This window comes from Erythrolamprus reginae, chromosome 10 (assembly GCF_031021105.1).
Source record: "Erythrolamprus reginae isolate rEryReg1 chromosome 10, rEryReg1.hap1, whole genome shotgun sequence".
Taxonomy (NCBI): domain Eukaryota; kingdom Metazoa; phylum Chordata; class Lepidosauria; order Squamata; family Dipsadidae; genus Erythrolamprus; species Erythrolamprus reginae.
This window is the reverse complement of record NC_091959.1, coordinates 16479127-16622465: the sequence shown is the minus strand read 5'-3', so window position 1 is coordinate 16622465 and position 143339 is coordinate 16479127. Positions and strand designations below refer to the sequence as shown.

The 143339-nt window shown below is 43.0% G+C and overlaps 5 protein-coding genes and 4 non-coding genes across 12 annotated transcripts in view; 7 read left to right on the top strand and 2 right to left on the bottom strand.

The window, feature by feature from the left end:
* Positions 1-34430: 34430 nt before the first annotated feature.
* ZWILCH (zwilch kinetochore protein) lies at positions 34431-59841 on the bottom strand. 2 transcript variants are annotated; one of them, XM_070763491.1, is made up of 18 exons: positions 59477-59841; positions 55143-55194; positions 54225-54320; positions 54021-54139; positions 53512-53708; positions 52216-52292; positions 51756-51926; positions 49016-49087; positions 48447-48540; positions 47366-47418; positions 46108-46204; positions 45887-45966; positions 42818-42974; positions 42353-42381; positions 41191-41327; positions 39928-40023; positions 37393-37511; positions 34431-36271 (listed from the first exon to the last, which is right to left on the bottom strand). In XM_070763491.1, the coding sequence occupies exons 1-18, from the start codon at positions 59533-59535 to the stop codon at positions 36186-36188; spliced, it is 1791 nt and encodes a 596-aa protein (XP_070619592.1). In that variant the 5' UTR covers positions 59536-59841; the 3' UTR covers positions 34431-36185. The 2 variants fall into 2 exon arrangements, with proteins under 2 accessions (XP_070619592.1, XP_070619593.1); XM_070763492.1 differs by having other exon boundaries at positions 54021-54136; positions 59477-59589.
* Positions 59612-66694, top strand: RPL4 (ribosomal protein L4). The gene is made up of 10 exons (XM_070763493.1): positions 59612-59975; positions 61217-61388; positions 62076-62182; positions 62532-62670; positions 63250-63374; positions 63715-63844; positions 64104-64260; positions 66042-66125; positions 66314-66434; positions 66533-66694. The coding sequence occupies exons 1-10, from the start codon at positions 59973-59975 to the stop codon at positions 66614-66616; spliced, it is 1122 nt and encodes a 373-aa protein (XP_070619594.1). The 5' UTR covers positions 59612-59972; the 3' UTR covers positions 66617-66694.
* On the top strand, positions 61045-61145 carry LOC139173646 (small nucleolar RNA SNORD16). The gene has a single exon (XR_011560078.1). It is a non-coding gene; the product is annotated as a small nucleolar RNA SNORD16 (small nucleolar RNA).
* Positions 62374-62472, top strand: LOC139173645 (small nucleolar RNA SNORD16). Its single transcript, XR_011560077.1, has one exon. It is a non-coding gene; the product is annotated as a small nucleolar RNA SNORD16 (small nucleolar RNA).
* Positions 63901-63972, top strand: LOC139173643 (small nucleolar RNA SNORD18). The gene has a single exon (XR_011560075.1). It is a non-coding gene; the product is annotated as a small nucleolar RNA SNORD18 (small nucleolar RNA).
* A 2021-nt stretch (positions 66695-68715) lies between the features above and the next one.
* SNAPC5 (small nuclear RNA activating complex polypeptide 5) lies at positions 68716-75712 on the top strand. The gene is made up of 3 exons (XM_070762674.1): positions 68716-68864; positions 70633-70722; positions 73923-75712. Exons 1-3 carry the CDS (start codon positions 68775-68777, stop codon positions 74031-74033), a joined length of 291 nt encoding a protein of 96 aa, XP_070618775.1. The 5' UTR covers positions 68716-68774; the 3' UTR covers positions 74034-75712.
* MAP2K1 (mitogen-activated protein kinase kinase 1) lies at positions 75205-126968 on the bottom strand. Its single transcript, XM_070762673.1, has 11 exons — positions 126658-126968; positions 100856-101066; positions 100057-100203; positions 97482-97559; positions 95571-95622; positions 85511-85635; positions 83866-84073; positions 81940-82004; positions 79719-79780; positions 78297-78342; positions 75205-76500 (listed from the first exon to the last, which is right to left on the bottom strand). The coding sequence occupies exons 1-11, from the start codon at positions 126735-126737 to the stop codon at positions 76387-76389; spliced, it is 1188 nt and encodes a 395-aa protein (XP_070618774.1). The 5' UTR covers positions 126738-126968; the 3' UTR covers positions 75205-76386.
* A 6342-nt stretch (positions 126969-133310) lies between these two features.
* Positions 133311-143339, top strand: part of TIPIN (TIMELESS interacting protein) — an 11398-nt gene continuing 1369 nt past the window's right edge. The window contains exons 1-7 of one of the 3 annotated variants that reach the window (XM_070762064.1): positions 133311-133395; positions 133750-133902; positions 135476-135569; positions 137261-137336; positions 139166-139288; positions 139380-139443; positions 143270-143339. The exon at positions 143270-143339 is cut by the window's right edge and continues 134 nt beyond it. In XM_070762064.1, coding sequence (XP_070618165.1) covers positions 133773-133902; positions 135476-135569; positions 137261-137336; positions 139166-139288; positions 139380-139443; positions 143270-143339 — 557 coding nt within the window. In that variant the 5' untranslated portion in view covers positions 133311-133395; positions 133750-133772. Of the gene's footprint in view, positions 133549-133749; positions 133903-135475; positions 135570-137260; positions 137337-139165; positions 139289-139379; positions 139444-143269 lie in introns of all 3 variants that reach the window. The other 2 variants (XM_070762066.1, XM_070762067.1) reach the window with 2 other exon arrangements.
* Positions 140781-140914, top strand: LOC139173648 (small Cajal body-specific RNA 14). The gene has a single exon (XR_011560080.1). It is a non-coding gene; the product is annotated as a small Cajal body-specific RNA 14 (non-coding RNA).

The following is a 143339-nucleotide window of genomic DNA, read 5'->3' as shown; positions in this document are numbered from 1 at the left end:
GCAGTGGGATGGTACATACATCTTTGGTGGGAATGGGAGGAGATTCAAAAGTTCTGGACTTTAATACTGAAAAATATAAATGGAATAGTTAAAAATGAATTGCGGGTAGGACATAATAGACATAATAGAAGGAGGTATTAAAGAATTAGAGACATTTTTTCTTATTTATTTATTTATTTATTTATTTTTCTATGCCGCCCAGTCCCAAGGGGACTGCCGCTCAGACACTATACTTTTCCGCCCACAACGAAAAAAAATTATAGGGAACATTACTGGTGACAAGCAAAATCTAGATTCTGGGCTCAGGCTGTTGCTGCTTAACGCCAGGTCTGCTATAAATAAAGCTCCCCTCATCAAGGATTTACTCCTGGGGGAGGAGGCAGACCTGGTGTGTGTGACTGAGACCTGGCTGTAAGGGTCTGGATGGGTGCTAACAGGCTCAGACTTAACCCCGACAAGATGGAGTGGCTGTGGGTTTTGCCTCTCAAGGACAATCCCATCTGTCCGTCCATTACCCTGGGGGGGGGATTATTGACCCCCTCAGAGAGTGTCTGCAACTTGGGCTTCCTCCTCGACCCACAGCTGATTTAGAACACCATATTTCAGCTGTGCTGCAGAGGGCGTTTGCCCAGGTTCGCCTGATGCACCTGTTGCGGCCCTATCTGGACAGGGAGTCCCTGCACACAGTCACTCATGCCCTTATCACCTTGAGGTTCGACTACTGCAACACTCTCTACATGGGGCTAAAACCCTTATACAACTTTTTTCCTAATTTTCCTAATAGGAAAAAAAAATCCCTTCTTTTTTATTAAAAGAAATTAATAATAAAACAAAACCAAAATCTATTACTATTAAAACTAAAACAACCAGCAAAACCAAAAACACAACTATTAATAAATCCATATTTTAAAATCTTCATTTCTTAAATATTTATCAATTAATATATTTCCATGAATGAAATTATAATTTCATTCAATATTTCCAAGCTCAATTAATTTTCAGGCAGTTAGCATTTACTATTATTAACTTTAGTATATTTTAAATTCATTATGCAAAGTCATAAAACCATACAGTACATATCACAAACCCCTTATTTATTATATGTATCTTCCATTATTATTATTATTATTATTATTATTATTATTACTTAGATTTGTATGCCGCCCCTCTCCGAAGACTCGGGGCGGCTCACAACATGTGGAACAAATCATAAATAATGTGACAAGTTTAAAATATTTAAAGATTTTAAAAAGACCCCATATACTAACAGACATACACACAAACATACCATGTATAAATTAAACATGCCCAGGGGGAGATGTTTCAGTTCCCCCATGCCTGACGGCAAAGATGGGTTTTAAGGAGTTTACGGAAGGCAGGAAGAGTAGGGGCAGTTCTAATCTCCGGGGGGAGTTGGTTCCAGAGGGCCGGTGCCGCCACAGAGAAGGCTCTTCCCCTGGGGCCCGCCAACCGACATTGTTTAGTTGACGGGACCCGGAGAAGGCCCACTCTGTGGGACCTAATCGGTCGCTGGGATTCGTGCGGCAGGAGGCGGTCTCGGAGATATTCTGGTCCAATGCCATGAAGGGCTTTAAAGGTCATAACCAACACTTTGAATTGTGACCGGAAACTGATCGGCAGCCAATGCAGACTGCGGAGTGATGGTGAAACATGGGCATACCTAGGTAAGCCCATGACGGCTCTCGCAGCTGCATTCTGCACGATCTGAAGTTTCCGAACACTTTTCAAAGGTAGCCCCATGTAGAGAGCATTACAGTCGTCGAACCTCGAGGTAAAGAAGCATAAGAAGCAGGCTGGATTTATTAAAATCTAATATTTTGGATTTGATCTGATCCCAAATATAAAACAGCATTCTTCATTGCTTTTTCAGATCATTTATCAATCTGCTTCAGAGGCTCTGAGTGATAAAAGCAAATTCCCCTTTTTCCACCAGATGAAGCCCAAAGAAGGGTTCCAGTACCCAGCCATTGTCCAACTGTTCCTCCATTTCAGATGGACCTTGATTGGCCTCTTTGCTTCAGACACAGAGAAGGGAGAGAATTTCATGAGGACTTTCCCTCCTATGCTTATCAGGAATGGAATTTGTGTGGTTATATCACAACAATTCTCCACAACTGAACATACAGCCTCCCTAAGGGATGCCCTCTCTAAGTGGAGACAAGTCAATGTCTTTGTTCACTTCATGGAACTTGATTCCCTTTTGGGCAGAATTCTTCTTTTCCATTTAACATTCAGGCAATTTCCGAGACTCATTGAAGAGAAAGTCTGGATCCTCACAACTTTTGCAGTGTATATAATAGACAAGCACAATCTTTTCAAATACGTCCACAGCATTTTGATGTTTGCTTATTTGCTCAAAAAAAGGCCAAAAGATGAAGCCTTTGAACCCCTTTTCTTTGTGGAAGAAAAGTTTCAAGATCTTTATTTTCTCTGTTCTCTTTCAAAGAATGTCTTTTCTGTCAAAGGCCGCAGAAGATGCACCCAGAAAGCCCCACTGGAGACCCAGGAGAAATGGAACAGAATAGGGATCGAAAATGAGTATGACTATTACAGCCTCACGAAGACTCTGGCCCATGTCTTGAATGCCGCCTATTCTCCCAGATTGAGGAGGAGAAGGAAGGAGGGAGAAAAGAGTTTGGGGTCTGCAAGGCTACAACCGTGGCAGGTAGGGGGTCTCGATATGGATGCATGAATCTTAGATCCTTTGGAGGAGGAATCCAGAGGAGAAGGAGGGGAATCATCTCAACACATCTGCCCAATTTAATTACTCAGGGAATAATGGTTCCAAAGCCAGGGAGGGGTTCCTAATTTTTTTAATACCACTCGGGGGGTGTGGCTTATTTAGTGGATGTGGCTTGATGATCATGTGACTGGGTGTGAGTGGCTTACCAGGCATATGAGTGGTTGGGGGGTGGCTTGGCAATGGTGACTGGGGGGGAGTGGCTTCATGGTCATGTGATTCAGCAGGTGACGCTTGGTGGTCATGTGATTGGGTGGATGTGGCCAACTCCATGTCACTCACGTCAAGGAGTGCCTCACCTGGCCCCTCTCCTCCCAGCCATTCCTTGTCACACTCAGCCTCAATGAATCTACAGTTCTGCAACAATGTTGTTCACCTTTTCCCCAACTTTATATACTGTAGATGTCCTTTCATGGACCCCCGAAAGGAGGAAATGGCTCCCAAGAGTGTGAGAGGCAACAGGCTTTTAAGGGGCTGCCAGAAAGAGGGGGGGGAAAATGTATTTTCCAAAGCACCAGAAGGCCAAACAAGAAGCAATGGGTGGAAGCCAAAGAAAGAGAAAAACCACTTAAAACTAAAGAAACATTTCCTGACAGTGAGAACCAATAGACGTGCAGAAATATTTCGGTCATAATTTCACAGATAAAATTGCCATTCATGGAATACAACCTGCAAAACAGTCATTAGTGTGATGGCTGATGTGGCTGATTATGGAATGGAATAGCATATTAAGCTGGACTTATGCAACCTGATGTACAGAAAAAACACACCCATATTTATTTTCTGACGATAAACATTGAATGCACGTAAATCTCTGAAAAATATATGGTAGCCCTGGGCAAGAGAAAGGCAGTAAAATCACTCTATGTGTAAAATAATATAAAATATTAACACATGATAAATTAAAAATAATGGCAGTTTTTCTGTTTCTCTCTCTCCTCTTCTTTTCTTTCTTTCTCTTTCTCACCTATTCCTTCCCTCTTTTTCCTCCCTCCCTCCTTCCTTTCTTCCTTTCTCCCTCCTTTCCTTCATCCTACCCACCCATTCACCCAACCTTCCTGCTCCTTCTTTCCTTTGTTCTTTTTTCTTTTTATTTTCTCTCCCCCTTTCCTTCCTTCCTTCCTTCCTTCTTTGTCTCCTTCCCTCCTTCTTACCCAACCTTCCTTTTTTCCTCCCTAAGTTCCTCCCTCCCTCCTTCCTCCTTTCCTTCCTTCCTTCCTTCGTTCTTTTTTCCTTTCTTTTATTTTCTCTCCCCCTCTTTCCTTCCTTCCTTCTTTCCCTCCTTCCCTCCTACCGACCCAACCTTCCTTCTTTCCTTGCTAACTTCCTCCCTTCCTCATTCCTTCCTTCCACTCTCTCCCTCCATCTCTTTCTTTCTTACTTTTTCTTTCTCTCCCCCCCTTTCTTTCTTTTTTCTTTCTTTCCCTCCCTCCCACCCAACCTTCCTTCCTTCTCCTCCCTCCCTCCATCATTTTCTTTCTTTCTTTCTTTCTTTTTCTTTCTTTCTTTCTCCCCATATCTCTTTCTTTCTCTTTTTCTTTCTTTCTGTCTATGTCTTTCATTCTTTCTTTCTTTCCCTCCCTCCCTGCTTCCTTCCTCTCTTTTGTTTATTTTTTCTTTCTTTCTCAGCTCTCTCTTTTTTTCATATCTCACCCACCCAAACTTCCTTCTCCCTCCTTCCTTCCTTCCTTCCTTCCTTCCTTCCTTTCCCTCATTCCCTGCTTTCTTCCTCTCTTTTGTTTCTTTTTCTTTCTTTCTTTCTCCCCACTCTCCCTCCATTTCAAGGCAGTTAATTTATTCATAGCCGACAAACTATATTCTGTATGTATCACATGTTTTTGCTGAATTTTTAAAATTAAGGGAGACAAGGATAGCATTATTTCGGCCTCGTTCTGGCCTCATCAGCTAGCCATACCCTTACTGGGATTTGATCCGACAGAAAAAACATATAACCCCTTCCTCGTACAAAGCTGAAGGGATCATATCCTGTGGCCTAGAGGTTAATTCTCTGCCTTACAAGGCAGAAGGCCCAGGATCAAATCCCGTATTGGGCAAACTAATAGAAGAGTAAATGTACGTGTTGCAGAACATAAGTATGCATTATGAAAAGAAGAAAAAACTTCCTCCCTTTTCCAACACTTCAAAACTACAGGACATGAAATTGATTTTGACAGAACTAAAGTAATTTCCAAAACAGAACACTACAACAAAAGAATAATCATGGAAGCCATTGAGGTAGAAAAACATCCCCACAATATGAACAAGCGTGATGATACCTCCCACCTACCAGACATCTGGAAACCAGCCCTCATTAACAAACGTATCCCAGCCATACAAACTGAAACTAGACTCAGAACAATACAGAGTACTATCACCAATCACCTACACCAGACCCAAACCCACACCCACCCTGCAGACCAAATACAACCACCACCCAGAAGCCAAACTACAGCAGTGCTCCCCAACTGTTGCAGCCCCCTCTGACTTGCACACAAAACAAACTGAAAAGCACCATAAACACATGACCAGACCACAAAATCGCAGCCAAACAAAAATTGTTACACCCCAGACACACATTACAAAACAACTAAGTAGCCTGCAAGCTCCAACTACTCAGGGTATCACAATCCACAAACATCAACTAATCAGCATACATCAATTACATCAATGACCCCAGGTGTTACTCCACTGACTCACCAGGAAATTTCAACACAGCTTCCAGCTGCTGAGCCAACACACCACACCCACCCACCCACCCACCCACCCACCCACCAGTATTTATAGAGGGAAGGCAGCTCAGGTCTTGCTGTGTTCACCCTAGAACAAGGACAGAAGCACCGGCCTGAAGATGACGAGTGGGACCTTGTCGAAACGTCGCCAGAAATATCTGAATCCTACATGGGAAGAAACCTGAATATGCCAACACATTCATATATATGTCTGTGTGTGTGTGTGTGTGTGAGTGAGTGTGAGTGTGTGTGCACCCACCACCAGACAACACTCTGGAATGTTCTTTATAATTGACCAATTGTGTCTATTATATTTTCTGTATATTTTATCAGTATATGATTGACTATTTTTTCTCAAACTTTTTCATTCATTTTTGAAGATTGTGGCAGTATTATTTAACCATATTTGGAGATTAGACAATTGTAGAAGAAAGACAGAATGCGGTATATGAAACAATGTTTTCTGTATTTTAAATTCCTGGATATTCCCATTCTAGTTTCATCCCTTTCTGGAGAAGAATGAATATTGGAATATTTCAGACGTAGAACTGTACTTGGACCCAAATGGAAAGATAAAAGCAGATCTACGCATTAACGGGTTCTTGGTTCTCCACAAAAAGAATGTCAAGGAATAGACTCTGGCGTATTTTGAAAGACAGAGACTTTCTATCATCCAAGATGCTCTTTCAGGGCTAAAGTTGCTTAATAAGGTGAGAGAAATTTTGCTGTCTTTGTTTTCCAAAGCCTGAGGTCCCATTTCAAGTGGGGAAAGCCTAGAGTCTCTAGGGTGGTTGGCCTTCCATGCCAAAAACTGAATGAAATTTTTCTGCTTAGTCCCTGCCTGAGTCCAAATGTGTGGAAAGTTGTCATCCGGGATTTGTCAAGAGGGCTCGAGAAGGAGAGCCAGTTTGCTGCTATGACTGCGTTCCTTGTCCGGAGGGGACCTTCTCCACTCAGGAAGGTGGGTAACACTGAGGAAAATGGGAGGCTTGGTGGAACTGGATGCACCCAGAACATTTAAATGAAAGTACAAATTAAAAGGCAGATTGGAGCAAACCTGAGAAGGTCCATAATGTGGTGTTGTGGATAGTTTTGGGGGGAGCTCCTTACACAAATATTCTGCCAGTCGTATTAATGAATTTATCAATCAAAATAGAGCTGGGAGGGACCTTGGAGGTCTTCTAGTCCAGCCCCCTGCTCAAACAGGAGAACCTATACCAGTGATGAACCTTTTTGGCATCGAGTGCCCAAACCAGAATATGCAGATACACATGCTGGAGCATCAGAAACTCAAAGACCAGCTGGGCAGTGTGCACATGCCTGTTTTGGCCATTTTTCGGGCCATTTTCAGGCTGTTTTTCAGGTCATTTTTGGTCCAAAAATGGCCTGAAAACTGACTTTCTTTTGGCTGTTTCCTGGGCCATTTTTCAGGTTGTTTTCAGGCTTTTCCCCAATGCTTCAGTGTTTTCACTGGAAATCAGAACATCAGCTGGCAATGGCACGTGTGCCCACAGTGAGGGCTCTGCCTGCCACCTCTGGCACCCCTGCCATAGTTTGCCATCACGGACCTATACCATTTCAGACAAGTGATTGCCCAGTCTCTTCTTTAAAACCTCCAATCTTGAAGAACACAAATCCCCTGGAGGCCAGCTGTTCCACTGGTTAATTACTCTCACTGTTAGGAAGTTTCTCCTTAATTCCATATTGCTTCCAGATGTTACAGGATACTGTAGGCATCTTCCAAGTCCCTTTAACTGCCATGGGGCAGGACTCAAGATATTTGCCTAAAAAGATGTTATGATTCATTATTAACCTCTATTAATGTAGGTTCCTATGAAGATTCTACACATTACACAGAAAATAATTAACATCCTATGGCTCCCCTCAACTTTATATACCTAGCTACATTTTTAAAAATATCCTTCTTACCTCTCTTTAATGGAATTGTTTAGATATACGTCATGGAAAATGTTCCTGGAATTAGGTGTTGCCCAAAAATGTTATTTCTTGTAATTTACGAAACCAAAATATTAAATATTACTTTTTATTTTTCAGATACTGAAAAGTGCACCAAGTGTCCAGATGATAAATATCCTAATGAGCACAGAATCCAATGTATCCCCAAAGTTATAACCTTTCTGTCTTATGAAGAAGATCTGGGCATTATCCTGGTCTCTTTTGCCCTACTTTTCTTCCTAAGCACAGGTCTTGTTTTAATCATCTTCATTAAATACCTAGAAACTCCCATTGTCAAAGCCAACAACCGGGACCTCTCCTACATCCTCCTGGTCTCCCTCCTGTTTTGCTTCTTGTCTTCTTCTCTCTTCATTGGTCAACCAAGGAAAGCCACCTGCCTTCTCCGACAGACAGTTTTCAGTATCATCTTCTCAGTTGCCATTTCTTCTCTCTTGGCCAAAACCATCATGGTGGTGCTAGCTTTCCTGGCCACAAAACCAGGAAATCGAGTGAAGAGATTGTTGGGGAAGAGCTTGGCCAACTCCATTATTCTCTCTTCTTCTTGTGTCCAAATTGTCATCTGCTCCATCTGGCTTGGAGTTTCTCCCCCCTTCCCTGACTCTGACCTCCACTCCCAGCATGGAGAGATCATCCTGCAATGCAACGAAGGGGCTGTTGTCATGTTCTATGTCACCCTCAGCTACATGGGCTTCCTGGCTGCCATCTGCTTCACAGTGGCTTTCCTGGCCAGGAATCTGCCTGGGGCCTTCAATGAAGCCAAGCTGATCACCTTCAGCATGCTGGTCTTCTGTAGTGTCTGGGTGACTTTTGTGCCCACCTACTTGAGCACCAAAGGGAAATACATGGTGGCTGTTCAGGTCTTCTCCATCCTGGCCTCCAGTGCTGGTTTGCTGGGCTGCATCTTCATCCCCAAGTGCTACATTATCCTTCTGAGGCCAGATCTGAATACAAAGGAGCATCTCACATCCAGAACAAATGTAAAAACATGATATATAACACCATTGTGATATTGGAAAAATTGCTAATGTGACTTATTTGACTTCCATTTATGCAAGATTCAAGGAAACACATATCTCTATGTTTCAAAATGGGAAATTGTTGAATGATGGGAATTTTTGCAGCTTCATCCCCTTTCAATAAATCTTGCTAAAGATATCTCTGTAAAATTCAGAGGAATTCAGCTGTTCGACAACACTATTGAATGTGAAAGCTTATAGAAGATACTGTGGGCACTCTTTCCTATTGACAGCAGCTAAAACTGTTTGTGAGAGAATGAGTATGAAAAGAGGTCAGGACAAAGCTGTTGAACCATGTACCAGCCTGGTTGCCCGATCTTCTCTGTGAGAATGCCAGAATGATGTGAAATGCCGTGTTTGATTGGTTCTCAGCTTGGAAGGGAAATCTTCATCCCTCTTATATAATTCTTTCTTTTTAAAAAAGTTTTTTTTTAAAAAAAATTTCTTTCTTTATTTTCTGATAAAACCTGCAATAGCAGGGGGCTATTGCAAATCCATCAAACTATAGAAGAAGAAAAGTGAAGTTTGCATGATTATGTGAACCAAAGTACAGAAAAAATTGCTGCAAGCTGTGAAAATAGAGAACATTATAAAAACAACAGAAACTCAGGCAGAATATAAGGAAAAACAGTTGGTTGTCAGATTAAATAAATGGAAAACCAAAGCTTTGCATGGTCAACACTTGAAAAACATTGACAGAAAATGTGACGACAACCTTACTTGGGCATGGCTTAAGATAGGAATCATCAAGTAAGAAACAGAAGGTTTAATATTCGCTGCCCAAGAACAAGTACTACAAACTAGTATTTGAGCTGGGGTGGCGCAGCAGGTAGAGTGCTGTACTGCAGGCCACTGAAGCTGACTAGATCTGAAGGTCAGCGGTTCAAATCTCATCACCGGCTCAAGGTTGACTCAGCCTTCCATCCTTCCAAGGTGGGTAAAATGAGGACCCGGATTGTGGGGGCAATAGCCTAGCTCTGTTAAAAAGTGCTATTGCTAACATGTTGTAAGCCGCCCTGAGTCTAAAGAGAAGGGCGGCATAAAAATCGAATGAATGAATGAATGAATAAACAAACAAACAAACAAACAAACAAACAAACAAACAAACAAACTAATACCATGAAAGGAAAGATACAGAAATCCACTGACAATCCAAGCTGCCAAGTTTGCAATGACAAAGTAGAAACTGTTTCACACTTAATATGTGAGTGCAGCAATATCATGCAAACTGGTTGCAAAGCTAGACATGATCAAATTGCTAAATTAGTCCACTGGTCATTATATAAAAAATACGACATACCTGTATCCGAAAAGTCATGCGAGCACAAAGTGGAAAAAGTTAATGAAAATGAATGGTGAAGATCTTGTGGGACTTTCGGATACAGACATTTTGTCATTTGGAACACAATACGCCAGATATCACGGTTGTCAAGGGCCAAAGAGTGCAGTTTATTGATAACGCTGTAGCAGGAGATGACATAGTCAAAGAAAAAGACCTGGAAAAAATTACAAAATATCACAACCTGGCCATCGAAACGACAGGGCTATGGATGAAACATGTAACTCTGATACTCATTGTCATTGTGGAACTTGGTACCACTTGGAATTTCACAAAACACGTCAAGAAATTGCAGCTTCCTGCAATAACCCCAGCAGAACTGTAAAAAAACTGTGCAACTCGGAACATCATATTTAAAGAATATATCTGGTTGATAGCTAGGAGGCTGGCAGCAACCCAAATCAAGCATGAGCACCAGTCAGTGGTGTTTGGGACACTTTTTAAAATGTTCAGTTCACTGAGTTTCATGTTTAATGAATAAAAGGAATAATAACAGTAATAATAATAATAATAATAATAGTAGTAGTAGTAATAGTAATAGTAGTAATAGTAATAATAATAATAATAATAATAATAACAATAATAACAATAATAATAATAATAATAATATGACTCTTGCATAAGCCCGTGAAAGTGGTCCCAGTAGTACTTGGCAGGTTGGGCGCAGTACCAAAGGATCTCAGCGGACATTTGAAAACCATTGGAATTGACAAAATCTCCATCTGTCAATTACAAAAGGCCGCTTTACTGGGATCGGCAAACATAATTTGCCGCTACGTCACACAGTCCTAGGTGCTTGGGAAGCGCCCAACTGGTGATGAAATACGAAATCCAGCAGTGATCTCATTTGCTGTGTTGTACTGACATAATAATAATAATAATAATAATAATAATAATAATAATAATAATAATAATAATAATAATAGTAGTAGTATTATTACCATATTTCCCCTATAATAAGACAGGTCCTGATAATAAGCCCAGCAGGGCTTTTCAGGACATCTGTTGAAATAAGCCCCGTCCTCAAATAAGCCCCCTTTCTCAACTACCAACACTGCACCCCCTGCCCCATTTGCCACCCTCAAATGATGCTCGAACATCTTACCAGAGTCTGGCAGCTCTCTTCTTCTCTTTCTCGGCCGGTCTTTCCAGTTCCTTGAAATGGAAAGAAAAGAAAATGGAAAGAAAAACTTCCCCCGAGTGAGAGCAATTAACAACTTCTGACACTCACAAGAAGTTTTTCTTCACATTTCAAGGAGTTTCCCTGCAAAGACCTGCTGAGAAAGAGAAGCGGTGAAGCTGTCATACACTGGTAAGATGTTCAGGCACCATTTGGGGGTGACAGGTGAGGCAGGGGATGGGAAGGGGAGGCATGCGAGACGTGTATCTTACCAGCATCTTTCTTCTCTCTGCCACTACTCTCTCTCTCGGATGGTCTTTGCAGGGAAACTCCAATGTCAAGAATAACTTCTGAATGAGCTGCCGCCCCTAGGAAGCTCTCTTAATAATAATAATAATAATAATAATAATAATAATAATAATAATAATAATAGTATTATTACCATATTTCCCCTATAATAAGACAGGTCCTGATAATAAGCCCAGCAGGGCTTTTCAGGACATCTGTTGAAATAAGCCCCGTCCTCAAATAAGCCCCCTTTCTCAACTACCAACACTGCACCCCCTGCCCCATTTGCCACCCTCAAATGATGCCCGAACATCTTACCAGAGTCTGGCAGCTGTCTTCTTCTCTTTCTCGGCCGGTCTTTGCAGTTCCTTGAAATGGAAAGAAAAGAAAATGGAAAGAAAAACTTCCCCCGAGTGAGAGCAATTAACAACTTCTGACACTCACAAGAAGTTTTTCTTCACATTTCAAGGAGTTTCCCTGCAAAGACCTGCTGAGAAAGAGAAGCGGTGAAGCTGTCATACACTGGTAAGATGTTCAGGCACCATTTGGGGGTGACAGGTGAGGCAGGGGATGGGAAGGGGTGGCATGCGAGACGTGTATCTTACCAGCATCTTTCTTCTCTCTGCCAGTACTCTCTCTCTCGGATGGTCTTTGCAGAGAAACTCCAATGTCAAGAATAACTTCTGAATGAGCTGCCGCCCCTAGGAAAAGAATAGGAGTAAGGGGCTCTCTCGCAGTGCCTCTTCTCTCTTCTCCGGAGTGGCAGCCGTGTGTCCAGAGATTGGCAGCCCAGATTCAGTGAGCCAGACGCACTGCTGCCACTCAGAAGAGGAGAGAGGGGAGGGGTTGCGAAAGAGCCCATGTCTCATGTTCTTCTCTTCCTGGGGGGTGGCAGTGCATTCAGCTCGCCGAATCTGTCCTGCTGATCTCAGCCAGAGACAGGTGGGGAGGGGTGGGACCGAGGAGAAAGGAGATGGAAGGAATCTTTCTCTCTTCCAAACTCTGCCCAAAATGTGTCTTCATGAGACTCATGGCACCTGCACAGCCTCTTGGGCTGAAAGGGGGGGAAAGATTTCTTGCATGCAGCCAAAAGTTCCTTGTCCTAGTGCTGTGTCTCACCTGTGCTCTCTCCACCACCACCACCTGAAAGGGTTGTTCCCTAGTTGCTTCTGCTGCCACGCCCGGCTAGAAGTTTGGCTGTCAGCTCAGGTTTGGTCACCAGTTGCTTCTGCTCGGCGGGGATGGCTGAGATGCTGCAGGTGTTGCTGCTGCCTTCGCTGCCCCTGTCTATGGAGGCCCCACCTGGCCCCTTGCAGGGCAAGCTCAGCTGCAGGCAGGGCCGCCATCAGGAATTTTGGGGCCCCATACAGCCTAAGGGTCTGCCCCCCGCCATTTTAAAACTACTGCCCCCCAAATCCCATGCCATGCCACCATGGCCACACACCCTGGGCAAGCCCTCCCCCAGCCCTCTGAGGTCAAACACAGCCCTGATGTGGCCCTCAATGAAATTGAGTTTGACACCTCTGGCCTAGAGGCTAAATCCTATGACCAAGGGCTAAGAGAACGAGTGTGTTTAGCTCAACAAATAGAAAACTGAGGGGGGAATATAATAGTAGTTTCCCAATCCTTAAAGGGCTGCCAGAGAGCAGATGGCATCTATTTATTCTCCATGCCACCTGAAGGTAGTACAAGAAGCAATGGGCGGAACCTCACCAAGAAGAAATGCAATCTGGAAATAAGGAAAAACTTGGGACTTGGCGGCATATGAATCAATCAATCAATCAATCAATCAATCAATCAATCAATCAATCAATCAATCAATCAATCAATCAATCAATCAATCAATCAATGCCTTCTTTTTTATTAAAAGAAATTAATAATTTTAAAAAACCAAAATCCATTACCATTAAAACTATAACAACCAGCAAAACTATTAATAAAAACAGGTGAGGGCTGGGTTTTTTTCTCTGTTATTACTTAAGTGCTTTTACCATATGCTTTAAATCAAGAGTCACTTCTCTCTCTGTTTCTGTCTCTTTCCTGTCATTCTCTGCCTCAATCATTTTCTCATTTCTCTTTTTTCTCCCCTTTTTTCTATGATTTCTCTCTCTTTCTTCCTCTCTCTCACTCTCTTTCTTCCTCTCTCATCTCTCTCTCTCTTTCTTTCTTTCTCTCTCTTGCTTTCTTCCTCTCTCATCTCTTTCTTTCTTTCTCTCTCTTGCTTTCTTCCTATCTCTCACTCTCTTCCTTCCTCTCTCATCTCTTTCTTTCTTTCTCTCTCTCTTTCTCTCTCTTGCTTTCTTCCTCTCTCTCACTATCTTCTTTCCTCTCTCATCTCTTTCTTTCTCTCTCTCTCTTTCTCTATCTTGCTTTCTTCCTCTCTCTCACTCTCTTCCTTTTTCTCTCATCTTTCTTTCTCTCTCTCTTTCTCTATCTTGCTTTCTTCCTCTCTCTCACTCTCTTCCTTCCACTCCCATCTCTCTCTCTCTCTCTCTCTTTCTCTATCTCTCCCCCTCTTGCTCTCTTTCTCTTTTGTTTTCTTTCTCTCTCTTGCTTTCTCTCTCTCACTTTCTTGTTTTTTCTCTCTCATTCTCTCTCTCTTGCTATCTCTCTCTCTCTCTCTCTTTCTCACTTTCTCTCTATCTTGCTCTGTCGCTCTCACTCTCTCTCGTTCTCCGGAGGCTGGTGAAAGTAATTTTCAATGACGGGTGTGCGGGCCGGAGCGCACTCTCCCCATCCCCTTGCAAGCCCGCCCAGAACATTCAAAGTAAGAAAAACCTTCGCTCTTACTTTGAATGTTCTGGGTGGTGGATGGGGAGAGCGCGCACCGGCCTGCATGCCCAACATTGAAAATTGCCTTCGCCGGCCCCCGCTGTGAGAACGCCTGCCTGGCCTCTTTTGCAGTGGAGGAGAAAGAGAGGTGGACCGGGCAGGCGGACAGGGGGCAGTGGCGAGTAGCCAGGGGCGAGAGGGGGCTAGACGCACGGGGTGGGCAGGGGCAGCCGCGACTTTGTGTGCGCCCTTGGAAAAGGGTGCACAGGGTGGGCATTTTTGGGTGCACTGGCGCAGGTGTACGCAGCCTACAGGGAACGGTGCTGGGCACAATGACTGCTGTGGGCACCAGGGGGCCGGCACATGGTGGCAGGCCAAAACCAGGCCCCCCCGATTTTTCAATTTGGCCGGGCCCCTGATGCCAGTACCAGTAGTACCAGCCTATCGGCGGCCCTGCACACACACAAACGCATGCACAGAGAAAGAGAAAGAGAGACGTTGCCCCCCACTGAAATTTGCACACTTCTCTCCGACACCCCCCCCCCGCAAAGGCTCCTTTTTATTATTTTTATTGTCATGGTATAAAATAGAAAATAAAAATAGTAAATAAACGAGAAAGGGGCAAAAAGAGGGGGGAGAAAGAGGGTGGAATAAAGAGGAAAAGAAGGGAAGGGGAAAGGGAAAGGGGAGAAAATAGAGTTAGGACAGAAAGGGAAAGGAAAAGAAAGGGAAAGGAAAGGAAAGGGAAAGGAAAGGAAAAAGAAAGGGAAAGGAAAGGAAAAAGAAAGGGAAAGGAATGGAAGGGGAAGGAAAGGAAAGGAAAAAGAAAGGGAAAGGAAAAGAAGGGAAGGGGAAAGGGAAAGGGAAGAAAATAGAATAAGGACAGAAAGGGAAAGGAAAAGAAAGGGAAAGGAAAGGAAAAAGAAAGGGAAAGGAAGAGAAGGGAAGGGGAAGGAAAGGACAGAAAGGGAAAGAAAAAAAGAAAGGGAATAGGAAGGAAATGAAAGGGAAAGAAAGAGAATGGAAATAATAAGGGAAAGGGAAAGGGAGGGGGAGGGGAGTGGAAGGGAAGGGAAGGGCTGAAAAGCCAAGTCTCACGATGTCCTGCATCCCTTTGGCTCAGGCAGTGGCATTCCCTGCCAGTTCCCCTTCTGTCCCAAGTGAAGAGATCGCAGAATGGCTGCCCAGCCCAAAATGGGGTTCAGGTGACGCCCAGCCAGAGAAATGCTGGAGGGGCCAAGAAAGGCCGCCTACAACGAGTTGTTGAGTGACTCACACCGTATGTGAAGTGAACCTGGCTTCCCCATTGACTTTACTTGTCGGAGGTCCCAAGAGAGGATCATGTGACTCCCAGACACTGTGATCGTCACAAATGTGAATCAGTCGCAAAGCATCAGAATGTCAGCCACATGACCCTGGGGATGCTGCAAGGGTCACAAGGGTGGGAAATGGTCCTGAGTCCCTTCTTTCTTCAAACAGTCTCTGGGGGAATCGTCGTCAGTTGAGGGCTGCCTGTATTGATGCCCCCAAGGCACCTCTAGACGGAAAGGCCTTTTCCTCATTGGGGCCACAAAAGGCCCAAAGCCCTTCAAGATGCTTCCCAGAGGGAGGGGGAGGGACAGAGGCAGGAGGGGGAAAGGCCTCCCTTCTCCCCAATCTGTGGCCATCCTCGGACCCCAAAAAGTCACCACAGGCACAAATAGTGAGATTGTATTGAGACATGTTTCTTAAAGACATTGCATTAGGGGAAATGTAGTGAAATTGCACTCTGGGTAATGTAGTTTTACATGTGACCACATCTGCGCATTCCTATATTTATTTATTTACCTACCTATCTATCTATCTATCTATCTATCTATCTATCTATCTATCTATCTATCTATCTATATCTATCTTCAAATAAATATGTTCAAAAGGCCTGGTGAGAATGGGCCTAAAAAACCCCGAGATGGGTCTTTGCCAGCTTTAGTTGTCCAACTCACGGCCTGAAGAGGCAACTTACGACTTAACAGCCAGAGCACAGACTGCCCCCTACAGGCAGCAAGAGGACAGCTAAAGCATGTAAAAGCCCAGGGAAGGAAGGTCCCTGAGTGCTTACTCTAGAATTGGGGGAGTTGAAGTCCATTTAGCAACCTGAAGATGAGTGGACTTCAATTCCCACAATTCCAGAGTAAGCTAGCCAGATTTTTTCTAACTTCTCTCTGGGTTTGTGCGTGTGTGTGTTTGTGAGAGAGAGAGAGAGAGAGAAAAGTTATTTTTTAACTCTGTGAAGTTCAGGCAACTAGTTTTTGACCAAAGTTGCATCAGCCCTTTTGTGTGGGGCCTTTGAGCTTTAACTTTCAAAATAAAGTTAAATACATATTGGCTTTAACTCAGCAGGCAGCTATTTTAGATCTGTGAGATGCTCTGGCATTAACTGACCCTTGGGATTTTATCTTTATGCCAACAAATTTCAGATTTATTTGTTTCTTCAACCACAGTTGCTGTGTATTCCCTCCGGGGCGAGTTTCAAGCATGGAGCTCCGAAACCTCTCTATTCTAGATGACCGATATAATTCCATCTCTGCCCCTGCCATTATATGCCATATGGGGATTATTTCCCCTTTATTTCTCTCCAAAAAAATCCCCAATGTTGAATTATCCAGGGATCTCTCCTGAGAGGGAGAATTATGATCAAAGTTTCAGCTCTACTCTTTGGCTGAATACCCCAGGAGAGACTTTGGGCAGAGAAATATGGAGTTTGGGGACAGGCAGAGTCTGTGCTCTTGCATGTACATCTCTGTTCTTTCCACATGAAGCTGTGTTTCAATCAGGAAAACAACTGGATAATATTCCACCTTGTGAGAATCCTTTGAATTCTTCTTTAGGAAGGAGATTGATTGAGTCACCCCATGGATTATGGACCTCCTGCTTCTGCTTCTGATGCTGCTTTTGTCCCATCCAGTCTCTGGGAAGCTGAGAAGGAAATGCCCGCTGAGTTTGGAGCACCAGGATGGAAAACAATCACAGAGCTTTTACAGCCCAGGAGACCATCTCATTGGTATAGTCCTCACTGGAGAGGAAAGATTGCATACAAAGTTGCTTTTCAACGTGGCTCCTTCTCTTCAGTTTGTTTTCCATGATGTGTAAGTCATTCAGGATGATGGAGTTGCACTCCCTCTGTTCTAACACTCTCCTTATTTTCTGTCCCCACCACCACATATATTCCTATATTGGGGAATATGTCTAATTTCCTGAATCATTTTGATTTCCATGGCTTCTCTCCTTTGTTTGATTTTGTGAAAGAGATTCAAAAATGGGTCTGGCATGCATATTCACTGTATTTACATAAATGTATTTACATATTTAACATTTGCATATACAATATTTACATACATCAATACTTTGTTCTGTACGAAGTTGAATGTGCACAACAACATGTGAAATTGATTGTCAATCAGTGTTGCTTCCTAAGTGGACAGTTTGAATTTACAGAAGTTTGATTTACTTGGAGTTATATTGTGTTTTTTAACGGTTCCCTTTATTTTTTTGAGCAGTGTATAGTAAAAGAAGTATTGTTGTTGCTGTTGATTATAATAACATTTTTTAAAAATAGGGATGTTTATGGATTTTCACCTGGTTTAAAAGTAATTTTCAACTTTCAACTGATCAACAAGAATTCCGAGCTCCTGTACAACCTCACACTTGGCTACAACTTCCATGACAACTATATGAGCACTTTCCACACTTCACATGCCTTGCTGGACATTCTCTCCATTGGAGAAGCCAATGTCCCCAACTACGGCTGTGGAAGGAAGGACAACCTTCTGGCTCTTCTTGATGGAGCTGACAGGGAAATCTCCATCCAGATGTCAACATTAGTAGGTACCTACAAAGTCCCTCAGGTTTGTATGTGTTTTTCTCCATCTGGTAAAAGTAGGTGGTGGGTGAGCAATAGATGCAATCATCTCTTCTCCATGGAATTCAAGAGATGCTTTTCTCCAGTTTAGCAAAATGTCAATGTTTTACCCCATTATGTTCATGTTGAGATTAATCATAAAATGCCTAAAATGCAAGCAATACATTCCACGAAGACATTCTATCAACTATTTAATTCATCAAAAAATATCTCTGGTTGTTGGAGCCTCTATTGGCATCTTCATTTTTACACTCTCTTTCCACAAATGGACCTTATTAGCAAGGCTGTTAAGTTGTTATCTTACTCAAAATTCTACCATTCACCAGCTATAGGAGAGAGAACAATCTTTAGTAGGACTGGGTGAGACTGGACAGTACATCATTTCTTATCAACCTGTTTTTTAAAATTAATTTAATATTGTAATTTTATTGGGGATACTTTTTGTCTATTAAGTGAGAAACGTGAGAGTGGGTGACAATGGAGTGAAGCTGTGCGTATAGGGAATACATGGTTTATTTTAATGGAGTAGAACATATTTTAATACTAAAAGGAAGATAGAGGACTGGTCTTATTGGATATGAGAATGAATGGATAGGGTGGATGTTAGTATAATATTAAATATATAATATTAGTTTTAATATTAGTATAATATTAAATATATATTTATTACTATTGTATTTTAAGTAATTAATTAACTTTTAAATAAATTAAGGAAGACTGATTTTAATATTAGTTGAAATGATATGATTGGAAGTTTGAATGTTTGAAATGTATGGAAATGTATGGGATGAATGGAAGGGCCAGTTTACCTGGTGACCTGAATGCAGGAGAAGTGGGGGACCTTATCCCTGGGGTGGTGGAGGGTCAGAAACTCAGAATATTCCGGTATTGCTGGGGAGAGGCAGATATGGCGGGAGACATGGGGTAGGCCATTCCCGGGGAACAAGGGACCGCTGCTTGAAAGCGGTTCCTTGTTCTGGTCCCATGGACTCAGCCCAGATAATTGGTGACCAGCAAAATCCGGACCCTGGGGTCAGGCTGTTGCTGCTTAATGCCAGGTCTGCTATAAATAAAGCTCCCCTCATCCAGGATATAGACTAGAATAGAATAGAATTTTTATTGGCCAAGTGTGATTGGACACACAAGGAATTTGTCTTGGTGCATATGCTCTCAGCGTACACAAAATAAAATATACATTTGTCAAAAATCATGTGGTACAACACCTAATGATTGTCATAGGGGTCAAATAAGCAATGAAGAAGCAACATTAATAAAAATCTTAGGATATAAGCAACAAGTTACAGTCAAACAGAGAACATGGGAGGAAATGGGTGAAAGGAATGATGAGAAAAACTAGTAGAATAGAAGTGCAGATTTAGTAGAAAGTCTGACAGTGTTGAGGGAATTATTTGTTTAGTAGAGTGATGGCGTTCGGGAAAAAACTGTTCTTGTGTCTAGTTGTCTTGGTGTGCAGTGCTCTGTAGCGACGTTTTCAGGGTAGGAGTTGAAACAATTTGTGTCCAGGATGTGAGGGGTCAGTAAATATTTTTCCCGCCCTCTTTTTGACTCGGGCAGTATACAGGTCCTCAATGGAAGGCAGGTTGGCAGCAATTGTTTTTTCTGCAGTTCTGATTATCCTCTGAAGTCTGTGTCGGTCCTGTTGGGTTGCAGCACCAAACCAGACAGTTATAGAGGTGCAGATGACAGACTCAATGATTCCTCTGTAGAACTGTATCAGCAGCTCTTTGGGCAGTTTGAGCTTCCTGAGCTGGCGCAGAAAGAACATTCTTTGTTGTGCTTTTTTGATGATGTTTTTGATGTTAGGTGACCATTTTAGGTCTTGAGATATGATAGAACCTAGAAATTTGAAGGTCTCTACTGTTGATACTGTGTTGTCTAGTATTGTGAGAGGTGGAAGGGTGGAAGGATTTCTCTTAAAGTCTACCACCATTTCTACGGTTTTGAGTGTGTTCAGTTCTAGATTGTTCTGGTCACACCACAAGGATAGTTGTTCAACTTCCCGTCTCTATGCGGATTCATCATTGTCTCGAATGAGTCCGATTACTGTTGTATCATCTGCAAACTTCAGTAGTTTAACAGATGGATCGTTTGAAATGCAGTCATTAGTGTATAGAGAGAAGAGAAGTGATGAGAGTACACAGCCTTGGGGGGCACCTGTGCTAATTGTACATGTATCTGATGTGATTTTTCCTAGCTTCACCTGATGCTTCCTGTCTGTTAGGAAGCTTGTGATCCACTTACAAGTGTGTTCAGGTACCGCTAGCTGATTTAGTTTGGTTAAGAGAATGTCCGGTACGATGGTATTGAATGCTGAATTGAAGTCCACAAAGAGGACCCTAGCGTAGGTCATTGGAGATTCAAGATGTTGAAGGATGTAGTGTAGAGCCATATTAACAGCATCATCTGTTGATCTATTTGCTCGGTATGCAAATTGCAAGGTGTCTAACAGTGGATCCGTGACAGTTTTCAAGTGAAACATCACTAGCCTTTCAAAGGTTTTCATAACTACAGATGTTAGAGCAACTGGTCTGTAGTCATCCAGTTCCTTGATGGAGGGCTTCTTCGGCACTGGGATGATAGTCGAGCGTTTGAGGAGACAGACCCGGCATGTATGACTGAAACCTGGCTGGGCCCAGAGGGAGGAGTTCATCTCTCGGAAATGTACCCAGCTGGGTTTTAGGTGTAGCACCAGGCACGACCCCAAGGAAGGGGGGGGGGAGGAATGGCAATTATAGCCAAGAAGACCTTCAAGCTGCGTAGGCTCACTGCTCCTGAGATTGCGGGTTGTGAGTCCCTTCTTATGAGGCTGGACCTAGGGGTACAGGTGGACTTGTTGCTCACATACCTGCCTCCCAGCTGCTTGTCAACAGCCTTGCCTGCGCTGCTTGAGGAGGTAGCCAGGCTGGCAGTGGAGGCCCCCAGACTTATTGTCTTGGGGGATTTCAATCTGCCGTCGCTCAGTGAATCCTCTGGATTGGCGCAGGAGTTCATGGCCACCATGGCAACCATGGACCTGACCCAAGTAGTTCAGGGCCCAACCCATGAGAGGAGGGACACTCTCGACATGGTTTTCCTCTTGGGACAGTTGAGTAATGATCTGATATTAAGGGGCTTAGAAACGTTGCCTTTGTCATGGTCCAACCATTTTCAACTGCGACTTGACTTTAAGGCTCCAATCCTTCCCCACAGGGAGGCGGAACCGATTAGGAGGTTCCACCCCAGACACCTGATGGATCCAGAAGGTTTTCAAAGGGCGCTTAAGGTTTTCCTGAATTCACTTGAACCAGAATGTCTTCCTAGATACATCCATGTTTCTCCAACATTCCGCGGAGTGCATTGGTTGCTGATTGGTTTCCAGACACAATTCAAATGTTGGTGATGACCTATAAAGTCCTACATGGCATCGGACCAGATTGCTTACAGGATTGCCTTCTGCTGTATGAATCCCAGTGACTAGTTAAGTCCCACAGAGTTGGCCTTCTCCAGGTCCCATCGACCAATGTCGTCTGACTGGGCCTAGGGAAAGAGGCTTCTCTGTGGTGGCCCCGGGCCTCTGGAATCAGTTCCCTCCAGAGATTTGCCCTGCCCCCACCCTCCTCACCTTCTGCAAGGCCCTTAAGACCCATCTATGTCGTAGGCATGGGGCAGCTAGATCATGCCCCATTCTTCTCATTAAATGTTATGTGTGGATATGATTGAGTAGACTGACTGTTTTTTAAGTTTTTAATCTAATTACCCCATGGCCCATTGTATACAAAATAATGGGGCATGGGGTAATTAGATCAAGCCCCCCCCCACCCCAGTGTTTATTAAATGTGATGTGTGGTTGTCACTGAATTGGTTGACTAATTTTAATATATTGGGATTTTAGCTGGTAGTTTTTAATACAACAACCACAACAATAATAAAAGTTGTTGTTGTTACTATTATGATTATGATTATGATTAATTAAACTTGTATGCCGCCCCTCTCTGCAGACTCAGGGGAGCTCAATAATAATAATAATAATAATAATAATAATAATAATAATAATAATAATAATAATAGAAAAACTGCAGCATCACAAAGCTTAGTACTGGGGATAATACACACATTGATGGGAATAATGAAGTCACTGACCATTTGAATAGTTATAGATTGACATCATATATATTGACATCAGTTATAGTTAAAATGATGGAGACTCTACTCAAAAAGAGGATAAATCAGCATCTAAAAACCAATAACTTATTGGACCCAAACCAGCCTGGCTTTACTGAAAGCAAATCATGTCAGACTAATCTCATTGATTTCTTTGACTACGTCACAAAGCTGTTGGATGAAGGTGGTGCCGTGGATATTGCTTATTTGGACTTCAACAAAGCCTTTGATACGGTTCCACATAAAGAGCTGAAAGATAAATTAGTGAAGATTGGACTTAATCCCTGGATAGTTCAGTGGATTTGCAGCTGGCTGAAGCGTAGATATCAGAAGGTTGTTGTTAATGGCAAGTATTCTGAGCAGAGACTGGTTACAAGCAGTGTGCCACAGGGGTCTGTTCTGGGTCTTATTCTTTTTAATACGTTTATGAGTGACAAAGGGGAAGGTTTGGAAGAGAAGATTTGCCTCTAGAGTGTGCAACAGGGTTGATATTCCTGGAGGCATCTGTAATATGGCAAATGATTTAGCTTTACTAGATAAGTGGTCAAAGCAATGGAAACTGCAGTTTAATGTTTCCAAATGTAAAATAATGCACTTGGGGAAAAAGAATCCTCAATCTGAGTATTGTATTGGCAGTTCTGTGTTAGCAAAAACTTCAGAAGAGAAGGATTTAGGGGTAGTGATTTTTGACACTCTCAAAATGGGTAAACAGTGCGGTCAGGCGATAAAGTGAGTAGGATGCTTGGCTTCATAGCTAGAATTATAACAAACAGGAAGAGAGAGATTGTGATCCTGCTGTATAGAGCGCTGGTGAGAACACATTTGGGGACCTCACCTACAAAAAGATATTGATAAAATTGAATGGGTCCAACAATGGGCTACAAAAATGGTGGAAGGTCTTAAGCATAAAACTTAACAGGAAAGTCTTAATGAACTCAATCTGTATAGTTTGGAGGACGGAAGAGAAGGGGGGACATGATCAAAACATTTAAATATGTTAAAGGGTTAAAAAACGGTTCAGGAGGGAAGTGATTTTAATAGGAAAGTGAACCCAAGAACAAGTGGGCACAATCAATGTTCCTTCTAATTATTTTCCGGTGCGGGCGGAAAAGTATAGTGTCTGAGTGGGTGGCATAGAAAAATAAACGAATAAACAAATAAACAAATAAATAAAAAATAAATGAGTAAATAAGTAAGTAAATATTTATTAAAATCTAATATTTTGGATTTGATCTGATCACAAATATAAAACAGCATTCTTCATTGCTTTTTCAGATCATTTATCTATCTGCTTCAGAGGCTCTGAGTGATAAAAGCAAATTCCCCTTTTTCCATCAGATGACGCCCAAAGAAGGGATCCAGTACCCAGCCATTGTCCAACTGCTCCTCTATTTCAGATGGACCTTGATTGGCCTCTTTGCTTCAGACACAGAGAAGGGAGATAATTTTATTAGGATGTTCCCTCCTGTGCTTATCAGGAATGGAATTTGTGTGGTTATATCACAACAATTCTCAGCAACTAAACATACAGCCTCCCTCAGGGATGACTTCTCTAAGTGGAGACAAGTCAATGTCTTTGTTCACTTCATGGAACTTGATTCCCTTTGGGACATAATTCTTCCTTTCCATTTAACATTCAGGCAATTGCCGAGACTCATTGAAGAAAAAGTCTGGATCCTCACTACTTTTGCAGTGTATATAATAAGAGGCAAGCACAGTCTTCTCAAATATGTCCACAGCATTTTGACGTTTGATTATCTGCCCAAGAAAAGGCCAAAAGATGAAGCCTTTGAACCACATTTCTTTGTGGAAGAAATGTTTCAAGATGATTATTTTCTCTGTTCTCTTTCAAAGAATGTCTTTTCTGTCAAAGGCCGCAGAAGATGCACCCAGAAAGCCCCACTGGAGACCCAGGAGAAATGGAGCAGAATAGAGATCGGAAATGACTATGACTATTACCTCCCCATGAAGACTATGGCCCATGTCTTGAATGCTGCCTATTCCCCCAGATTGAGGAGGAGAAGGAAGGAGGGAGAAAAGAGTTTGGGGTCTGCAAGGCTGCAACCTTGGCAGGTAGGGGATCCCGATATGGATCCATGAATCTTAGATCCTTTGGAGGAGGAATCCAGAGAAGGAGGGGAACCACCTCAACAGATCTGCCCAATTTAATTACTCAGGGAATAATGGTTCCAAAGCCAGGGAGGAGTTCCTAATTTTTTTAATACCACTCGGTGGGCGTGGCTTATTTTGTGGATGTGGCTTGATGATCATGTGACTGGGTGTGAGTGATTTACCAGGCATGTGACTGGATGGGGGTGGCTTGGCAATGGTGATTGGGGGGAGTGGCTTCATGGTCATGTGATTCAGCAGGTGAAGCTTGGTGGTCATGTGACTGTATGGGCATGGCCAGCTCAATGTCACTCACGTCAAGGAGTGCCTCGCCTGGTCCCTCCCCTCCCAGCCATTCCTTGTCACACTCAGCCTCAATGAATCTACAGTTCTGCAACAATGTTGTTCACCTTTTTCCCAACTTTATACACTGTAGATGTCCTTACATGGACCCCCGAAAGGAGGAAATGGCCCCCATGCTTTGCCCAAGAGTGTGGGATGTAACAGGCTCTTAAGCGGCTGCCAGAAAGAGGGGGGGGGGCAATGCATTTTCCAAAGCACCAGAAGGCAAAACAAGAAGCAATGGATGGAATGGATGGAAACTGAAGAAAAAGAGAAGCCACCTAAACTAAGGAAACATTTCCTGACAGAGAGGACCAATAGAGGTGCAGAAATATTTTGGTCATCATTTCACATATAAAATTGCCATTCGTGGAATACAACCTGCATATTGTTCAAAACAGTCATTAGTGTGATGGCTGATGTGTCTGAATATGGAATGGAATATCATATTAAGTTGGACTTATGCAACCTGATGTACAGAAAAAACACACCCATATTTATTTTCTGACGATAAACATTGAATGCACGTAAATCTCTGCCCTGGGCAAGAGAAAGGCAGTAAAATCACTCTATGTGTAAAATAATATAAAATATTAACACATGATACATTAAAAATAATGGCAGTTTTTCTGTTTCTCTCCTCTTCTTTTCTTTCTTTCTCTTTCTCACCTATTCCTTTCTTCTTTTTCCTCCCTCCCTCTTTCCTTTCTCCCTCCTTTCCTTCATCCTACCCACCCATTCACCCAACCTTCCTGCTCCTTCTTTCCTTCGTTCTTTTTTCTTTTTATTTTCTCTCCCCCTTTCCTTCCTTCCTTCTCTCCTTCCCTCCTTCTTACCCAACCTTCCTTTTTTCCTCCCTAAGTTCCTCCCTCCCTCCCCTCCCTCCTTCCCTTTCTTCCTTCTTTTTTTCTTTCTTTTATTTTCTCTCCCCCTTTCCTTCCTTCTTTCCCTCCTTCCCTCCTACCGACCCAACCTTCCTTCTTTCCTTGCTAACTTCCTCCCTCCCTCATTCCTTCCTTCCCCTCTCCCTCCATCTCTTTCTTTCTTACTTTTTCTTTCTCTCCCCCTTTCTTTTTTCTTTCTTTCCCTCCCTCCCACCCAACCTTCCTTCTCCTCCCTCTCTCCATCACTTTCTTTCTTTCTTTCTCCCCCTATCTCTTTCTTTCTCTTTTTATTTCTTTCTATCTATCATTCTTTCTTTCTTTCACTCCCTGCTTCCTTCCTCTCTTTTGTTTATTTTTTTCTTTCTTTCTCAGCTCTCTCTTTTTTTCATATCTTACCCACCCAACCTTCCTTCTCCCTCCTTCCTTCCTTCCTCTCACTCCCTGCTTTCTTCCTCTCTTTTGTTTCTTTTTCTTTCTTTCTCCCCACTCTTTCTCCATTTCAAGGCAGTTAATATATTCATAGCTGACAAACTATATTCTGTATGTATCTGTTGTGGTTCAGTCTGGGACCCCTCCGGGAATGGCTGACCTTCTGTCGGTTTCCAGCTCAGAGGGAGAGGCTGAGGAACAGGAGGTGCAGACTGACGAGGAATCCCAGGCTGAAGAAGAAGGACAGCCAGAGTCCCACCAGGGGGAGCTCTCCCCAGCAAGCAGCCTGGATTCCTTAGGGGAAAATGCTCAAGACATCATAGACATGCGACAAAGGAGAGCTAATCAGAGACGGACTCAATTGGCTAAGTATTTCCAGCATTAGAGGTCACAGCTGGGTTTGGGTGTGGTGCTCTTGGGAAAGGATAAAAGGCGGACCCACCCTTCCTGGCTTGTGGAGTTTTATCTTGGAGATTCGTGAGACCTGTCTGTGAACTTTGGTGGCTTACAATCCTGGTTTGTGCCTTGGACTATTGAAACCTTGGGGGGGGGTGCCAGCAAGAAGCTTGTGGTATTGACTGGACATCAGGACCCTGCTGTAACCTGTCTGTTGTGAAGACAGGTTTTCCTTTGTGCTTATTTTTTCCAGCTATAAAATACTTTTGGCTTTTACCAGAGTGTCTGGCTGTTTTTTCAGTTGGTGTTGAGGTTTGGGAAAACCCAGACAGAACAGTATCACATGTTTTTGCTGAATTTTTAAAATTAAGGGAGACTAGGACAGCGTTATTTCGGCCTCGTTCTGGCCTCATCAGCTAGTCATACCCTTACTGGGATTTGATCTGACAGAAAAAATATATAACCCCTCCCTGGTACAAAGCTAAAGGGATCAGATCCTGTGGCCTAGAAGTTAATTCTCTGCCTTACAAGGCAGAAGGCCCAGGATCAAATCTTATATTGGGCAAACTAATAGGAGAGTAAATGTACGTGCTGCAGAACATAAGTATGCATTAAGAAAAGAAGAAAAAACTTCCTCCCTTCTCCAACACTTCAAAACTACAGGACATGAAATTGATTTTGACAGAACTAAATTAATTTCCAAAACAGAACACTACAACAAAAGAATAATCAAGGAAGCCATTGAGATAGAAAAACATCCCCACAATATGAACAAGCGTGATGATACCTCCCAGACATCTGAAAACCAGCCCTCATTAACAAACGTATCCCAGTCGTACTAACTGAAACCAGACTCAGAACAATACAATCACCAATCACCTCCACCAGACCGAAACCCACACCCACCCTGCAGACCAAATACAACCACCACCCAGAAGCCAAACTACAGCAGTGCTCCCAACTATTGCAGCCCCCTCTGACTTGCACACAAAACAAATCGACAAACACCATAAACACATGACCAGACCACAAACTCGCAGCCAAACAAAAATTGTTACACCCAAGACACACATTACAAAACAGCTAAGTAGCCTGCAAGCTCCAACTACACAGGGTATTACCCCCAATCCACAAACATCAACTAATCAGTGTTCTGGTTTCTGGTAGACCTTTAGCTGTTACAAATAACTCTTACTAAATGCAGTATTTCATAAACATAGAAATTCCATCTTTATTTCTCTTCCGTATTCAAAATACAGTTCATACTAGCACATTCCTCTTCCTCCCATTATCTTTCTTAATTGCATTCCTCACACATTCCTCCCAGCCTTCTCCGTTTAACAAGATTTATGTATTCACAGCATGATTCAAAAACAGCAGAAATGAATGTAAAATAACACAGAATGCATTTGCTTGCTTGGGAGCTGAACGGAAAAACCTTTCATTTTAGCCCTACAACATTGAAACTCCACCCTTCTTCCCCACTGATGTACCAAATACATCACTACAGTATTTAACCTATTCCTCCCCTTAATATCTTCTTCCAAACACCTGTTCCTTACGTTTTTGGACCCTTCTGGATTTAGGATTGACCCAGCAAACATCTGGTTTCTCCTTGCTAGATTCTGGACTCACAGCCACATCCTGTGGCTGGCCTCCCACCTGTTCTACTACCTGTAACCCCGGGCCCACCACTAATTCATAAACACTATCTGTATCAGAGTCCTCAATTTCTTCATCATCCTCCAACTGACCAGGAGTATGTACAACAATCAGCATACATCAATTACATCAATGACCCCAGGTGTTACCCCACTGACTCACCAGGAAGTTTCAACACAGCTTGCAGCTGCTGAGCCAGCACACCACACCCACCCACCAGTATTTATAGAGGGAAGGCAGCTCAAGTCTTGCTGTGTTCGCCTTAGAACAAGGACAGAAGCACCAGCCTGAAAATGATGAGTGGGACCTTGTCGAAACGTCGCCAGAAATATCTGAATCCTACATGGGAAGAAACACGAATATGCCAAAACCTTCAGATATATGTTTGTGTGTGCGTGTGCACCCACCACCAGACAACACTCTGGAATGTTCTTTATAATTGACCAATTGTGTTTATTATATTTTCTGTATATTTTATCAGTATATGATTAATTTTTCCCCCCAAACTTTTTCATTCATTTTTGAAGATTGTGGCAGTATTATTTAACCATATTTGGAGATTAGACAATTGTAGAAGAAAGACTGGATGCGGGATAAGAAACAATGTTTTCTGTATTTTAAATTCCTGGATGTTCCCATTCTAGTTTCATCCCTTTCTGGAGAAGAATGAATATTGGAATATTTCAGGCGTAGAACTGTACTTGGACCCAAATGGAGAGATAAAAGCAGATCTACGCATTAACAGATTATTGGTTCTCCCCCAAAAGGATGTAAATGAAGAGACTCTGGCGTATTATGAAAGACAGAGACTTTCTATCACCCAAGATGCTCTTTCAGGGCTAAAGTTGCTTAACCAGGTGAGAGAAATTTTGCTGTCTTTACCGTTTTCCAAAGCCTGAGGTCCTATTTCAAGTGGGGAAAGCCTATAGTCTCCAGGGTGGTTGGCCTTCCGTGCCAAAAACTGAATGAAATTTTTCTACTTAGTCCCTGCCTGAGTCCAAATGTGTGCAAAGTTGTCATCCTGGATGTGTCAAGAAGGCTCGAGAAGGAGAGCCATTTTGCTGCTACGACTGCGTTCCTTGTCCGGAGGGGACCTTCTCCACTCAGGAAGGTGGGTGACACTGAGGAAAATGAGAAGCTTTGTGGAACTGGATCCACCCAGAACATTTAAATGAAAGTACAAATTAAAAGGCAGATTGGAGCAAACCTGTTTTTTTATTTTTAACCTGCAGAATTTCTTATCTAAAAGGAAGTAAATCCAAAAGACTTGGAAGGAGGGTTGTGAAGAGATGGGAGGAGGGATGGCAGACTGGGCAAGCTTTACTAACAGCAGAGGAAATATCACGTATGCATTTTAATTTGGATAAGTGCTGTTATGTTTACCTTTCTAGGAACATCTGAGATCTTTGAAACTTGATGAATTCTTTCACATCCACCTTCTGAAAGATTTGGCAATTCACTATATATTGGCCTCCCCTTGAGTATCACTGAGAAGGTCCATAATGTGGTGTTGTGGATAGTTTTGGGGGGAGCTCCTTACACAAATATTCTGCCAGTCGTATCAATGAATTTATCAATCAAAATAGAACTGGGAGGGACCTTGGAGGTCTTCTAGTCAACTCCCCTGCTCAAATAGGAGAACCTATACCAGTGATGGTGAACCTTTTTGGCACCGAGTACCCAAACCAAAATATGCAGATACACATGCTGGAGCATCAGAAACTCAAAGACCAGCTGGGCAGTGTGCACATGCCTGTTTTGGCCATTTTCTGGCTGTTTTTCAGGTCATTTTTGGTCCAAAAATGGCCTGAAAACTGACTTTCTTTTGGCTGATTCCTGGGCCATTTTTCAGGTCGTTTTCAGGCTTTTCCCCAGTGCTTCAGTGCTTTCACTGGAAATCAGAACATCAGCTGGCAATGGCACGTGTGCCCACAGTGAGGGCTCTGCATGCCACCTCTGGCACCCGTGCCATAGTTTGCCATCACGGACCTATACCATTTCAGACAAGTGATTGCCCAGTCTCTTCTTTAAAACCTCTAATCTTGAAGAACACAAATCCCCTGGAGGCCAGCTGTTCCACTGGTTAATTACTCTCACTATTAGGAAGTTTCTCCTTAATTCCATATTGTTTCCAGATGTTACAGGATACTGTAGGCATCCTCCAAGTCCCTTTAACTGCCATGGGGCAGGACTCAGCATGTTTGCCTAAAAAGATGTTATGATTCATTATTAACCTCTATTAATGTAGGTTCCTATGAAGATTCTACACATTACACAGAAAATAATTAACATCCTATGGCTCCCCTCACCTTTATATACCTACCTACATTTTTAAAAATATCCTTCTTACCTCTCTTTAATGGAATTGTTTAGATATACGTCATGGAAAATGTTCTTGGAATTAGGTGTTGTCCAAAAATGTTATTTCTTGTAATTTAAAAAACCAAAATATTAAATATTACTTTTTATTTTTCAGATACTGAAAAGTGCACCGAGTGTCCAGATGATAAATATCCTAATGAGCACAGAATCCAATGTATCCCCAAAGTTATAACCTTTCTGTCTTATGAAGAAGATCTGGGCATCATCCTGGTCTCTTTTGCCCTACTTTTCTTCCTAAGCACAGGTCTTGTTTTAATCATCTTCATTAAATACCTAGAAACTCCCATTGTCAAAGCCAACAACCGGGACCTCTCCTACATCCTCCTGGTCTCCCTCCTGTTTTGCTTCTTGTCTTCTTCTCTCTTCATTGGTCAACCAAGGAAAGCCACCTGCCTTCTCCGACAGACAGTTTTCAGTATCATCTTCTCAGTTGCCATTTCTTCTCTCTTGGCCAAAACCATCATGGTGGTGCTAGCTTTCCTGGCCACAAAACCAGGAAACCGAGTGAAGAGATTGTTGGGGAAGAGCTTGGCCAACTCCATCATTCTCTCTTCTTCTTGTGTCCAAATTATCATCTGCTCCATCTGGCTTGGAGTTTCTCTCCCCTTCCCTGACTCTGACCTCCACTCCCAGCATGGAGAGATCATCCTGCAATGCAACGAAGGGGCTGTTGTCATGTTCTACGTCACCCTCAGCTACATGGGCTTCCTGGCTGCCATCTGTTTCACGGTGGCTTTCCTGGCCAGGAATCTGCCTGGGGCCTTCAATGAAGCCAAGTTGATCACCTTCAGCATGCTGGTCTTCTGTAGTGTCTGGGTGACTTTTGTGCCCACCTACTTGAGCACCAAAGGGAAATACATGGTGGCTGTTCAGGTCTTCTCCATCCTGGCCTCCAGTGCTGGTTTGCTGGGCTGCATCTTCATCCCCAAGTGCTACATTATCCTTCTGAGGCCAGATCTGAATACAAAGGAGCATCTCACATCCAGAACAAATGTAAAAACATGATATATAACACCATTGTGATATTGGAAAAATTGCTAATGTGACTTATTTGACTTCCATTTATGCAAGATTCAAAGAAACACATATCTCTATGTTTCAAAATGGGAAATTGTTGAACGATGGGAATTTTTGCAGCTCCATCCCCTTTCAATAAATCTTGCTAAAGATATCTCTGTAAAATTCAGAGGAATTCAGCTGTTCAACAACACTATTGAATGTGAAAGCTTATATAAGATAGTGTGGGCACTCTTTCTATTGACAGCAGCTAAAACTATTTGTGAGAGAGAATTAATAGGAAAAGAGGTCAGGACAAAGCTGTTGAACCATGTACCAGCCTGGTTGCCCGATCCTCTCTGTGAGAATGCCAAAATTATGTGAAATGCCGTGTTTGATTGGTTCTCAGCTTGGAAGGGAATTCTTTCTTGATTTTCTGATAAAACCTGTGTTCAGTAGAACAGCAGTTTGGGATTATTATTTTTTGTTTCTGTACTTCACACCATTTTTTTAAAAAAGTAAATAAAAAAAATGTAATTTCCACTGGTTTTTTTTCTTTCAAGCAGAGAAATAAAATAGCAGTTTTCAGTTCCTTTAATTTTCTACTCTACAATTTCTGCCTAACGGATTTTCTCTGCTCCTCTTCCAAGCTCGTCTTGTGTGTGAAGGGCTAGAGAAGATGTCCAGAGAAAAGAGACCTTGAGTCTCTCCCAGGAGATGGAAGGGATCCTGTCTAAAGGCAGGTCACAAAGGTTCAGTGCTGCATAATATTCATCGAGGTCCAAGAAGGGGGTGAATAAGGGTGGGAACCAGCAGTGGGATTCAAGTAATTTAACAACCTGTTCTCTGCTCTAATGATTTCTCCCAACAACCGGTTTGTCAAACTGCTCAGAAAGTTAACAACCGGTTCTCTTGAAGTGGTGCAAACTGGCTGAACCCCACCACTGGTGGGAACATATAGATTTCTGGAAGAGGCACCCATGTAAATTGTTCTGCTCTCCAACCACACAGATTGCTGATCAATTGGGAATCAATGTTTAGGTCTCAAAATTGCTATTAATGGCGAATAGAATCCCATTGCAATGTACATTTTAAGGAGATAAGAAAAGGCTCAGATGAAGGTCATTCCAAGATGCATAGTGACCACACAAGCATAGCTCTCCCACAAGCATAAGGTGGAGACTTATGGCTTTGCCTAACATGGAACAGATGTTTTCCCTCGATTTAACTTTCCGCCATCTCACCACACAGGATTGGACACTCAGCCATCTTTCTAGGCAGTGAATGGCTGCAAACATTTCTGCTAATACACTCACCTTTATTTTGTGAGTGTGGCTTGCCAGCCATGTGACCAGGGGTAGCTTAAAGGTCATGCGACTGACATTGAACCTCATTTACTGCAATAGGAAAAACAGCCATTTACTGCAATGGGAAAAACAGGAAAAAAAATCATAATTTTTCTACTGGTTCTGCATACCTGACCAAAATTTTTCTACTGGTTGTGTGTACCTGACCGTACCCATAGGAGCCCATCACTGATTCTAGGAACCCCCAATTCTGGTATCCCACATTAATCTAAGACATTTTTTTGGAGATTTCATACTCCCAATCAAAAAGCACTAAGGCGGGACTGGAAGTCAGGAGTCTCCTGGTGATAGGTCCAAAGTCATCCAGGATGTTGAAATGCTAAGGGAGGATTAAAACTCTGAGCCAGATTATTTTCATGCCTAACTGAGGTTTAGATGTCAAGGTGGATGTTGGCTGAACTAGAAAACATAGAGTGAAAACTCACAAACTTTTGAATATGTACCATGCTTTATATCCACGAAATAACATGGACAAGTTGTATCTGCGAAGAAAAATAGGAGGCAGAAGACTATTGTAAATCCATCAAACTGTAGAAGAAGAAAAACAAAGTTTGAATGATTATGTGAACCAAAGTATAGAAAAAATGCTGCAAGCTGTGAAAACAGAGAACATTATAAAAACAAAAGAAGCAATGGAAGAATATAAGGAAAAACAGCTGGTTGTCAGATTAAATAGATGGAAAATCAAAGCTTTGCGTGCACAACACTTGAAAAAACGTGATGACAATCTTACATGGGAATGGCTTAAGATGGGAACCATCAAGAAGAAACAGAAGGTTTAATATTTGCTGCTCAGGAACAAGCACTACAAACTAATGCCATGAAGGAAAAGATACAGAAATCCACTGACAATCCAAACTGCAGAGTTCCGAGTTTGCAACGACAAAGTTGAAACTGTTTCACACTTAAAATGTGAGTGCAGCAATATCATGCAAACTGGTTGCAAACCTAGACATGATCGAGTTGCTAAATTAGTCCACTGTCACTTCAATGCGCCTGATATTGAAAATCGCCTTCGCCGGCCCCCGCTGTGAGAACGCGTGCCCCGCCTCTCTTGCAGCGGAGAGAGGCAGATTGGGTGGGCGTGGGGCAGCGGCAAGTAGCCAGGGGCACGAGGGGGCTAGAGGCGCGGGGACGGCCGCGGCTTCATGCGCGCCCTTGGAAAAGGGTGCACGGGGGGGGGCGTTTTGGGGTGCGCTGGCACAGGCGTGCACAGCCTACAGGGAATGGTGGTGGTGGGATTCCAGAATTCCACTCAATTTTGCATTGATCGATCCCAGCTCAGTCCCAACGAGTTCTGTGTAACATGCTTTAAGGACTGATAATAAATTGGTTAATAATTGGACCCGGATTGTGGGGGCCGTATGCTGGCTCTGTTCAAAAGTGCTATTGCTAACATGTTGTAAGCCGCCCTGAGTCTAAGGAGAAGGACGGCATAAAAATCAAATAAATAAATAATAACCGCCTTCTGCCGCACGAATACCAGCGACTGATTAGATCCCAGAGTTGGCCTTTTCCAGGTTCCGTCAACAATGTCGTCTGGCGGGACCTAGGGGAAGAGCCTTCTCTGTGGCGGCCCCAGCTCTCTGGGAACAACTCCTCCCAGAGATTAGGACTGCCCCCACCCTCCTTGTCTTTCGTAGACTCCTGAAAACCCACCTATGTCGCCAGGCATGGGGAAATTGATATACCCCTCGGCTGTTCTGTTTTATGTATCATTTGTTTGGGCTGTATGATTGTTTTTAATAGGAGTTTTAAAATTGTTTTTTTAAACTTGAAATGCCAAAGAAAGGAGCCATATGTTTACTTAGGAAATAAAATATTTAATTCATAAAATGTACATTTCAATGAGGCAATGCTAAAATTCCCAGCAATTTCCAAACTACCAAAGGGCAATGTATTATGGCTATACACAAAAATGCAGTTTCCTACCGAATTAAAAGGCACAGTATTTCAGAAGTGCCACCAAAATCATTCCTGGTGGCCTGCAGCTAGAGAGAATAAGAACATATGACGTTTTCTTGGCCCTAGGATTTGGCTCAAGCAAAATGTGAAAGGTCTCTTGGTCAAGGCTGGTGGGCTTTCCATCACTCGGCTCCCTCTTCCCTGGTCAAGGGAAAAAAACCTGCTCTTTTCTTTCCTTGAGCTGCTCTGTACAATTGCCTCAGTTGGCCTTCTCCTTTCTTCTCATCCTGGAGGTATGTCCACTTTGGGTCCAGATTCAGAACGTCCTGTTCTGTGGACAGAACCTTTTGTGTAACTTCACCATCAGCAATGGCGAATGCAAAAAAGTCAAGGGTTTTTTTAACTGCAAAGTTGCAGAAAATGGTTGAGAATATCATTTAGTGCAAAAAAAAAAATTAAACTGTTCCCTATTAGATGAAATAAAACCTGACTGCTTCTTCAAAGCACTCATAATAAAAGTTCAGTGTTCTGAACAGAGAACATGAAAGCAATATTCAGTGAGGAAGAATGAGTTGGAGAATACTCCCCAATAAATTAGGGAAAGAAGTTGTAAGTTCTTTTTCTGAACTAGGACTTTATATGACCATCAACCTTTCTTTGGACGATCTTGCCTTGTGCAGCCCAACTATTCTCCAGATCAGCAAAAGCTTATTTATGACCTTTCTGAAATATTAAAAAGTAGTTATTTAAAAAGAAGCCACCAGGCAGAATTGCAAGCTTCATCCTACAACAAAGTTATAGTTTGATGCCATTGTAGTTGGGATTGTGTCTTTCAATTTCCCTTTCTCAAGAGGATAGAGGTCTGCATTCCAACTCTGTGACAGGCTTCTGAAATTACTTCTACATTGCAAACTTCCACAAATTTGTACAACTCCATCGGTCTGAATTTTGAACTGAATAATTGGCAGGAATAACTGAATATTTTTGGTTCATCTTTTCCTGGGTCATTTATTAAGAAGATAGACCTTTCAAAGGTACTGGATTAGAAGCTAATAATAAGGAGCCTCCAAATTTGGCCACTTTAGGACTTAAGAATTCCCCAGCCAGCATGCAAGTTGCCAAATTTGGAGACCCCTGAGCTAGCTAATCTCAGGTTATTTTGAAAAGCAAAACAACTTTTAAAAACAGGATTACAAAAACAATATGCTGAGATTTTTGGAAATCAGGTACGCCTGATTATTTCATTTTTACAACCAGTTGAATCTATTCCTACTTTCTTACAGATGCTCCCTGGCCTCCCCCATTTTGATATACTATGGATAAAACCAGTTCTGATGGTTTCCTCTACCGTTGTGTCCTCGGGAGAAAGCACCACCTCTTGGTAGACGACGCTAGCACGGACAAAGCATTTGTTAGTCAGAAATAATATGTAGCATAGTTAAATGCTGGTGGATGGCACAGGACTGGGAAGCCTGCTGCAGCTCCTACACAGTATTTATAGAGGAAGCGATCCTCCAAGCTCAAGATTCTGCTCTTCACTAAAATGCATGTTTCCCTTAAACCTGCCCTCAGCTAAAGAATTTCAACAAACGCAGCAAGCACTACAATGAAACTCTTTCTGGTTGAAGAAAAGAATCATGAATCGCACATATTTAGATGAAGTCCACTTGAGAGCACTCCGAAAGAGTGATAAAATGCTTCCCTTTGTTGCTGGAAATTTCGGTGTCATCCAGTGAATCTGCAGAACAAAAGGCAATGGTCACAAACAGGGGGGGGGGGGGGGTGGTTCAAAAGGAAACATTTTAACCACCTTGGATGGGAGGCTTATTTATGAGGGCCCTTTATGAGGGGAATATAATTGACATATAAGGGGTGGACAAACAAATGGAAACACTTGGCTTTTTGGCATCACAATGTTTGAACATGTTTAAATCAATCAAAACTTGAGATATTTTTATGTGGTTTTTTAAATTAATTCTGTTATTTCATATGTTTTTTTAAACTACCTTTTTTTTAAAACAGAAATTTAAGGAAATTGGTTATAACCTTCTAGAAATGGCAGACCTCTCAGACTTTCAAAGAGTGTAACAGAAAGTTCCTGAATGTTTGGCGTTTCAAGAGGTCATGTCTCAAAAGTAATGACTTCTTTTGAAAGAGAAGGGAAAACGTCCTCAGCCAAACACAGGTCTGGTCGAAAGTCGAAGTTGTCTGAGAGGGACCGTCAGACTCTAAAGCGAATTGTTAGAGCGGATCCGCAAGACCACAGCTCCTAAAATCACTGCAGAGCTCAATAGACACGTACAGAACCCAGTTTACACAAAAACTGTTCGAAGGGAGCTTCACAAATTTGGATTCCACGGAAGAGCTGCAAGATGTTTCCATTTTTGTGTCCACCCCCTATAATTTCTACTGAGAAACATACCCATGACTCAGATTTGGACAGCCTCCCAGCTATGAAGCCAATTATAATTATGCAAAACAAGAAAGTTAGAATCTATACACTCTGAAAACTAACTTCCCCAAAGAGAAGATTAACTATGGGGTTCTAGTTATTATAATCAACAGGAAAACAAAACAGGGGCATTTTTCTGATAGACAAAAGCACACAATTTTATCTCTAGATCTCTTGATACCACCCCTTAGAATAAAACACCCCAAATAGAAAGATAGAGAAGATCCATAGATAAGAAGACAGAGAACAAATAGGGACGCAAAAGATTACATGTCACATTGCCATCAAATGATCTGTTAATAAATTCTAGAAGGAAATGTCAAAAACAGGGCTTTGTTTACAATGAATAATGAATAAAACGTAAAAGCTGATGCCATTCTAAATTCCAGACTGCAAAAGTGCCTCACCTCCGTTGGCTGGCAGCATGAGTTCAGCTGGAGGGGTGCTGCTAAGCTGCCATATTGTTTTCACCCTTTTTGGTCCTTGACCGCTACTGATTTCCACTCTCCAAATTTGAGGATGAGCACTGTAAAAAAAAAAAAGAGATAAGAATCGATAATATTAAAGAGGTGAGTATATTTGGAAAGCTCTATGGTAAAACTTAAGGGTCTCCTGCAGGTATTCAGTTCTCAAGACTATCTCTGAATGTTGTAGCTACAAAGGAAAGCTGAGAGTCTTGAACCCGAACCAGAGAGCAGTGCCTTACAGCAATTCTTGGAAATTATAGTTGGAACTAGACTCTCTCGCTTAGCACCTGAATTCACTTGCCTGAAAGGACTAAATAGGGATTGTATGAGAATTCTTTTTAATATTGTTCCATACTGATAGTGAAGGCTAGAATGAGTAGCACAGTTCTTCAGTGGTTCTCCTCCTTCACAAATGGCTGCTTCCAGTTAACTCAATGAGCAGAGGTCAAACTGTCAGCCATCTCATGAAGTGGGGCTCAGTCCTCTCTCCATTACTATTTAACACCTAGATAGAATGAGTGGGACAGATGGGCGAGGCATCCCAAATATGCGAATAATATCTCCAAAGTAGGCTGACAGGAGACAAGTAGAAACCCTCACATGCTACCTGGAGACTGCTAGGTCTGAATAGGAATGCTAGGGGAAGAGCCTTCCCTGTGGCGGCCCCCGCCCTCTGGAACCAACTCCCCCCCAGAGATTAGAATTGCCCCCACCCTCCTTGCCTTTCATAAGCTGCTTAAAACCCACCTCTGCCGCCAGGCATGGGGGAATTGAGATACACTTTCCCCGTAGGCCTTTACAATTTTATGCATGGTATGTATGATTGGTTTTTATATAATGGGTTTTTAACTGTTTTTAGTATTGGATTATTGTCATATACAGTGATCCCTCGAGTTTCGCGTCCTCGAGCATCGCGAAAGGGCTATATCGCGAGTTTTCAACCCGGAAGTAAACTCCACCATCTGCGCATGCGTGCTCTTCCACGCATGCGTAGATGGTGGAGTTTCCCCGCCGGGCAGAGGCTTCCCTGGGTCTTCCCCCTCTTGCCCCAGTAAGACCCCAGCGGCGGCGCGAGTAACGGCGTGGGCTGGCGGGCGGCACGCGCGCGGGAAACCCCAGCTCCGCTTCCCAGCTGGGAAGCGGAGCCGGCAACAGCGTGGGCGGGCGGGCAGCGCGCGCGAGCTTAGGGACACCCCACCTCCGCTTCCCAGCTGGGAAGCGGAGCTAGGGTGTCCCCATGCGCGCCGCGCGTTGCTGGGGAAAGCGCGCGTGCTTGGGGACACCCCACCTCCGCTTCCCAGCTGGGAAGCGGAGCTAGGGTGTCCCCACCGCGCGCGCGTTGCTGGGGAAAGCGCGCGCGCTTGGGGACACCCCACCTCCGCTTCCCAGCTGGGAAGCGGAGCTGGGGTGTCCCCAAGCGCGCGCGCACCCCAGGCGCGAGCAACGGGGTGGGCAGGCGAAGGGCGGGCGGCAGTGGAAGTAAAAACACCATCTGCGCATGCGCAGATGGTGTTTTTACTTCCGCACCGCTACTTCGCTAAAAATCGATCATCGCGTGGGATCCTGGAACGGAACCCTCGCGATGATCGAGGGATCACTGTACTGTTTTATTACTGTTGTTAGCCGCTCCGAGTCTGCGGAGAGGGGCGACATACAAATCCAATTAAAAAATAGAATAGAAATAGCTACCAAGATAAAGTAGCTTGGATCTGGATGCCAGCTTAAATCCAGAGACAGCTGTCAGGCACAAAGAATCAGAAGAGATCTGTGAATGGGTCAAAACTGTTTGGCTACTGCTGATCACCTGTTTATCAGAATCTCGCCAAACTGACTGCATACTCCTGAAAAACTGGAGATAAAGACCTTCATAATATGGCCTCTGTCATTTTCTCCCCTGGAGTGATTCCATGCTGGAATGTCTTTATCCCTCTCCCTTAGCTGGTAGTTCTCCCAGAATAAGTCATTATTGACTCTGAAGAAGGGAATGCTTTAACCGACAGAACTGGTCATCCCTTGGGGAATCCTGGGATTCAACTTGAATCCAACTGGAACTGCACATGGAAGTTCTAGCCATGAGGGCATGTGAATACTTCAGTCCTGAGTAGCAGTGGTGGTGGCCTTTCCTTGATTAGCCGACTCTACTCATAATCTCGTCATGGGTGGATTACTGTAGTGTATTGTATATGGGACTGTCCTGGAAGCTAGTGCAACACGTAGCAGCTCAGGGAAACGGGGGCACATTAGTCCACTCAACCCATTATAATGGGAGCTGCACTGGCAGCCTGTTAACTTCCGAGCGTAATTCAGGGTGTTGGTTGTCACCTCTGAAGCCCTACATGAAGCTGCAAACGACATGTTTCTCCAAAGCCAGTTTTAACCTTCTGCCCGACAAAGAAGCTTTGATTGCTTCTTTGCTTATTATTCCTTCTGTGTCAATTGATGGATGGTCTTTAACTCCCTGAGGATTTAACTTACTTTTGGTAAAATTCCTTCACCAAACCTGTCCGGACTGGTAGTTGAAATGCATGCTTTTCATCCAGAGGATTTTCTTTATAGTAATTGATACAAGACCTAAACAAACAAACCAATTCTTAGAAATATATTAGAAAACCTATATAGATTACAATGTAAATCAAACTTAGTGGCATTTTCAGATTTCTGTTCAATACATACAATTATATTTATAGTTAACATATATTTATATTTAATATTATAAATAGCAATTTAGATAGATACTATGATGAACATACAAAAGAAGCACGTAAGTGAACACAATGGAGACTCATGTCTCTAACAGCCTTCAAGAAGGCTGAACTGAATAAAAAGCAAAAAAATACTAATTATACCCAAGTGGAGAACTTTACCCACAAGTATCCCATATGAGCCAAAGAACAAACAAATCAAAAGTGGGCAAAGCTTGGCCAAAAATTAAAGTTGATTTCATTTTTCATATTTATATTAAATCAAATGCAATACACACAGTCACTTTACTATCATATCAAATAGATTTCTATTCTATATCAGATTAAGTTTTCACTTTGGTAAAAAATAGGGATACACAAGTCTCAAAATATTTGTTCTGACAATTGAGAAGTCTTTTAAGTCTGAAAGGCTTGTTTTCAGGGATTCTGAGTTTTAAACCCTGGCAGAAAATGGGTCTCACATCCAGTGTTCTCTCTAAATTTTTTGGGGGGTGAGCGGAAAAGTATAGTGTCTGAGCAGCAGTCCCTTCGGGACTGGGCGGCACAGAAATAATAATAAAATTTCCCTCTCGGCTTCTGGGCAGGTTTGGAAAACTCTGAGTTGATGATGATTTTTAAGTGAGCAATTGCTCACTGCTCAGCTTAGAGGGAACTATGCTCACATCCAGACTTTTAATGTCAAAGTGTATTCCCCACTCAACACTCCTTGGAGATGGTCTTTAAGTAGCACATATCAGGGAGAAAGCTCTATTTAGAAACAAATTGTGTGGATACTTTAGGGATATAATGGGAAGAATAAAGTTTCTTCCCTTGCCTCTTGATTTAATACAAAAATAGGAATAAAAAATGAGGCTAAGAAAGAAATACCACTCCTAAAGGATCAAAACAATTCAATACCTATTAATGTACAGGTTTTTCCCTAAATTGCTTCCTTCTGCACACTTTTTGCACAACTGTATGAAACAAAACCACCCCTAACATCACATTTATTCACGGGTACCCTCTTAATAAGAGAAAGTTGCTGGCAAGCTATTACTGTGTCAGAAAGATGAGGTTGTCATGTTCTAGTTTGATAAGATCAAAGCAGTTGTTCAAAATTTCCAAAATGTGGTGTAGTTTCTGGATACGATGAATCTGTTCCTGAAGACCTACTGAAGTGGACATGAAGTAATCCTTTGAAAGAGATAACAGAGAACAAGGATCAGGAGGAATTGACACCATCCCTAATCTTAAACCAGATGCTTGCTTTCCTAAGGATTGGGTAAATAACAATATGTAGACAGCCTCACTTGCAAAAACCCAGTAAAAATCTCCCCAGTGCCCTCCACACCAGACATGTCACTATTCAACTCTCAAGTAGAGGTAGTCTTCGACTTATAGTGATATTTAGCAACCATTCAAAGTTACAATAGTGTTGAAAAAGTGATTTTCCCTCCACTTTTAACCACTGCCCCATCTCCAGGGTCATGTGATCAAAATCCAGGCACCAGCAAGGTCCCAGAGTCATGTGATTGTTATTTGCGTCCTTCCTCACTGGCTCCCAACAAGCAAATTGGGGAATGGTGGTACCTCTACCTAAGAACGCCTCTACTTAAGAACTTTTCTAGATAAGAACTGGGTGTTCAAGATTTTTTTGCCTCTTCTTAAGAACCAATTTCAACTTAAGAACCCGAGCCCGGAAACATCTCCCAGGAAATTTGAGGCGCAGTGTAAGGGAGTCAGCCTCGCACCGGGTGTATGGGAGGCGCATGCTCCTCCTTGTTGTCTCAGAGTCCCTCTTTTTTTAAAAAAAAAAAAGCCTTAAAGTTTGGGATTTTTTTTATTCCCCTCACCTCACCTTCTTCCTTCGGCAGCGACTGCCCTCCTCCCACCCACATTCCGAGCTTTTATTTCTTTCCTAATGGGTTTGCACACATTATTTGCTTTTACATTGATTCCTATGGGGAAAATTGCTCCTACTTACAAACCTTTCTACTTAAGAACCTGGTCACGGTACGAATTAAATTCTTAAGTAGAGATACCACTATACTTAATGGTCTTGTGATTCATTTAATAACGGTAGCAAAAAAGTTCATAAAATTGGATGGGACTCATTTAACAACCATTTTGCTTAGCAATGGAAATTCTGGTCCCAGTTGTCGTCATAAGTAGAGTACTTGTTATATAATATTACTTGGAAAGTGGGGACTATGACTTACCAAATGAGTCCGTATGGCAAATTCCTTGCCTGAAACACAAAACATAATTTGCATCACGATTTCATACAAAATAAATGCTAAAAGCTGCAATGAAAGCTGGAGAGAATGACATTGGCCTCTATATTTGCGTTATTGGAACCATCTGAAAAACTGAAATAAAAACTGGAATTAGGAGACAGCTAAAGAGTTTCATCTTCCCTAGTTCAGAGGCTGGCAGGAGAAAGTGACTGTGGGGAGGGATCCAGTAATGTCAAATAATCAAATTTGTTCAGGAAAAGAATTTTATTTGTTAGTTTGTAAATTAAATCAATACAATTTGATGTCTGATAAGTAATTTGCTCACCATTGGTAGTAGTTGACAAGATAAGATCTATTTTTTACAGAGAAAGATAAATCATTTGGACACAACTGCCCAGAATCAGGAATCAGGTACACAACATACCCACAATCAGGTACACAACATACCCACAAAATAGCTGATATAGTCTTTCTTCATTTTATCCACGCCTATTTCTAGAAGCATTTGAATGGGAGAATCTCCGTCAAGAGAAACTGTTTCCATCTTTCCATGATAAGATTGCTTGATCAATTTGCTCAGTAAGCTGTTACTTTCTTGATGAATCTACAAAGACAGCAAACATTTTACTTAGCTCCTACTGTTCTATATATGTACATACATACATTCGACACAAAAATATGTAACCCTTCCCTGGTGCAGAGCTGAAGGGATTGGATACTGTAGCCTAGAGGATAATTCTCTGCCTTACAAGGCAAAGGTTGCAGGTTCAAGTCCCAGTGGGTATGGCTAGCTGATGAGGCCAAAATAAGGCCGAAATAGATCTATCCTAGTCTCCCTTAATTTTCAAATTCAACAAAAAAAACATGTGACACATACAGATAGAATTGTCGGCTATCAATAAAATTAACTGCCTTGGAAATGGCCCTGGGTTGTGCCGAGAGGCAAATAAGGAGCTGTGATGTTCCTTCAATACACCAGGGTAATTCGACACAAAAATATGTAACCCTTCCCTGGTGTAGAGCTGAAGGGATTGGATACTGTAGCCTAGAGGATAATTCTCTGCCTTACAAGGCAAAGGTTGCAGGTTCAAGTCCCAGTGGGTATGGCTAGCTGATAAGGCCAAAATAAGGCCGAAATAGATCTATCCTAGTCTCCCTTAATTTTCAAATTCAGCAAAAAAACCATGACACATACATACGTATATATATATATATATAGCTGATGAGGCCAGAACAAGGCCGAAATAGTGCTATCCTAGTCTCCCTTAATTTTAAAAATTCAGCAAAAACATGTGATATGTGTGTGTGTGTGTGTACACACATATTGTGTTTCCCCGAAAATAAGACCCTGTCTTATATTTTTTTGAACCCTAAAATAAGCTCTTGGCCTTATTGCCATGCACTCAAAAGCCTGATTGGGCATATTTTCTTATTTGGGAAGAGGAACAGGCTATATATACTGAAATATATCAAAATAACCATTTAAATAAATCTAAATCAAACACTACATAAATTATATATTTTAAGTGTACAAAAAACCCCCATTCTGCTCCCACCATTCAAACAAAATATAGTTGCCAACAACCATCCCCGGGAGTAGCAAAAATCTCATATTAAGCTCAGTTTGGAAGAGAATCAGAAAGAGAATCAGAGAATCAGAAAGACTAGAATATTTGAAAGAATTCCTAGTGCACAGGGCTCAGATTTAATCTACGAGACTGAATAATGGAAGGAAACTGGAAAGAGGGAAGGAGTGGGTTATCCTGCCCAAGCCTCAGAAGCAAATCCCCTGGAAGACAGAAGGAAAGATTATTGTCTGGAAAATGCAGGACATCAGATTAAAAACATTTCCACAAGACGGGCTTTTAATCACATGGTTGTGGCTGCCATCTTAACTTTTTGAGCACCAGCCTAGTACATATATCTGCTGTAAAGATCAGAAAGAAAAAGGAAAACAAAATAATTCTTAGTACCACATCCTAATATTATTTCTAGCAATTAAGTCTCTCTCTGTATTTTGATATATGGCAAGGTAAGACTATTTGACTAGCTTGATAATTCCTTCTAAGTCACATTCTATTTTATTATAGTTTGGCAAATAAATCTAGCATTTCTTAACAGGAGTAGACCTAAGCCAAAAGTAAAGAAACCACATGATACTGTTGTGCCATAACAGTCTGCTTCGCTGGCAACCAAAGTCCAAGGGATCTGAATTCTATTAAGTGCTTAGTATAATATTGTTGAGAAGATTTGAGGATGGAGGACCCATTAATCTCTATCAAGCAATCCCAAACGAGGGAGCTCCTAATTTCCACATTTCTCATTTAAAAACAAAAAACAATCAACAATCTATAGGACATGCCTTCTCTCCCCAGTCCCATATGGCTCTCCAGCCCTCCCCTTTCCTGAAGTGGCTAAAGCTGCCCTCTATTCACAAATCTATCTGAAAGTAGCACAACTTTAGCTATGCACAGGAAAAAATTGCCAGAGTGGCTAGGTCCAAAAATGAGAAAAGAAATGTAGCGAGGTGCTGGGCACAAAAGGTGAAAGGATGGGCGATGCATGAGGCATTCTGGGCAAAGCAGCATTGCAGAGCTGTGCAGTTCGGGTGGGTGGGTGTTGCCACCATAGTTCCCTCTAAGCTGAGCAGTGAGCAATCGCTCACTTAAAAATCATCTTCAACTCAGAGTTTTCCAAACCTGCCCAGAAGCCGAGAGGGAAAGAGTGAGAGGGAAGGAGAGAGAGAGGAAGAGAGAGAAACAGATAGAAAAAAGAGAGGAAGGAAAAGAGAAAGAAAAAGAATGGGAGTAAGGAAGAGAGAAAGAAAATCAAAATCTAGTTTGAAACTAGCTCAACTATTTAAGTGGCATTTTGATATTGATAGAGTTGCCCTATTATGAGCTCACTGTTATAGACACACAGTACAGTATTTTATTTTGAAATTCTCTGAGGCAAAACAGGGTGGGTTTTTTATTTGTTTGTTTGTTTGTTATTTCTGTGCCGCCCAGTCCCGAAGTGACTGCCGCTCAGACACTATACTTTTTCGCCCCCCCCAAAAAAAATTAGAGGGAACACTGGTTGCCACCCCACAAGACAGGGGGAAGGGTAGCCAAAAATGCAGAGATTGGGGGGGAGGGGAGGTAGAGAAGGTAGGTTGAGTGGATTTGAAGTGCCGCTGTGCTCATAAGGGCAAGTGGGCTGCCAAGTGCTTGAATTCTGATCACGTGACAAAGAGGTGTTGCAATTGCTGTAAATTGGGGCCCAGGATGTTAGCCCATTTTTTAAGTGCACATCCTAATTTCAAATGGTCACTGAACAAATGGTCATAAGTCGGGGAATACCTGTACCTGCATTCAACTTAGATTTTGATTTGATTCTGCCAAGTTCTTGGTCCTAATTTTGCCCTTGGTTTTAAAGAATGCATCATTTTGCACATCACATCAATTCCTGGTCCGAAAAGGCTGGGCACACTGAAATATGCTCTGCCTGCATTCCAGGTTCATTACTCCTACTCACCCATGTCTGCAGTTCTCCGTGCTGCAGGGCTCTTATTACCAGTGACAAACACTTCACCAGCTCCTCATGCGAAGCAACGTCTTGGGGGAGAAAAGTCAAGTATTAAATAAAGCAGTAACCAAACTCAACGTAGACCAGGTGAAAGAATAGAAATCCTTCCCTGGTCTCCTTAAAGACTGAGCATCTCACCATGTTTTGAGAGAACCTAGAAACATACATACTTCTGCAGATATTACACCACAGCAGTTCAAGGAAGTCAAGGTCTCCGCGCTGACTAAAAAGTTTTTTCATGGAACGAATGACTGCAGCAGTGTTATCCTGGAGAACCAGCAAAGGGAAAATGAATTTCAAATTTCAAAATGAAACTGGAATTACTATTTTAGCTATTTATTATTTAATTTATTCATTCATTCGATTTTTTATGCCATCCTTCTCCTTAGACTCATGGCGGCTTACAACATGTTAGCAATAGCATCTAAATGTCACAGTTCGAAGAAATTTTACAACCATGTATTTACAATAATAAGAAAACTAGAAAGTGCATTAAAAAGCTATGAAAGTGGCAGGAAATATAACACTCTTTTGTCATCAACCCTCCAAGAAAATAATTGACACCTCTAATATAACTTTTCCCATTTCTAGTTAAGTTTAGAGGCATTGAGTAACTGAATGACCAGTGAACAAGGCAGTCGCTAAACAACTATTATTTATTTATTTATTTATTTATTTATTGGATTTCTATGCTGCCCCTCTCTGAAGACTCGGGGTGGCTTACAACATTATTATTATTATTATTATTATTATTATTATTAATTAGATTTGTATATAAGAAACAATAAAATACAATGACAAATCTAATTAATTAACTAATTAACTAAGCTAAAATCTCTAATATTTTAAAAATCAATCATACACACTCAGACCTATCATACATAACATTCATTGGCCAGGGGGCCTGAGATCTTATTGCCCCAAGCCTGGCGACATAAATGAGTACTCTTACAGAAGGCGAGGAGGGTGGGGGCAATGCGAATCTCCAGAGGGAGCTGATTCCAGAGGGCCGGGGGCCCTCACAGAGAAGGCTCTTCCCCTTGGCCCTACCAAGTGACATTGTCTGGTTGACAGGGCCCAGAGAAGGCCACCTCTGTGGGACCTAACTGGTCGCTGAGATCCACACAGCAGAAGACGGTTCCGCAAGCAATCTGGCCCAGTGCTATGTAGGGCTTTATAGGTAATCACCAACACTCTGAATTGGGTCTGGAAACCAATCGGCAAGCAATGCAATATGTGGAGAGTTGGAGAAACATATTTGTATTAAGTTTGGAAATAGGTTTCCCGAACGGATGCCTGTTAGTTTTGCCATTCTAGCTAAGACAGACCTTCAATATTGGGCAGTCTTCAGTTTGCATCCAAGGTAAAATATTATGTCAATCTAGAGTTCTAAGGGAATTTCCCCCCGCACACTATCTTACCAAATACCTTAGTATCATCTTCATTTGATGACTTCAGTCCATCTACTTTATCTTTTAAATCTAAAAAAAACCAAAAAAACATCAGCTTTAATGTAATGGAACATACAGTGGTACCTCTACTTAAGAACTTTTCTAGATAAGAACCGGGTGTTCAAGATTTTTTTGCCTCTTCTTAAGAACCATTTTCTACTTAAGAACCCGAGCCCGGAAAACTTTCCTGGGAAATTTGAGAGCGGCATGAAGGCCCGGCCAGTTTCCTGCCATTCTACCCTGGGTTTCTCTCGCTGGCGCAGTGTATGGGAGGCAGCCTCGTGCTGAGTGCATGGGAGACGCATACTCCTCTTCGCCGCCTCAGAGACCCTCTTTTTTTAAAAAAAAGCCTTAAAGTTTTGGATTTTTTTGATTCCCCTCACCTCACTTTCTTCCTTCGGCAGCGACTCCTCCTCCTCTTCCTCCTCCCACCCAAATTCTGAGCTTTTATTTCTTTCCTATTGGGTTTGCACACATTTTTTGCTTTTATATTGATTCCTATGGGAAAAATAGCTTCTACTTAAGAACATTTCTACTTAAGAACCTGATCGTAGAGGTACCACTGTACTTTGTTCTAATGCAGCTTTGGCTGGAAGGAACAATTCCTGAACATATCAATTCGTGATGATGTGGCACACTTGCCTCCACTTATTTATTTATTAGATTTGTATGCCACCCCTCTCCGTAGACTCGGGGCGGCTAACAACAGTAATAAACAGCATGTAACAAATCTAATGTTTAAAATAATTAAAAAACCCTTATTAAAACCAAACATAAACACAAACATACCATGCATAAATTGTATAGGCCTAGGGGGAAAAGGGTAGTTCAGTTCCCCCATGCTTGATGGCTTACGAAAGGCAAGGAGGATGGGGGCAATTGTGATCTCCGGGGGGAGCTGGTCTCATATGTGGTGTTTTCCATTTGGGATTAATGTGCTGTGTGAATCCAGCCACTCAAATTTATTCAGCAAACCAGGTGTGCAATGCAATCTCAGCCATTACCCCATATTTCAGTTAAGACTTCAAGGGAGTTATTTCCAAAATGCTTAGCATTACCTTTCAAAAGTTTCTGTACTAGTTCAACAGCAGACTTTCCTCCCAGGTCCTTTGGCCATTTTATTAGTCCATTCTTCAACGTCTCAGCCAAACTCTAACACCATCATCCCAAAACAAGCAAGTGTAAAGTTATGGCTTGACATAGCAGAGTGCAACACACATTGTCATACATGGCTATTTAATACATAAATATCCAATTAAGGGGGGTTGCGCTTAAGTAGAATATAATATGTATACTCGTTGTATACCCTGTTTCCCCCAAAATAAGACATCCCCTGATAAATAAACCCAATTGGGCTTTTGAAGTGCATGGCAATAAGGCCAAGAGATTATTTCAGGATTCAAAAAAATATAAGGCAGTGTCTTATTTTCAGGGAAATACAGTATGTAATAGACGTTTGTGCGCGCACACACACAAAATAAAAATGCTACTGAAATTACCAGGACATTTAACTATTGACACATTAAAAACATTCATTTAAAGCATGTTTAACAATTCTACACTGATTCCATTTCATTACTCAGCTAAGGAATATTTTCTGACTGGGAAATAACGTTGCAATACTCACCAAAAGAAACTGCAGTTCTCTGTCTGTCTCATATACAGAACTCAAGGGGCTCCCAGAGGCCATCTGAACTGTCTGAAATTTTCAAAAACAAAATGATTCATATCTAAATCTCTATTTATAAATATGTGATCCTCTCTATATAGGGCCTATGCCTAGAAAGAATGAATCATTTACTTATATTCATTATTTCTTGAATTGCCTGTTTTGAGATTAGAATATTTTATAACAAGGTCATTTGAATACCATAGTTTTTAGTGTATAAGACACACTGGTGTATAAGATGCACCTGGATTTTAGAGGAGGAAAACAAGGAAAAAGTTATTGTGAACTAAATGGTGTGGTATTATATTGTTTAATAAAATACCAGTGTAGCAGAATACCGTATTTTTCGCTCTATAAGACGCACCTGCTGATAAGACGCACCTAGATTTTAGAGGAGGAAAATAGAAAAAAAATATTTTGAGCCAAAAAGGGGAGAGGAAGAGAGGAAGGAGTGAAAGAAGGGAGTGAGGGAGGAAAGAAGGGAGGAAGGAAAAGGAAAGCAAGAAATGGAGGGAGGAAAGGAAGGAAGGAAGGAAGGAAGGAAGGAAAGAAAGAAAGAAAGAAAGGGGGAAGGAACAGGAACAGAGGAAGGAAGCAAGGAAACTTATGAAAGGGGAGAGTAAGAGAGGAAGGACTGAAGGGAGGGAGGGAGGGAAGAAGGTAGGAAGGAGAAAGAAAAGAAGAAATAGAGGAAGGGAAGGTAAAAGAGAGAAAGAAAAAGAGCAAGAAAGAAAGCAAGAAAGAGAGAAAGAAAATGAAAGAGAAATAAAAATAGAGAAGGGGAATGAAAGAAATGGAAGGAGGGAAGGAGGGAAGGAAGGAGAGAAAGCAAGAGAAAGAAAGAAAGAGAAAGAAAAAAGAATGAAAGAGCAAGAGAGCAAGAGAGAAAAAGAAAGAAAGAAAGAAAGGCAACTTCAAAGAAAGGCTCACTGAGCATCTCTCACTCTCTCTCTCTTTCTATCCCTCTTTCTTTCTTTCTCTTCCTTTCTCTCTCTCCTCTTCCTTTATCTCCTCTCTCTCCCTCCCTCTTTCTCTCCCCCCTCTCTCCCCCTTTCCCTCTCTCTTTCTCTCTCCCTCTCTTGCTATCTCTCCCCCCTCTTCCTCTCTCTTTCTCTCCCCCCTTTCCCTCTCTCTTTCTCCCTCTCCCTCTCTCTCTCCCCCTCTCTCTTTCTCTCTCCCCCCCTTTCTCTCACTCTCTCTTTCTCACTATCTTGTTGTCTGTTGCTCTCACTCACTCTCGTTCTCCGTTCTTCTCAGCGGTGGCGCGCGCACGCCCTGCCCGCCTCACCTTTGCCGAGAGCTCTCAGCAAGGGGGTTGTAGGAGAGGCGGGGCCGGCGGCAAAGGTGATATTCAATGTCGGGGGCGCACGGGCGGTTGCACGCGCTCCCTATCTCCCTGCTAGCCCACTCGGAATATTCAAAATAAGAAAAGCCTTTGCCGGCGAAGGTTTTTCTTATTTTGAATATTCCGAGTGGGCTAGCAGGGAGATAGGGAGCGCGTGCAACCGCCCGTGCGCCCCCGACATTGAATATCGCCTTCGCCGGCCTCCGCTGAGAAAAGCCTTTGCCGGCATTTCCTCTCGGCGCAGCGGCGGGCGGAGAGAGGGAAGGGGGGGCAGCGGCGTCCCTCCTGGCCTTGGCGGGCCGCCCGACCCTCCCCACCTCCTGCAAACGCGGCGGGCGGCGGGGGGAGAGCGAGGAGCCGGTTCCGGCAGGCGCGGGGCTTGGCTGGCTGGCTGGCGGGGGGAGCGCCGCTGGTGGTGAGGAGGGAGACCCTCCTCCGGGAGGGAGGGGGCCAGGCAGCAGCTAGCCAGCCAGCCGGCGGGATGGCGCTTCCGAGTTCGCAGCCTCCCCCCCCACCCTGCCTGCATCTTCGCTCCATAAGACGAGGCTGATTTTTCTTCCTACTTTGGGAGGAAAAAAACTGCGTCTTATGGAGCGAAAAATACGGTACTTTTTACAACCATGTATACTGTTTAAAATCATGTACACTTTTTAAAACCATGTATACTTTTCACAGTTAGGGCTGCAGACGAGGATAGGCAGCGTCTTTCACCTGGCCCCCAGAAAGACCTTCAATGGTGTGTTTTTACAGGCACTCAGCTTCTCCAAAGGGGAAGTGTGGTAAAAAAAAGCCCATTTTATTTGCAGAGTGGCCTCTGGTGGACCCCTAAACAGATAAAATCAATTTATGTGTGTGTGTGTGAATAAGAATAATCCAAATCTGCTCGGAGGGAAAAGTTCCATATGAGTTAAGATCAGGCCGATTCATCAGCTCGCTGTTTGTCCCTCGGCGGCATCCTTACACCAAACCCTGCGCGGGGAAGTAGCCTGCGGAGAGGAGCCACCGCATCAGCAGCAGCGGCGGTCAGCAGCAGCAGCCTTCCTGTAGTCTGGTGGTGGCGGCTTCTTGTGCAATTTGGCAGCGGTGGCCAGCGCCAGCTCTCAAACCGTGTGAAGTCACCACGGGAATGCTGCTGCCGCCACTGCTCACCACCACCCAACTCCCCCCCAACATTCATTGTATAAGACGCACCTAGGTTTTGGCACGTTTTTTGGAGGTAAGAAGGTGCGTCTTATGCACCGGAAAATACGGTACTACCTCCCTCACCCTGTTCACAATTCAATGATTGCTAAATTAGAAGCAATGTTTCAGCATCTGTTATTATTATAGTATTGAAACTGTTGCTTTCCTTACCAGCAGAGCAGCAGAGGAGAGGGGAGGGGTCTGCAACATCGTTTTCACACTCTCCCAAGCAAAATCTATATATATATTTCTTTCCAATGAAATGAGAGAGTCCTCCTGAGTCAAAGAGTCCAGTGAAGTGGATTCAAGAAATTCATAACGGGCAAAGCCTGTTATTGTCAGCTGAGACACAAGAGAGTTTACAGGTTTAGCCAGCCATGCTGAACATCTACAGCCATGATAACATCACATTTTATAAATTACCTTAATCAGATTAAGAGTACAATAATAAAGATTCCCTGAAAATCACACTGAAAACCAAAGCCTTTGCATTCAGCATATAATGATCCAGCACATATTATATTCAAAGTTATTGTGCTATGTAATAAAACACTATATACTATACTTTTAGAACATTTTCATATATTTTATATAGTATATTGGTTGAGAATAAAAATTAAGATAAACATACATCTGAGGCATGATGTCTCGTTCTATGCTTTTCTTTCAATTCTTCCAAGGCAACAGAATTATTATTTGACATGGGACCTAGGGGGGAAAATGAATTAAAAGAGGGCTATCTAATTATCAAAAACCTGATAAAAAGCTTTAGTTTCATTTTTAAAATATTCTAGTATTAATTTTATTATTCCTATCAGTAGTTAAAATGCAAGTGAAGAATACTGTATCTAAAATTGTAATCAGCACATAACATATCTCAATTAATCTTTATGTTTGAGATAGCAGAGAAAAACATACATCCAAAAGTAGAGATATTTCCAGAGGCTACTCTAAATAACCAATCCTACTACATTTGCTAAAACAGGTTTCATTTTCATTTTAGAAGAACAATATACCCTAGATCCATGATGATGAACCTATGGCACGCGTGCCACAGGTGGCACGTAAAGCAATATCTACCAGCACATGAACTTTGCCCTAGCTAAGCTTCAGCATGTACATCTGATTTTTGGCTCACAAGAAGGCTCTGGGAGGGCCTCTGGGAAGGCGGGGGTGGGTGGTTGTTTTTTGCCCTTTCCAGGTTCCAAGAAAACCTCTGGAGCCCTGGGAGGGGGCCATAGGTTCATCATCATGAAAATGAAACCTGTTTTAGCAAATGTAACAGGATTGGTTATTTAGAGTAGCCTCTGGAAATATCTCTTTTGGATGCATGTTTTTCTCTGCTACCTCAAACATAAAGATTAATTGAGATATGTTATTACTTGCTGATTACAATTTTAGATACAGTGAAAAACAGGCCTACTGAACCTGGTGGATGTCGGGAAACGGGCTGTTTCCAGCCTTTGGTGGGGCAAGAGAGGGCGTTTTCGCCCTCCCTAGGCTCCAGGGCCTACCAGAAGTCAGGAAATGGGGGAGGAAAGGTTATGCACACATGCGCAGAAAGGCAGCGTGCGGGGAGCATAAAATTGCGTGTAAAAAAAAGCGCACTCACTTTCGGCACCCGAGAGAAAAAAGGGTTTGCCATCACTGACCTAGATTCTGATTTTAAAAAAACAATTAGTGGATTTTTCCACTTATGATGGAACCTCCCACCCCAGGCCAAAACCTTACCACCGCAATCCCAAAGGGCTTTTTCAAAAGGCAACTGGACTGTTTTTCCTTGAAGATGTTTCACTCCTTATCCAAGAAGCTTTTTCAGTCTTCTTTCTTTCTGTCTTCAAGGAAAAACATAGTCCAGTTGCCTTTTGAAAAAGCACCTTTCAGACAACCATGATCTGGATGACTAAGATTCTCCATAGACACTTACCACTGCAAGTAACAGTGTGAAGCCTGATTCCCGAAAGGTTGTTTCCACTCCTCAAAGGTTCTGCTCCAAGCCAAATAGTCTGTTTTGGGTCAGAAGGTTCACATCGAACCCAGAGTGGAGGAAGCTGCACAGCATGGTTTATTTGTAAATGTTTCATGTTTGGATTTTGTGACATTGTGTAGAAAGAAATCAATTGCCTATCAATGATGAAAAGATATTACATCAGAATGAAAGATGACTAATTACAAACTATTTGCTGTATTTTTTAAATATTTATTTTTTGTACCCCAAAACAGCTGACATCAATTAAAAAAGAAAGGTAATGCTTGTTCCATTAGGTATGTGAATGCTTATTATACTCACTCAAATACTAAAAGTAAAACTATTTTGTAGAAACTAATATACATTGAATTATAGCTGTTCTGCTAGGCAGTAAACTTAGTTTTTGCTTTAGGAGGAATATATATTCTAAAGGATAAAGATTAAAATAATCACACAGAGCTGCATACCTTGCTTTTGAAAGGGCCAAAGGAGATGCTGATAAATTCTCTTTTGGGAGAGCCTCGGAAACCGAAAGGTCACCATTTTGCCATTCTTCCAGATTGCTGGTTTCGTCATATGATCTCTGCTGCAAAAGCAACCATGCTAGAAAATTTGCTAAGTTCCAAGAAAGGTGGAACACATAGCAATAGTCAGCTTATGTACCAACTTACCATTTTCTCTACAATAAAAAACGCTCCATTTGGGTCCCAAAGCTTTTCTAAGGGATTTGTATGGCTTTCATTGATCAAAAGGACTCGTAGGTCAGTCTAGTAAAAAGAAACAAGTTATTTCCACAGTGCGGTACTTTTCTCAATCTAAACTGAAAAATAATTTGACTTACAGGATCATATGCTTATGCAGAAAAAGTATGAAAGGCAAATTTATTGCAATTTGCATTCATGCACATCCTTTCCTTTGCAGCATAATCTTATTTCAAAGTAGCAGATGTCAGAATTTCAGACCAGATTTTTCAATAACTTTCTATAGTCTGGGATCTCCTTACAGAGGATAAAGATTATGTGTGAAGAATTAAGATGATTTTTCCACCACAGCGGAAGAGCGTTAATGTTGATACATGCATAACTTAGCAATCATACTTTATAGCAGACTCCAGGACTTATGAATACAGTAGTCCTTTTTATAGCAAAATAAAATTTATTTAAAGGAAAGAAGCATAAAGCTATATAAAAATAACACAAACTAAGCTACAGATAAAAGAGAAAATAAATCTACATTTCCTTTCATAGAATGTAGTCAAATTAATTTCTATATACAATCCAAATTTGCAATTTGAATTATATAACAAATCTGTTAAGATGTCATTTTTATTATTTATTATACTTATATCCTGTTTCCCTCTGAGCACATATATAGCACTACCTCTCCAAATTTATCATTACAAGGAATATTCCAGACTTAAAAATATATAAATAAATTAAACTTCATTCAGCATTATATATTTTCCCCTTCTAGAATCTATATCTAGCATTAAACTCTTTTTAATCTTAGCATTTTAAAACTTCACTACCTTTAACTGTACACCATTTCCTGTGAATTAATACTATGTTTAAAACACTTAATAAACATACCTCAAAAGTAGAGGGACCAGTTATATTATTCTGTTTTCCTTCCTCATATACTCTGAAATAAAAATAGTGATTTACTTATTTTTTTCTCAATACAGTACTGGAAACAGATCTCAAGAGCAAAATTAAATTAATCCTGGTAGAATTTGCAGAATGTAACCACTGCTAAAATGGTGTTTGACATGAGATGTGCCTATATAAACATGCTGATGTTACTTTTAATGTCAATCTACCATGAAACATCCTAGAACAAAATAAGAAAACTCCATCCATCACTTTCCTGCTTATTACGAGCAGAGGAAAACACAGGACAACTCTACACCATTCCCTTGATTAAATTCCAAAGCCAAATGGAAGCGACATGCACACAGAAGAAAAGAAAGAGTCATCCATAACAGAGCTCTCAATAGTCCTCATTTAGCAACCATGTTGGGACCAGCAACAACTGTGCTTATGCTCTTACTTCAGATTCCTTTGCTTTACAGACTTGTGAAAGTCATAAATATAAGGATTGGTTTAATAGTTACCTTTTCATCACAGTTGTAATTGTGGTGATTAAACAAGCCAGGCACCAAGTTAGGAGTACTGTACCAATAAGCTATACAGGTTCCAGCCAATATTCACAATGCATCCTATAAATTACTAGAGTTCTAATAGCTGTCTGTCTACAGCTAGACAGATACAATTCTTCCTGTAACACACAACTCTCCATGTAACACGCAACCTGTCTATGGCTTCTGAAATTCATATTGGATGAGACCAGATGAAGCTGATTCTTTACTGGTCTTCCTGAGGCTGAAAATTGAAGTCTGAACCATATATTTATTTAGAAAGATCTGACAGAATACTTCCTTTTCCTTTCCTTCCTTTAATTCAATTTTCAATTCAATTTATTAGATTTGTATGCCGCCCCTCTCCGAAGACTCGGGGCGGCTCACAACAACGATAAAAACAATATTATAATGGAACAAATCTAATATTAAAAATAACTAAAAACCCTATCATAATTAAAAACCAAACAGCACATACATACCAAACATAAATTATAATGAGCCTGGGGGAAAGATGTCTCAAATCCCCCATGTCTGGCAGCATAGGTGGGTCTTAAGTAGTTTACGAAAGGCAAGGAGGGTGGGGGCAGTTCTAATCTCCAGGGGGAGTTGATTCCAGAGGGCCGGGGCCGCCACAGAGAAGGCTCTTCCCCTGGGGCCTGCCAGACATTGTTTAGTCGACGGGACCCAGAGAAGGCCAACTCTGTGGGACCTTATTGGCCGCTGGGATTCGTGCGGTAGCAGGCGGTTCCCATCTCCCTTTTAAGGTGACTGGCACGATAGTTTTAATGCTAAAAGACTCACGAGGAATCAAAGTCAAAGGAGGCAGCTCATTCTGTCCAAAGTATAGAAAGAGTGTTTGGGTTTTTCGGGAGGAGATATTGAGTCGAGTTGGCTTCGGATGACTGTCTGGACTAGACCCTGCAATTTTCTTAGAAAGATTTTTGGAAATAGCTTCCTTCTGCTTTCTTCCTAGGGTTGAGAGAGTAACTGATCCAAGTTCACCAGTTGGATTTTTCTGAAGTTTTTCTAAAACTTCCCAGTCTAGTCTATTGCTCCAGGATTTCTTGGGAGTGTCTCACCCAAGTACTAAACAAGAATAATCCTATTTTTAATACAACAAAAATCAACTATTTTTTCCTTCATTCAAACCTTTTAGGACGTATATTTCACCTGTGTGTATATTTTCTTTAATTGATTACACTGTGTAAAGCTTTCCTTAGTTTTGCCAAGGTACATATTACATTTTTTTCACAGCCACAGTTGTAATTTGAACTTAATGAAATATGCATGAAGGGGGCACCCCACAAAGCAAATAAATCTAGAAGCAACCTTGCCCCAAACCAAAGAAAATGGAAAAACAATTGATTTGATATAACTAAATGTAATTAATTACATCAATTAATTAATAGAGTTGAGTAGTTATTCTTATGGTATTATTTGTTATTATTTATTGTGAATATATGTGATGTAAAAAAAATTCCCCAAAACAATATGAACAGCTTCCACTAAAATCCAAGCAAACATATTCGTAAATTACTGGAAACAGCTTCCTCCAATCCAACAGAATACAGGTAGTCCTTAATTACTAACCATTTGGTTAGTGTCCATTGGAAGTTATAACAGCATTGGAGAGATTGACCATTTTTTCACTTAGGACCGTTGATCATGTGGTCAAAATTTGAGCGCTTGGCAACTGCCTCATATTTGATGTTTGCAATATCTCTGGGTTATGTGATCACCATTTAAAACCTTTTGACAAGAAATGGGGAAGCCAGATTCACTTAGCAACCGTGTTACTAACTGAACAAGCAATTAACAACTATGGCAAGAATGATCATAAAACAGGCCATAAAACTCACTTAACCACTATCTTGCTTAGCAATGGAAATTTTGGGCATAATTATGGCCGTAAATCGAGAACTGCCTGTATAACTCTCTTCTGGTACATTAAAAATACAATTTGGCAGCATTTTTCAAAAAGCCTCTGTACCACAGAAGGCATTGGATTGCATGAGGTCTTTCCCAGTGCACCACATGCCTGAAAATACTGTCAATCCATCAGTCAAATGGTATATATATGGGATTTTAGTAGTAATTTTTAATTAATTAGATTTGTTGTGTTGTTTTTGTATCCTGTGAGCTGCCCTGAGACTTCGGAGAAGGGCGGCATACAAATCTAATAAATAATAATACCTGTATTAGCATTTACTGAGAGAACTGGAAAGAAACCATCAGGGTCTCCTTTCATTGGTTACACTGTGTAAATCTTTCCTTAGTTTTGTAATTGTGACTTTTTTTTCACAGCCTCCACTGAAAGCCCCATGAACTTCAAACCATTCCAGCATTTTCATGCCCACCCTTGACAGGACGGAGTTCAAATCTTCTGTCAAGGGTTAAGCCACCAATGGCAATCCTTGTCCAGGAATGGAATGGGTTCCAAAAAAATGTGCAGAATAACTAACTAAATCTGGGTCATTTCAGTTTACTTGTTTTTTAAAAAAATTAGTTGCATGAGGCAAAAGAGCCCCAGCAGAAACCTAAATTATAAAGACCGCCTTCTGCCACACGAATCCCAGCGACCAATTAGGTCCCACAGAGTTGGCCTTCTCTGGGTCCTATTGACTAAATGCCATCTGGTGGGACCCAGGGCAAGAGCCTTCTCTGTGGCGGCCCCGGCCCTCTGGAATCAACTCCCTCCGGAGATTCGAACTGCCCCCACCCTTCTCGCCTTTCACAAGCTCCTGAAAACCCACCTATGTCGCCAGGCATGGGGAAACTGATATACCCCTTAGCTACTATGGTTTTATGTATGGTTTGTTAGGGTTGTTTTTATAAGAAGGGTTTTAAAATTGTTTTTCAAACATTGGATTTGTATATATCGCCAGGCATGGGGGAACTAAGACATCTCCCCCAGGCTTATTATATTTCATGTTTGATGTGTATGTGCTGTATGGTTTTTAATTGTTGAGGTTTTATATACTTTATTATTAGATTTGTTCCATTGTTATACTGTTTTTATTACTGTTGTGAGCCGCCCCGAGTCTTCCGAGAGGGGGCGGCATACAAATCTAATAAATTATTATTATTATTATTAATTTATTAGATCTGTATGCCACCCCTCTCCAAGAACTATTATTATTATTATTATTATTATTATTATTATTATTATTAAATGCAATTATTTGAACGGCAGCCTTTAGAATAGAATAGAATAGAATTTTATTGGTGACTGGACACACAAGGAATTTGTCTTTGGTGCAGATGCTCTCAACGTACATAAAAGAAAAAGAGACATTTATCAAGAATCATGAGGTAAAAAACACTTAATGATTGTCATAGGGGTCAAATAAGCAATGAAGAAACAATCAATATTAATAAAAATCTTAAGGATACAAGCAACAAGTTATAGTCATACAGTCCTAAGTGGGAGGAAATGGGTGATAGGAATGATGAGAAAAAACTAATAGAAATAGAAGTGCAGATTTAGTAAAAAGTCTGACAGTGTTGAGGGAATTATTTGTTTAGTAGAGTGATGGCGTTATTAGCAACAGAAGAAATGTCAACTAAATCATAACGGTCCTATTATTACTCTATTAAGGCTCCTTCCTGCTGCTTCACTTTTCCCTTCTGTTTTTGTACGTCATCATCCCTCAGCTCTACCTTTCGAGCCTATCTCGCTGGGTTGTTGTGAGGATAAAGCGGAGAGCTAAGTAACCCCCCCCCCCTTTTTTTTTGAACGCTTCCAAGATTAGCGGAGGGGGTGGGGAGCACGGGCCCACTTACTGCACGAGGAAGCTGTGAAAGCGGAGGATGTCCTCCTGCCGCTGCTGCCGCGAAGCCATCGAGACGGGCAACCCGGAGTCGCACGCGTGCGCAGTCGCTTCTGCGCTTCGAAGTTACGCGCCAGAACTACTTTCCGGCAGCCATGGATCCCTGAGGAATCCCTCCGCCGAAGAGAGACGTCTGACGGAGCCTTTCTCTCCACCCCCCCTCAAAGAAGATAATCCCGACATCTCCGGGGGAGACTTTAAAAGGACAATGCGGCTGGAAAAGAGTTTCCCCTTTTCATCTTCGCCAGACAAGGACATCAGAACGGGAAGGGAAGAAAACGTGGGCGAGCCGCCGGCTCAGGGGAACTCAGCCTGCTCATAAGGGGCGGGGCCAGGCGCGCAAGCGGCAAAAGTCTGGAGCTGCGAGGTGAACTTCCTTTTCCGGTCGGGGTTGAGGCGGAGGCGAGCGCCGCGCGAGGGGCTCCTCAGCGGTCGTAAAAGGCGCCATCATGGTGAGGAGTGAAGCGGGCCGGGTGGGAGGGGGAGGCGGCGGAGGTGCGGGCCGGGACGCCTCGACTGGCAAGCGGGGAACGAAAGGGGCTCCTCCCGGGGAACACGGGAGAGAGGAGGCCGGGCAGGCCTGAGGCCGGCCCGGCAGGCGCCATCTTGGAGTCATGGAGGAGTAGCTGCCGCGTGGAGGCCGAGCGAGCCAAGGTGGAGGCCCAGCCCTCGCCTCGCAGGGAGCCCTCACCCGCTTTTAATTCGGGGAGATGGAGAAAGACGGTCGCCCTTCCGAGGAGGCCGCGCCGTGGATAGTCCGCGATTGCTCTCCCAGCAGCAATAATGGAAGCGTAGATTCCTGGCCACATTGAAGCGCGAATTTTGCTGCAATCCCCATACTGGATAGCTATTGTAATATTGTAACTGATGTTGTAGTTATTAGTCTTAGGAATGGCTGTAAGGAGGTGAGATTCACGTTTGAAGCCTCTTAAAGCAAGTCAGCAGATTATTTAAAGGCCTTTCATGAGCTCAAGGAGCATTGACTGAGTTTTGGATGACACACGAGCACACTGAAATGCCGAATCTCCATATCGAGTTAGATCTAGCAATAAGGCCAGAAATTAGCACCATGCCTTCATTTCAGTTCTTTGTAGTTGCAAGATGAGTGTAGGCATGTAGTACCTTGTGTGACTACATAAGTATTGGTATGATCTAAACTGTATTACTATGGTCTAATAATAGACTACATAGATAGTTTGTTCCTGGAAATGATTATAAGTAGCTGAAATGCACTTATGGGTCTTGTGAAGCAAATTACAAGTTCAAGGGCCAGTGGAAGGATTGGATGAGGTGGTTCTTGTCACAGAAATGAAGTTTGACACAGCAATTCTTTCATTATTATCTTCGTATTTCAATTGCTCAGTGTTAGGTGACATACTCTTCCCACCAATCAAGTGTTCAGGTAAATCAAATTTCCATTCTGAGAGGCAGTATAATTCATATTTAACATTAAAGTCAAAATGCACTATGCTGCAGCATGCTGGGTATAGGCATGCAAAAGCCAATGCACTGGATATATATTGCTATGATGTTGTAATTTGCGTCCTATCTGGTATTCAGGGACGGTTGCCTGCTGTCCATAAACTGTTGCCATTGAACTGACGATTCTTCCAAACTGAGCAATAGTTCTGTTATTGAGCATCAGCAGAATGTGTTGAATTGCAAATCTAATGGTCCTTTTCTCTCTCTCCAGGCTTGTACTCGGCCATTAGTATCGGTTTACTCAGAAAAGGGAGAGGTTTCGGGTAAAAATGTCACTATGCCTGCTGTATTCAAGGCCCCGATTCGCCCAGACATTGTGAATTTTGTACACACAAATTTGAGGAAGAACAGCAGGCAGCCCTATGCCGTCAATGAACTTGCAGGTAAGTTGCAGAAGAGTTGTGTTTTGTAAAGTTTCACTGTTTTTCAATATTCAAATTGATGGTACCGTGTTTCCCTGAAAATAAGACCCTGTCTTCAATTTTTTTGAACCCTGAAAACAAGTGCTTGGCCTTATTGTCATACAATCAAAAGTCCTAGTGGGCTTATTATGAGGGGATGTCTTATTTGGGGGGGAAACAGGGTAGTTAGCAAATCCCAAGGAGCGATGATATTTGATTTGAAATATGCAGTAATCTACTATGAAACATAAGATATTAATATTTAAAAAAAACCAAACTTCCATAGTGTGTTGATTTAGTTTGGGATTTAAGATCATCCAAAAATTTATTGGGTTTGAACATGAGATTCTGAAACAGAAAGCATTTTAGTATTCACAGAAGGGTGAAATTTTACTCTGGGTCTTGAATTTCCCACATTTCATACATCTTTAGATAATATACAAACTTATAAAAAAATCTAAATTAGTTAAAACCACATTGAAAAAAATCAAAACATTTAGAATAGCTCGTTATAGATTCATTAGAAAACATGAAACACATGTTTGCTTCCAAAGCCTGTTGGAAAAAGTTTGCTTTTATTAATATTACTAGATGATCTGATGTTGCTGCTTAAATCTATCATCTGTGGTGAATATATATATATATATATATATATTTTCTTTTCCCTAGGGCACCAGACCAGTGCTGAATCCTGGGGTACTGGCAGGGCAGTTGCTCGTATTCCAAGGGTTCGTGGGGGTGGAACTCATCGATCTGGCCAGGGTGCTTTTGGCAATGTATCCTTCATTACATAAATTATTTGATATGCATAGCAACTATGTAACGTAGATGGCTTTTGAACTTCAGTGTTACGATTTAAAATGTTTGTTTTATTTGATGGGCAGTTAACTTAAAGCCCTTGTAGCATAGAAAGCCCAACACCAATTGCTTGCCTTGTTTTGGTTACCAGAGGAGAGCCCCCTTAACTTGCAATGATGTCGTAATTTGCGCCTTACTCTGTATTCAGTGACAGTTGCCTGCTGTCATCAGCTGGTACAGATGATTGATGATCCTTTAACTCTGAGCAAGGTAGAAGAGGGGCTTCCTGCAATAAAGACAGTTCCATCCTTGACGCCTGATGCATAGATGTGTCGTGGAGGTCGCATGTTCGCCCCAACCAAAACTTGGCGGCGCTGGCACCGCAGAGTGAACGTCACTCAGAAGCGCTATGCCATCTGCTCCGCTCTGGCAGCTTCTGCTCTCCCGGCTCTAGTCATGTCTAAAGGCAAGTATCTTTCTGCAGTGGCATTAGTATACAGGGTAAATGCAATTGAACTGAGCCTATACAATAATAACTAGGAAAGGGCATTAAATGTTTCACTTACTGCACATGTATAAGTATCCTTGTAATCGTAGCAAGTTCGCAATAGATAAAACCATAATACTGAAACACAGGAATGATATCTCACAATTATAAAATCAAAAAATAGTAAATTAAAAGTAATTAACAATAAATGATATAAACTCCAGTATAACAACACTACAAAGACTCTTCAGGAGCTTTGATTGAGTAATATGGAGCTAGGAGGAAAATGAACCTGTAGGGAGAAGTTATTGGACAAGGCCATGAGCACATAAAACCAGCTTGTTTCCCTTTCAGTTAGAATAGGGGTGGTGAGTGATAGAACACGTGCTCAACCAGGATGAGGTCGTTGGACAGGCTAGTTGCACAGAATAGGTCAATAAGTCTTTAAATGTACTCAGAAATTAATTAGAAAGTCAATGGAAAAGGCAAGGTGGTAGGTTTTGGGGCTTCACTTGCTAATTCTAAACTTTGAATGAATTTTTTCCTATTTTATGTCAGGTCACCGCATTGAAGAGATTCCAGAACTTCCTCTGGTAGTTGAAGACAAAGTTGAAGGCTACAAAAAAACCAAGGAAGCTGTTCTCCTACTTAAGAAGCTGAAAGCTTGGAATGATATCAAAAAGGTGGGTCATCAATTACAAGACAGAAGCATTGCTGACTGATGGACAGACTGGTTTATTTGGCTTGAAAAATCTCTGCTGTCCAGTTTATTACTAGAATTCACTAACTTCAAAGAGCTTAGCATTTAGTACAAATATATATGGTCACCGTGAAGTGAGATGCCAAACATAACAGCGTGCATAATAATCCCCGTTGCCTTTGCATATGATGAATTTTTCACTGGTCCGTGTTTCAGATAAACGTTGATGATGGTGAAATTCTGAATTGCCGGGTACCAAGATCTGTTTCTCCTGTAATAGTGAAGTGGTGAATTTGGATTTTTACATACCTGTTTCTGTCCAGGTCTATGCCTCTCAGCGCATGCGGGCAGGCAAAGGTAAAATGAGGAACCGTCGTCGCATCCAGCGCAAAGGACCTTGTATCATCTATAACGAAGACAATGGCGTCATAAAAGCATTCAGGAATATCCCAGGTACTCCCTTCAGTTTCCTTCCAGGATTCAGACATGTTTCTAGGCTGGAAGAAGGCTCTGAATGATGATATTCCACTTCATTGGTCCGTGTTTCTGAAAACACATGATTTGGTGGAAGTTCTGACTTAAGAATCCGATGGTGGATTTCTTTTGAGATGCATTTGCTTTCTAAACTTCACGTTTAAGTTTAAGAAAATAACTTTCTGCTTGTTGAGTATGTTTCACGTGAAAGGGCTTCCGGCATTCTCTCCCCTAATAGGAATCACTCTTCTCAATGTGAACAAGCTGAATCTCTTGAGACTTGCTCCTGGTGGCCACGTTGGCCGTTTCTGCATCTGGACCGAAAGTGCTTTCCGCAAGTTGGATGACTTATACGGCACTTGGCGCAAGCCCGCCACCCTGAAAAGTAGCTACAAGTGAGTCCGCTTTAGTCTCGTTTTCAGCTTTGCAAACTGGAACACTGAAATCCCTAACCCAGGCATGTCCAACTCAAGGGGACTTTTGGGATAACTTCAGTCATTGTTCACCTTTGCTGAGCTCAGCATGTTGAAAGGAACTGAGCAGTATCCTTTCCCTTCATTGGGAAGGCTTTTTTGCCTCTGGGTATCAGAAATGACATTTTGGCTCATAGGTCTACATATCGGTGCATGAACAGATTTTTGCCAATATTGATTGAAAAAGTTGATCCTGGAGAAATCTCCAACACAAGTCAAGGGGTATACAGTGATCCCCTGGTTATTGCGTCCCCGACCATTGCGAACAGGCTAATTTGCGATTTTTTAACCCGGAAGTCAAAACACCATCTGCGCATGCGTGCCCTTTTTTCTATGGGCACGCATGCGTAGATGGCGCCGGGCAGATCAGCTGCTGGGCGGCTTCCCTAGGTCTTCCCCCTCTTGCTGGCGGGAGGGCGAGCGGCGGGCATCAGCAAGGAGTTTCCCCACCGCCCACGCCGTTCATTCTCGCCGCTTTCCAGCTGAGTCCTGAAGCGAATTCGCTTCAGGACTCAGCTGGAAAGCGGCGAGAGCGAGCGCGAGCGAACGGCTTGTCCGCCGCCCGCTCGTGCATCGCCCGCCCACGCCGTTCATTCTCGCCGCTTTCCAGCTGAGTCCTGAAGCGAATTCGCTTCAGGACTCAGCTGGAAAGCGGCGAGTGCGAGCGAACGGCTTGTCCGCCGCCTGCCTGCCCGCTAGCGAGGAGCCGAAGATTGGGGGTGGCGCGGCTGTTTTAAAATTTCGCCGCCGGCATGGGGGGCTTGCCAGCACCCCCCGGACCCCCAACCCGGGTTTGGGGGGCTGCTAGGAAGCCCCCCATGCCGGCGGCGACGTTTTAAAACAGCCGCGTGGCTTCCCAATGAGTCCCGAAGACAAACGCGGAAGTTCGCCTTTGACGTTTGTCTTTGGGACTCAGTTGGGAAGCCGCGTGGCTGTTTTAAAACGTCGCCGCCGGCATGGGGGGCTTCCTAGCAGCCCCCCAAACCCAGGTTGGGGTTCCGGGGGGTGCTGGCAAGCCCCCCATGCCAGCGGCGATGTTTTAAAACAGCCGCGCCGCCCCCAATCTTCGGCTCCTCGCTAGCGCTGCGGAAGTAAAAACACCATCTGCGCATGCGCAGATGGTGTTTTTACTTCCGCAGCGCTACTTTGCGAAAACCCGCTCGTTGCGGGGGGTCCTGGAACGGAACTCTCGCAATGATCGGGGGATCACTGTAGTGCTTTTACAGCAGTTTACAAAGTGAGCATATTGCCCCCAACAATCTGGATTTTTTACTTTCATCCAAAGGATAGAAAGCTAAGTCGACCTACCAAGCACTGGGCAGAATCAGCCTGCAAATACTGCATTCTAACTGCTGGGCCAACATGGCTCTTAATAATTTATATTATATAGAAATATAGTTGGAGCTGTAGAGTACTTGAGCTTTGAAGGGAAGAGGAGCTTTCTTTAGTGTAATTGGCAACGCCATAAAGTAGGTGAGAGGTGTTGCATAGATCTATCTGCAGGCCTTCATACCTGAAGTGCCAGAGCCCATTCACTGGACAATTCCATTTGGATGGGCTTGCACTATAATAGTTCTGTTTTTAAAAAAATGTTTTTGATATGGAATGGTAATCATGTTATATATACCTTTCAACATAATACTCCGCCTTGAGAAGGATGATTCATTAATTATATCTTTGTTCTAATCTGTTTTTCAATGCAGTCTGCCAATGCACAAGATGACCAATACTGATCTTGGAAGGATCCTAAAAAGCCAGGAGATCCAGAAGGCCCTACGTCCACCCAAGTATGTATCCAAACCATAAGGTTTTGTTCTCTGGAGGGTAAAAGGGTGTTTGTGTTCCCATGAAGATGGAGTTGTGTTGTATTACTTTTCTGCATGCTACCTCTTGTCCCCAGTATTGGTCCTTCTGTAGATACCCCTTTATGCACAAAGAATGGTCCATCAAAGTTGTGCTCACATCTTTTCTGCAGGAAGAAGATTCACCGTAGAGTCCTTAAGAAGAATCCACTGAAGAATTTGAGAATCATGATTAAACTGAACCCATATGCCAAAACTATGAGGCGTAACACTATTCTGCGCCATGCTAAAAATGTGAGTGGCTTGACATTTCTGAAATTTATTTGACATTAATTCCAGAGCAGCTATTTGAAAGGAATAGAAATGACTGGACTGTTTTCTGTTTTTGATAGCACGAACTCAGAAAGGAGAAGGCAGCGAAGGGGAAAGCGAAGATCCAAGTGGCAGGTGCTGAAAAAAGTGAAAGTACAGCATAAAAAGAGAAATTCTGCACTTTTTATGATTCAATGCTCCAAAGGCAACAAGTTACCCATAATAAAAAAATATATCCAGTATGTCATGTCATCTTTTATTTGAGCAGAGTGGCATAAGTTAGTAGAATGCAAGATAATTAGAGATAGAGCAGGATGACTGAGCTAAAGGATGCTATTTGCATGAACATATTCACCCAAAGGTCCAACAGCATAAAAACTAAGCAGATGTTGCAGGAACGGTGGAAATAAAAACAAAACAAAACTGGTTTTCATCAGCTAGCTGGACTCTCCATCACAGCCACAGAAAAAGGAATTCAAGATCTCGGGAGAAAAAAAATGGGATCTTTACAAATGGTTTCTTGCTTTGTGTGGGTGTGTCTGGATGTTACTTTGCCTTTTGTTTCTGCATAAATATCTCTTGAAAAATAGAAGTTGATAGGAAAAGCAGATATGCTGTTTTGTGTATACAGTATATTAAAGGTGCTATTAACAAGGGCACTGTACTTTTGGGGAAATGTTTCCAAATGTGTAACAATGTGCTTGGGGGAAATGAATCCTCAATCTGAGTATTGTATTGGCAGTTCTGTGTTAGTAACAAATTCAGAAGAGAAGGATTTAGGGGTAGTGATTTCTGACAGTGTCAAAATGGGTAAACAGTGCGGTCAGGCATTAGGGAAAGCAAGTAGAATGCTTGGCTGCATAGCTAGAGGTATAACAAGCAGGAAGAGGGAGATTGTGATCCCGCTGTATAGAGCGCTGGTGAGACCTCATTTGGAATACTGTTCAGTTCTGGAAGACCACCTACAAAAAGATACTGATAAAATTGAACTGGTCTAAAGACGGGCTACAAAGGTGGTGGAAGGTCTTAAGCATGAAACTTATCAGGAAAGAATCTGTATAGTCTGGAGGATAGAAGGGAAACATTTAAATATGTTAAAGGGTTAAATAAGGTTCAGGATGGAAGTGTTTTTAATAGGAAAGTGAACACAACAATGGCACAATCAGGTTAGTTGGGAAAGATCAGAAGCAATGTGAAAATAGTTTACTGAAAGAGTAGTAGATGTTTGGAACAAACTTACAGCAGATGTGGTTGGTCAATCCACAATCACTGAATTTAAACATCCATCCTAAGATAAAATACAGGAAATAATATAAGGGCAGACTAGATGGACCGTGAGGTCTTTTTCTGCTGCCAATCTATGTTTCTAAGAAATGTGCAAGGTTGCCTCAGATTTGGAGTGTTTGGCTTTTAACGCTTTCTGCTTGGAGATCTCCCAGCTGTATAACAAAGCTGATGGGAAGGAATCAACACCTTGGTCTCTTCAGCCTTGAAAGATGGCGTTTAAGAGGTGACTCGATCAAATTCTTTTACTGTATAACACAATACTAGGACCAGGGGAGGTAAGAGGACAAATAAAGGGAAATATTTCTTCACCCAAAGGGTCATTAGTTTATGGAATTCACTTCCAGAAGAGGTGACAGCTGTCAGCCTGGATAGCTTCAAGGCAGGATTAGACAGATTCATGGGTGGCAAGTGGTTATTGAAATGGATGTCCAAGTGCCATTTGTTGGGTCAAGGGAAAGGGAGGGTTTTGCCTTTCTGCTCAAAATCCCCATGTACAACTGACACAATGCTGGTCTCGATGGGCTTTGGCCTGATTCAGCATGGATCTTTTTATGTTAATCATGCCTGGGAGTTTAAGGCCAGCAAAATGTACCTAAAATTTAAGAAAATTAAGGTAGATTTTGCTACCTGCTCCAGTGCAGTAGCATAATTGCACTGGACTCTGAGCGCAGACCACCAGTTCCACTTTAGCAGCCCACCCCTGTATGAAGGTGCTGCCAAGGGCTGAAGACTAACGGGCAGAACGAAGAGGGCTTGCAATGGGTGGGTAGGGGAGGCATTGCTCCCCTCTGTCGCTAGCCTCTTTCCTGGCCGTCCCCGCAATTGCTGGCTTTTTGCTCCTCTCCCATTTTTGGGGGCCGGGCTGTGTGGAAGCATTAAGAGCCTCGAAACCAGGCACGTGTCTTGTATTTCCTCTCTTCCGCCCTGGAGCAAGATGGCGGCTCTCGCATCCCTTGCTCCCTCCGGCCGGTAAGAGGGCCGTAGCCGGTGACGTCATCCGCCCGCGCCCGCCCCCGAGGTGGGGAGGGGAGCAGGATGCTGAGCCGCCTGCAGGAGCTCCGCAAGGAGGAGGAGACGCTGCTGCGGGTCAAGGAGGCGCTGCACGACCAGCTCACCCGCCTCAAGGTGCGCAGGGAACGGGTGGGGGGGCAGCCCCCGGGGGAGGCGGCTCGCCCGGAACTACGCACGTGTGGACGCCCACACGCGTGTCGGACGACCGCCGGGGCGACAGGGGGCGCTGTCACCACAAAGGCACAGCCTCTAATAGGGCCCCAACGCCTTCCCCCCCACCCCCGCAATTGTCCCAAAGGTGCTTTTTTAACAGGCAGCTGGACTTTGTTTTTTCCCCTATTTGAAGACGTTTCGCTTCTCCTCCAAGAAGCTTCTTCAGCTCTGACTTCCATCCCCCACCATCCAGTCAGAGTTGAAGAAGCTTCTTAGAGGAGAAGCGAAACGTCTTCAAAGAAAAAACCCCCCAGAAAGTCCAGTTGCCTTTTGGGGGAAAAGAAAATACAAGCACCTTTGGGACGAGCATGACCTGGAGGGTTGAGAATCTCTATAGCAATGTTTCTCAACCTTGGCCGTTTGAAGATGTGTGGACTTTAACTCCCAGAATTCCCCAGCCAGCGTTGGTGAATGTGATATCACTTAAAGGTCGCATAGACACTCAAAATATTACACAGGGTAAAACCCGAACTAAGAACAATCTACATGCATATACCCGTGAAAATCTATGAAAACAACTACTGTATATGTATGTGTATATGTATGTGTATATGTATGTATGTATGTTTTTTTTAGTCTCCCCTTTATCAGCAAAAATATGTTATATGATACTCCTTTTTCATAAATTGCATTAATCTGTTGCCCTGGAAATAAGAGCCTGCCTTATATTTTTTTGAACCCTGAAATAAGCACTTGGCCTTGTTGCCATGCACTCAGAAGCCCAATTGGGCTTATCGGGGAGGCCTTATTTGGGGGGAAAACAGGGTACGTCTTCTGAATTTTGGCTGCGATAGATTAATATAGCTCTCCTCCGATAGTGGTTTGAGACTTAACACCCTGTTTCTCCCCACTGCACCTAGGGCCATAAAAGGGCTTAACCATCCATCCTCCAGGCCTGGGGTTTGCCATGTTTATTTGAATGCCACAGGTGCTCGAGAACGCTGGGCCAGCTGTTGGCAAGGTGCTAAGACCCTGGTATGAATGAGAAAGCAAGAGCCAGCCATATGCACAAAGACTGGCATTATAAATAGACATCCAGGAATGTGCTTTCCGGAGGGGATTACCGTTTAAGTCTGGTGTTCAGCTCCATTTCCTCTTCTGCAGATCTGCTTACAATTGTTTGGATACCTAAATATTTAGATACCTAGAGCTTAAAAGAATCCCAGCCAGTTTCAAGTCTCCTGATGTAGTTAATCTTTGAAATGTGAAAGCAGGGCAAGTCTTTCCTCCGTTCTGAGGTCTCTCCGAGGCTTGATATTCTATCAAAACAGAGCATTTCTATCACAAAAATATCAAGGGCTTTTTTGTAATTTCCAAAAATGCTTCCCCATAACTATAGTCTAAATTGCAGGCTTCACTTGACCAGATTTTGACTTTAAATCATATTCATTTCATCTCACAGGATTGTTGCTGGGGTAAAATTAGAGGGGAACCTACGGTATGTGTGTCACCTTAAAGTCTAATTTTGGTCATCATACTACTTAAAATAGGCAACTGATAATTGTGGTTGCAATTCACCTGTGAAACTGTTTGCCGGGACTTGGCTGGATGTGAATGCTAGAAGTTCACATTAACCAAATAAAAAGGGGTGATTTTTGTGGGGGGAAACAAGGCTTCTGTTTCGTGATTTGGTGAAGCCCCGGTCAGAACAATTCCTTTCCATTTCCAGGTGGAAGAGTTGGCCCTTCGGTCCATGATCAACGCCCGGGAAGGGACGGTGTTCCCGCCCTCGGCTGCTGTCACGGAGGAGCACATAAACGTAAGACTTTACCTCCGCTGGAGTCGCTCCCCTGTTTAGAGGCCACAAAGAACTTCACAAGGAGCAAAAGGCTCCTTTGCAACCCTAGGATTTATCATCGACAGTTACTGGTTGTAACTGGTCCCTCCTCTGCCAGAATTGAGGGAAGATTCTCCCCATTGTTTTTGTTTTCCAAGCAGGTGAACAACATTTCCAACTAAAGAAACGCACTTTCTTCTAAAATTCTCATGGAAGATGTCCCACAGATGCTGTTTTCGAAAGGCAGCTGGACTTCCTTTAATTTTTTTTTCTTGAAGCCATTTCGCTTCTGATCCAATCGGATTATTTTTTTTCAGGGTCACCGGAATACAATAATCCCTCGTTTTTCACGGGCCATGCGTTCCAAGACCACCCGTGAAAAACGAATTTCCGCAAAGTAGAGGAAGGATATTTTTTTATGCATTTAATGAGTATTTGGACTTTTAAAACCCACCCTTTGCATTATATAATGTTTCTCAGCTGAAACTACCTGTGATATTGTACCAGTTTCTTTAATGGAGTACAGTAGTACTGTAGAAGAATTTTGTGAATTTTTAATGGATTTAAAAATTTTAATGGACTTATGCCCCCTTTGAAAAAAATCCATGAAATAGCCAATCCGCAAAAGATGAACCACCAAGTAGCGAGGGATTACTGTAGTGCCAATGGATCAGGTGGGGGTGGCGACTTACCGCCAGCTCCCAGTGCGCTTCCTGTGGAGCTCAGCGTCCCCGGCATGCACGTACATGCATCTGAGCGAGCATGCGCAGGAAGAAAAAATTTGCAAAATGGCACGCAAGAGAGATTTCGGCGATTTTTTTTTTTTTTTGCTTCTGCACGTGCGGAAGCAAAAAAACTGCCGAAATCGTCCTCGCATGTCCCCTTGCAAGATTTTGCTTCCTGCGCATGCGCAGAAGCAAAATTCATTTATTTATTCAATTTTTTTTTTAATTGCACCCTTCTCCTTAGACTCAGGGCTGCTTACAACATGTTAGCAATAGCACTTTTTAAAAAACAGCCTATTGCCCCCCACAATCCGGGTCCTCACTTTACCCACCTTGGAGGGAAGGCTGAGTCAACCTTGAGCCGGTGATGAGATTTGAACCGCTGACCTACAGATCTAGCAGTCAGCTTCAGTGGCTTGTGGTACTGCACTCTACCTGCTGCGCCACCTCGGAAATCTCGCCAAATCTCAGTCAGACGCATGTACATGCTGGAGACGCACAACCCTATAGAACTATGGTGCGGCCGGTACCGGTAACAACCTGCTACTGAAATGTGTACAGAGGCTCCTTGGAACTGCAGAAAGGGCTGGGTTGTAAAGGGGAGATAGTTGGGAGTGTCATATTCCCCCCCTCTGTTGAGAGAGGGCTGTTCTGCCTTAATGTAGATGGCCTCTTTGACGCCTCTTTCAAACTTGCAAACAAACCGATGACTGCAAGGAAGACGAATCCTTCCATTCTACAATATTGTCAGAGCTGAAGAAGCTTCTTGGATGAGAAGCGAAAGATCTTCAAGGGGGGGGAAAAAGGAAGTCCAGTTGCCTTTAGAAAAAAAAGCACCTTTGGGACAACCATGATCAGGACGAAAATCCCCATAAACACACATTTGCTGGACAGAGGCATGATTTATTTATTTATTTATTTTATTTATTACTTAGATTTGTATGCCGCCCCTCTCCGAAGACTCGGGGCGGTTCACAACATGTAGCTGTCAGACCTAGGGAAGAGAAGGAGAACTTTAGAAACTTTCTTATATCTTCTGGCCCGGGAATCTTTAAATTGGGGTACACAACGTGATTTGCCAGGATTCAGGAAGACAATATTAGAAAGACCTGTTTCACTCTTTTTATATTTTGTTTGGGGACAAGCAGTTTTTATAATGTAACGGCTTGGTGCAGGTAAGAATTTATAACATATACTATATTGTAACTGAATTTAAACATGCCTGGGATAAACATATATCCATCCTAAGATAAAATACAGAAAATAGTATAAGGGCAGACTAGATGGACCATGAGGTCTTTTTCTGCCGTCAGACTTCTATGTTTCTATGTTTCTATATTTTTTCAGAGTATAAGATGCAGCTTAGTTTTGGGGGAGGAAAATGGGTGGGGGGAATCCACCTACCAGGTATTCATCTGGCTAGCATCCTTAGTCTGGTCAGCTTCAGCACATTAGTTCATCTGGCTGAAAAATACCTTCTTTGGAGAGAGTAGCAATAAAAAAGACGGCAAGCCAGGAAGATCGTTAGTGCTTTAGGGCTGAAAAAAAAAAGCTTCAAAAAGGCTACATTCAGAGTATCAGATGTACTCAAATTTTCAAGCTCTTTTAGGGGGGGAAAGTGTGTCTTATACTCCGAAAAATACAGTATATCGGGGGTAGAGGATGATCATTTTACGATGGTTTTTTTGTTGAAAACCAGAAGTTTCTGTGTCATAGCAAACACTTGGATCCCTTTTAAAATCATGGCGCTCATTTTACGATCACGTTTAACAATCGCTGTGTGAAAGAGATTGTAAAATCAGGTCACAGCACCAATCTGTTTTGCAACCTTAATGGTTAGGCTCCCTTACAGTCATATGTCAAGGACTATCTCTGTGTACCCAGTATTTCCTCACCTGCTGCAAATGACCTTCACAATGTTTTTCCACCCACCCACCCCGACTTCTATTTCCCGGCAGACTGACGGCAGAAAAAGACCTCATGATCCATCTAGTCTGCCCTTATACTATTTTCTGTATTTTATCTTAGGATGGATATATGTTTATCCCAGGCATGTTTAAATTCAGTTACTGTGGATTTACCAACCACGTCTGCTGGAAGTTTGTTCCAAGGATCTACTACTCTTTCAGTAAAATAATATTTTCTCATGTTGCTTTTGATCTTTCCCCCAACTAACTTCAGATTGTGTCCCCTTGTTCTTGTGTTCACTTTCCTATTAAAAACACTTCCCTCCTGGACCTTATTTAACCCTTTAACATATTTAAATGTTTCGATCATGTCCCCCCTTTTCCTTCTGTCCTCCAGACTATACAGATTGAGTTCATGAAGTCTTTCCTGATACGTTTTATGCTTAAGACCTTCCACCATTCTTGTAGCCCGTCTTTGGACCCGTTCAATTTTGTCAATATCTTTTTGTAGGTGAAGTAGAAGTGACCACTTTCTTCTCTCTTTGAACAGATGGACAATGAAATGGCCATTAACCAGACTAAACTGCAGTTACAAGTGCATGGTGATGAGGAGGAAGAGGAGGAGGAGGAGGAGGAAGAAGAAGAAGAATCAGACTCCTAGGGCGTCAGTCTTGCTATCACCTCTGAAGCCTTCCTGGCTTTGATGAAACTTTGGGTGGTGCTACAGAGACTAAACGCCCATCAGAAATGCCGCTGAGCATCTTACAAACTTACAAAGCGGGTAATACATTGCGGGGCGGGTTGGGTAAAGGCAGTATGGAAGCCTAACGATGTAGCATGAGTCATTTTCTAGCGCAGACCTATGTTTCCAAACAAGTAGCAGTTCAGGAATGGAAGCAATAACCTCTCCATGAAACATCTCCTGCCCGGTTGTAAAAAAAAAAAAGTTGGGAAGCTGCCCGTTAAGTGCCACTTGGTTTTCCTGAACCTCCTGTGGATAAATTGCACAAAATTAGTGAAAAATGTGGGTCCCCCACCCTCCCCCTGTATGGCTGTATACAACTCCTTTATTCTGGTTGGTTTGGGCCCGTTTTAAGAAACTTGTGTGGAATAAAATAATATGTTTTGTTTACTATGGGTAATATTAAAAAAATACTTTCCTAGCAGGCAGATGACACGTCAGTCCTTCCAACAGATGTCAAAATGACTCTTACTTGCTTTGCATTGCTGGGGATAAATTTCTGTCTTTGGGAATTAACAAATCGCCCCCAAATAGGGGTCTTTTGGGGCAGGAAGCATACATATTTCTTTCTCCCCAGTTTGACTGTAAGAATCTGCAGTGAATTGTCAGCTCTTTGGCAGGTGGCATTCCATATATTGGCACTGATTTCAGGGAGGAAGCAAACCAGCTGCAGCTCATCTGGAATGCAAGGGGGGAACTTGCAAATTTAAAAGCAGGCACACAAGTCCAAGCGTGGACAACTATGTCAACTTTACGCCTTGAATAAACAGCAAAATCTTGCTTGGGGGGTGCGCGTGTGCCTGACAAACGCAGAGTGGCACGCACTGATAGCAGCGAGAGCCGGCAACCCTTTGCTGGTGCTGTAGCATCTTTATACATCATGCTGTATAGTTCACTATTCTCCATCTGGAGAAGAGAGATATGTGGAAGATGGGTTATAGAGTATCTGCAGATCATGCATGGGAGGTCAGAAGCAGAGCTAAATCCAGAATTTACTTCCTGTCCTCCCCCCCCCCCAAAATGCCACGAAGTCCACCTTAGATCTAACCGAGCCAACAGCTGTGTTTAAAAACCCCACGACACTCCAAAGTGATTTTGTGACATTTATTAAACGTAAGATGTGATTGCTCAACATCTGAAAAGAGTAAAATGATTAAAAGAAGTTTCCAACACAACGGATGCACAGATTTCATGATAGCAAATAACCTCAGCTTTCCTAGAAGGGAAATAATCCTGATGGCTTAAAAGAAGAGAGAGAGAGAGAGAGATAGAGAGAGAAATGCATTGATTCTGCCAGACAGTTTCCTATAGCCTGTGCTCAACAGACAGGTGTCAAATTAACAGATGGAGGAGATGAGTGCCACTAAGACAGTGTTTTCTCAACCTTGGCCAGTTGAAGATGATGGATGGACTTCAAATCCCAGAATCCCCCAGGCAGCATGGCTGGCTGGTGGAATTCTGTGGACCCATTTTCAAACACTCAAGGTTGAGAAACATGGCGCCAAGCCAGCCCAAAATACCCGACAAGGCAAATAAATAAAAGCATCATCAACAGGTGTGCTCATATTGACCCAGGAGGGGAGGCAATAAAAATAAAATACCCCCTACTCAGCCTGAAGCCCACCAATTCAGGACCAAGGGTTCTTCATGACTTCCTCCACAGCTTAGTGGCATCAAATCCATGTTGGGGGCTGTCTCGTCCAAAGGCTCACCTCCCACCCCCTCGCTCTGACCAGGACTGGCTAAGCAAAAGCCGGAAAAATTAACCATACACAAGGCTCACGGGACAAAGGCTGCAAAGGCCGGGACAGCGACCAGGTTCCGGCGAGGTTCCCCGGTCAGGAAAGGCATCCATCATTCACGTCAACTTTGCAGATTGGCGACTCAAAGCGTCACATTTGGTCATTAAGAATCAAACACAACAGCTGTTCGCGCAAAGCCTCAAAAAGGGACTCGGCCTGGGAAAGAATTTGGCACGAGAAGCTGAGAAGGTGCAGCACGGAAGCGGGACGGGGAACAGCAGAATACTTTCAAGGGGACAGGAAAAGGGGAGGGGGGAAAGGGAGGGGGGGCACCAGAACAGCATGGCTCTAAACAGGCAGGGAGGTGGCTGGGAACACCAATGCGCCACATGCCATGCTCCCCCCCCAACCCCGGTGCGCGTCGATGGGTCTGCAGTGAGCAGTTCCGAGTCGGCCTCCCCCGTGGAATGGAAGTTGCATAGCAGCAGCAGCCGGTGGGTGGAGTCTTCGTACCGTGACCAGCGAGCGGCTCAGAGCCCGCCGACGTGGGTTGGGGTGCTGGGTTGGTTGAGGCCGATGGTGGAGCACAACCAGCCTGCAAAGTCCACCTCCTCGGCTTCCGATCTTTTAATGAAAATGTGGACCTGGCGAGGAGAAGAGACAACAGCGATGGCAGTTAAAGACTTGTGTATCGTCCCCCCGTGGGGTTTTACAGCCCCTTCTCTGAGCGGTTCAGAGTCAACCTCTTTGCCCCCCAACCATCTGGGGCCTCTTTTTACCCACCTCGGAAGGAGGGGAGGCTGAGATGACCTCGTCCCAAAGCTGCCTTTTGAAAGAGGCCAGTGGACTTACTTACTTATTTATTTATTGGATTTGTATGCCGCCCCTCTCCGCAGACTCGGGGCGGCTAACAACAGTACTAAAACATCATGTAAATCCAATACTAAAACAGCTAAAAAACCCTTATTACTAAAACCAAACATACATACAAACAAACATACCATGCATAAATTTTAAAGGCCAAGGGGGAAAGAATATCTCAGTTCCCCTATGCCTGACGGCAGAGGTGGGTTTTTAGGAGCTTACGAAAGGCAAGGAGGGTGGGGGCAATTCTAATCTCCGGGGGGAGTTGGTTCCAGAGGGTCGGGGCCGCCACAGAGAAGGCCCTTCCCCTGGGCCCCGCCAAACGACATTGTTTTGTTGACGGGACCTGGAGAAGGCCCCAGGTCCCGTTTCTGGTGTTTCTTTGAAGATGTTTACTTTCTCATCCATTTTATTGATTTTTATATTATTATTAATAATAATAATAATAATAATAATAATAATAACAATAATACTACTGCTACTACTACTACTACTACTACTAATAATAATAACAACAACAACAACTAGTGATGGGCGAACTGAACCTGCACAAATCGGGTCCGTACAGAATTTTGCACTGTTCGGTATGCCGAACACGAACACGAAATTTTTCCAAACTTTGGGCAAAGTTTGGGGTCGTGTTCGGCGTTTGGAGCTTTGACGTCACCGGCAGGTTGCTAAGGACGCCAAGGTGATCACTTCCTGGATTCCAATGGTTTTAAAATAGGGCAAAGCTCACTTAGTAACTGTCTCGCTTAGCCACAGAAATTTAGGGCTCAATTGTGGTCGTAGGTCGAGGACTGTCTGCAAATGTGGCCACGGAAGTCTTGGGGCTACCAAGGAGATAAAACCAGGATGTCGAGCCGAAGCCTTTGTTTTGAGTTAGAGACTCTGGCCTGCCACAAGTGAAATAGTACTGCGGGAATTGGGGAGGGGATGGTTGCATGAGGGGGAAAGATACCAGCTGCAACAAATTATTTCCAGAGATTCAAGGTCATCCTTTGTTCAGCACCACCTGGAAGTATAGGGGAGGATCGCGGATGTTGAGAGAATTGGAGTGGTGCATGTGATGAACTTTCATTGTCAGCATTCCAAATAACAACTGAGAAATAAATCAGAGTTCAAAACTTGGCCTTCTCCCAAGTTCCAATTTATTGACAGAGCCATTTATTGGGATATGAACTGTAGTCAACCCGATACTAACTTTTCCTACAGTTCTCCACCCAGGTTAAGGTTCATCCCTTGGCCTGCCTGTGGCTGGAAGGGAATTGCTGGGGAACATCAATGAACTCGCTAAACTACACTTACGTATGTGTGAATGAGTGGGGCAGCACAGGTTACCAGATAAGCCATTCACAATTAACTCAGGCTTAGATAAATGAAGACCGTTTATACAGTGGCTTAAGTCCACCCCACCCAAATCAGGATTAAAAGCAACCCCATTTGGAAATTGTGCATGTTGACTTTCTTAAGTCTTCAATGAAGCCATTTTAGCATGTTGATGAAACCAGTGGATTCCAAGGGGAGGAATCTTGCAATGTGGATCTTCAAAAAAACCCAGGAAGAATTCACTCACCATAAGCTGTTTTAGATCTGTTCTCTCCGCCGGATTCTTGATCAAGCTGTCAAAAAGGAAAGTTATACACTGTAGCTGATGTACATATAAACACACACATAAATATACCCACAACAGAATCATGGATGTGGTGTATGTTAAATTGGAGGACTGTAGTTTGTTTGTTTGTTTATTTATTTATTGGATTTGTATGCCGCCCCTCTCTGTAGACTCGTGACGGCTAACAACAATGATAAAAAACAACATGTAACAATCCAATTAATAAAACAACTAAAAACCCTTATTATAAACCAGACATACACAAAAACATACCACGCATAACTTGTAATGGCCTAGGGGGAAAGAATATCTTAACTCCCCCATGCCTGGCGGCATAAGTGAGTCTTGAGTAGTTTACGAAAGACAGGGAGGGTGGGGGCAGTTCTAATCTCCGGGGGGAGTTGGTTCCAGAGGGCCGGGGCCGCCACAGAGAAGGCTCTTCCCCTGGGGCCCGCCAAACGACATTGTTTAGTTGACGGGTCCCGGAGAAGGCCAACTATCGGTCGCTGGGATTCGTGCAGTAGCAGGCTGTTCTAGAGGTATTCTGGTCCAATGCCATGTAGGGCTTTAAAGGTCATGACCAACACTTTGAATTGTAGTTCTGGATTCCATGCAAAGGCTGAATGAAGCCAAAATACGAAGCTTAAATGCGTGGTCCAGTTTTCATTACATTTCACAGATCAAAATAAAATTAAAAAATTAAAATAAAACAAACAGCAGCAGAAGAAGACATCCTGGTGTATTATGGATGAGATCATTGGTGGTTGGCCAAAATCTGCCTAATTTTAAAGTGCATCAAAATGTAACTATGTTCAAAGAAACTGTCATACTGATTTGATATACCTAAGAGATCAGATTTTCCTGGATATTTTAATGAATCAATTATCTATCTATCTATCTATCTATCTATCTATCTATCTATCTATCTATCTATCTATCTATCTATCTATCTATCTATCTCTATATCTCTATCTAATCTATCTATCTATCTATCTATCTATCTATCTATCTATCTATCTATCTATCTATCTATATCTATCTATTATATCTCTCTCTCTCTCTCTCTCTCTATCTATCTATCTATCATCACCTCTCCCTCTCTGCCCATCTATCAACTCTCCCCCACCCCAATTGCTGGAGCATGCATCCCAGCACATCACTCAAAAACTATGTATGGTCATTGAGTGACCAAAAGAAAAAAAACCCTTGAAAACCATCCCATCATGTTAAATTGTGAGCAAGTGTGGTCCAGAAGGGCAGAAACGGACCTCATTTTATTAGTTACCAAAATGCCTTTTCAGAAAGACGACCTCCCCCCCACTGTGTTTTCATTGACAAACACCCCCTCCCCCCAAAGGGAAACACTTTGGAGAGCAAACTCACCATTTGTTCACAAAGTCTTGGAATTCTGGACTGAAGACCCTGCTTGGCAGCTTTGGAGGGGGCTGAAAGCAAACCAAAGGAGTCAAAATGAAAAGAGAAACGATCTTGCAACTCAGGGATTTATTTCATTGCATTTTTAATTCAGATAGATAGATAGATAGATGATAGATATATGATAGATAGATAGATACATAGATAGATACATAGATACATAGATGATAGATGGACGGACGGACGGACGGACGGATAGATAGATTAGATAGATAGATAGATAGATTAGATAGATAGATAGATTAGGTAGGTAGATAGGTAGGTAGATAGTAGATTGATAGATAGATGACAGATAGATAGATAGATAGATAGATAGATAGATACATACATACATACATACATACATACATACATACATACATAAGAGTAGAGTAGAGTAGAGTAGAGTAGAATAATAGAATAATAATGAATAGAATATTAGAATAGTATTGAAATAGGAATAGGAATAAAAATGAGAAGAAAATTAGGAATAGAATAGATAATGGAATGGAATAGAATAACTATGTCACTTTGAATGTACACTAACTGGCATACATTAAAAATGAAATTTCATTACATACAGCTCTTAAAGGATTACTACCTCCAATTTTATACTATATAAACATGACAAAATTATGAATACCATATGTATATTATTTGACACAGGGAAACAACACTGCCCAGTTATACTAGATAGATGGCATAGGGAACAAAGCTATTGCAGAATCTGTTAGTCCTGTTAGAAATACTACTGAAAATTAAAAGAAAGGTGTGATAGAAATGCATGAAGCCAACCCGAAACACGGCCTTGGGGAAAGAGGCAAGGGATTCACATGTGCTACACCAAGAAAGAAAACAGTTCAATCTGACTCTATTCAGCAGAGAAGGCCCAACAAACCATCTTGGTTTAAAACTCCTTTTCGCATCCTGGCATTAGCTGCCTCTTGAGCCTGCAATGGTTGACTTTAACGTTATTATTATTATTTATTAGATTTGTATGCCGCCCTTCTCCGTACACTCGGGGCGGCTCACAACAATAACAAGAACAATGTAAGAACAAATCTAATAATTTAAAAAACGCTAAAAACCCCATTATTAAAAGCAACATACACACAAACATACCATGTATAAACTGTATAGGCCCGGGGGAGATGTCTCAGTTCCCCCATGCCTGACAGCAGAGATGGGTCTTAAGAACTTTACGAAAGGCAAGGAGGGTGGGGGCAGTTCTAATCTCCGGGGGGAGGTGGTTCCAGAGGGAGCTGGTTCCAGAGGGTCGGGGCCGTCACAGAGAAGGCTCTTCTCCTGGGTCCCGCCAAACGACATTGTTTAGTCGACGGGACCCGGAGAAGGCCAACTCTGCCACAGAAACAGGTGTTGCAGCTCATGCGCCTCTTAGAAGAGTTTCAGTCAGACTGGGAAAGGATGCCTCACTTTCAGATGTGCCCCTAAATACCCTTTTTTTGCATATCCGGTCTTGCTAAGATCTTGGGTGAGACTGTCTATCTCATGAGATGTCCACCATTGACAAAGATTTTTGGGGGAACATCCCAGCCATCAGCTGAACCTCCTCGGGGGTTCTGAGGACCTCAAAATGGAAGCACCTTGGTCTCTTCAGCCTTGAAAGACGGCGTTTAAGGGATGACTTGACCGAAGTGTATAAAATCATGTACGGGATAGAAAAGGTGGATAGAGAAAAATTCATTTCTCTATCACACAATACTAGGACGAGGGGGCCCTCCCTAAAGCTCCTAGGTAAAAAAGCGAGGACAAATCAAGGCAAATATTTCTTCACCCAGAGGGTCCTTGGTTGATGGAATTCACTTCCAGAAGAGTTTGTGACAGCTGTCAGCCTTGATAGCTTCAAGGCAGGATTAAACAGATTCATGGATGCCAAGTATATCGGTGGTTTTTGAGGCAGGCAGGAGTCCCTTGAGTACCATTTGTTGGGGGTCAGGGGAAAGGGAGGGTTTTGCCTTCTCTTTCTGCTCAAGATCCCCATGGACAATTGGTGGGCCACTGTGTGACACAGAATGCTGGACTCGATGGGCTTTGGCCTGATTCAGCATGGCTCTTCTTATATTCTTATCCAGGGAAAGAGTCCATCACAACAGCATGATTCTGAGATTCTTCTTATGACAGCAAAAAGCAGGAGACAACAAAACAGAAGACCCACTATTATTCCACTCACCTCATTGACAATGTAGTCCAGGAGCTCAAAGATGGCCATAGGTGGTCGGCTGTCTGAACTGTAGGCTGAAAAATGATAACACATGGACAAAATTAATTTCACTCTTTGGTGTGTAGCTTATTTTTCATTCTTTTCCGATGAGACTTATTTGTCTCCAAAATTCTTTCAGTGGCATGTCTTGGAATTTGTTCCAGAAATGCTGATGAAGACAGCGTAGGTTTTGTCAGCAAATGTTTGCTAAAGACAAAATGTTTTTCAAAACTCAACCACCTTGGGGTGTGGGGACTTCAACCCCCAGAATAACCCAGCCAGCATACATAGACCAATTTCAGTGTAGTGATTAAGGTGCTGGCCCAGAAATCAGGAGGTTCTGAGTTCCAGTACAGCCTTAGGCATGGAAGCTGGCTGGGTGGCTTGGGGTCAGTCCTAGCCCAACTCATCTCAAAGGCTTGTTTGGTGTGGGCAAAGTTGGAGGGGGAAGGTGTGTTGGATATGTTCGTCACTTTGAACTATTCATAAAAATAATAAAGGCCAGATGGATGAATGAATGAATAAACGAAGGAAGGGAGGGAGGGAGGGAGGGAGGGAGGGAGGGAAGGAAGGAAGGAAGGAAGGAAGGAAGGAAGGAAGGAAGGAAGGCAGGCTGGAGAATTCTGGAAATTGAAGTCCACACATCATTAGCTAGCCAAATTTGAAAATGCCTTGCCTAGACTGTCAGGAAATTATTATTATTATTATTATCATCATCATCATTATCATCATTATTATTATTATTTATTAGATTTATATGCCGACCCTCTCGGTAGACTCGGGGCGGCTCACAACAGTGATAAAAACAATACATAATGACAAATCTAATAATTAGAATCTAAAATAACAATAGTACATTTTAAAAAGTCTAAAAACAAGGAACCCCAATATATAAAAAACATACATACAGTCATATCATGCACAAAAACTACATAGGCAGGGGGAGATGTCTCAGTTCCCCCACGCTTGACGACAGAGGTGGGTTTTAAGGAGTTTACGAAAGGCAAGGAGGGTGGGGGCAGTTCTAATCTTTGGAGGGAGCTGATTCCAGAGGGTTGGAGCCGCCACAGAGAAGGCTCTTCCCCTGGGTCCCGCCAGACGACATTGTTTAGTTGACGGGACCCGGAGAAGACCAACTCTGTGGGACCTAACCGGCCACTGGGATTCGTATGGCAAAAGGCGGTCTCACATTGTAACCAAGCAGGGACTGCCCGAATGAAAGCCAAGCCTTGGTAGAAGCAGGTGTGGGCAGTGGGAAGAAATGTCCTCTTCTCTAAAGACGGTTTGGCAGATCTGAAGATCAAAGCTCCCCTACCCAATCCATGCTGGAAGGATCAGGTTGCTTTGGCATGGCCTGTGCTGCCTGGGCCCACCCATCCCAACACAACTGCCATAACATGTTCACACGAGGGGTGGGTTCCTCCTGATTTGGACCAGATGGCCGATTAGTGACCACTGATGACGTGAAGATAATAATAATAATAATTTATTGGATTTGTATGCCGCCCCTCTCCGTAGACTCGGGGCGGCTAACAACAATGATAAAAACAGCATGTGACAATCCAATAATAAAACAACTAAAAACCCTTATTATAAAACCAAACATACACACAGACATACCATGCTTAACTTTTAATGGCCTTTGATCTTTCCCCCAACTAACTTCAGATTGTGCCCCCTTGTTCTTGTGTTCACTTTCCTATTAAAAACACTTCCCTCCTGAACCTTATTTAACCCTTTAACATATTTAAATGTTTCGATTTAAATCCACCCCGGGTTCACACCCACTGACTTTTCTAAAAACCCCAGTCACCACCGGATTCCCTTCTCAAAGGAGCGATCTGTTTTCAGCGCCCCCCCCCCTCAAGGTGGCACTGCCAGTTTGGGCCCCCTTACCGCTCATGGGCCGTCCTGGTGTTCTCTGGCGGGGAGACGTCTCTGAGACAGGGTAGTCGGCCCCGACCGGACAGCCGAACATCAGCTCCAGCTCCTTGGCATCGGGTGGAGGGATGGGGTACCGGCCGATGGCCATCTCGACCAGGGAGAGCCCCATGCTCCAGATGTCCGACTGTACCGAGTAGTGAGTCCCCTGCAGTCTCTCCGGCTGGGGGGACACAAAGACGGAACGAGTCACAACAATGGTTGGAAAATGTCCATTGTGCCGCAGCCAAAGCCCGGCAAGTCACGGCATGGAAAAGGTGACGGAGGAAGAAAAATGGATGATGTGAAACTATTCCATTTCTTCAAACTTTTAAAAGTTTTTGGCTTTTAAGGGGGTGGACTCAAGAGTTTGAAAGCTTACCAAGCTCAGCAGTGGAATTGGGGATTCCGTAAATGCCAAGCAGAATGGCCCATATAACATTTCCTTTTTGATTAATAATACCCTTTTTGACTACTTCAGCTTCAACCACAACAACACGAGAGCACACAAGATACAAACTTAGTATTAACCGCTCCAAACCTGACTGTAAAAAATACGACTCTGGACTCCGGTCTCAATCGTACGCCTTCAACTTCAATCTGAAACTCTCCAAAAGAAATATCATAGAACCCTAGCACTAGAAGGGACATTGGAGGTCTTCTAGCCCAGTGTTTCCCAACCGTGGCAACTTGAAGATATCTGGACTTCAACTCCCAGAATTCCCCAGCCAGCATTCATTGGCTGGGGAATTCTGGGAGTTGAAGTCCAAATATCTTCAAGTTGCCAAGGTTGGGAAACACTGTTCTAGCCCAATCACTTGCCCAAGGCAGTATTTTTTTTTTTTTTAAGATTAGAAACATAGAAGTCTGACGGCAGAAAAAGACCTCATGGTTCATCTAGTCTGCCCTTATACTATTTCCTGTATTTTTATCTTAGGATGGATATATGTTTATCCCAGGCATGCTTAAATTCAGTTACTGTGGATTTACCAACCACATCTGCTGGAAGGTTGTTCCAAGGATCTACTACTCTTTCAGTAAAATATTTTCTCATGTTGCTTTTGATCTTTCCCCCAACTACAGATTGTGTCCCCTTGTTCTTGTGTTCACTTTCCTATTAAAAACACATCCTTCCTGAACCTTATTCAACCCTTTAACATATTTAAATTACTACTAGAGTTGGAAGGGATCTTGTAGGTCATCTAGTCCAACCCCCCACTCAGGCAGGAGTCCCTACACCATTTCAAACAAATGGCTGTCCAATCTCCTCTTGGATCCATAGTTCTTACACTATGCCAGGCCAATGGATAACAAATCTTTTGTTGCAAACCTCCAGTGATGGAGCACCCACAACTTCATGAGGCAAGCTGTTCCACTGATTAAATCTTCTCACTGTCAGGAAATTTCCCCTTAGCTGTGTTTCTGGCTGAATCCACCTTCTGAGCATGTATGGAAGTCAAATCGCATGAGGGGGATGCACATTTGTGTGAGCGCGCATGAAACATTGCAATGCGGACTGGCGGTGGAGGTAAGTGGAACCTGGCCCTGGGTTGATCCCTACACTAATCAGCCATTGTTATGTCTTGAATTCAACAGCCGCTGTCCCATGGCCTGCACTTACCGACATGTATGATCGCGTGCCCACAAAAGAGTTGGCCATGGAGTCAATCAGTTGGCCGCTGACCCCAAAATCGCAAAGCTTGATTTCTCCTCTCGAGTTGACCAAGATATTTGAGGGCTTCACATCTGGAGGGAGAGAAGAGGAAGCGGGAAAGGGGGAGGAAAAAATGAAGAATATTTCAAATATTTTAGCTCTGGGACAGCTATTCCTTTTGGCAGAGCATGGCAGATGGCAAGATCCATCCATGTGCTGTATGCTGCGGTCCCAGACCAATATTCAACTCCTTAAATAAAAAGGAGCAACCCATCAGAGATAAATTTATTTATTCATTCATTTAATTGGATTTTTATGTCGCCACTCTCTGAGGACTTGGGGTGGCTCACAGCATATATAAAGACACAATACAGTGTTCCCTCAATTTTCGCGGGGGATGCGTTCGGAGACCGCCCGCGAAAGTTGAATTTCCGCGAAGTAGAGATGCGGAAGTAAATACACCATTTTTGGCTATGAATAATCACAAGCCTTTCCTTAACACTTTAAACCCCTAAATTGTAATTTCCCATTCCCTTAGCAACCATTTAGATTATTACTCACCAGGGTTGTTTATTAAAGTTTATTAAAACAGATATTTATTAAAGGCGGACAAAAGTTTGGCGATGACATATGACGCCATCGGGCGGGAAAAACCTTGGTATAGGGGAAAAAACGCAAAATATTTTTTAATTAATATTTTTGAAAAACCGTGTTGTAGACTTTTCACAAAGTTCAAACCTGCAAAAATCGAGGGAACACTGTATTCAACTCCTTAAATAAAAAGGAGCAACCCATCAGAGATAAATTTATTTATTTATTCATTTAATTGGATTTTCATGTCGCCCCTCTCTGAGGACTCGGGGCGGCTCACAGCATATACAGAGATACAATAGTACAATTAATCCAATTAATAAACATAAAAAAATCTTTAAACGTGGTCCTCACGACTACATTTGAACTGGACATTTCTGCTGCTAAACGCGACAGTTGTTAAGCGAGTTTTGCCCCCATTTTACGACCTTTCTGGCCACAGATGTTAAGTGAATAATTGCAGCTGCTCAAGGTAACAGAATTATTAAGTGGATTTGGTTTATTCATTAACTTTGCTTCTCAGACGGTCGAAAAAAGGGGATCATATGACCCAGGAGCTCATAAATATGAGTTAGGCGCAATAATATGAGGTCTGAATTTTGATCATGTGACCCTGGGGATGCTGCAACGGGTCGTAAGTGTGAAAAACGGTTATATGCCACTTTTTGCAGTGCCGTCGTAACTTTGAACAGTCACTAGATGAACTGTTGGAAGTCAAGGACTACCTGTATGGAAAGGGATAAACGTGATTCAAATGTTAAACATCCCACGGAATCGACCGTGGCCTTAGGCAGAGTCACCAGAGAGCAATGTTTCCCAACCTTGGCAACTTGAAGATATCTGGACTTCAACTCCCAGAATTCCCCAGCCAGCAGCCATGGTTGGGAAACACTGCTCTAGAGACCTCCGAGACCGGAGAAGATGCATGGAATTCATTTAGAGGCCCAGGAACAGCCATTGAAAGCCACTAACATATTAACGTTAAAGGGATACCGAGGAAAGTATAGCCATAAAGTTATCTAAAACAGATTCGGGGATGTTGAAAGCCAGTTCAGTTCCTTTCATCTTTCATCTCGGTCGGCATTCCATTCTAAAGGTGGTTCCTGGATTAGAAACATAGAAACATAGAAGTCTGACGGCAGAAAAAGACCCCATGGTCCATCTAGTCTGCCCTTATACTATTTTCTGTATTTTATCTTAGGATGGATATATGTTTATCCCAGGCATGTTTAAATTCAGTTACTGTGGATTTATCTACCACGTCTGCTGGAAGTTTGTTCCAAGGATCTACTACTCTTTCAGTAAAATAATATTTTCTCATGTTGCTTTTGATCTTTCCCCCAACTAACCTCAGATTGTGTCCCCTTGTTCTTGTGTTCACTTTCCTATTAAAAACACTTCCCTCCTGGACCTTATTTAACCCTTTAATATATTTAAATGTTTCGATCATGTCCCCCCTTTTCCTTCTGTCCTCCAGACTATACAGATTGAGTTCATGAAGTCTTTCCTGATACGTTTTATACTTAAGACCTTCCACCATTCTTGTAGCCCGTTTTTGGACCCGTTCAATTTTGTCAATATCTTTTTGTAGGTGAGGTCTCCAGAACTGAACACAGTATTCCAAATGTGGTCTCACCAGCATTCTATATAGCGGGATCATAATCTCCCTCTTCCTGCTTGTTATACCTCTAGCTATGCAGCCAAGCATCCTACTTGCTTTCCCTACTGCCTGACTGCACTGTTCACCCATTTTGAGACTGTCAGAAATCACTACGCCTAAATCCTTTTCTTTTGAAGTATTTGCTAACACAGAACTGCCAATACAATAGTCAGATTGAGGATTCCTTTTCCCCAAGTGCATTATTTTACATTTGGAAACATTAAACTGCAGTTTCCATTGCTTTGACCATTTATCTAGTAAAGCTAAATCATTTACCATATTGCCGACGCCTCCAGGAATATCAACCCTATTGCACACTTTAGAGTCATCGGCAAATAGGCAAACCTTCCCTACCAGACCTTCCCCTATGTCACTCACAAACATATTAAAAAGAATAGGACCCAGAACAGACCCTTGTGGCACACCGCTTGTAACCTGACTCTGCTCAGAATACTCGCCATTCACAACAACCCTCTGGTGTCTATGCTTCAGCCAGCTGCAAATCCATTGAACTATCCAGGGATTAAGTCCAATCTTCACTAATTTATCTATCAGCTCTTTATGTGGAACCGTATCAAAGGCTTTGCTGAAGTCCAGGTAGGCAATATCCACGGCACCACCTTCATCCAACACCTTTGTGACATAGTCAAAGAAATCAATGAGATTACATAGATGAACCCACCTCACTCTATTATTATAGCCCCCACTATAGAACATAGAATAACAGAGTTGGAAGGGACTATGGAGGTCTTGTAGTCCAGGGGTCTCCGAGCTTGGCAACTTTAAGACTTGTGGACACCAAGTCCCAGCTGGCTGAAGAATTCTGGGAGTTGAAGTCCACCAGTCTTAAAGTTCCAAGATTGGACACCCCATTCTACTCCAATCCCGTGCCCAAGCTGGAATCCCTCTACCATTTTAGACAAATGGTTGTCCAGTCCCTTTGTAGAAGATATTCCAATGCTTAACTGTTCCCACTGTCAGAAAATTTGTCCTTAGTTCTAGGTTGGATTATTATTATTATTATTATTATTATTATTATTATTATTAATTAGATTTGTATTTGTATGGATCTCTCTTTGATCATCAATTTCTTTGTTAATTGTACTGTACTTATCATCTCACTGTTTAGCCTTTTATATAACATCGTTTTATTGGCCTGTAAGCTGCCCAGAATTGCATGATAGTCAGATGGCGGCAAATAAATATCCTCTACAGATTTACTAGAGTTGGAAGGGACCCTGAAGGTCATCTAGTCCAACCCCCTACTCAAGCAGGAGTCCCTACACCAAACAGATGGCAGTCCAATTTTCTCTTGAAGGTCTCTAGTGTTGGATCTCTCTCAACCTCCGTAGACAACTTCTGTTCCATTGTTTGATGGCTCTCACTGTCAGAAAATTTCTTCTAATTTCCAGGTTGAATCTCTCCTTGGTCAGCTTCCATCCGTTATTCCTTGTCTGGCCTTCTGGTGCCTTGGAAAATAGCTTGTTCCCCTCCTCTCTGTGGCAGCCCCTCAAGTATTGGAGCACTGCTATCATGTCTTCCTTAGTCCTTCTATTATATACATAAATACATACATATATTCAAGATACAGTGGTACCTCTACTTAAGAATGCCTCTACTTAAAGAACTTTTCTAGATAAGAACCGGGTGTTCAAGATTTTTTTTGCCTCTTCTTAAGAAACATTTTCTACTTAAGAACCCGAACCTGGAAAAATTTCCCAGGAAATTTAAGAGCAGCACAAGGCCCGGCCAGTTTCCTGCCATTCTCCCTGGGTTTCTCTCTCTGGTGCAGTCCCTCTTTTTTTTTTTAAGTTTTGGATTTTTTGATTCCCCTCACCTTCCCTTCTTCCTTCAGCAGCAACTGTCCTCCTCCTCTTCTTCCTCCCCCTCCTCCCTCCCAAATCCCAAGCTTTTATTTCTTTCCTTAATGGGTTTGCACGCATTATTTCCTTTTACATTGATTCCTATGGGAAAAATAGCTTATTCTTACAAACCTTTCTACTTAAGAACCTGGTCACGGAACAAGTAAAGTTCTTAAGTAGAGGTACCACTGTATTTATAGTAAATAAATATCCTGAAAAACTGGACTGGCTTGAAGGAAGGCTTTTGATAGGAATTTACCTCGGGGCTGGCCTTGTGTTTTCACCATAAACCAAAAACAACTCCAGCCTGCTAGAACTTTGTAACGGAATTTAAAACGTGTCCTAAATCTGGTTCCTAAGATCGCTGATGGACTCACCGCGGCCAACATTTCATTCGATTTCATGTCTCTTACATTTCAGTTTAATTAAGACGAGGGAGCCAGGCAATTGCCCTCAAGGCCGCTATGGTTCAACTTTGGCAATTTGAAGGTGGCTGGAGAATTCTGGGAATTGACATTCGCAAGTATTAAATTTATTATCTGCAGTGATTCACTTAACAACATTGGCCAGAAAGGTCGTAAAATGGGGCAAAGCTCATTTAACAACTGTCTAGCAATATAAGTTGTGGTCATAAGTCAAGGACTACCTGTCTGCCAAAACCCAAAGCAACAGCCAGCGCTGATTTGCAGGAATATTTCAGGAGTCTCTACAAGCCACTATTGTGGAACAAGCCAGGATCCACCTTTCGCTAGGTCTCCTGCTCCTCTGGGTGGTGCTTCTTCCACCTGAAGTAAATCGGCAGCCAACATCTTCCTCCTGCAGCATCTTGAAGTCTTAGGAGAAGCACCAGATTGCAAGGCAGGTGAGGACATATTGGGAGGCTCCTCTTCACCGCGGGAAGGCTGGTGGTAACCAGGCAACGGCTTCTCCGCCAAGACTGAAGCCTTGCAAGCAGCCCCCCTTTCCCCCCTCCTCCCTCCCGTGGGCGTAGGACACTACTCAGCAGAGCACAGCACTTATCCAGTCATTAGCCCTGCATTAAGGCTCCCGGAGAAAGAAAGGAAGAAAGCCCACCTGCCACTCATCCCACCCAGGCAGGGAGAGAGGAGGAGCAGGGGGCCGAGTTCGAGGAAAGCAGGCATCAAGCAGTGGAAAAGATGCTTCCACTTGAAGGATACAAAGTGCTTTAAAAACCACAAGAACGGAAGGATAGATAGGATAGATAAATAAATAAATAAATAAATAAATAGGTAAGATGGATGGATGGATGGATGGACGGACAGATGATGGATGGATAGATGATAGCTAGATGGATGCTAGGTAGATGGATGGATGGATGGATGGATGGATGGAGGGACGGACAGACAGACAGACAGATGATAGATGGATAGATGATAGCTAGCTAGCTAGATGGGTAGATGCTAGATATTTATTTAATTTATTTATTTATTTATTATATTTATATGCCGCCCCTCTCTGTAGACTCGGGGAGGCTAACAACAGTAAAAAGACAATTTGAACAAATCTAATATTAAAAGTAATGTAAAAAACCCCAATTTAAGAAAAGAATCATACATACAAACATACCATGCATAAATTTTATAAGCCTAGGGGGAAGGGAATATCTCAGTTCCCCCATGCCTGACGACAGAGGTGGGTTTTAAGGAGGTTACGAAAGGCAAGGAGGGTGGGGGCAACTCTGATATCTGGGGGGAGTTGGTTCCAGAGGGTCGGGGGCCGCCATAGAGAAGGCTCTTCCCCTGGGTCCTGCCAAACGACATTGTTTAGTCGACGGGACCTGGAGAAGGCCAACTCTGTGTGACCTAACTGGTCGCTGGGATTTGTGTGGCAGATAGATGGATGCTAGCTAGCTAGATGGGTGGATGGTAGATAGATGATAGCTCAAAGATAGATAGATATAGTTAGATATAGTGATAACAACTATATCTAGCTATATATATAGATAGATGATAAATAATATAGACGATGAATGGATCAAAGATAGAATAGAGATAGAGATATAGATATAGACAGACAGATGATAAATAGATAGATGGATGGATGGATAGATAGATGATAGATAGAAAATAGATAAATAATAGATGATAGATCAAAGATAGAGATAGTTAGATGTAGAGATAGACAGATAGACAGACAGACAAATGATAAATTATACAGATGATATATCAAAGGTATATTAGACACAGAGATATAGTTGGATATAATAGATGGATGGATGGACAGAAAAAATAAATCCATCCGTCCATCCATTCCTGGGCTTACCTACCCCTAAAGAAAAGGCCATTCAGAGCAATGGCAGGTTCACACAACAGATGGCTGTTTCATTAGCCGTGGCATCTTATGGGACCCTCCTAGTGGAACACAGAACTCCTCCCCCCACTCCTCCTTTTTCCTGAATTTTTGGAAGTAAAAAACAAAATAAACGCGGCTGCTGAAGAGCTGGTATGTGGGTTGCCATTTAAAAGTGTGTGGAAATCACGGAGGCTTGGAGGGAAGAGCAGAAAAGAGCTTTGAAGTTTTCACACCCTTTGGCACAAAGCGATATCTGTTTCCGGCAAGGTGCTTCTCACGGCTTTGTCGGTCTCGTTTTTCTCAGCCGTATTTCCAATCTTGCATTTTCTCGGAACGCAGGTATTGATTTCCGCCACCTGAGCGTCCAATAATGACTTTGCAGGAACAAGCCGGTGGGTGTGAGAATATCGAGTGCATTGACCTGCTCAAATGGCATGATTTGCCCCCTGGGGAGCTGTGACTGGTTCGTGCTGGGGCACCAGCCTGTCTTCTCTGCAGGAAACCAACATAAGTGGCAAACCTCACACCACGTACATGCATCCTGGGTAGAACGTGGTCTGAAAATTGGTGCCCAAGATGAAGCCTTTTCAATCCTCTCAAAATATAGTCAGTCCTTGACCTACAACCACAACTGAGCCGCAATTCAATTCAATTCAATTTATTAGATTTGTATGCCGCCCCTCTCCGAAGACTCGGGGCGGCTCACAACAATAATAAAAACAATATTCCAGCGAAAACAAATCTAATATTAAAAAGCACATAAAACCCTATCATATTTAAAAAAGCAAACAACATATAGAAACATAGAAACATAGAAGACTGACGGCAGAAAAAGACCTCATGGTCCATCTAGTCTGCCCTTTTACTATTTCCTGTATTTTATCTTACAATGGATATATGTTTATCCCACATATGGATATATGTGGGATAAACATATGGATATATGTTTATGTTTGGGTATGTTTATACATACCCAAACATAAATATAAAAAAGCCTGGGGGAAAGGTGTCTCAACTCCCCCATGTCTGGCGGTATAGATGGGTCTTGAGTAATTTACAAAAGACAAGGAGTGTGGGGGCAGTTCTAATCTCCGGGGGGGAGTTGATTCCAGAGGGCCGGGGCTGCCAAAGAGAAGGCTCTTCCCCTGGGGCCTGCCGAATGACACTGTTTGGTCGATGGGACCCGGAGAAGGCCAACTATGTGGGACCTTATCGGTCGCTGGGATTCGTGCAGTAGCAGGCGGTTCCGGAGGTACTCTGGTCCAATGCCATGCAGGGCTTCAAAGGTCAGAACCAACACTTTGAATTGTGACCGGAAACTGATCGGCAGCCAATGCAGGCCACGGAGTGTTGCAGAAACGTGGGCAAATCTAGGAAACCCCACGATGGCTCTCGCGGCCGCGTTCTGCATGATCTGAAGTTTCCGAACACTTTTCAAAGGTAGCCCCATGTAGAGAGTGTTGCAGTAATCGAACCTCGAGGTGATGAGGGCATGAGCGACTGTGAGCAGTGACTCCCTGTCCAAATGGGGCCGCAACTGGTGCACCAGGCGGACCTGGGCAAACGCCCTTCTCGCCACAGCCGAAAGATGATGTTCCAATGTCAGCTGTGGATCGAGGAGTACGCCCAAGTTGCAAACCCTGCAATGTTGTCAAGAGACATTTGTTAAGCGGGTTTTGTCCTACTATTCAACCTTTCTTACCGCAATTGTTAAGTGATCCACTGCAACAGTTGATGATTTAGTAACATGGTGAAACTACCATGCTACTGAATTATCGACGGCAGTGAATCTGGCTTCCCCATTGATTTTGGCTTTGGCAAAAAGTCACTAAAGGTGATCACACGTCCTTGGGGCACAGTAATGGTCATAAGTATGAACCGATTGCCAAACATCTGAATTTTGATCACTTGATTATAGGGGTGCTATAGAGGTTGTAAGGGTGAAAAATGATCCCTTTTTCACCGCTGTTGTAACTGTGAATGGTCACTTAATAATGAACTCTTGTAAGTTGAAGACTTACCTGTACAGGTACTCTTTGGCTTACAACCGTCTGCTTAATGACCATTTGGAGTTGCACCAAACTTTTGGTGTAAAAAGTACTTACAACCTGTCCTCAAAGTTACAACTGCTACCCTCCTCCCAAAGTAATTACGGTTGCATTTCGGGCACGTGGCAAGTGGCTCCCATTTAGAACAGGATCTGCAATGATCTGACCGTGGGGTTTTTTTTGGCAAAAAAAGAGCGTCTATTAGGCCATGGTGGATTCACTTAAGGACCTAGTGCTTCACTCAACGGCCATGTGATTTCCTTAACCACCCTAGTGACTTTGTTTTACGACAATATATAGACAATAATAAAACTTAAGTCTTGTCACATGAAAACTTGAATTATGACAATAGCTTGTGACTGAAATTCTGGATTTATTGCGGACTTCAGTAACCGAGTTGTCGAAGCGTGGAACTCATTACCGGACTCCATAGTGTCATCCCCAAACCCCCAACACTTTACCCTTAGACTATCTACGGTTGACCTATCCAGATTCCTAAGAAGTCAGTAAGGGGCGAGTAAAAGTGCACTAGAGTGCCTTCCGTCCCCTGTCCTATTGCTTTCCTATATCTCCTATACCTTTCTTCTATTCCTATATCTCTTCTTGTATTCTTTCATTGATATGTTCTATTACTATACCTTCTTAGATATATTTTACTATGAGTATCTCCTCTATAACCTTCATCATGTATTTTACTAGTGTGTGTGTGTGTGTGTATTTGTTTTCGTAGATTTTCACGGGTACAGGTATTAAGGTCTTGGCATATTCGGGTTTCTTCCCGTGTAGGATTTGGAAATTTCTGGCAACGTTTCGACGAGGTCCCACTCGTCATCTTCAGGCTGGTGCTTCTGTCCTTGTTCTAGGGTGAACACAGGGAGACCTGAGCTGCCTTCCTTCTATAAATACTGGTGGCTGGGTGTGGTTTGATGGCTCAGCAATTGCCTGCTATGTAGAAACTTCCTGGGGAGTCAGTGGGGTAACACCTGGGGTCGTTGATGTAACTGAGGTATGCTGATTAGTTAATGATTGTGGATTAGGCATGATATCACAATCATTAACTAATCAGCATACCTCAGTTACATCAACGACCCCAGGTGTTACCCCACTGACTCCCCAGGAAGTTTCTACACAGCAGGCAATTGCTGAGCCATCAAACCACACCCAGCCACCAGTATTTATAGAAGGAAGGCAGCTCAGGTCTCCCTGTGTTCGCCCTAGAACAAGGACAGAAGCACCAGCCTGAAGATGACGAGTGGGACCTCGTCGAAACGTTGCCAGAAATTTCCAAATCCTACACGGGAAGAAACCCGAATATGCCAAAACCATCATATATATATATATATATAATATGTAGATTGTTCTGAGTTCGGGGTTTGCCCCGTGTAATATTTTGAGTGTCTATGCGACGTTTCGGTGAAATCACATTCACCATCATCAGGCTGAAGTTCTAAGCTTCGTGCTGCTGTAAATATTTGCAATTTTTAGCAAAACAGGTCTAGTGAGAAAACCTGGCTGCCTTGAGGACCAGCTGGAAGGAAAGAGAATTCACCTACCTCTGTGCATGATCTTGTGCTTTTCTCTCAAATACGTTAGACCTTTTATGACCTGTGAATCAAAACAAGGCGCTCATTGCAACAAGCAAACAATGACCAACATGCAACTGGGTAAACTTCAAAGCAACGTAGCCATATTCCTCCTGAATAGAATCTTCCAGTTTGATGCAGACACACCCAGATAGCTGTTATCATTTTCTCTGTCCACTAATTTGTTTTAATTAAAAAAGGGGGGGGAAATGGTTTGCCGCTCAACCAAGCACAGGAGCAAATTCCATGAGGCTGGTTAATGTTTCTCAGCTTTGTCAATTTTAAGATGCGTGGACTTCAACTCCCAAAATTCCCTAGCCAACATTGCTAGCTAGGGAATTCTGGGAGTTGAAGTCATTGCCTCTTAAAGGTGACAAGGCTGAGGGACATTGAGGCAGGTCATCTACGTTGTCTTAAAACTTTAGGAAAACTGGGAACTGATTTTTGTCGTTGTTGTTTCAGCCGATTATGACAGATGGGAAGCAGAAAGAGAGACACATAGAGACAGAATGTCTTTTATTTTTTTTTACTGTTTTTCTCTCTATGTGACCCCAATCTGTATTGTGTGCCAAGGAATGGAAAGCTGTTGTTAAACACCATCAGGTTCAATTTCTGGCAATAGCACCCACAAATGTTCCACCCATCTGGATGGGTCTTTCGTAATAATTCACAGCTCTTCCAAAGGCAAGTGAGTCACTTCTTTGCAAGAGATGGAGGACCCAGAAAACGTGTTCCTGGGGATGGAGGCATAAAACAGAGGCTGCTACATGGTTTACAATCCTTGGAGGGGAGGAAACATCCCTGATTTTGCCACTTGCATAGCCAGCCTTATCTGAGGCCTTCATTTTGAATGGAAAAGAAAGACAGAAGGAAGAAGGGAGAAGGAGGAAGTAGAGTAAGAAAGAAGAGAGGAGGAGAAAGGAGTAAGAGAGGAGGAGCTGGAAGGAAAGAGAGGAGGAAGAAAAGGAAGGAAGAAGATGAGGGAGGAAAAAGGAAGAAAGGAGGAAGGAGGTAGATGAGAAGGAAAGAAAAAGAGGAGAAAAGAAAGAGGAAGAAAGATGAAGAAGAGAGAAGGACGAAGAAGGAAGGAAGGAGGAGGAGAAAGGAATAAGAAGAGAGGAGGAGGTGGAAGGAAGAAGAACGAGTGGAGGAAGAAAGGGAAGGGAAGGAAAAAAGAAGACAGGAGGAACGAAGAAGGGAGAAGGAAGAAAGGAGGAAGGTAGATGAGAAGGAAAGAAAAAGAAGAAAAAAGAAAGAGGAAGAAAGATGAAGGAGAAGGACGAAGAAGGAAGGAAGAAGGAGGAGAAAGGAATAAGAAGAGAGGAGGAGGTGGAAGGAAGAAGAACGAGAGGAGGAAGAAAAGGAAGGGAAGGAAAAAAGAAGACAGGAGGAACGAAGAAGGGAAAAGGAAGAAAGGAGGAAGAAGGTAGATGAGAAGGAAGAGGAGGAAGGAATGAGAGGTGGAAGAGGAAGGAAGGAAGGGAGGAAAAAAGAGGGAAGAAGGACGAAGAAGGAATGGAAGAGGAGGAAAAGGAAAAAAGGAAGAAGAGAAGAGGAGGAAGGAAGAGGAAGAAAGAAGAGAGGGGGAGGGAGAAGGTAGATGAGAAGGAAAGAGGAGGAAATAAGAGAGAGGAGGAAGGAAGAAAGGGAAGAAGAGAAAGGAAAAGAGAAAGGAAGAAGAGGGAAGAATGAAGAGGGAAGGGAAGAGGAAAAGAAAAGGAAGAAGAGGAGGAAGGAAGGAAGGAGGGAGAGAGTGGAAGACGAATTCCATATATTGTTGCCTTAAAGATGTTCTCAGCGTCCTCTCCCTTCTGGACCTCTTCCTGGTGACATTAACCCCCTTGGCATCGGTCTTTTCACAGGCCCAAACTACATACTTACCGCAATGCTGACTTTGCCAAGAATCTTCTCGGGAATTCTGCCAGCCTTCTTCAAGACTTGATCCAAAGATCCGCCATCCTATTAAGAAATACCATTCTCAAAGGCTAGATTCAGAAAGATCGGGGGGGGGGGGGCAGATGATTAGTCCCCTCATGCCTGGCGGCATAAATGGGTCTTTAACATCTTGCAGAAGGCAAGGAGGGTGGGGGCAATTTGAATCTCCGGGGTGAGTTGATTCCAGAGGGCCGGAGCCATCACAGAGAAGGCTCTACCCCTAGGTCCCGCCAGACAGCATTGTTTAGTCGACGGGACCCGGAGAAGGCCAACTCTTTGGGACCTAATACTTATACTGTACTCCGAAAAATACAGTAAGAGGAGATATAAAGCCATTCTTTCAATACGAGGGGTCCTTGGTGTTCTTTGGGCTTGGAGGGTTCTTTTGGAGACATTTTATTACCCAACTAGGTAATAAAATAATAATAAGTGCTAACTGGGTTTGCAGAGTGGATAAAGAGGAGGAGGAGGGCGACTGGGGTGTGTGTGTGTCTTTGGTGCCCTTCAAGCTTGATTGTTTTCCTGCAATTCATTACCCAACAAGGTAACATCGCCAATGCTAGTCTATTCTTCCAATACTTGACAGATTGCCGAAGGAACAGGTGTTACCTTTCTTCTCTCATCACACAAACTACACCCCCTCTGGACCATCCTTCCCTCTCTTCATCTCTTGATAGCTCTTCCTCAAAAGTCTCTATTCTCTCTGAATTCAAAACTAAATTTCCTCCCCAAAAGGAATACAGTGTTCCCTCGATTTCCGCGGGGGAGGCGTTCCGAGACCGCCCGCGAAAGTCGAATTTCCGCAAAGTAGAGATGCGGAAGTAAATATACCATTTTTGACTATGGACAGCATCACAAGCCATCCCTTAACACTTTAAACCCCTAAATTACCATTTCCCATTCCCTTAACAACCATTTACTCACCATTATTACTGGTACTCACCATTGAATAAGACACTTAGTGGTCCTGATATTTATAAACATAATTATTTATTAACAATAATTATGTTTTTTGTTATTTATTTGCAAAAATTATTAGTTTGGCAATGACGTATGACGTCATCGGGCGGGGAAAACTGTGGTATAGAAAAAAACATGTGAAGTATTTTAATTAATATTTTTTGAAAAACCGTGGTATAGGTTATTAGCGAAGTTTGAACCCGCGAAAATCAGGGGAACACTGTATTAGGAGCCCAATGGGGAAGATGAGTTAAAAGCTCTGTTTAGGCATCAAATGACCTCCAGAGCAAACGTGGCTAAAAAAAAGCAGGAATCAAAAGCTAGTTTTTGTCGATTTTTTAATTTCAGCGCCTCGAAGCAATTTCTTCCCCATATATAGAATTGTTCCATCTCTCTCTTCAAGAGTCAGGCGAAAAGAGGCTCAACTGACCCCCAAGAGCTCTAACGTGGTGGTGGGAGGCTCCATCTGGCCAGACCAAGGCTGACAGATGTCCAAAATAAAGTGAGATTTTTGTTTCTATGAGCAGGAAAACAAACATTAAAAAAAATAATGAACAGGAAGGTGGGAGTAGAAGGGAAGAAGAAATATTGCCTGCAATGAAATCGGGGCAAACTCAGTCAGTTCCTCAATTCTTTAGTTCAGTGTTTCTCAAGCTTAGCAACTTTAAGATATGCGGACTTCAACTTCCGGAATTCCCCAGCCAGTAAACACTGGTGTTTATGTTGAAATCCACATACAGTGGTACCTCTACTTAAGAATTTAATTCGTTCCGTGACCAGGTTCTCAAGTAGAAACGTTCTTAAGTAGAAGCAATTTTTCCCATAGGAATCAATGTAAAAGCAAATAATGTGTGCAAACCCATTAGGAAAGAAATAAAAGCTCGGAATTTGGGTGGGAGGAGGAGGAGGAAGAAGAAGAGGAGGAGGGGGACAGTCGCTGCCAAAAGAAGAAGGTGAGGTGAAGGGAATCCAAAACTTTTAGGCTTAAAAAAAAGAAGAGGGACTCTGAGGCAGCGAGGAGGAGCGTGCGCCTCCCATACACTGCGCCAGAGAGAGAAACCTAGGGGGAATGGCAGGAAACTGACCGGGCCTTCGTGCCGCTCTCAAATTTCCTGGGAAATTTTTCCGGGCTCGGGTTCTTAAGTAGAAAACGGTTCTTAAAAAGAGGCAAAACAAATCTTGAACACCTGGTTCTTATCTAGAACAGTTTTTAAGTAGGGAGGGTGGGAACAAACTAGCAGGATGGATGGATGGATGAGGAAGAAAGGAAGGAAAATAGAGGGATGGATAGATGGAGGAAGGAAGGAAGGAAGGAAAACAAGGATGGATGAGGAAGGAAGGAAGGAAAATAGAAGGATGGATGGATGTAAAATGAAGGGAGGGACGGAGGGTGGGAACAAATAGAGGGATGCACGGATGGAGGGAGGGATGGAGGAATGGATAAATGGAGGAAGGCAGGAACTGACTCTACTCCTCAAACCAACCTCTCCTAGCCCTTGACAGCTCAAGCCCCACAGGACCCTAAGTAGCCTCCTCCACCCAAGCAAAGAGGTCCACTTACCATGTGCTCCATGCAAATGCTGATCTCGCCGTCGCTGTAAAAGGCTCCATAAAACCCCACAATGTAAGGAGAGTTGCATTGGTGTAGGACCTGGAGCTCACGAATGATCTGGTTGCGAATGGCCGGCTTGATCTCGAGATGAATCAACTGCCAAAAGAGACAGTCACTGTGGGTTGCCCCTCGGTTCCTTCCATGACCTGCAAAGCCCAAAACCCACCCTGCTGCCCGCAGACGATCCCAGGGAGCTAAAACCTCTGACCTGAGCCCTCTTCTGATCTTTATGGAGCCCTGCCCAGAAGCCACCCCTCAAAGGAAAGGCCCGTGCCACCCTTCATTCACCAAGGAAGAAGCCATTATGAGCAGGCCCACACACACCTCATCTTCGCCCACCATGGCCTCCTGCAGCACTCTGATGGCCGAAAACAGTCCATGCAGAGTGCCTGTTTTTGGCCAGTAGAGTGCTGCAGAAGGCTGTGGAGGCTGAAAATGGGCCCGTGCCACCCTTCATTCACCAAGGAAGAAGCCACTATGAGCAGGCCTCATTTTCTCCCACCATGGCCTCCTGCAGCACTCTGCTGGCCGAAATGTCAATGCAGAGTGCCCATTTTTGCCCAGCAGAGTGCTGCAGGAGGCTGTTGAGGCCGAAAATGGTCCACGGAGGGAGGCGTATACGGCCCATTTTAGCCAGCAGAGGCACCACATGCAAATCCTTTGATATTTCCAGGCCGGTCCGCGGCGCTTGAATTTTGTCACCCCTGGCTTAGCGAGACACGTGAACTTCACCAGTCATGAAACTCACCTTCCTGGCCATGATGAGTCCGGATGGCTTGTGTGAGACTTTGAAAACCACGCCACCATTGCCTGCGCCCAGTTCGCTGATCTTCTCGAAGTCATCGTCCTTCAGTTCTCCCACTTTTTGCTTCTGGGTTAAAAAGGCCTCCAGCCGTTTCCGCTGCTGTTCGTCCAGTTCCAACTCCTCCAATTTTTTCTGCAGGGCTTCCAAATTGGTCCTGTGGGGCCCAGGTGAGAGAAGGGAGAAAGGTGCTATTAAAAGGGACAGGAGACGAGACCTCCAGGCATGCTGCTCTCCCTCAAGATACAGAAAATTCGGACATAAGAAAAGAGGAAGTTTGGAATGATGCCCATTACAGCAAAGCTGCCTTGTTGTTTCTGCTGTCACCCATTGTCACCCACTACCCTTAACAATTTTTTTTTAATTTTAGAAACTTTTATTGACAAGCAAACAGTGGTACATACAGAAAATAGAGAGATATCTTAGTCTCTGTTTCCTTGCTTATTTTGCTTTATATACAATTTTACATCTTATGCGGTTTTTCATATCGATGTATTTCTTGCTGTTCTAACCTAATTCTATGTTCTTATGTAAATAAAAAAGGTCAAACAATAAACCAGCAACACACACACATAAAAGGGGCTAAAATACATAATTTGTATTAGGAGAAGGAAGAAAAATTTGATAAAAGAAAAACATACTCTCTGCCTTTAATGCTTTGAAATTATGGAGGTAAAGATAAATATGTACAATGAAAAAACTGATGGAACGATGGGAAATGGTGAGAGGTTACATGACAAGTAGAATTTGTGATTTAGCCATAAAGAATAAATTAGAATCACTGTTTGATATGTAAATAGAACGCAGATTCCAGCTTAGAAGAATATTAAAGATGCTAGTACAGACCCTCCAATTGGTGGTGGGGTATATATGTATGTTGTCAGGTGATGGGTGCACCTTCACAGGACTGCACCTTCACAGGACACTGTTTTTATGTTGTATGTATGTAGTTTGTATGTTTTAACATTTAAAATTAATTTAAAAAATTATAGAAAAAAAAGAAAGAAAAGAAAAACATACTCAAACGGATTAATTAACAATTTTTATGGTGTTTGTGTCTCCCTTTTGTTTGCAAGCTCCCCTGTAAAAGAAGGAGTGGCAGAACGTGGGGGCGGGGGTGTCAAAAGAGGAATCAGCCTAGAATCCCAACATAGCCACACGCAAGCCAAGTCCAATTTCCGCTTGAATTCTGTGAACCCTTAGTTAACTCAAAGCAGGTGCAAACCATGAGTTGAGAAGATTCTTGAACGTAAGTTGTTTAGCAATGAATCAGTTTAACGCAGTGCTTCTCAATTATTTTCTGTTACGTCCCCCCTAGGAAGAATTAAACATTTTGCGCCCCCTCCCCCAACTCTCCGATCTGAGCCCTGTTCTGCCTGACTGGCTCAGGCAATGCGTAACAGTCCAAGGAAAAGAAATAAAACACATACGTGCTCTGCTAATCAGCAAACTTGTATTAAATCAACAAAAAAGGGTTACTCAAAACAGTTCGTAGTGTCCGAAAACAATGCAAGGCTTACTTCAGCCGCATACAAAAACACAGGAAAAAACAAACAAAGACAACCTGGAATGAGCAAAGACGTTTCAGGAGTCCTTTTGAATCTTTGGAGCAAACAGTTTTCACCTCCTACTTGTCTGAAAAAGCTGGGTTGAAAACTCCAACGGCACGGAACAGAAACCTCAGAGCAGGAACCACAAAATAACACAGATAAACAGCCACAGTTTGCCTTGGCCTTTGTTCCCTTTTATCCCTTTATCCCTCATTAAGGGAACCACACCCAGCCCTCAGTATAAGAACCACACCCAGCCCAGGTGCTCCTATAATGACTTGTAATACTTCTTAAAGCGATCCCTTCTTTGCATAGCTCTTCGGCTACGCAGATCAATATACTGATCTGCAGAAGAACCCAGGGACGAAAGACTGTCTAAGGGACTGCATGCCAAATCCCCTGGGCTGTCTGCTGAATCCTGCGTCCCAGTGGTCTCGTCCTCCTGGCTGTCTGCCACATCTTCCTGGCTGTCTACCACATCTTCCTGGCTGTCAGCCAGGCTTTCATTCACTTTGTGCCGCGTCTCTCCCATCTGTGGGAGCAACGGCTGGCCCAGGCCCAAATACAACATGCCCCAATGAAATTTAATGTTGATATTTATTATTTTACTTATTATAAGCGGCAAGCATTGGCCGGGGAAGGCTACTCTACCCACTTACCTGGGAGTAAGTCACACTGAAATCAGTGGAGCCTATTTTCGGTTAGGGAATCAATTGAGAGGGATCACGCATATTCCCTGGGGTCACACATGCCCCTCCTAGCATCGCTCCTGCCTGTCCCACTATTTGAAAAGCATTGGTTTAACGGGACCTTCAGAGTTAGGTATATCTGATCTATTTCTTTTGACATCCCCCTACAGAGAGCTCCCTCCTAGTTTTATCCCCCAACCACCCTGTGAGTAAATTGGGCCACAAGACAGCATGGCCCCCTTGGCATCCCTGGGAGCTCCACAGCCTACTGAAGAAGAGGTGGAAGCTGCAAGATCTTCAGATCCCACCAACTCTCTAAGAAATGGATGCTTAGTGACTGACAGACAACTTGTGAGAGCGCTCAATGTTCCAGATATGTCCCTATCCACACACGTGTATTTTTCCTGCCTCTGTTCCTTCCTGCGGCACAGATGGGACACCTTAATGGGACACCCATCCAGCAGAAATAATATCAACCACGTGAGCACCATTAATTAACTTTCAAACCCAATTGATTCAACACAGCTGTCTTGTTCCCGGTGAGCAATCATCTCCCCTGCAGAATATATTATTATTATTATTATTATTATTATTATTATTATTATTATTATTAATTAATTAATTAGATTTGTATGCCGCCCCTCTCCGCAGACTCGGGGCGGCTCACAGCAGTAACAAAAACAATATACATTGACAAATCTAATAATTCAAAATCTAAAATAACACTTGTACATTTAAAAATCTAAAAGCAAAGAACCCCAATATAAAAAACATACATACAGTCATATCATGCACTAAAACTACAGAGACGACAGAGGTGGGTTTTAAGGAGTTTACGAAAGGCAAGGAGGGTGGGGGCAATCCTAATCTCCGGGGGGAGCTGGTTCCAGAGGGTTGGGGCCGCCATAGAGAAGGCTCTTCCCCTGGGTCCCGCCAGACGACATTGTTTAGTCGACGGGACTCCCAGTCCAAATAGGGCCGCAACTGGTGCACCAGGCGAACCTGGGCAAACGTCCCCCTTGCCACAGCTGAAAGATGTTTCTCTAATGTGAGCTGTGGATCGAGGAGGACGCCCAAATTGCGGACCCTCTCCGAGGGGGTCAATAATATTCTCAGATTCCATTTGCAGCAAACAGATAGTACTTTCCATTCTGCTGATATGTTTTAGGCACTCAATGAAACCAGATTTGCAAGCCGTTACGCAACCATTCATACTTTGCATGGATGTTCCTCACTTCTCCATCGTTTTTCTCCTCTCAATAAAAATAAAGAGGTTCAAAAGAAGAGGATCTGAGATGCTCCCTCTTTTCTTCTAAGATCAATCATCTCTTAGACCACCTTCCCCCCCCTCCCCAAAAATGTAGCAACCTTAAGGTTTGAGGACTTCATTTCCCGGAATTCCATGCTGGCTGGGGAATTCTGGGAGTTGAAGTCCACACATCTTAAAGTTGCTAAGTCTTAGGCTTCTTTCAGGTTTGTGCAAATGCTTCCCGATTCCTTATTTTTAAACTGAGAGGCATAAAATCCATTCTATCCTTTTCTTGCACCAGATTCTGCCAGAGATGAAAGCAGCTGCTGGTGTATTTTGGGGTCTTCAGCAAAGCACATTTAATGAATCCAGGAACGTCAACGGCCACTTTTGAACCTTGCTAATCAAAAGACAGAGAAATGAGAGCTGATGCCAACCGTTAGTCTAATATTTTCTATCTTGCATTTTGCAGTTGTTATAAGATTAGGCTTGACCAATTCTCACCATTAAGCAAGGCTCTTGGAGAGGGCAAATTGCTTATGAGAAATCCAGCAGCGAAATCAGCAACAAATGACTGGCAAACTCAATGTTGCACACCATCAGCAATGGATTTGTGGACCGGTAATTTTTGAAACAGCAAGAAATCACTTCTCACGCTCACAAGGATATGGGTTTTGGTTAGAACACAGCTATGGAACATTACAATTTTCACAGAATGGATGGTTTAAACCTGGGGTCCCCAAACTTGGCAACTTTAAGACTTGTGGACTTTAACTCCCAGAATTGCTGACTGGAGAATTAACATAAGAACATAAGGACAATTCCATCTGTCCATCCATTACCCTGGGGGGAAAATCATTGACCCCCTCAGAGAGGGTTCGCAACTTGGGCGTCCTCCTCTATCCACAGCTCACATTAGAGAAACATCTTTCAGCTGTGGCGAGGGGGGCGTTCGCCCAGGTTCGCCTGGTGCGACCCTATTTGGACCGTGAGTCACTGCTCACAATCACTCATGCCCTCATCACCTCGAGGCTCAACTACTGTAATGCTCTCTACATGGGGCTACCTTTGAAGTGTTCGGAAACTTCAGATCGTGCAGAATGCAGCTGCGACAGCAATCATGGGCTTCCCTAAATATGCCCATGTTACATCAACACTCCACAGTCTGCATTGGTTGCCGATCAGTTTCTGGTCACAATTCAAAGTGTTCGTTATGACCTATAAAGCCCTTCATGGCACCGCACCAGATTATCTCCGGGACCACCTTCTGCTGCACGAATCCCAGCGACCAGTTAGGTCCCACAGAGTGGGTCTTCTCCGGGTCCCGTCAACTAAACAATGCCGCTTGGCGGGACCCAGGGGAAGAGCCTTCTCTGTGGCGGCCCCGGCCCTCTGGAACCAACTCCCCCCAGAAATTAGAATTGCCCCCACCCTCCTTGCCTTTTGTAAGCTACTTAAAACCCATCTCTGCCGCCAGGCATGGGGGAATTGAGATACTCTTTCCCCCTAGGCCTTTACAATTTTATGCATGGTATGTCTGTCTGTATGTTTGGTTTTTATATTAATGGGGTTTTAATCGTTTTTAGTATTGGATTATTATTGTACGCTGTCTTATTATTGCTGTTAGCCGCCCCGAGTCTCCGGAGAGGGGCGGCATACAAATCCAATAAATAAATAAAATAAATAAATAAATAAGAAGAGCCATGCTGATTCGGGTCAAAGCTTATCGAGTCCAGCATTCTGTGTCACACAGTGGCAGTGGGGGATCTTGAGCAGAAAGAGAAGGCAAAACCCTCCTTTTTCCTTGACCCACAACAAATGGTACCCAATGGAATCCTGCCTGTCTCAACCATCATAGAGGGAGCATTTGGACATCCATTTCAATAACCACCGATACACTTGGCATCCATGAATCTGTCTAATCCTGCCTTGAAGCTATCCAGGCTGACAGCTCTCATGACCTCTTCGGGAAGTGAATTCCATAAACCAAGGACCCTCTGGGTGAAGAAATATTTCCCTTTATTTGTCCTCACTTTCTTACCTATGAGCTTTAGGGAGGGCCCCCTCGTCCTAGTATTGTGTGATAGAGAAAACATTTTTTCTCTATCCACCTTTTCTATCCCATGCATGATTTTATTCGATCAAGTCACCTTTTAAACGCCGTCTTTCAAGGCTGAAGAGACCCAGGCGTTGCAACTTGGTTTCATAAGGGAGGGGCTCCATTTCCTTGATCTTTCTTGTTGCCCTTTTTTACACCTTTTCCAGTTCCATTATATCCTTCTTGAGGTGTGGTGACCAGAACTGTACACAGTACTCCAAATTGGTCTCACCACTGATTTGTACAGAGTCAATAAAACACTTGCCAATCTATTTTCTATTCCCTTCCTAATCATGCCAAGCGTGGAATTTGCTTTTTTTTTTTACTGCTGCTGCACACTGGGTTGACATCTTCATTGAGCTGTCCACCAAAACTCCAAGATCCCTTTCTTGGGTTGTCTCAGAAAGCTTGGTCCCCATCAATTGGTAGGTATAATTGGGGTTCTTTGCCCCAAATTCTGGGAGTTGAAGTCCACAAGTCTTAAAAGTTGCCAATGGAAATACAAAATAAAAACGATTCTGAGTTCTACAAGGCCTGGGAGAAATGGTACAGATGGCTATCTAATCTTAAAAACAATAAAAATAGAAACCAAATAAAAGTACAGTGATCCCTCGAGTTTCGCGATCTTGATCTTCGCGAAACGCTATATCGCGATTTTTCCACCCGATGACGTCACTCTCTTCCTTCCTTTCTCATCTTTCTTTCTCTCTCTCTTTCTCTATCTTGCTTCTTCCTCTCTCACACTCTCTTCCTCCCTCTCTCATCTCTTTCTTTCCTTCTCTCTCTTTCTCTATCTCTCCCCCTCTTGCTGGCGGGCGGCGGGCGGCGGGCGGGGGCATCAGCGAGGAGCCGGGGTTTCCCCTTTGCGTGGGCGGCTGGGAAACCCCGATCTTCGTTTGCTCGCTGCTGCTGCGCTGAGCAGATCAGCTGCTGGGCGGCCGAAGGAACCTTCCCTGGGTCTTCCCCCTCTTGCTGGCGGGCGGGCGAGCGGCGGGCATCAGCGAGGAGCCGGGGTTTCCCCTTTGCGTGGGCGGCCGGGAAGACCCAGGGAAGGTTCCTTCGGCCGCCCAGCAGCTGATCTGCTCGGTAGCGCAGCAGCAGCGAGGAGCCGAATCGGGGTTTCCCCTTTGCGTGGGCGGCGGGGAACGCAAACTCCACCATCTACGCATGCGCGGCCATAGAAAAAAAGGGCACGCATGCGCAGATGGTGTTTTTACTTCCGCAACCCTACATCGCGAAAAATCGATTATCGCGAGGGGTCTTGGAACGGAACCCTCACGATAATAGAGCGATCACTGTACTTATCTTAAACCAAGAGAAAAATATACACAACAGAAATTCTGACTAAAACTGAAACACAATCTATGTCTGAGTTTAATCCAACCGATAATTATCGACAATATACTAACAATATAACTCACAAATATCTTTTATCCACAAAATTAATAAACATAACCAAAACTAAGTTGTCACAATGTATACTCCTGCTATCTTGCAGCTACTACCCCCCCCTTTTTCTACCTCATCTAAAATCTTTACTATATTACCTACCTACTAATGCATATATCAAAGCACTACCGGTACTTTATTCGTTAAACTACTATACTTCATAGATATAAGGCTATGTAAATACGAATACTGAATACAATACAGTGATACCTTGTCTTACAAACTTAATTGGTTCCGGGACCAGGTTCTTAAGGTGAAAAGTTTGTAAGACGAAACAATGTTTCCCATAGGAATCAATGGAAAAGCGATTAATGCGCGCAAGCCCAAAATTCACCCCTTTTGCCAGCCAAAGCGCCCATTTTTGCGCTGTTGGGAATTCCCCTGAGGGTCCCCTCCATGGGAAACCCCACCTCGGGACTTCTGTGTTTTTGCGATGCTGCAGGAGAATCCCAGCATCACAAAAACAAGCGCTTCGCTGGCAATTGAAGTCCGGAAGTGGGGTTTCCCAGCGAAGGGAGCATCAGTGAAATCACAGCATCGCAAAAGCACGGAAGTCCTCGAAAACCCACCTCCGGACTTCTGTGTTTTTGTGATTCCCCTGCAGCATCACAAAAACACGGAAGTCTGGAGGTAGGGTTTCCCATGGAGGGGAGCCTCAGGGGAATCCCAACAGCGCAAAAACGGGTGCTTCGCTGGTAACGGAAGTCCGGAGGTGGGGCATCCCAGCGGCGGCGGTGGGTTTGTAAGGTGAAAATAGTTTGTAAGACGAGGCAAAAAATCTTAAACCCCGGGTTTGTATCTTGAAAAGTTTGTAAGACGAGGCGTTTGTAAGACGAGGTATCACTGTACAAATATTTATAGATAAATGGTTGAAATGAATATACAACAATACAGTATATGTATGTTACTATGTAAAAAGATTTCTTGCCTCACACCCCTCCTATTTTTCTTTTTGTATTCCCCTTCCCCATTAATAAAGTACTGTATATATATATTTTAAAAACTTGCCAAATTCCCCTTTAGGGGTTGGGAAGCAGAGACCCCATGCAATATCCAGGAATCAGCTGGAAGTAAAAAGCTGTTAAAAAAATAAAGAACCAAAACAGCTGTCTTTGCCCACCCCTTGTCCGGTAGCTTGACAATCTCAAACCGAAATGTGAATAAGTTATCATTAGGAGCAGCAGAGACTTGCATTAGTATGCCACAGTAAATTTTCAACTGTCATTGCAATTGGATTATGTACTTCCTGCTCCGGGAAAAGATTTGTTTCCCTTAACAGAGTGCAACACAGCTCGAGTTTCAAAAGGACATCCGCTGGCAATCTGTTCCTTTTCCAGCCTACGGCTTGTGTTGAACAACCCAAAACCTGGGGATTTATCTAAGGACCCAATCCATGGAACTCTAGGTTTACTCATGTGTTGGACTTCAAAATGTGTTTGTGAGTGACATAGGGGGAGGTTTGGTAGGGAAGGTTTACCTATTTGCCAACGACTCTAAAGTGTGCAATAGGGTTGATATTCCTGGAGGCGTCTGTAATATGGTAAATGATTTAGCTTTACTAGATAAATGGTCAAAGCAATGGAAACTGCAGTTTAATGTTTCCAAATGTAAAATAATGCACTTGGGGAAAAGGAAGCCTCAGTTGGAGTATTGTATCGGCAGTTCTGTGTTAGCAAAAAAAACCAGAAGAGAAGGATTTAGGGGTAGTGATTTCTGACAGTCTCAAAATGGGTGAGCAGTGTGGTCGGACGGTAGGGAAAGCAAGAAGGATTCTTGGCTGCATAGCTAGAGGTATAACAAGCAGGAAGAGGGAGATTGTGATCCCGCTATATAGAGCGCTGGTGAGACCACATTTGGAATACTGTGTTCAGTTCTGGAGACCTCACCTACAAAAAGATATTGACAACATTGAACGGGTCCAAAGACGGGCTACAAGAATGGTGGAAGGTCTTAAGCATGAGATTAGTTGGGGGGAAAGATCAGAAGCAACGTGAGAAAATATTATTTGACTGAAAGAGTAGTAGATCCTTGGAACAAACTTCCAACAGACGTGGTTGGTAAATCCACAGTAACTGAATTTAAACATGCCTGGGATAAACATATATCCATCCTAAGATAAAAATACAGGAAATAGTATAAGGGCAGACTAGATGGACCATGAGGTCTTTTTCTGCCGTCAGTCTTCTATGTTTCTATCACAATCTGAGATACACAAAATCACATACAACGGCAAAGTCTACACATACATCAAGCTTAGAACATGGAATCATAGGGCTTCAAGAGACCTCAGAGGTCTTCTAATCCAACCCCCTGTGTTCAAGGTAGGAGACCACACCATTAAAAAATACGTTGTGATTCTTTAAAAAGTGCAGTGGAGAGCAACCAGTATGATTAGGGGACTGGAGGCTAAAACAAGCAATGAATAGTTGCAGGAACTGGGCATGGCTAGTCTAGTGAAGAGAAGGACCAGGGAAGACAGGATAGCAGCCTTCCAATAGTTGAGGTGCTGCCCACAGAGAGGAGGAAGGGGTCAAGCTATTCTCCAAAGGCCAGACAAGGAATGGATGGAAACTGAACAAAGAGATATTCAACTTGGAAATAAGGAGAAATTTTCTGACAGTGAAAGCAATCGACCAATGGAACAGAAGTTGGTTTTGGAAGTTGTGGGAGCTTCATCACTTGAGACTTTCAAGGAGATTGGACTCCATTTGTCAGAAATGGTGTAGGGTCGCCTGTTTAGGCAGGGGGGGGGTTACAAGGTCCCTTCGTATTCTGTTAATCCCAAACAAGTGGTTGTCCCGTGATTGAGCATCCACAACTCTGGTAGACAAACTGTTTCACTGATTAATTCTTTTCACTGTCAGAAAATTTCTCCCTACTTCTAGGTTGGATCTCTTTTTGATAAGCTTCCATCTATTGCTTCTTGTCCTTCTCTCAGGTGCTTTGGAGAATAAGTCAATCCTCTCTTCTCTAGGACAATCCCTCAAGTACAGTCCCTCTACCCAAGAATGCCTCTACTTATGAACTTTTCTAGATAAGAACCGGGTGTTCAAGATTTTTTTGCCTCTTCTCAAGAACCATTTTCCACTTACAAACCCGAGCCTCCGAAACTGTAACTGAAAAGGCGGTGAGAAGCCTCCATGGGGCCTCTCTAGGAATCTCCTGGGAGGAAACAGGGCCAGAAAAGGCAGGGAGAGGTCTCTGTGGGTCCTCTCTAGGAATCTCCTGGGAGGAAATAGGGCCTTCACCCTCCCTGTGGTTTCTCCAATTGCACGCATTATTTGCTTTTACATTGATTCCTATGGGAAAAAAATGCTTTTTCTTACAAACTTTTCTACTTAAGAACCTGGTCACGGAACGAATTAAGTTCATAAGTAGAGGTACCACTGTACTATTAATTTTTATTTTATTAATTAAATTTATAAGCCGCCCAACTCCCGAGGGACTCTGGGTGGTGAAAATAGTTATCATGTCCCCCTTAATCTTTCTCTTCGATGGGCTAGACATATCTAGCTCCCCCAACCATTTGTCATACAATTTAGGCTCCAGATCCCTTATCATCTTAATTGCTCTTCTTTGCACTGTCTCAAATCTCAACACCTTTTTCATATCCCAGTGACCAGAACTGGATGCAGTATTCAAAATGTGGTCTTGCTAGTATAGTAGAGTGGTACTATTACTTCTGTGACCCAGGATTACATTGGCTTTTTTGACAACTGCAACACGTTGCTTAAAATCAGGTTGTTCCTTTAATCAGAAATAAGATAAAATGCACAACTTCATAGAAGCCAGACATCAGGAGGATTAACAAGAGTTGGAAAGGGACCTTGGAGGTCTTCTAGTCCAACCTACTGCTCAAGCAGGAGCCCTTCTAGCATTCCAGACAAATGGCTGTCCAGTCTCTTCTTAAAAACCTCCAGTGATGGAGCAGCCACAACTTCTGGTGGCAAGCTGTTCCACTGGTTGATTGTTCTCAGGAGATTTCTCCTTATTTCTAGCTTGGTTCTCTGATAGCACCTTAGTAACTAATGGAAATGGAATAAGCTTCCATCAGCTTTTGTCTTTATTTGAGTCTGAAAAAGTGTTCCAGACTCCTGATTTTTGGCTAACTAACTTGCTTTTGCTCCAACTATGAAGAAGCACAAGACGGGAATTTCACAGTAATTAAACAGACTGCTGTTCTGGCTCCCACCCTTGCCAAAGAGATAATTCTTTAATTCAACAATTGGACGGAGCCAGACGCAGGGAGACCGCAGGGAAAGCCAAGCTTTTTGCTTCCCTTCAATTTAGTTTGTACTTGTCATCAGGTTTGGCACTTCTGAATCACCACCACCATCAATTTCTTCTCTCAGAGGGACAAGGTAGCAGATAATGGCCAATTTGGTTCTCTGCCCAAGAAGACAATTCAACAGGCTGGGCAAGATGGAGGACTAAGGATGAACTCACATCCTGCCTTAAGCCATCATGTAATTTGGCCTTGATGGAAGGGCTGCTGCTGCAATTCTAGCTGGAAACTATGGTTTGTGACTTATGTGCATTGTGATTAGGTTAATAAACTCTGAAAACCTAATTATAATGTCTCTTGCTAAGGATCCTTTCTGTGTCCTTAAATGGTTCCCCAGCTAGATGTGTTAGAACAGGGGTCTCCAAACATGGCAACTTGTGGACTTCAACTCCCAGAATTCCTCAGTCAGCTGGCTGAGGAATTCTGAGAGTTGAACTACACAAAATTGCCAAATTTGGAGACCTCTGTGTTGGATTCTGGGAGTTGAAGTCCACAAGTCTTAAAGTTGCCACGTTTGAAGTCCATGAGCTAAGCATTCAGGGAGTCAGAATCAAAACATAGAAACATAGAAGTCTGACGGCAGAAAAAGATCTCATGGTCCATCTAGTCTGCCTTATACTATTTTCTGTATTTTATCTTAGGATGGATATATGTTTATCCCAGGCATGTTTAAATTCAGTTACTGTGGATTTATCTACCATGTCTGCTGGAAGTTTGTTCCAAGGATCTACTGCTCTTTCAGTAAAATAATATTTTCTTATGTTGCTTTTGATCTTTCCCCCAATTAACTTCAGATTGTGTCCCCTTTTTCTTGTGTTCACTTTCCTATTAAAAACACTTCCCTCCTGGACCTTATTTAACCCTTTAACATATTTAAATGTTTGGATCATGTCCCCCCTTTTCCTTCTGTCCTCCAGACTATACAGACTGAGTTCATTAAGTCTTTCCTGATACGTTTTATGCTTAAGACCTTCCACCATTCTTGTAGCCCGTCTTTGGACCCGTTCAATTTTGTCAATATCTTTTTGTAGGTGAGGTCTCCAGAACTGAACACAGTATTCCAAATGGGGTCTCACCAGCACTCTATATAGCGGGATCATAATCTCCCTCTTCCTGCTTGTTATACCTCTAGCTATGCAGCCAAGCATCCTACTTGCTTTCCCTACCGCCTGACTGCACTGTTCACCCATTTTGAGACTGTCTGAAATCACTACCCCTAAATCCCTTTCTTCTGAAGTTTTTGCTAACTTAGAACATCTGCAGAATGCCTGGCTGAGAACAGCTGCAGTATTATGCTCGGAAAACAATCCACATGTTCTTTGCTTTTTTTCTGCTTCAGCAGTCAAGGATAGCAAAAGATGTTGCCTTTGAAAATGTATGTGGTTGTCTCCAGGATCCCTCCCTCCCTAAAAGCCTCCTCCACCTACTCAGTAATTGCTCATGCAAATTGAACTGTTAACTGCCTCCCACCTTCTCAAAGTGCGTGGGAACTCAGCAGAACAACTCAGAACAATTTCGTAGTTTTGCACGCATCCCCCCCCATCCAACTTTTTCTTCTAGGGGTATAAATGCAACAGGACTGAGACAGATGCCTTGGGCAAATGTGAATATGTTCAAAGGGTGACAAAAAATAGTGGACGGAGGGGAAAGTTACTCTTCAACTGTTTCCTAGAATTGTGTATAGGTAGTCTTCAACTTACAACCACAATTGAGCCCAAAATTTCTGCTGCAGAACAAGACATTTTTTGTTAAGTGAATTTTAACCCTTTTCACAACTTTTCTTGCCATAGCAGTGAAGTTGTTAAAATTACTGTATTTTTCAGCGTATAAAAGGCATCTTTTTCCTCCCTAAAAAAGGCTGAAAATTTGGGTGTGTCTTATATCCTGAATACTGTATACCTTTTTTTTAAAAAAAGCTTTTTTCTAACCCTAATGAGGCACTAACAGCTTGAAGGCTTCTTTCATTGCTAATAGCTCCAAAGAATGTTTTTTCCAGTCCTAACCGGCTTGCAGGGTTTTCATTGCTACTCTCTCCAAAAAAGTTTTTTCCCAGCCCTGTTTTTGCAGGCTTTTTTTGTTGCTACTCACTCCATCCCATTCTGAATTCTATTCTATTTTTTAAAATTATTATTATTATTATTATTATTAATTAGATTTGTATGCCACCCCTCTCCGTAGACTTGGACTCCTGCTCCCCTCTCCGGAGACTCCGGAGAGGAGCGGCATACAAATCTAATAAATAATAATAATAATAATAATAATAATAATAATAATAATAATAATAATCTATTCTGTTCTGTTCTTCTATTCCAGAAATCCTTAAATTTGGCAACTTTAAGCCGCCCTGAGTCTGCGGAGAGGGGCGACATACAAATCTAGTTAATAATAATAATAATAATAATAATAATAATAATAATAATAATTATTATTATTATTATTATTATTATTATTATTATTATTATTATTAAGACTTGTGGACTTCAACTCCCAGAATTTTCCAGGCAACTATGCTGGCTGGAGAATTCTGGGAGTTGAAGTCCACAAGTCTTAAAGTTGCCAAGTTTGAAGACCTCTGTTCTGTTCCATCCCACCCCATCCTATTTTGCATCCCATCCCATCCCAATTCCATTGAAATTAAATGCACGTCAATTTCCTATTAGACCGAATGCTGTTGCTGCTTTCAGAACGAGCCTCTGCCATCTGTGCTATAATCCGCCATATTGTCACTCCATATGAAAAATAAATCTCACAACCTCCACAGCAGTTGGCAAAGCAACCAACTATTTATTTCTGTTTGAAGAGCTAGGAAAGGCTGTTTAAAATCCAGATTTAAACTGCACACAGCCCACAACAGGGGCAGGTTTCAAGATTTAAAATAAGCAAGATTATATGGAGTACTTTGGGCCAAGTTCAAGAAGTTGGAGGAACTTTCTCCAAGTTGGGAGTAGTTAGATTTGATAACTTCTAGTAATAGAAACTGTTTTCTCAAGTTTACTTTGAAGACAATTTTCCCCAAAGGCTACAAGTTCACTTTTGGTGGGCTGAGATATGGTAGTAGAGAAAAGAGTCTGAAGCAAATATTTGATTCATTGGGATTCATCAAGAGCTGGGGGTGGTGCAGCAGGTAGAGTGCTGTACTGCAGACCACTGAAGCTGACTGCTAGATCTGTAGGTCAGCGGTTCAAATCTCATCACCGGCTCAAGGTTGACTCAGCCTCCCATCCTTCCGAGGTGGGTAAAATGAGGACCCGGATTGTGGGGGCAATAGGCAGGCTCTGTTAAAAAAGGACTATTGCTAACATGTTGTAAGCCTCCCTGAATCTAAGAAGAAGGGCGGAATAAAATTCAAATGAATAAATGAATGAATGAATAAATAAATAAATAAATGTGACTGTTGAGAGGGATCTTAGAGTCTTAGTAGACAACCAGCTAAACATGAGCCAGCAGTGTGCAGCAGCAGCTAGGCTATTGCCCCCACAATCTGGGTCCACATTTTATCCACCTCGGAAGGATTGAAGGCTGAGTCAACCTTGAGCCGGTGATGAGATTTGAACCGCTGACCTTCAGATTTACAAGTCAGCTTCAGTGGCCTGCAGTACAGCACTCTACCTGCTGCGCCACCCCGGCTCTTTATTTATTATTTATTTATTTATTAGATTTGTATGCCGCCCCTCTCCAAAGAAGAGAACTGCACTGAAAGATGTTGAAACAAAATGCCTAAGCCATGCCCACAGTGTGGTAGTAAAAATGTTGGTAGCCCATCACTGCTTCTTCCTCTCTAAGCAGCCCCGGACGCTATGCAGGCCACAGCAAGCAATTACATCATTTCCCCCAGCAATTGTCCTCTTTGTGCAATGAGTAGTATGGTGACCTAGAAGTAGAGCTCTTGTCTCACAACCAAGAGGCTGTGAGTTCAATCCTAGGTAGAGGCAGATATTTCTCTGTAGGCACAATGAGAATATGTCTGCTGAACAAAACTCCGCATTGGTGATAGGAAGGGCGTCTGGCCAGTAGACACTTAACTCCATTCAGTTGCCCAGACTCCGCCCTGCAAGGGATTTGGGGAGTCGTTAAAAGATGATGATGTTCTCTTTGTGCAATCAAGAAGAGGAGGTGAAGGAGACTCAAGCAGGATTAAAGAAATCTTGTCCAGGCTCCTAATGAAGCTCATCAAGATGTCCTCCACACTCAGAGGCTTGTGTATCTCAAGGCTTTATCAAACTGACATTCACAGCAATTAAACTTGTTTAGCGTCAACTAAACAATGCCACTTGGCGGGACCCAGGGGAAGAGCCTTCTCTGTGGTGGCCCCAGCCCTCTGGAACCAACTCCCCCAGAGATTAGAATTGACCCCACCCTCCTTGCCTTTCGTAAGCTGCTTAAAACCCACTTCTGCCGTCAGGCATGGGGGAATTGAGATACTTTTCCCCCCTAGGCCTTTACAATTTTATGCATGGTATGTCTGTATGTATGTTTGGTTTTTTATTATAATGGGTTTTAAATTGTTTTTAGTATTGGATTATTGTTATACACTGTCTTATTATTGCTGTTAGCCGGCCCGAGTCTCCAGAGAGGGGCGGCATACAAATCAAATCAAATCAAATCAAATCAAATCAAATCAAATCAAATCAAATCAAATCAAATCAAATCAAATCAAATCAAATCAAATCAAATCAAATCAAATCAAATCAAATCAAATCAAATCAAATCAAATCAAAGAAAGAAAGAAAGAAAGAAAGAAAGAAAGAAAGAAAGAAAGAAAGTCTCCGGCAGTCTTCCCCAATCTGCTTTCCAGATGTGCCCGCCTGCAACGCTCATCACATCAGCCCAGAGGAGGCTGCTTAGAGTGAAGACCTGCCTGGGATAACTGGAGAACGCAGAAGAAACCACTGGCTTGGTGGAAGGCATCTCTAAAAGGGAACTGGATTTGGGCCAGGGAATGTTTGCGCATTCGCTGTAGCATAAGCCGGAAAGGAACAGATGCTGGGTGGGAGACCAGCTGAAGATGTCAGCTGCTGCTTTCATGATGAAGCTACCAGAAGCATCTGGCTAAGAAGCTAACAGAATGCCAGATGAGAAGAAGCATCTTTGGACCAAAGCGATGGGCTCGCTTTCCTCTTCTACAAAAAAAAGGAGACAACACACAAACTGTTCCCTGTCTTACAAGGCAGACAATCTTAACGTCAATTTACCGCCATTTGTTTGAAGTTATGATGGGGCCTGACAAAGTGACTTGTTATGTTTCTTGCCACATTTTCCCATAGGAATCAATGTAAAAGCAAATAATGCACGCAAACCCATTAGGAAAGAAATAAAAGCTCGGAATTTGGGTGGGGGTAGGAGGAGGAAGATGGGTATCCTCAAAGTTACGCTTGCACACACGCACATACATACACACACGCACCACAGTTGTGTGATTGTGATTCAGGCACTCAACAAACTGGCTCACATTTACGAAAGCTGCAGCATCCTGTGATCACATGATTGCAATTGCAACTTTTCCATCTGGCTTCCAATAAGTCAATGGGGAAGCCTGCGGGAAAGATTACAAATCGTTATCATGTGATGCCTCGCTTAATGACCACGGTGGTTCACTCAACGAACGTCATAAAACGGTGTGGTCACGTGATGACTCACTTAACAATTGCACACAATAAGTCTCCTGGCTCCAGTTGTGGCTGTACATCAAGGGCTGCCTAATAATGACTATAATGACAGCAGAAAATAAATGGCTAATATATTGCAGCAGAAACTTTTCAGCTGTTTGCCGCCGGAGGAAGTGGTGGGTGGAGGAGTGGTGAAATCAATTTCCTGTCCTTCTACAACCACCTTTGTTCCTTTGGCTTGAATAAGCTGCAAGAGGTTGGTGGACAAGACTGGAGTCCTATACACAGGATGGGGCTGTGTTGGATTAGACTTACTCACTCCAAGGAAGGAAAGGGCCACCTGGGAAAGGTTTCTTCCAATCCTATGACTCATGCCCAGGTGTAATGGAAGGCAGTCTGGATTCCCAGGAGGGATTGGGTACAATGGAGGAATAAGAGGCAACTCAGTTCAGATAACTTGGGTAAGAGAAAGAGGGCAAAGGGGACTCCACCCTATCAGTTCCTAGAGCAGTGGTTCTCAACCTTTCTAATGCTGCGACCATAGTTCCCTCTAAGCTGAGCAGTGAGCAATCGCTCACTTAAAAATCATCATCAACTCAGAGTTTTCCAAACCTGCCCAGAAGCCGAGAGGGAAAGAGTGAGAGGGAAGGAGAGAGAGAGGAAGAGAGGAAGAGAGGAAGGAAAAGAGAAAGAAAAAGAATGGGAGTAAGGAAGAGAGAAAGAAAATCAAAATCTAGTTTGAAACTAGCTCAACTATTTAAGTGGCATTTTGATATTGATAGAGTTGCCCTATTATGAGCTCACTGTTATAGACACACAGTACAGTATTTTATTTTGAAATTCTCTGAGGCAAAACAGGGTGGGTTGTTTATTTGTTTGTTTGTTTGTTTATTTATTATTTCTGTGCCGCCCAGTCCCGAAGGGACTGCTGCTCAGACACTATTCTTTTCCGCCCACCCCCCCAAAAAATTAGAGGGAACACTGGCAGCGACCCCTTAATACAGTTCCTCATGTTGTGATGAGTCCCAACCATAGGTCTAGCGCCAATTCTCCCAACAGAGAGAATCGAGAGAATTGATGACCAACAGGCACAAGCGAAGCCTTTCACCCCTGGACTAAGCAGACCCCTCTTGCACCAGGGACAGGTCTCTGGAGATGGGACCTTCCTCTCAATCCCCAGAAACTCTGCCAGATTAGTAGAGAGCATCGTGAACGTTCCTCTGGAGCAGGGATCCTCAAACTTGGCAACTTTAAGACTTATGGACTTCATCTCCCAGAGTTCTTCAGCCAGCTGTGTCTAGAGGTGGAGCTCTTGTCTCACAATCAGGAGGTTGTGTGAGTTCGATCCCAGGTAGAGGCAGATGTAGGGTCTCCTGCTTGGGCAGGAGGTTGGACTAGATGACCTGCAAGGTCCTTTCCAATTCTGTTGACATCTGTCAATTTATTTTATTTATTTTTATTTTATCACTTAAATTTATCTGCTGCCCTTCTCCTAATAGACCCAGGGCGGCGTAAAAAAGTCTTAAAGTTGCCAAGTTTGAAGACCTCTGATCTGGAGTCTAAGCTGGGCATCTTGGTGGATTCCACCAGGCTGCTTGCCATAAAGTCTGGACCAGGACTCACTGCTCACAGTCACTCATGCCCTCATCACCTCGAGGTTCGACTACTGTAATGCTCTCTACATGGGGCTACCTTTGGAAAATGTTCGGAAACTTCAGATCGTGCAGAATGCAGCTGCGAGAGCAATCATGGGCTTCCCAAGGTATGCCCATGTTACACTCCGCAGTCTGCATTGGTTGCCGATCAATTTCTGGTCACAATTCAAAGTGTTGGTTACGACCTATAAAGCCCTTCATGGCACCGGACCAGAATATCTCCGGGACCGCCTTCTGCCGCACGAATCACAGCGACCAGTTAGGTCCCACGGAGTTGGCCTTCTCCGGGTTCCTTCAACTAAACAATGTCGTTTGGCGGGACCCAGGGGAAGAGCCTTCTCTGTAGCGGCCCCGACCCTCTGGAACCAGCTCCCCCCGGAGATCAGAACTGCCCGCACCCTCCTTGCCTTTCGTAAAGTTCTTAAAACCCACCTCTGCCATCAGGCATGGGGGAACTGAGACATCTCCCCAAGGCCTATACAGTTTATACATGGTATGTTTGTGTGTATGCTTGCTTTTAATAATGGGGTTGTTAGTGTTTTTAAAATTATTAGATTTGTTCTTACATTGTCTTTGTTATTGTTGTGAGCCGCCCCGAGTCTACGGAGAGGGGCGGCATACAAATCTAATAAATAATAATAATAATAATAATAATAATAATAATAATAATAAAGTCACAGGTGAGACTATCATGACAACAAACGGCATCTACATTAAAAAAAAAAACCCTTTTAAAACCATCTACTTTGCAGGACCAGGGCCTTAGTTCCCCACCAGAGTCAATGTTCTTTTGTCTTTGCCGGTCTATTTTAGTCTGCAGTGCTGGTTTTGATCTTTACAACTTATTTTATCTATATATTATTATCGATATTATTTTGATGCAACAACTTTGCATTTTCTCAGGTGCCTTAATTCAATTTCTTCTATTCTCATCTAGGTGTATTACCTTTAATGTTGTTCTAGGGTTGTGACACGGTTTGAAAAGCAAGGAAGCACAAATTCAGCATCTGACTCATTAAAAGAGCCCCATCCCAGGCTGCTTCCCGCAGCTGTAAAAACAGAGGTGGCTCCTTTCAGAAAGTGACAGATGAGACGGAATTAATGCTCCCATGTTCCAAAGCACATCTGCCACAATTGCACATGAAACACCCACACCCCTCTTCAACTATTGTGAGTTTCTTAAAAAGAACATTTTAACTTGCGTTATTCTGCAATAGATTAGATTATAACCTACACAGTATTAAAAAAAAATGCAGCACACCCAGATAATCTGAAAATTTGCACAAAGAAAGTTTGCTTGTACAGGGATTCATTCACACCAGTTTCCATCTCTGAAGTGCAGAAAATTATAATTTCTGTCATCTACTCAAGCAGCATATACTTGGATGACATTTGATTTGGGGAAAACAGTAAAGGCTCAAATGTCTTCAGCTTTGTTGTGGAATTGAATCCAGTACCTAAGAATGCCTCTACTTACTTACTTACTTACTTACTTACTTACTTACTTACTTACTTACTTACTTACTTACTTATTAGATTTGTATGCCGCCCCTCTCCGAAGACTCGGGGCGGCTAACAACAATATAAAAAGACAATGTAAACAAATCTAATATTAAAAACAATCTAAAAAACCCCAATTTAAAAAACCACTCATACATACAAACATACCATGTATAAATTCTATAAGCCTAGGGGGAAGGGAAATTTCAATTCCCCCATGTCTGACGACAGAGGTGGGTTTTAAGGAGCTTGCGAAAGGCAAGGAGGGTAGGGGCAACTCTGATATCTGGGGGGAGCTGGTTCCAGAGGGTCGGGGCCGCCGCAGAGAAGGTTCTTCTCCTGGGTCCCGCCAAACGACATTGCTTAGTTGACGGGACCCGGAGAAGGCCAACTCTGTGGGACCTAACCTGTCGCTGGGATTCATGCGGCAGAAGGTGGTCCCGGAGATAATCTTACACCGAAAGGCTCCTCTGGCAGCCCAGAAAAGCCCGAGATGGCGGGGATTAAAGGGGAAATGGCAGGAAACTGGTCAGGCCTTCATGCCACTCTCAAATTTCCTGGGAAATTTTTCCAGGCTCGAGTTCTTAAGTAGAAAATGGTTCTTAAGAAGAGGCAAAAAAATCTTGAACACCCAGTTCTTATCTAGAAAAGTCCTTAAGTAGAGGCGTTCTTAAGTAGAGGTACCAATGTATTTTTTGGGGATGGGGTGGTGGTGAGAGAAACAGACTGGGCAAATAAAGACTAGATGAATCACTTGCATTTCCTTTGCAAACAGCATCAGGGATCCAATTCTACCCCATAAGAAAAAAAGGATGACTCTCCCGTTATTCCATATTTTGCCAACTGGTTGTTCTCTATAGGGGCTTAATAGGTTAACAAATCCTGCTTGATTCCACCATTTAAGTTTCATAAATTATCACAGTACCATTTGGAGGAAAGTTGGGGGGGGGGGGACACTTCTGGAAATACTGCTGAGAACTGAATATTGGTCTTGGATCATTTTCTCTAAAAGTGTTTGGATTATGACACTTCAGCACAGACTGTCCGTTAGTCAACGACTTCATTTTACTTTTTTGGCTATATACTGCATGGTGTCATTCATACTACTTATAACACTGTTTCCCAACCTTGGCAACTTGAAGATATTTGGACTTCAACTCCCAGAATTCCCCAGCCAGCAAATGCTGGCTGGGGAATTCTGGGAGTTGAAGTCCAGATATCTTCAAGTTGCCAAGGTTGGGAAACACTGACTTATAAGATGGGCAGCCCTACAGATTTGATAGTTTATCCATCTATTCCTATCACGATAGCTGGATAAGTAGATATAAATTTGATAGTTTATCTATCTATTCCTTCCCGAGAGAAAGAGGGGTGAAGAAGAGAAGGAGGGGGGAGGGAGGGAGAGTGAGAGAAGAAAGAGAGAGGGAGGGAAAGAGAAAGAAAGAGAAAAGTAAGAAAGAGAAAGAAAGAAAGAAAGAAAGAAAGAAAGAAAAGAAAAAGAAAGGAACTAGGAATGTAAACTGGTCATTTCTGCAATGGAGAAAGTCATAGAAACATAGAAGACTGACGGCAGAAAAAGACCTCATGGTCCATCTAGTCTGCCCTTCTACTATTTCCTGTATTTTATCTTAGATGGACATATGTTTATCCCAGGCATGTCTAAATTCAGTTTCTGTGGATTTACCAACCACGTCTGCTGGAAGTTTGTTCCACGGATCTACTACTCTTTCAGTCAAATAATATTTTCTCATGTTGCTTTTGATCTTCCCCCCAACTAACTTCAGATTGTGTCCCCTTGTTCTTGTGTTCACTTTCCTATTAAAAACACTTCTCTCCTGAACCTTATTCAACCCTTTGACATATTTCCTTCTGTCCTCCAGACAATACAGATTGAGTTCATGAAGTCTTTCCTGATACGTTTTATGCTTAAGACCTTCCACCATTCTTGCAGCCCGTCTTTGGACCCGTTCAATTTTGTCAATATCTTTTTGTAGGTGAGGTCTCCAGAACTGAACACAGTATTCCAAATGGGGTCTCACCAGCACTCTATATAGCGGGATCACAATCTCCCTCTTCCTGCTTGTTATACCTCTAGCTATGCAGCCAAGCATCCTACTTGCTTTTCCTACCGCCCGACCACACTGCTCTCATGTTGCTTTTGATCTTTCCCCCAACTAACTTCAGATTGTGTCCCCTTGTTCTTGTGTTCACTTTCCTATTAAGCCATCTCAGGACGGCAGGAGACAGAACGGCACACAACATTTTCTAGCTTGAGGCCACCATCACAGCTTCTGCAATAACCAGGGTGCCAAAACAATTAGATTGAGGTGGGAATATTTCCTGGCTGCCGGACGATCTTCGTCATTTGCTCCAAACTGCCTTTCTGGATCCTTCTCCAATTTGGCTGCTCCCATTGGTCCAATATGATCAGCACTCATCAACACCAGAAGGGCACACAACAATCAGGTTGTGTGTGTGTGTGTGTGTTGGAAACCATCGATTAGCAGAGAGTCACAGCTGCGGTTGATGTGCTCACCCCTAGGCAGCTTAAAATGGTGTTTGCTTTTTTTCACACTTAAGTCGCCCTCTGGGCTCAAGTTTGCTTTGTAGGGTGTGAGCTTCCATTTCTAAAATAAATAAACCTTTTAAAATCAGATGGGGCGTGAAACGTGTCAGCAACCTGGTGCCCTGCTTGGGACAGGCATCAAAGCAGGATTCTCACTTCAAACTCTAGATTGGAGGTCTTCAAACTTGGCAACTTCAAGACTCGTGGACTTCAACTCCTAGAATTCTCCAGCCAGCATAGCTAGAGAATTCTGGGAGTTGAAGTCCACGAGTCTTGAAGTTGCCAACCTTGGGGACCTCTGCTCTAGATTATTTATCACCATCCAATATCAATCGCAATTGTTAAAAAACTGAAATTCTGACTTTGTTGCAGAAATGACCTTTTTGCTCCTAGTTTTCCATAACCTAATCCGATATACACTGCTCAACAAAATGAAGGGAACACTCAAAATAACACATCCTAGATCTGAATGAATGAAATATTCTCACTGAATACTTTGTTCTGTACAAAGTTGAATGTGCACAACAGCATGTGAAATTGATTGTCAATCAGTGTTGCTTCCTAAGCGGACAGTTTGATTTCACAGAAGTTTGATTTACTTGGAGTTATATTGTGTTGTGTAAGTGTTCCCTTTATTTTTTTGAGCAGTGTGTGTGTGTGTGTGTGTGTGTGTGTGTGTGTGTGTGTATATATATATATATATATATATATATATATATATATATATATATATATATATATATATGGAGGGTGGGAGGGAGGAGGAGAGAGAGAAAGATCAAGAACCAATATTCAGATCTCAGTGCTTTTCCAGAAGACAATTCAGTTCTTTTCCCAACTTTCTTGCAAATTATAACAATAATTTATTAAACTTGTTGGACTCTCATGGACTCTTGAGTTGCAAAGCAAACAAAGAAATTACAGTCCCATAAATACAGTAATGGAAAAATACCGAAAAACTGTACTCTCTGCAAAGGCTAAATAAAAGGAGAAATACGACTTAGTGCCTGTGGATTTCTTTTCAAAAGGAAAAGTTTATTACTAACAAAAATTCTGCCCAGAGCCTAGATTCTCCCTTCCCCGTCTTGCGCCACAGAACTACCACTGATAGCATTAAATCTGTCCTAACCAGCTGACCTGCAGATTTTAAAGCCTATCTTTTGGCCACGTTGTACAAAATACTGTACTGGCAATTACCACTAAACATTTTCAGATCAAATTAAGCAAATGCAGAAGAAAGGGAGGGAGGTAGACAAGGAAAGGGAGGCAAGGAAGGAAGGAAGGAAGGAAAGGAGAAAGGCGAAGAAGGAAGGGTGGGAGGAGGGAAGGAAGAATAGAAGGAAGGAAGGAAGGAAAGGAGAAAGGCGAAGAAGGAAGGGCGGAAGGAAGGGTGGGAGGAGGGAAGGAAGGAAGGAAAGGAGAAAGGTGAAGAAGGAAGGGCGGAAGGAAGGGTGGGAGGAGGGAAGGAAGGAAGGAGAGAAGGAAGGAAGGAAAGGGGAAAGGTGAAGAAGGAAGGGCGGAAGGAAGGGTGGGAGGAGGGAAGGAAAGAAGGAGAGAAGAAAAGGCGAAGAAGGAAGGGTGGGAGGAGGGAAGGAAGGAAGGAAGGGTGGGAGGGAGGGAGGGAGGGAGGGAGGGAGGGAAGGAAGGAAGGAAGGAAGGAAGGAAGGAAGGAAGGAAGGAAGGAAGGAGAAAACCGCCTCCCAGATCTAAAAGCACCATGTTTGCTAGCTGGGATCCCTCCTTCCTAGGTACCTTAGAAAAAGTGAAACTGATTTTTCTCAATTAGAAGCCAAGCATCCTAAATAAAGACCAGTACTGTATTATCGTTAAGTCCTCTTGGCCTCCTTTCCTCATCCTACCGGGTATCTGCACCAAAATCCTATTAAATTCCACCTCAACCTGCTTTCGTCCCAAGAATACATCCTGGGTTTGACCCCAGAGGTGGGCTGCTAAGGTGGAAGGGTGAGGTGTGCTCCTCTCCGTGGCTTTGAGTGCGAGCGGAGTCCAGGGCAATTCTGTTACTGCACCTGGGCAGGTAGCAAAATCGCGCAGGGACACCACTAGCACACTCAGAGCCACAGGGGTAAGCACACCTCACCCTTCCCCCTTAACAACCCACCTCTGGTTTGACCTAAGCGCTGCATGCATATATAAGATAAGGCCAAGCCAGGATCAAACCAGGATCTGGCTTCCTCCAAAACAAGGGAAGAGTGAAGGAGAAGAGGGAGGGGGAAGAGGGGGAGCGGGACGGCCAGCAGTCGGGCTCCCAATGGGCGGCTCCTTCCACAAGCCAGAAGCCCAGCGGCGGCTCTTTCGCTTGCTGGCTCCCTTCACCTCTGGGCGGAAAGGAAGAAGCACCAGGCGTCCCGTCCCGTCCCCCCCCACTGCTGGGAGCCTCCCAGCAACAGGCAGCCCGGAGCCGCCTTCCTCCCTCCCTCCCTCTTTCCCTTCTCTTCCTTCCTTCCTTCTTTCTCTCCTCTCCTATCTCCCTTCCTCCCTCTCTCCTTTCCTTTTCTCCTTTCCTTCTCTATCTCTCTTCCTCTCCTCCCTCCCTCCTTTTACTCCTTCCTCCTCTCCTTTCTTCTTTCTTTACTTTTCTCCCTTCCTTCCTTTTTCTCCTCCCTCCTTTCCTCCTCTCCCATCTCCCTACTTTCTCTCCTCCTTTCCTTTTGTTTCCTTCCTTCTCTCCTCTCCTATCTCCCGTCCTTCCGTCCTTCTTCCCTCCCTTCTTTCCTTCTCTATCTCCCTTCCTTTCCTCCCGTTTTTTCCTTCCTCCCTTCTTTCTCTCCTATCACCCTACTTTCTCTCCTTCCTTCTTCCTTTCTCCTTCCTCCCTTCTTCCTCCTTTTCTTCTCTCCTGTCTTCCCTCCTTCTTCCATTTTCTCCTTTCCTTCCATCTTCCTTCCTTTTTCTCCTCCCTTATTTCCTTCCTCCCTCCTTTCTTTTCCTTCCTTCTCTCCTCCCTCTCCTCCCTCCCTTCCTTCTCTCCTATCACCCTACTTTTTCTCCTTCCTTCTTCGTTTCCTCCCTTCCTCTCTCTTCCTCCTTTTCTTCTCTCCTTCCCTTCCCTATCTCCCTCCCTCCCTGCGCCCCCCACTCACTCGGCCGCGCTGGTGCCGTTGATAGCGGAGCCGTCGGGCGCGGGGGTCAGCTGGATGGGCCCCGGCTTCTTCTTGGGCATGGCGGCGGGCAGGGCGAGGCCGAGGCCGGAGTGCGGGCGGCGGGGGCTGCAGCTGCCGAGGCCGGCGCTTCCCGGCGGCGCTCGCTCGGTGGGCGCTTTAAGGCGCGGGAGGCGGGCGAGGGGCCGGGGCTCTCCCCCTCCCTCGGGCCGGGCGGCGCGCAGGGCGCATGTGCTCCTGGCTCGCCTCGCCTCACTCGGCCGGCAGCGCCAAGACGCCGCCGCCGCGCTTCCGGCCCTCCTGCCCGGAATGCGGGGGAGACGCCACGCGGGGGGGCGGTCGGTCGGGGGGCGCGGTTCCCCGGGCGGTGGCGGCCCCGGGACGCTCCCCAACCTGGCGCCCTCCGGGCGTTGCCGACCCTTCCTCTGCTGCCCCCCCCTTTCCAGCAAGGTGGTTCGCACCACTCCCAGCTTTTGGCGCTCTTGCTGGACTGTCCCATTTATCCTGAGGGTGTGTGTGTGATGCGGGGGTCAGGCGTCTTCTCAGATGGGAACTTGCCGGATGGTTTGGTGAGGGGCACCATCGTTTTTCTTTGTAAACCTCCCCCCTCCCCCCCCCCCAAAATAGCCTGTATACAGTACAGGTAAGTCCTCAACTTACAACGCTTAATCACTTAATGATTGTCATAGGGGTCAAATAAGCAATGAAGAAACAATCAATGTTAAGATTTTGATTAATATTGTTTCATTGCTTATTTGACCCCTATGACAATCATTAAGTGTTTTTTACCTCATGATTCTTGACAAATGTATCTTTTTCTTTTATGTACGCTGAGAGCATATGCACCAAAGACAAATTCCTTGTGTCCATTCACCCTTGGCCAATAAAGAATTCTGTTCTATTGTATTCTATTAATGATCAAAGTTCCAACGGCACTGAAAAAAGTAGAGTAAGACTTATGGTCGTTTTTCACACTTTGTGGCATCCTCAGGGTAACAGGATCGAAATAGCAATAGCTCTTAGGCTTATATTATATTATATTAAGGGGCGTGCATAAGTGCACTAGTGTGCCTTCCGCCCCATCCTATTGTCTCTCCTATATCTTCTATTCCTATATCCTTTCTCTATTCTTTCATTGATATATTTTATTCCTATATCTTCATTCCTATATTTTATTCCTTTATCTCTTCTATTCTTTCTCTGATATATTTTACTACAAGTATATCCTCTATAACCTTCATTGTGTATTGGACTGACTAACTAACTAACTAACTAACTAATAAATAAAAAATATATACCGCTTCACAAGTGCTTTTCCAGCCCTCTCTAAGCCGTTTACAGAATCAGCCTGTTGCTGCCCCAACAATCTGGGTCCTCATTTTACCCACCTTGGAAGGATGGAAGGATGAGTCAACCTGGAGCCGGTGGTGAGATTTGAACTGCCAAACTTCTGGCAATCAGCAGTCAGCATAAGTAGCCTGCAGTGCTCCACTCTAACCACTGCGCCACCTTGCCTCTTCCAGATACTTGGCAACTGACTTATATTTATGATGGTTGTAGTATCCAGGGGTCACGTGATCTCCTTTTTGCCACCTGACAAGCAAAGTCAATGGGGAAGCCGGATTCCCTTAACAACCATATTACTAATTTAACAACTGCAGCAATTCACTTGAAAACTATGGCAAGAAAGGTCGTAAAGTGGAGCAGAACTCACTTAACAAACGTCTCTCTTAACCACAGAAACTTTGGAGTCAGTTGCAGTCGTAAGTCAAGAACTGCCTATATTTCATTCACCTAGGTCGGAATTTCCCAACTTGGAAACTTTTAAGACCCGTGTAGATTTCAACTCCCAGAATTCCCTAGCCGGCTTCCCACAAGCAAGTGTAATGGGGAGGGGATGGGGAAAGCTGCTTTTGTTTAACGACTTAACATAATTCACTTAGCAACTGTGGTGATGCATTTAACAGCCATCCACCAAAAGACCAGATGCCATGGTGGGTGCTAGGGAGCAGGGGGATTGAGGGTGGCCTTGGTGGAGTTTGTGGCCTCACTCTGGCCAGTGTGGCCCTGAAATAGAGACATAGAAAAGTGGCAGCAGACCAAGAACGTAGAGGGCAATTGCTGGGAAGGGCCAATTCAAGCCCTCCGCTCTCTAGCATCCACCTATGGCACCCACTTGTGGCACCCACCTGCCTGGGACTCCTGCTTCTTCCTGCTTAACAACCTGCACAGTGCTGGAGTTACAACCAGTAGTGGGTTGATACCAGTACTGTAAAAGATGGTGCACCAGTAGCGATCACTGCGCTGCGCGCAACTTCAGGTCTCTTGCGCGCATGTAAGTCTTAGTGTGGTTTTGCTTCTGTGCATGTGCAGGAAGTGAAATCTTGCAAGGGGACGTGCGGGCGTGCAAGATTTGGGTGATTTTTTGCTTACAAAATTTTTTGCTTCATGTAGAATTTACTCCTGAAGGTTTTTTTTACTTGGAAACTGGAATAGGAATTATCCCAGACAAACATTATACCTAGTGACGCATATAATTACTGCAAGTAGAATAATCTATGCCCAAAATTGGAAAAAAATCAAAATATCCTTTCAGAGGGCCAAATTATTGAACAAGTATACAGATGTGCAGAAGGGAGTAAGGGATATTAAGGGAGTAAAAGACAATGAAACTAATAAACTATGGGAAAAATGGTACAAATGGATCCAAAAAAGAAACAAGACAGAATGACATCTAATACCAGATTATAGGAGTATTAAATATATGACAAAGAGAATGCAGATAGGAAACTTTAAAAATATTGATATTTATATTTGTACAAAAATTTTCTTTTCCTAATTGGTTTATGATGAATATATGTACATATTTATAATTTTACCTATCCTATTATTGTTTCTATCTCTTTTAGATGGAAGTAAGTTCTCTTTTTTTTTCAATGAAGTAAAGACAAATTACAAATGTATATAAGAAGGAAAATTATCTGTACGAGATTTTTTGAGACTTTTTTCTCTTTTTAATTGTATCTGAAAACAAAAAACTTTTTTTAAAAATTGCCAAAATCTCACATACACACGTCCCCTTGCAAGATTTTGCTTCCTGTGCATATGCTGAAGCAAAAACAGACTGCAATGTACATTCACGCAAGAGACCAGAAGCTGAGTGCACAGCACACTGATAGCAGCAATAATGGGAATCAGCCGCTGGTTACGACAGCAAGCAGGACTGCGAGGATTGTCACCCCTAAGTGATGTGGTCATGTGCACTGGGATTTATTATCATGTGACAAAAAACCTGGTCCCAATGACTCGTAAATTGAGGAGTATATGCGCTGCACAATGTCCTTGCATTGTCCTTGAGTGGTCTGTGAATCCAATCCCTTCACAATTTTAATATTCTGCGAGGCTCCAAAAGTGGCTGTGTTCACACATTGCCATAAATCAGGATGTTCTCAATTATGGCTTGTTAATTCTGTTGCAAACGCAGGCTTGTTACACTAGCTGTCAAAAAGACAAGCTTTGTTGTGCACAGGTCAATAACGGAAACAATTGTGTCTAGTTCACTCAACTGTGTGTTTTCTGGCAAAGACAACAGACTTTGTCATATCATATACGTCATTTTTATTTATTTATTTATTTATTAGATTTATTTATTTATTTATTAGATTTGTATGCCGCCCCTCTCCTCAGACTCGGGGCGGCTTACAACAATAATAAAACAGTGTACAATGAACAAATCTAATATTTAAAAGAAAATATCTAAAAACTCATTATTTAAAAAACATACAATACATGACATGTTGTGTGTCATCATCCCACTAGCTACTACTGTCATCCTAAGACCGAAGAAGACCACAATCAAGGAATTGAACAACTACAGATCAATTGCTCTAACATCTGTAGTTATGAAAACCTTTGAAAGGTTGTCCCACTTGAAAACCATCACAGATCCCTGCAATTTACATACTGAGCAAACAGATCACCAGATGATGCTGTTGATATGGCTCTACACTACATCCTACAACATCTTGAATCCCCAAAGACGTACGCAAGGGTCATCTTTGAAGACTTTAGTTCAGCACTCATCATCATTCAGACACTCTTCTAACTAAGATGAACTAGCTAGCAGTATCTGAATACACTTACAAGTGGAACACAAGCTTGGTTCTACAACTCAGCAAGACCGACACTGTATACTGCATGAGTCAAAAAGAGGGCCATGAAAATATTTACAGATCCCTCGCATCCTGGACACAAAGTGTTTCAACTCCTACCCTCCAAACGACGCTATATAAGCATGGCACACCAGAATAACTGGACACAAGAACAGTTTTTCCCCAAACACCATTTGAACCCTATGACAGTCATTATTGACAAATGTGTCTTTTATGTATGCTGAAAGCATATACTGTACACCAAGACAAATTCCCTGTGTTCAATCACACTTGGCCAATAAAATTCTATTCTATTCATATACTGTATGTGGGTATATATGCATAATTTTCTCCTTGGAGAGGGGTGGCATATACATTTATTTTTATTTATTATTAGTTGAAAGGGACCTTGCAGGTCATCAAGTCCAACCCTCTGCTCAAATAATAATAATAATTTTGTATTTATTTTGTCGTGTTTATTATTATTATTTTTATTATTTATTAGATTTGTAGACTCGGGGCGGCTCACAACAACAATAAAACAATGTATAACAAATCTAATAATTTAAAAGTCACTAAAAACCCCTTATTAAAAAGCAAAAACATACACACAAACATACCATGCATAAACTGTATAGGCCCAGGGGAAATGTCTCAATTCCCCCATGCCTGACGGCAGAGGTGGGTTTTAAGGAGTTTACGAAAGGCAAGAGGGTGGGGGCAATTGTAATCTCTGGGGGGAGCTGGTTCCAGAGGGTCGAGGCCACCACAGAGAAGGCTCTTCCCCTGGGCATCTATTGGAAGTAAGACCCTTTTGAGAGCTGTATGCAACGGAATCTCATTTTAATATATGCAGATTAGTGTACAAAGTTACAATAAAGTTATTCTAAGTCTTCAGTCTAAAGAACAATAACTCTCATATGCTCCAACCAGCAGGGGAAGTGAGCAGTAATAAATCAAAGGGCATATCCAACTGGGCAGCAGCGTTGTCAGAGTAATGTCCTAAAAAAACCAACCCTCATGCAACAAGATTTCGTGCTCAAATAAACCTAGATAGCAAACAGCTCAATTATTCTTACCTATCATGAAGCATATTAAACTAGAAAAACGTACATTGCTTTAAAACCTAGAAACCCAGACAAGGATTAAAAAGCTTAATATTGGGGTTTTAAAACCTTGCACTAGCAACCCAATCAGAATGTAAACGCACAGAGCAAATTGGCCAGGGTTGTATGAAAGTTGCAGCAGCACCAGCAGCAGCCCATGCGCACTCGTCGCCAGCTTAGCAGCCCAGGGAGGGCGGGGAGCAAATACGCATGCGCAGACAAGGAACGTCACCCACCGACGTTTGAGCGTGGCAGAGATAGGAAGATATTTTCTGTAGAGGTGACTTCTTCCTCATTCAAATATCCTTCCTGTCACGTAATGGCGCTTCTCAGCTGGGCTGGTTCGGGCTTCCTTTACCCGAGCTATCTGGAACGGCGGGAAGGCATTTGAATCTGACCGAGGGGATCTCCACGAATGACACCCCTGCAGTGTAGGGCAGCATTGCTTTTCTTGGATTGCAGCATCCGAGTTTGCCTTGACCGCAGTTAAGGATGAGGACAGCCTTGCTTGCTCCCTGACGAGTCTTCACAGCAGGACAGAAGTTGTTTTTCCCACTGTAGAATAGAGAGAACAGAGCATAATTCTTTATTGGCCCAGTGTGATTGGACACACAAGGAATTTGTCTTTGTTGCAGATGCTCTCAGTGTCCATAAAAGAAAAAGAGACATTTGTCAAGAATCATGAGGTACAACACTTAATGACACTAATGTCATTAATGACAATGCAACACTGTACCCATAAAGTGGGGATTCCTCGTGGTTTCCTTTTCATTGCAGCTATTTATTTTTTAAAAACAAAATCGGCCAAAGGACCCAGCCTCCGTGCTCAACCTAAACAAGCCTCTTTCTGGTTGTTTTGCCACCCCACTTTGCAGAACGACGACCTCCTGCAAGGAGTTTGAGCAGGAAAGAACATGATCTCTCTGCGCCTCTGGAGATTCTCAGTGCTTTCGTCCCCTGTCCAATTGTCTCTCCTTATCTCATATATCATATATCTTTTCTTCCTTCATATATCTTCTCTATTTTTATATCTTCTCTTTATATATAATACTTCATGTCTATTCTCTTCAATATGTATTGTGTATTGGACAAAATAAATAAATCAAAATAAATAAACAGGACGTCTGATTTTTCTTTGAAGACGTTTCGCTTTCTCATCCAAGAAGCTTCTTCAGTTCTGACTGGATGGCGGTGGTGGGGAATGGAAGTTTTTGGGTGAGAAGCGAAACGTTTTCAAAGAAAAAACCAGAAAGTCCAGTTGTCTCTTGAAGAAGATAAAAAGCACCTTTTACCGCTCTTCATTTTTAAGTTTACGGGACGCTGTTCCTCTCGGGAGAGGACGCGAGATGTCTGCCTGTGATTCCCGCGTTTTTCCTTAACTCCGGAAGCGGAAGCCCATGGCAGAAGGCGGGCTCGACTGTTTCCGGTGCGATTTTGGTGGCGGTGAGGACTCCCGACTCTGGGTAGGAAGGACCGATATGGCGGAGCCTTTCGGGAGGCAGCCGCAGCGGGATATTTTGGGTATGGGAGAGTGGATGCCCTGCCTCGGAGAACTGGGGAGGATTCTCCCCCTGGGGCAGGTGGCTCATTTGGAAAGGGAAGCCCCGGTTGTCCAGGTCAGTCATTGGGTGGGAGTCATACTAATATCAAAGAAATAGTCCAATAAAATCGTTAAAGGGTGCAAAATAAGAGGATAGGTTGAAATGTGAATGACAAAAATTAAATTTTTATTTTAAAGAAATAAAAAAAATCTGCAAAGACTTCAGAATTATTTTGCTCTTTATCTTTTCCCTTCCTCCTTTTATTGTCATGTTTAGGTTTTAAGCATCCTTGAAGCAACATGATAGATCCTGTTGAAAACAATTTGTTTGATCTTCCTGATTATGAACACACCCATGATGAGACCTTTCAGCCTCTTCTACCTCCAGACTCTCCAGGGGGGGCAGCTGAAGATGCCTTACTCAATGGAGGTAATTATTCTCTTGGCAATTTGAAATATTATGCATTTATTTGTGAATAAACCTTACAATATTCATTAGGAGTGTCTCCAAAATATATATGCATATGAATGATGAATACTAGTAATACCAGTTAGGAATTATTATTATTATTATTATTATTATTATTATTATTATTATTATTTATTAGATTTGATGCCGCCCCTCTCCATAGACCTATATACTGCTTCACAGTGCTTTACAGTCCTCTCAAAGTGGTTTACAGAGAGTAACCATATTGCCCCCAACAATCTGGGTCCTCATTTTACTGACCTTGGAAGGATGGAAGGCTTGAGCCTTCTCAGATTCAATCTGCTTAACTGCTGACAGCCAGCCCAAACACCTCAGAGATTCTCACTACATCCTGGCGGTGCTGAATTGACCACACACAGGTGGACCCTGGCGAAGGCCTTTAGTTCTGTATTGGCACTCAGAAATTTTAAATTCCTGAGATTGACTCTCCTTCAATCTTAATAAAAGTGCCTGTTCACTTCAAATGGAATCGAGAGTTTTATTCCCCTAAGGCCGTGATGGAGAATCTATGGCACACATGCCGGAAGTGGCATGTGGAACCATCTCTGCAGGTGCGCGAGCTGTCACCCATTGCTCTTTCGAGTTCCAGCACACTGGCCAGCTTCATGTGTGCAGGAGCACTGGAAACCGGAAGTGCAGCTGCCCGAGGCGCATGGTATGCTGAGAAAATTATCTTTTAGCTTCCAGCTCATGCATGCACACTGGCCAGCTGGTCCTTCATGCACGCATGTGCGCCAAAACCCGGAAGGCCATCTTCTTAGTGCGTGCATGCCATTCCTCCGGTTTCTGGCGCATGTGTGCACATGCACATGCCCATTTTGGCACTTGGTGCCAAAAAGGTTTGCCAGCACTGTCCTAAGTGATCAGGCTGGGGCAGGTCTGACATAAACTTTGCCTTCATGTAGCTTTCATTTAGCAGCCTGATTGTTTTTGGTTTTTGAGTGGCCCACAGTGTTCTCATGATTTCCCCCCGGCACATTGCAAAGGCATTTTTCAGCTAGCTGTTTTTAAGGTCCATCTTTCACAGCCTTTTCTTATATGGACTTGATAGGACATATTCATATAAGAGCCATGTTTGCATAGTGGTTATGAGGACCCAGATTATTGGGGACAGATACTGACTCTGTAAACTGCTTAGAGAGGAAGCGGTATTGCTAAGTGCTTTGTTGGCAAGATTCTTCATTTTAATATTTACTCCAGTAGTAGATGCCTCTATCTGTTATGGCTATAGGAACCATCTTTGAACATTTTGAGCCTAGGGAGATAAAAGCCTTGCTTTAACTTCAACACCATTTCTGCCCACTTGCAGTACATTGACCCTGCCTATTACCACTGTCTCAGTTCTTTTAATGTTGACTAGCATGTTAGCTTTGGCATTCTCTTCTTACACGTGCATATATTTTACCTAGATGTATGAACAATTCATGACAAAATATGAACAATTCATGATGAAAGTCCAATAGGTGCAGTTTGTGTTCCCATTTTAAGAATTAAGTTCTGTTTTGCTCACTAGATCCAGAGGGAAATCAGTTGACACAAAGCAAAGATTCTTCAGCAACCACAAGAAGAGCTGTTAAAAGAACCGTACCTAAATTAGATGCTCAAAGGTATGTGGTCATCTTTTTACTCTGTATTATATTTATTCTATGTATTATATCCTATAATATATCTTTTTTATACAAGCCTCAATTTTGCTCTTTTGAAAATGGTTTTTATGATGCCAAACTTCTGGATATTTTTTTCTCAAAGTTATGAGAAACATCTTTGTCGCTAAGTATTGGGGAGCATCTCAGCTGCCTGTAATTTCCACAAGAGTTGTGACATTTAGCAATGAGATTGCCCTGACTTTTGCTTCATGGATTTCTCTTCCCTGCCTGTGAGCTTAATCTCTGCTTCCTATCTTTCAGATTACTCAGGGGAGTCCTTAACTTACAACTGTTCATTTAGTGACCATTTAAAGTTACAACGGTGCTGAAAAAAATGACGGGACCACCTACTACCTCACACTTCTCTGTGGCCAATAAGGGCCCACAGAGTTGGCCTTTTCTGAGTCCCGTCTGCCAAACAGTCAGTTGGTGGGGCTGCACGGAAGGGCCTTCTCTGTGGTAGCTCCAACCCTTTGGAACCAACTGCCCCAGAGATTCTCACTATCCCTACCGTACCAGCCTTCCAGAAAGCCATTAAGACCTGGCTTTTCTGGTGGGCCTGGGACTTTGAATGTTATTAATAGGGTTATTTTATTTTGATACCCTAATTTTTATACTGTTTTTAGTTGGATGGCATACCAATCTTGTTAAAGATTAAACATTAAACTTATGACCAGTTTTCTCACTTGTGACCGTTGCAGCATCCCTGGGGTCACATTGTCAAAATTTAGACGCTTGGCAGCTGGTTCATATTTATGACGGTCGCATTGTCCCTGGGGTCAGGTGATTCAGTCTTGTGACCTTCGGACAAGGAAATTCAATGGGGAAAACCAGATTCACTTAACAACCATGTTACTAACTTAACTGCAGGGATTCAATTAACCACTGTGGTTAGAAAAGTCGTAAAGTGGGGTAAAACTCACTTCACAACTGTCTCACTTCACAACAGAAATGTTGGGCTTAATTGTGATAATAAATCGAGGATTACCTGTAACTTGTATTTTAAAAAAAGTCAAGTCTGTTTTCCTTTTTTGTGTAAAATGTGTTGATTTGGGACTGTTCATAAAGGAATGTACTGTCCCTTTATGAACCCTGCTGGACCTCCAGAGTGGGGTTGTGGGAAGGTGGTTAAATGGCTTGAAAAGTAATTTAACCCAAATGAAAACAGTTCAAAGCAGGGGTCTCCAACCGTGGCAACTTTACAACTTGTGCACTTCAACTTCCAGAATTCCTCAGCCAGCGTGCATGAGTTGAAGACCATAAGTGCATGTGCTGGCTGAGGAATTCTAGGAATTGAAGTCCACAAGTTGTAAAGTTACCAAGGTTGGAGAGCCCTGCTTCAAACAGGCATAACTCCAGCTGAAATTACTCAAAAGTCCTTCTGGCTCAGAGCATCTATTTTCAAATGCCACTAACCTACTTCTCAGAACAGCAAGGATTGGTGGTCTTAATACATAAGTCTAAAGAGTTGTCATGTTGTCGCTGTCGTTCAGTTATACCATAGCAATTGATCAAAGCAGAGCAAAAAACCCTGTTGACTGAACCAGGACTAAGACTCATAAGGTGTTGGCTTTCTCTTTCAAGATCTTGGATGATGGAGTAACTATTTATGATATTTTCCAAGTAACTGGAGACCCTTCTAATGTTTGCAGATTAATTTCACAGCGAGGACTTCCAGCTTTGTGCAATTTGTTCGATAACGTAAAATTCAAAGGTAAAGGCCACGAGGTAAGAAATGGCTGAGAAAGATTTTGTGGATTTTTGTAGTTGTTGCATCCACGTATAATCTGTAATATCTAAAAGTTGTAGCGTTCAAAAATGAAGTTTATCATTGATATACTGGTTGAAAATTTCAGAACTTCCATGACACTCTGTTTAGCTTTATTTAAAGTTGTTTTGCTTATATAGAATTGATTATTTTAAATAATTTTTGTTTGATGTTATACTTCTACAACTGTTGAGGCTCCATCTCAGCAGGCAAAATAATTATTCAAAGATATTCTGGATAACAATGAAATAACAGACATAATACAGGTAGTCCTTGACTTACGACCATAATTGAGCCCCATATTTCTCCATATTAAGTGAGATCTTTGTTATGTGAATTTTGCTCCATTTTCTTGTCACACTTATTAAATGAATCCCTGTGATTGTTAGTAACAGGGTTGTTAAGCTTCCACATTGACTTTCCTTGTCAGAGGGTTGCCAAAGGAGGTCACATAACCCCGGGACACTACATCTGTCGTAAATATGAGTCCGTTGCCAAGCTTCTGAATTTTGATCATGTGACCAAAGGGTCGCAAGTGTGAAAACTGATCATAACTCACTTTTTCCAATGTTCACTAAATGAACTGTTGCAAGTTGAATACTGCCTGCATGCAGTCTGTTGGAATATACATAACAAAGACTGCTCATAAAGGGCTTCCATAACAGATGAGACTCTCAAGCGATCCGTGGCAGTATGACTTTATGCCAGACTACCCCAGACTTTCGGGCTTTGAAGACTGGGGATTGAGGGGTAGGGGAGGCTTGCTTGCTGTTGGCTGCCACTTCTGTGGCTCGGTTCATTCATGGGCCTCTGCCCTGTGGTTGCAACTCCTGCTTTTTGCGATACATAAAGAAGATTCTACCAAATCCTTTGATTTGCTACCGGTACTGCGTACCTGATCGTACCGTACCGGCAGCAGCCCACCCCTGGATGAAGTACACAGAAAAGTAAGTACATGATACCCAGACAACTAATTTTATGGAAGAAATCCATTGCACTAAAAACAAGGATGTAATTTGGAACTTGCAGCCTAATCTATATATAAAGTGAACATAATTGCACATAGCCTGGGGGGTGGGGGTGGGGATTTTTCTGAGCAAAATAAACAAATAAGCATTATTTTTTCATTTCATTTGTTTATTATCAGGAATGTTCAAATTAGTATACCAATGCAACAGGTATTCAAAATCAACCTTTTTTTAGTCCAGGTCAAATAGACCTGGGAACAGAACAAGTGTATAGTCATTGTGCCCAACAAAAACAAAGCACACCCCCCCCCTTCATAGAAAGAACTTAAATGACGCAAAATCATGTACACTGTAATTTCAAGTTTGAGATATACAGGGAAATTTTTTTACAGGGTCTCGAACTTCATTTCTGGGTCAAATAGACCCGAACAGAACAGCAGGGTTAAAGAACATGTATGACTCCCTGTCTAATATAACAACAGCACTTAAGACTTACGTACCACTTCATGGTGCTTTACAGCCCTCTCTAAACAGTTTACAGAGTCAGCGTATTACCCTCAACAATCTGGGTCGTTTTATCAACTTCGGAAGGATATAGCTCATCTAATGATCCTAAGGCCCTCAAATAGCCAGTAAGAGTAAGAATGAAAAGAAAACAATCCTTCCCACCAGCTCAGACCAACAGCCTCCAGACCGAATGCCATCCTAGCTTAATGCCTGGGGAAGATCCTAGTCCTCATGGCCTTTGGGAAGACTAAAAAGGGAAGAGTCAATCCAATTTCCTGTTGCTGCGCTGCTCAAATGTAATCTCCTTTATTTAGGAAGCCGACCTAAAGACGCTTGTAAGGCACATGGAACATTGGGCCCACCGCCTCTTCCCTCAACTTCAGTTTGAAAATGTGGTGGAGAAGATAGAGAGCTTGGGAAATAAAAAACCTGTTCAGGTGAGTGTTAATGGGGGGGGGGGATCAAACCCCTAAGGGAAAGCTTATGCCTCTTGACCTGGGATAAATGGTGCTACCTTTGCCTCTCTAGACATGCTTAAAGAGAATTCGACTTGATCTCCCTCTTTCAAATGAAGATTTCCGAAGTCATGAAGGTACGGCTTTGAAATGTTTACATTTATATTTAGTCTTTAGTTATTAGAAATTAATAGCCCTCAGTTAAAATTAATGAGAATTTATACTGAGTAACTCATAACTGTTAAGCACATAGCATAGGTAGACCTTAGATGGATCTCTGGCCTCACAATCAGGAGGCTGTGAATTCAATCCTAGGTAGAGGCAGATATTTCTTAACAAATCAGTTGTCAATCATCTGAATTTTGGTCAGGTGACCATGGGGATGCTCAACAGTCGTGTGAAAATTGGTCCTAATTTTTTCCGTGCCATTGTAATTTTGAATGGTCATTAAATGAACTGTTGTAAGTCGAGGACTACCTGCATAATTCAGTTCTAGAATTGCTTGCATTTGTGGGGTTTCATTTTGTATCTGGATGCTTGATTGCATAGTGTACGTCAGACAGAGCTCCTTGTCTTGAAAGCCAAACTCTCAAATGTGGTTGCACATTCAGATTTTATAATGCAGAGATCCCCAAACTTAGGCAATTGTTAAGACTTGTGGACTTCAACCCCCAGAATTCTCCAGCCAGCATAAGATAGCTGGCTGGAGAATTCTGGGAGTTGAAGTCCACAAGTCTTAAAGTTGCCAATTTTCAAGATCTCTGATATAATGAAAGTGATTATTTCTGAACTTCTGCATTATCTGGGCTGCTCCCAAGGTTGGCTTAAAGATGCATGTTGCTCACAAGCATTTTTCATGGCCTCTAGAACCTCCCCAAATGTACAAGGCAAAAAAAATATATGTCCCCTTTTTACAATTCTGGGGGTTTTTTAGGGGTAAAATAGGTGATGTTAACCTTGTAGATGCTCCAAAGGTAGATTATGGTCTGACTTTTCATTTACAGCCTTATTAGGTCAGGGATGGACAATTATTTTTTTTAAGGAGCCACATAAGAAATGGAGACTGTTGTGGAGGGGCACTGCCATCTCTTATGCCACCATCGTGGGCTAGAAAGGGACAGGTAAAGAGCTGGATATGGACCAAGGTTATAAGAAAATCGTGGAAATCATTAGGACAGTGCTGATTTGGATTAAACTTCTTTGAAATTGGGCTAAGAGGCTCAGAACTATCTTTGACTTCGAGAGTATGTGTTAAGAGATGAAACGGGATTCGGTTTCTCATTTCCAACAGTTGAAGGCCAGGGAAAACTATCTCAGACTTTTTAAAGGAGTGATATTTATTCTCTTCATTCAGTACCGTTCTCCGAGTCTTCGGAGAGGGGCGGCATACAAATCTAATAAATAAATAAAATAAATAAATAAATGAACATGGGAAGCGGCCTAGAAAGAAAACACATTTCAGGTTACAAAATGTGTGGCTACGATAAATATCGGTTGTATTTGTAAGCAATACAATACATCCCCAGGTAGCCACGCACATTAATGCTATGGTTCCTGCCGACAGCGTCTGTCTAGTTATCAGATTTCTGTGCGATGGCTCCATACATTCATTTATGAAAGGATTGGGCTGCAAGGGAAGAAAAGTGATAGGTTGATGTTTGCTTTGGGATACGAACCCCCAAAATTATATAAATACAGTGGTACCTCGTCTTACAAACGCCTCGTCATACAAACTTTTCGAGATACAAACCCAGGGTTTAAGATTTTTTTGCTGCTTCTTACAAACTATTTTCACCTTACAAACCCACCACCGCTGCTGGGATACCCCGCCTCCAGACTTCCGTTGCCAGCGAAGCACCAATTTTTGTGCTGCTGGGATACCCCTGAGGCTCCCCTCCATGGAAAACCCCATCTCTGGACTTCCGTGTTTTTGTGATGCTGCAGGGGAATCCCAGCAGCACAAAAATGGGTGCTTCGCTGGCAACGGAAGTCCGGAGGTGGGGTTTCCCAGCAAGGGGAGCCTCAGTGAAATCGCAGCATCACAAAAACACAGAGGTCTGGAGGTGTGATTTCGAGGATTTCTGTGTTTTTGTGATGCTGCGATTTCACTGATGCTCCCTTCGCTGGGAAACCCCACCTCCAGACTTCTATTGCCAGCGAAGCAATCATTTTTGCGATGCTGAGATTCCCCTACTGGGATTCCCCTGCAGCATCGCAAAAACACAGATGTCCAGAGGTGGGGTTTCCTATGGAGGGGAACCTCAGGGGAATCCCAGCAGCGAAAAAAGGGTGCTTCGGCAGGCAAAAGAGGTGAATTTTGGGCTTGCACACATTAATCACTTTTCCACTGATTCCTATGGGAAACATTCGTCTTACAAACTTTTCATCTTAAGAACCTCGTCCCGGAACCAATTAAGTTTGTAAGACAAGGTATCACTGTAGTTGGTTTCACAGCTAGGTTTCTATATTATATGGCCACCCCAAAATTAGAGAATATGGGCATATTTACATTTCCTGAAAAGAGGGCATATTGATTTGGGCATTTCTAGCAATGAGATGTGACTTAAAGTTGATGTGGTCCCTGGAATACTTTTTTAAAAAAGCAATTCAACTTAAAAAAATGAAATTCAAGGGTGAAAAAAAAGTAAGGGTCTACATTTAGGCTAGAAAAACAAAATACACAGGTACAGTATATGTGCTACCCTGCTCAACAGTGGTGAGAGGGATCTAGGAGTCCTAGTGGACAACCATTTAAATATGAGCCAGCCTTGTGCAGCAGCTGCCAAAAAAGCCAACATAGTTCTAGGCTGCATTAACAGGGATAGAATCAAGATCACATGAAGTGTTAATACTACTTTATAAGGTCTTGCTAAGGCCACACTTGGAATACTGCATCTGGTTTTGGTTGCTATGATATAAAAAATATGTTGAGACTCTAAAAAGAGTGTAGAGAAGAACAACAAAGATGATTAGGGGACTGGAAACTAAAACATATGAAGAACGGTTGCAAGAACTGGGCATGGCTAGTTTAGTGAAGAGAAGGACCAAGGAAGGTAGTCTTCCAATATCTCAGAGGCTGCCATAAACACAAGGGAGTGAAGCTATTCTCCAAAGCACCTGAGGGTCGGGCAAGCATCAATGGTTGGAAACTAATAAAGGACAGAAGCATTTTAGAACCAAGGAGAAATTTCCTATGTGAGAACAATTAACCAGTGGAACAGCTAGCCTCCAGAAATTGTGAATGCCCCAACACTGGAAGTTTTTAAGCTGTTGGATAACCATTTGTCTGAAGTGGTGGAGGCTTTCCTTCCCAGAATAGGGTTGGACTAGAAGATCTCCAAGGTCCCTTCCAACTGTTATTCTATTCTATCCTATCCTAATTCTATTCTATGCTATTCACTGTAGAGGTTGCCTAGATCAGTCTCTCAACCTCAATCAATAACTTTAACCTGTGTGGATATTATCTCCCAGAATTATTATTATTATTATTTATTGGATTTGTATGATGCCCCTCTCTGCAGACTCGGGGCGGCTAACAACAGTAATAAAACAGCATATAACAATAATCCAATACTAAAAACAGTTAAAACCCCATTATTATAAAAACCAATCATACATACAGACATACCATGCATAAAATTGTAAAGGCCTAGGGGGAAAGCTTATCTCAATTCCCCCATGCCTGGCGGCAGAGGTGGGTTTTAAGCAGCTTACGAAAGGCAAGGAGGGTGGGGGCAATTCTAATCTCTGGGGGGAGTTGGTTCCAGAGGGGCAGGGCCGCCACAGAGAAGGCTCTTCCCCTGGGCCCCGCCAAGCGACATTGTTTAGTTGACTGGACCCGGAGAAGACCCACTGTGGGATCTAACTGGTCGCTGGGATTCAATTCAATTAAAGTTGTTGAAGTTGAGAAACACTGATCTTGCTGATAACTGATTAATAGTGATACTCTTCCATTTAAAACAGGTGAAGATGCGAACAACAGACTAAGCCCAACCCCTGAGGAACCAGTTTTCCCTCCCGAAATGCAGGAGAC

What these genes read in the sequence shown, in the direction of transcription:
- MAP2K1 (XM_070762673.1), bottom strand. Translation starts at nt 126,737, where the DNA reads ATGCCCAAGAAGAAGCCGGGGCCCATCCAGCTGACCCCCGCGCCCGAC. An exon ending in AACGGCACCAGCGCGGCCGA is followed by an intron (nt 101,067 to 126,657) that starts GTGAGTGGGGGG and finishes TGGGCCCCACAG; the next exon opens with GACCAATTTGGAAGCCCTGC. An exon ending in GCATTTGCATGGAGCACATG is followed by an intron (nt 97,560 to 100,056) that starts GTAAGTGGACCT and finishes ATTTCTTAATAG; the next exon opens with GATGGCGGATCTTTGGATCA.
- ZWILCH (XM_070763491.1), bottom strand. Translation starts at nt 59,535, where the DNA reads ATGGCTTCGCGGCAGCAGCGGCAGGAGGACATCCTCCGCTTTCACAGC. An exon ending in TCTCCTCTGCTGCTCTGCTG is followed by an intron (nt 49,088 to 51,755) that starts GTAAGGAAAGCA and finishes TGAAAATTTCAG; the next exon opens with ACAGTTCAGATGGCCTCTGG. An exon ending in GAGAACTGCAGTTTCTTTTG is followed by an intron (nt 48,541 to 49,015) that starts GTGAGTATTGCA and finishes TGATGGTGTTAG; the next exon opens with AGTTTGGCTGAGACGTTGAA.
- SNAPC5 (XM_070762674.1), top strand. Translation starts at nt 68,775, where the DNA reads ATGCTGAGCCGCCTGCAGGAGCTCCGCAAGGAGGAGGAGACGCTGCTG. An exon ending in ACCAGCTCACCCGCCTCAAG is followed by an intron (nt 68,865 to 70,632) that starts GTGCGCAGGGAA and finishes TTCCATTTCCAG; the next exon opens with GTGGAAGAGTTGGCCCTTCG. An exon ending in TCACGGAGGAGCACATAAAC is followed by an intron (nt 70,723 to 73,922) that starts GTAAGACTTTAC and finishes CTCTTTGAACAG; the next exon opens with ATGGACAATGAAATGGCCAT.
- RPL4 (XM_070763493.1), top strand. An exon ending in GCCAGGGTGCTTTTGGCAAT is followed by an intron (nt 62,183 to 62,531) that starts GTATCCTTCATT and finishes CCTGATGCATAG; the next exon opens with ATGTGTCGTGGAGGTCGCAT. An exon ending in GGCTCTAGTCATGTCTAAAG is followed by an intron (nt 62,671 to 63,249) that starts GCAAGTATCTTT and finishes ATTTTATGTCAG; the next exon opens with GTCACCGCATTGAAGAGATT.